The 111,324-nt window shown below is 37.1% G+C and overlaps 1 long non-coding RNA gene across 1 annotated transcript; it reads right to left on the reverse strand.

The window, feature by feature from the left end:
- Positions 1-17,497: 17,497 nt before the first annotated feature.
- On the reverse strand, positions 17,498-86,971 carry LOC141542735 (uncharacterized). The gene is made up of 4 exons (XR_012482243.1): positions 86,847-86,971; positions 82,852-83,070; positions 33,243-33,436; positions 17,498-18,397 (listed from the first exon to the last, which is right to left on the reverse strand). It is a non-coding gene; the product is annotated as an uncharacterized LOC141542735 (long non-coding RNA).
- Positions 86,972-111,324: the final 24,353 nt, after the last annotated feature.

Raw genomic sequence — 111,324 nt, forward strand, 5'->3', positions numbered from 1 at the left:
TCCCCCGGGTTTCCCCGCTATGTCCCCCCAGTATCAGCTCTTGAAATACACACATTTATACTTTGGCACCCTTTAGGGATGTCCAGAGGCTGCGGCCGTAGTCGCTCCCTGCCCTTCCCTGCCCCTCACCATGGCGACCGTTAGGGCCGACTGGGGGAGGGGAAAGGAAAAGAGGGGGAGCTGAGGAGGCCCCTTCGGGGCTCGGGCTCGGACCTAGAAGGAAAAAACCCAATCCGACCGAACCGCATATTTGCCGGCCGTGGCGTGCTGCGCCGAGGCGTCGAATAAATGAATATAATCTTATTCTATCTTATTTGTGCTAGGGCTGTAGAGATGCCAGAGGGCAGAGCCTTTCGAGGCCCTGTAGGAGTTTAAAATCCTGGGAAAATAAAAGAACTCCCCAAATATGTCTGCCCAGCCTATCTCTCGGTCTCTCAAGTCTCCCGTTTCCTTCTCTTTTTCAGTGTCTTCGTCTCTGTCTCCCCCTCCCCCCCAGAGTTAAGTCTGGCCCTCCATCCTAGACGTCTCAGCAGCTTTTCCCGCCGCGGCTCCCCTCTGTTTTCTCCTGTAGTCAGTGTCCCGTCACGGACACCGGCCGCCCCAGGACTCCCTCGTAGGCCCCTTTTCCTCTCCCCATTTCCCCCACTCGACGTTCTTCTCGTCACTTTCTCTGGGCAGGTTCTGTGGTCCTTTGTGTGTAGAGGATAGAGTTAGTGCCAGATTATTTATGGCTAACTTCCTTGGATAGATTCATACTCGGGTCACATGGCATGTATTGTTCCTTTTTGCTAAAACCAAACAATATCTTCCTCACTTGAATAACAATAGAAAGGTTTCTATCTGGGCTCAGAGGACCTCATACCACTTGACAGAGAAGTCTTTCCACATTCCCTTAGTTCGCAAACCTTGAGTTTGAGGGAAAAATTCCAGGTGCACACTTTCATTCCCTTCAACCATTTTCTGCGCTCAAGGATCCCAAGGCCTAACTTTAGACATGAAGATAGAAGTAACATCGCGTTACCCACCAAAGACTTTCTCAGAGCTCCTATACAGAAACATCTATAACCCAGGTCAGAAAGGTGGAAGCTTCTCTGTTTCTGTGTCTTTTTCCCATAGGGGGGAAAAAAAAGAGGAAATCTGGAAAGACACTTTTAGAACTTACACCACAATCAATTCAGATATGATTCAGAGGACATGCAGGTAGCTTTTAATAGTTTTTAGACACAATTTTTTTCCTTTGGATTTTTTCCTTTTTTCTCCCCTTATAGATGTTGGTTTGCCATATAATCATTCATTTGGAAATGTCTTTGATGTAAATATATAGGCTCTAACTGATGGGATAGGGAATGCAAAAGCATTGAACTTTTAAAATATATTAGGTCTGGGACTCTCCCTGTATAATGGGGAGTGGGCAAACCTCAAAAATATGTTAGGATTATGGGTCAGTATGAGGAGTCTCAAAAAAAATCTGTAGACAGACCATCTCCAAATTAAGAGGCAAAGATTTTATTATGCCATGGATTGGCAGGCTAAGTTCCAAAAGGGGGGGTTAGCAATTAACAAGGGGAAAGATTTGGGCTAAGTTCCCAAGTGGAACTCACCATAACAAAGGGAAGAATTCCTTTTTCTTTCTTTTTTTTTTTTATTATAGCATTTATAAGATATTTGCATAGGTAGTTTTTCAGCATTGACAATTGCAAAACTTTTTGTTCCAACCCCCCATGGCAGGTTGACCAATACATGTTAAATATGTGAAAGTATAAGTTAAATACAACATATGTATACATGTCCACACAGTTATTTTGCTGTGCAAAAAGAATCAGACTTTGAAACAGTGTACTGTGAAGGAAATCCAAAATGCAGGCGGACAAACTTAGGGGTATTGGGAATTGTATGTAGGGGTTCATAATCATCTCCCAGAGTTCTTTCGCTGGGTGTAGCTGGTTCAGTTCATTACTGCTCTATTGGGACTGAATTAGATCTTCTTTATGTTGAAGATAGCCACTTCCATCAGAATACATCCTCATACAGTATTGTTGTTGAAGTGTACAGTGATCTCCTGGTTCTGCTCATTTCACTCAGCATCAGTTGATTTAAGTCTCTCCAAGCTTCTCTGTATTCCTCCTGCTGGTCATTTCTTACAGAGCAATAATATTCCATAACCTTCATATACCACAATTTACCCAACCATTCTCCAATTGATGGACATCCATTCATTTTCCAGTTTCTAGCCACTACAAAGAGGGCTGCCACAAACATTCTTGCTCATGTGGGTCTCTTGAAGGGGAAGAATTCCTAATGAATTAGCAATAACAAGGGAAAAAACAATATATCAACCACAATTCCTAGAGAACTAGATGCCGTAAAGCAGCCAGGACCTTAAAAAAATGCCATTGTGATGCTTAATAAGTAGGCTAACCCTAAAAGGAGTTAGCAAAGAAGTGGGGTACTAATAGGCTCATTTATAGGAGAAAAAATAAAGAACTTTTCCCTAAGGAAGGGAGGAGGAGGAGAAAATACTAGTCTTCCAACTTAACTCCATCATGGTACCTATAAGTAACATTTACAAAGAAAACCAAGCAAAGATGGAGAAGGGAAATCAGAAGAGGCTTTGAAAAGACTAGAGGAGAGGAGTGTAATCCAGGCCTGAAGGGTAGTCTGAGAAAAGGCTTGGAGATGGAAAAGCAGAGGAACGTAGAGAAAGAAGTAGGCCAGCTTAGCTAGAAGTGTGAGCAACTAACTGGGACAGGCAAACGAGCCATATTTGGAAGGATTTATTAGAGCTGGGGAATAACATTGTCAGATTTGTCTTTTTAGTTCTATCCCATCTCAACATTGGTGTTTTGACTTGGAGCACTGGCAGCTCTTTTCTTGGAATGGCAGTTAAAGCTAAGGCACTTCTGTATCCCCCAACATGGGGAGCCACTCTTTCTAATCTAATTATCATGACCCCACAATTACCGTATCCACTAAGAACACTAAGCTATGATGTCAACCCCTGCAGTTATTTTTCTTACTTCTAGTAAAAACCCCTACCTTAAGTAGCTCTAGACCAAGCTCCTTGCCCCTCTATCACCCTGTTCTCAGGACTGGAGATTTATTTAGTCACATCCAAATTTGAATAAGATTGGAATAAGTTTGGAAGCAGAACTCCAGATTTTTTTTTTAAATAGTATTTTATTTTTTCAAATACATGCAAAGATAATTTTCAACATTGATCTTTGCAAAATCTTGTGTTTTAAACTTTTCTTCTCCCTCCTCCCCCCTTCCTAAGAAAGCAAACAATACAATATAGATTAAACATGTATGATGCCTCTAAATATATGTCCATATTGATCATTCTGTGCAAGAAAAATCAGATCAAAAGGGAAAAAAAAACAAAAAATCCTTTGATCCACATTCATTTCCGTAGTTCTCTCTCTAGTTGTGGATAGCTCTTTCCATCATTAGTCAATTATTGGAATTATCTAGCCTCACTCTATTGTTGCAAAGAGTCAACACAGGATTCAATACTATTGTAAACTGGATCTCTAACCCAGATTTGTTTACCTCTTTAACCACACTCATAAGCCATTAATCTCAAATTCAAGTAAATTCAATCAAAACAATTGTTAAAATAGTCAAGTATACTGACTATCATTTGAGGATTGGAACTTCTCCAATCTCATTAAAACATCTAAATTTGGAGATTGTCTTATCTTTGCCAGGGAAGATGTAAAAAGAGGTACTATCAGACCATTCTGAAGAAAATATGTCCTATCAAGATCCTGTCAACCCTCATTCAGGGTCTTCAGTTGTTTGTTATGGGCCAGAACTCTGAAATCAGGATTCTTACGAGGTGTTAAGTCAGTAGAACTGATAAGGCAATGGTTATCTAGTTTAGCATGGTGATTAATAATTCTAGTTCAGTACATATACTTAGTACTTAATATAGTTCTACAAGAGTCACACCTACAATGATGTAATTAAAATAGAGCATTTAAACTGAGACAAATTCAGCCAGACTGGGATTGAGAGATAGCTTCCTTCTATCATCCACCTTTGTGGTGGCTGGAGCCTGAAGCACAAGCCCTGGGACTCAGAGCCAGATTCATTCACTCCATCTCACACCACTGTGGTGGCAGGACTCGTCTTCTCCACTGAAACCAAGAATCTGAAAGGCTCTCAAGAAAGCTAGCTGGGCCCCAGGCAAAGAAGTGGAGTAATAATAGGCTTCTTGAAGTATATAATGATGATCTGGTCCTGCTCATTTCATTCAGCATCAATTCCTTCCTGTAAGTCTCTCCAGGTCTTTCTGAAATCATCCTGTTGGTCATTTCTAACAGAACAATAATATTCCATAACATTCATATACCACAATTTATTCAGCCATTCTCCAACTGATGAGCATCCACTCAGTTTCCAGTTTTTAGTCACTACAAAAAGAGCTGCCACAAACATTCTTGCACATACAGGTCCCTTTCCCTTCTTTAAGATCTCTTTGAGATATAAGCCCAATAGACACACTGTTGGGTCAAAGGGTATGTACAGTTTGATAACTTTTTGAGCATAGTTCCAAATTGCTCTCCAGAATGGCTGGATGTATTCACAATTCCACCAATAATGTATCAGTGTCCCAGGTTTCCCACATCCCCTCCAACATTCTGCACTATCTTTCCCTGTCATTCTAGCCAATCTGACAGGTGTATAGTAGTATCTCAGAGTGGTCTTAATTTACATTTCTCTGATTAATAATGACTTGGAACATCTTTTCATATAGTTTGCTGCTATTTGGATGTGATATCTGTTGAGTTAGATCGAAGCAGGAGCTATTCATCTTTGTGTATAAGTATACCTACATTCCATGTATCAATGGTGAGCAGAATCAACTTTACAGAAGTTTTTGTATATCTTTTAGTGTTTCAGACATAGGGTAGGATCCCTGCCTGCCCCAGTAATCAGGCCATGGTTGCATAACCAAGCAATTTTGGGGGCACTTTTTCTAGCCCCTTCCTCACACCTAGAAGTGAGCAGTGAGATCCTTAAAAGGCTGCTCAGCCACCCAAGGTACTGCCAATCCCACTGCTGCTTCCAATTCCCTATTGCCTACCCTACCTGTGTATAGGGTTGCTCCCAGGACATCCTGTCACTGCTGTCACTAGCCCATCGCCACAGGGCTTTGAGAGAGGCAGAAATGATAAAATGGTATGATGATTCACAGGTCAATTGGATTTAAATGAGAGTTGAATAAAGTCATGGGCCTCTCTGTCTTCCAGAGTCATCACTATCCAGTGGGAGAGAGTCAAGATGACTGGTAATGACTCAAGATACAGTGGACAATCTTGGTGTCTTTGTCTAATCAAGCTTGAATCACTCTACAACATCTACTTCACCTGCTTTCCTGGCTGTTTAAACAAATTGGTCTCATCTTCCCATTACACCAGGGGAAGTTTTCACATGCTTGGGGTTGACAACCCCCTAACTTACTGTGAGAATTGGGTGGTAACTTAGTTTCCACAGAGTTATGAAAAAATTGAATTGGAGAAAGGAAACTTAAATTAGAAAATTGAAACCTAAAAAAATGGGAAATTGGGACCCACAAGAACATCAAAAAAACGTAAGCAGGGGTAATGGTCTTAGATTTGAAAAGGAGCCCTCTGGATTTTGCCTCCTTCCCTTTCTCTGGTTATTTCCCCCCAAAAGAATGTAAGTTCCTTGAAGGCTGGGACTTTAATGAAGGGTGGAGATTCATTCTGTAACTTCGGTAACACCCAGTTAATGGGGAATAGGGAAGGAACTTTTGCTTTAGGATAGAAAATAAAAGACTGCTTTTGTGGTTTCAGTACTGACCTTTGCACTCATTTATGCAAGCATATAAAATAAAATCTTTCCTGCATACATCTGTGACTCAGTGAAGTCTTGGTAAGATAGTCTTTTTCTTATATTATCATAAAGTGGTTCATCTCAAAGAAAATTCCGTTCAATTCCATCAAAAGCAAAGTACAATAGAAATTTAGAGAGATGCAGGATTCTTGGTAAGTAAGAAAACAGATGAAATTGATATTAAGAAAACACAAGTCCATGTGCCAAAATGTTTGTGGCAGTTCTTTGTTGTAGCTAGAAACTGGAAGTTGAATGTATGTCCATCAATTGGTTGGGTAAATTGTGGTATATGAAGGTTATGGAATATTATTGCTCTGTAAGAAATGACCAGCAGGAGGAATACAGAGAGGCTTGGAGAGACTTACATCAACTGTTGCTGAGTGAAATGAGCAGAACCAGAAGATCACTATACACTTCAACAACAATACTGTATGAGGATGTATTCTGATGGAAGTGGATATCTTCAACATAGAGAAGATCCAACTCACTTCCAGTTGATCAATGATGGACAGAAATAACTATACCCAGAGAAGGAACACTGGGAAGCGAATGTAAATTGTTAGCACTACTGTCTATCTACCCAGGTTACTTATACCTTCGGAAGCTAATAATTAATGTGCAACAAGAAAATGGTATTTACACACATATATTGTATCTAGGTTATATTGTAACACATGTAAAATGTATGGGATTACCTGCCATGGGGGGGAGGGAGTGGAGGGAGGGAGGGGATAATTTGGGAAAATGAATTAAAAAAAAAAAAAAAAAAAAAAAAAGAAGGTAATGATCTAATGGGAGTTAAAGATACAAAGCAAAATCCTCTATATTCCCACATATTCATAGCAGCGTGTTTGAGGGTAATGAAGAACACTCTTTGGGGAAACTGGCTAAACAAAATACGGCATGTGAATACAATGGGAAGCTATTCTACCATAAGAAACCACAATTCTGAAGAAGTCAGACACACATGGGAAGACACGTGAATAAGTACAGAGAAGAAACAAGAAAAAAAAGGAAAATAATATACACAAGGACAACAGCAGAAAGAATCCCCAAATAAACAACATGTAATATAGTGAACAAACTTTGTCCCAGAGAAAAGTTGAAAATATATTTTTACCTCCCATCTTTGTAGCGGTGGGACACTATGGGTATAAAATATTGCCTATACTGGCAAGCATGTTTAATGTGTTGGTTAGTTTTGCTTAACCACTTTCCCCCACCCCTACTTTAAAAAACAACCTATTAAAAGGAATGATTCACTTGTTAAAGGAAACAGGAGGCTACTGCTAGAAATGAAGTTGATCTGGAAATAGAACATCTGAAAAATTAGGATTTTTTTTTAAGAAATTAATCACCAGCTTCTGAATATAAGCATTTGTTCATGGATTGGTCATATATCCTTTGCCACCCCCTCCAGTCTTTAAACCCCCTATGCTAAATAATTACAGTGGGGAGGGGAAGAGGGTGGTTGCTGTGTGAAATAATCCAATGCAATCAATCAACATTACTTGTAATAAATTATGAAAATATTATTTAAAAAATAAAAAAAGAAAAAAGAAAACAGGTCCTTCATCAGCCAATATCACATCATCCATATGTGGAACCATCAGTTACAGTAAATGGTGAAGTTTTGAATGTTGTGGATAAATTCACTTACCTTGACGATATACTTTCCAAGGATGTTCCCATTGATAAAGAGACTGACACACACATGGCCAGAGCTAGTAGATGTTTGAAAGGCTCTAAAGGAAAGTGTGGGAGAGGAAAGGTATTAGACTGACCACCAAACTGAACCCTACAGAGCCATTGCTCTGACCTCATTCTTGTGAATGCTGGACAATGGTTTTATACCATGCCAGGAAACTGAACAGCTTCCATTTGAATTGTTTTAGAAAGCTTCTGAAGATCCCAAAGGATAAGACATCAGACATGAAGGTCCTTTCTCAAACCAAACTGCCAAGCATTCCATAATATTGTAGTGTTCTTAGCTCGATTTCCTTGCAGTCTCTGGGAGTCTTGGGGCAGCCTTCTTTTCAGTTCAGTAATCAAGACGAAAAGCCAGATGTTGAAGTCCAAATCCTTTATTGTCTCCTTGCCTGGGGCTGGGAAGCTTTCTTAGAGCCCTTCCAGAGTCTTGTTTCAATGGAGAAAATGCAGGAGGACAGGCCAGCCACTAGGAGCCTGACCAAAGATCAAGTGAATCTCTCTCCTTGGTTCTGAGAGGTTGAGCTCCCACCCCCCAGTCCTTTGTCTCCTCTGCCTCTCTATCAACTTAGCTGAGGCTCCCAGCTTATAAACTCTACACTGAGAACAAACCAATCACTATATCACTAGGAAACCATTATTTGTTGTAGGATTAAATCAATCATACTGAATTTAGAGAACTATTAAGCACCATGCTAAACTAGATAACGATTGTCTCATTAATTCCACTTAGTACCTTGTAAGAATTCTTGTTTCAAATTCACAGTTCTGTCCCATAACAAACTATAGAGAGCACAACTCTGCTGGGCTGGCCACAGTGTTTAAATGATAAATATATGCTTGCCAAAAAGACTATTTTATGGAGAAATCATATAGGGCAAGCTCTCACAAGGGGGTCAGAAAAAGCAATACAAGGGCATTATCAAGGTCTCTCAAGAACTTTAGAGTTGATTTATGGCAGGGGAGATACTGGCACAGGATTGCCCAGCACGGTATGCTCTCAAAAAAAGAAAGTGTTGTACTCTACCAGCAAAGCAGAATTGAATTAGCTCAGAAGAAATGCAGGATGTACAAAGTTATTGAAGCTACCCCAAATGTTTATAGGGACTATTTGTATCCAACGTGTGGCAAAGCATTCTGAGCTCATATTGGTCTGTTTGGTTGGTTGGTGTCCTTTATTATTGTTCTTGAAGGGGACCAAAATGACATTACTATGTGAGAGTTGAGTTACAGGATGTCCTACAGTCCTCATGTCCTCTGTCTCATGTCCTGTAACTGAGGGATATCTAAATAAAATTAGGATTGAGATCTAGTGCCAGGTTCGGGGTACAGGGAGTCAAATGGAGCTCCCCTGCAACCCCTTTGGATTTGGCGCAAGGATACAAAATTAAATGAGGTCTAGTGGCAGTGAAGAGTCCCCTGTAAATGAATTTACGGGCCTGAAAACCTAGATTGATTAAAAAAAAAAAAAAAAAGGTTTATTGTAAGGTTTGGAAGTAAGGTTAAAGTCTGGTTAGTAAAAGGTATTAAATAGAGGAAGAAATACACCAAAAGTGGTGGACAGAGAGTCTGTGATGCAAAGCATAGTGCTTGCATGTTTGGACCCTCTGCCAAGAGATGATTCCAGCTTGGCTCTTTTATTTGCTTGAAGGTGGGTGGAGTCCCAGGTTGATTCCTCAAGGGCCAGAATCCACCAGGTGGGGGTTGGGAAACCGGACCAGATCATTAGAATGGGGGCTGGGTACAGCCCAAGTTAGCTCAGATACTGATCTCTCCCCTTGGAATACAAAAGGGTAGTTTTGACCAGATCTGTAAATCAAAGGTCAGTTCCAAAGGGGGTTGGAGATCAGAAAAGAATCTTAAAGGGGGCTACCTTCTGCATCAAATGTGAGGCTCAAGACGAGGGGGAGATCAGACTTCCTGGCTCCTAGCCCCATCTGCCTTCAAAAATTTGTGACACTATCCCTCTAAAATATTCCAAAAGATAAGACTATCCCGGATACCTCATTGACATCTTTACTTCGGTTTATTCAAACATCCTGACTCTGGCTTTTAGTAAGAACCAAATGGTTCTGTAAAACCCTTCCTGCTCTTTTTCCTCTTTCTTCAGAAAGATATAAGAGGACTTGGGATTCTCCAAGTCACTTAATTCGTCACTGAATACTTTGAGACAAGAGTCCTGTCCAGTCAATTATACTCTCCAATTAATAAAATATTAAAAACTCTCTAATCTCTATCTTGCCTCAGTTTCTCCGGCATTACACCATAACAAGTTAAAGTATGCATATATATATATATATATATATATATATATATATATATATATATATACATATATATATATATATATATATATACATACATACACACACACACACACATATATGTATATACTTTAAAATTCCTTGAGAATGTAAAATGCTATAGAAATGTCATTGTTGAGCCACAATGGAAGTTATAAGCACATTCTCAACTAGTTCAGCATTTATTGAATTCTCTCTCATGTAAACCCTTGAGATTCATAAGTAAAAGCAATTCCTTAGTAACATTTTGTATATTCACAATAGCTTTTGAATAATTTCAAACTGAGAACCCTGAGTTTGCAGAGGTGGAAGACATCCCAACAAGATTAGGGTCCCCTGGTTAGTGTCATGAGTTTGAGAATTCACACACTCAGTCTCCAAGTTAAGGGGCAAAGATTTACAGGCTAATTTTCAAGGGAATTTTAGCAGAGTCAGTATCAAGCAGAAAAATTTATAGGAAAAAGAAACAAAGATTAGATCTATATGCTCATATGATGGCTTAAAGATACAATTAAGAGGCCCTAGAACTGGGGTAGTTCCTGTCATTGAGTTCTACAGCTTATTGACCAACAGATTGGCCAGCATTGTTTAAGGCACTCCCAAAGCCTTAGGGTTTCTCAGGAATTGCTACTTTTCCACTTCTTATCATTCCTCCCTCAAGCAATGGAAACCCAAATTCATTTGGTGCAAAGGAGCTGCTTCAGGGGTGTGGAGCAGTTCTGACTAGCCGGAGTCCAGACTGAGGAGCGGAGAAGAAGATGACAGCAGTGCCCAGGGGGTGTTTTGTTTTAGAATTAGATAGCCAGCGGCATTTATATTGGGAAGTTCATGGCCTAGAGTCTGGAAGATACAAAACTCACAAGAGGGGGAGAAAACAATTACCTTGGAGAAAGGGGAGGATAACCAACACCAAAAAAGGCAAGTCTGCCTCATCCCAGCTTTCTTTTTGACTGGTGAAAATAGGTTTCCCAAGGGATTGCAAGGCATTCTTTCCCAAGGAAGTAGCTTGGTGTAGGCCAAAAAGAAATTTCCATGGCTGGGCTCTGGGCTTAAAAATTGGCCTAAGGATGTTTGAAACTAGTCAGAAGGAGAAAGGGTATATTCTCTTTCTTTAGCAAGGGCCTGTTCCTAGGAGCTATATGAAGGAGTGTAAGAGTTGGGGAGTTGGGGAATCAAAGGTGCCCGAGCAACTGACTAAACCCCACTTCTGTTGTCCTTTTAAAAAAAATAACAGAAATCTCTCTAGGATCATGGAAAGCTTGCAGTAATTATAGAATTTCCCCTATATGCTTATCAGGGGAATGTTTGTTAAAAATCTCCTTTCTTTCCATACAGCCCTATGAGCATGCAAGACATGAAACCCATTCACTCTCATTCCTTTACCCAATTCTAAAGCTCTGGTGATCCACCTTCAGAGCAGAGGTCCCAAGGGCGAGTGCTACTGAGGCTCATCACAGAATAACCAGCCTTCCTATCCTCCTTTAAATTAGGCAGTGCTAACACTGGGCAGAGATCAACTTAGCTTTCTTTGAGCTAGGTTCAGGGAGTAATAAGATCACTGGTTTCCTCTCCTCTGTGAGTGAATGGTAGGGATTAATTCATGGCCCCAATACTAACCAGACTGACCGCAATGTAGCCTTAGATAAAGAAACTATATAGCCTCAGGAGCCTGGAAAGTTAAGGGTTTTTATAACAGCAGCCAGAGAAGCCTCTAGGGTTGGACTACAGATCAGGAGATAATCAACATACTGGATGCTGCTGCTATTAAACTGTAGTCAGTGCCTGTCCAAATATGTGGGGGCTGTTTTTTAACTGTCCTTGTTAATTGATGGGAGTTAAGTTCCCTTCATTTGCCTATTCAAAGGCAAAAAGAAATTGTGACTTTATGCAGTAGTATGCAAAAGAAAGCATTTTAAAGACCTAAAATAGAAATCCATTGTATGTCTCCTGGGATCTGAGTCAGGATAGTATAGGAATTAAGTAAGATGAGGTATATGGGAATAGCTGCCTCATTAACATTTTGGAGATCCTATACCATACAGAACTCCTCATTTGATTTCTTAATAGGGAGGATAGGATTATTACAGGAAGACCGATGAGAAACTAAAAGCTTGTGCGTAAGAAATTTTTCCATCAAGGGTTGTAATTCCTCTCTAGCCTCTGGCTTCATTGGGTGCTGGAGCCTATGAGGGCACACTCTGGGATCCCAGAGGCAAGGTAATGCTAGAGGGGCATTTAGAGTCTCAGGCTGAGGAATCTACTTCCTCCCAGATTTCAGATGGAATATGGGAGGGTTTTGAGAGAAGCAAAGTGCCAAGAGATCTGAGAAGAGAAAATTGGGACCCCAACTTTAGTGAAGTGCCAATGATGTGGGTTAAAGATTCCTTTCTAATTCCCAGTCTCCATGAACACCAATGGAAGATATCTGGGATTTCCCAGCCCCCACTCTAAAGATCTGCTCAGGTTTTCCCAACCCCCAACCCTTGCACAAAAAATTCCTTATCTAAAAACCCATTGAATTCTATTCCATTCTAACCCCACCTTCAAGATTACCAAAAGCCCCCATTGTAAAAAGGGGAACCCTGGAGCCCACTCTTGGCAGGAGCCCCAAACATGGCATCCTTACGCTGGCCATGTTAAGGGTTCCTATCCGCCCGGCACCAGCCTGGTCCTGGCATCTTTCTACCTTTACCCTTACTTCCAAACTCCAAAAAACCTCTCTTATTAATCTAGGTTTTGGGGTCTGTAAATTCCTTTACAGGGGACTCTGCGCCACTACTAGACCTCATTTAACTCTGCGCCAAATCCAAAGAGGTTGCAGGAGAGCTCTATTAGACTCCCTGTACCCCAAACCCGCCACTAGATCTCAATTAAACCCAGCATCGTCACTCATGGTCCTGAGAAGACCAGAGGACAGGGCACTGGGGAGAGGCGGCTCCACCCTACTTTGGGCAATCTCTCCCTCAGGGCCCCTCCTGTTCTCACTTAGGGCATGGGCTTAGGGAGTTTTCTCTGAGGACAGTTGTGAGACCAATGGCCCTGGCTGTGACATCTGATTCTCAGAGATGGCAGCAGCTAAAATTTGAGCCTCCTCTGATTCTTGCCCTGGCCCTGTATTCATTCTTCTCTGCCTCAGCCTGGTCCCTATAATTGAAATACCCAACAGCTGTGTCTGGGGAGTTTGAGGACCCATAGTTAACTTCTGCAGCTTCCTCTGAATGTCTGGGGCAGGCTAATAAAATGCACAGTGAGGACAATGGTCGCTTCCGGAGAAGTGGGATCCAGATTAACGTAATTCTTTGTGTAAGAAACAAAATATCTTACCAGGAACTCCATTGACTCACTGATGAATACAGGAAAGATTTATTTTACATTCTTGCAAGAATGGGTGCTTAGGTGATTAGACACATCTTTGAGACTCCAAAGGCAGCCTTTTATTTCCTGTTCTTCAGGACAAATCCCTCTCCTGATTCCTCATTAATTAGATGTTATAGAAGTTATACAACATGAATCCCCATCTCTCACTGTATAGCCAATCCCTACCCCAAAGGAGCTTCCATTCGAGAAGAGGAAAGGTAACAGGAGGGTTAAAGGCAAAGAACAAAAGATTCTTTTAAAATCTCAGGCCTTGGGTAACATCCTTAAGTTTTTCATAATTAACCTGCTTCTTAATTCTCCTCTTCATGTCTTCCTAAGTCCCATCAGGCTCCCCAGTTGGAACAGCAATGGTCTCTGGTGGTGTATCTATCAGAGGAGGAAAAGGACTCAGATATATTATCTCCAAACTTCTGGGTTAAATTCCAAGTTCTTTTTCTCCTTTATTGTATAGCAAGAGGAGATAATGATGTTAGCATCTCCCTAGGTAAGATCAAATAAGCTGAAGATGGCTTTAAAGCTCTCACTATATCTAGTGGAGTCCTTAAAGTAAAGGCCAAGTTTTTCCTTAATCTGGGAGAAGTCTGACTTTGAAAAAGGCATATGCACCCTGAATGTTTCATCCCAAGATGGAACATCCATCTCTCAATGGGCAGAGTTTAGAAGGGGTGATTGAATCAGGATCCTTAGGGAGTGAAAAAGGGATCCTGTTCCTCATATGGGAGGGATTGAGGACCAGGGACTGGGACAATTCAGTAACTGGCTAAAGAGGTGAAGGTCCAGGGGAAGGGTACTGAGTTGAAGAAATATTGCTAGAGCTAAGATTCAGATATTGATAAGGGGGTGGTCCCGGGATGGATTTTTTGGGTTTCCTGAGTAGGATTGCATGAAGGGGGCAAATGGGGAATCCCTTGCCCCTGGAAGAGTAGAAAAGAGCAGATTATCTAAAAGATCAGTGTCGATTCTCAATTCCCCTCCAGTAGATTTAAAGATAGAGGTGAACTGTTCCATCTTTGCCACAAGCCTTAGAATTCCTAATCCTATAATGCTGCACCTCCTCTGGTGTCACAGGAAGGGTGAAAAGATAGCAAAGGTCCCTTAGTCAAGAAGGAACTTTGCTGAGAAATGGCAAGAGCTTTCAAGTCCAGGTGTCCCCAGTCAGGCAAATTTTGCAGAGCACAGAACTCAGACTCTGAGTCACACAAGCTTTCCTAGGAGTTTGGGATATCCCTTCAACTATAGAATGAAACAGGCTTATCTTAAGAAGGAGGACATAAAATTTGGGGGGAATCCCATTTTGGGCACCAAAAATGTTGAGACAGAAGATATGCCAACAAGATTAGGGTCCCCTGGTCGATGTACTAGATTTGGTAAAAAAAAAAAAAAAAAAAAAAAAAAATTCTCACTCAGTATCCAAGTTAAGAGGCAAAGATTACTTTATTATTATTATTATAGCTTTTTATTTACAAGATATATGAATGGGTAATTTTTCAGCATTGACAATTGCAAAACCTTTTGTTCCAACTTTTCCCCTCCTTCCCCTCACTCCCTTCCCCAGATGGCAGGTTGACCAGTATATGTTAAATATGTTAAAGTATAAGATAAATACAATATATGTATACATGTCCATACAGTTATTTTGCTGAACAAAAAGAATCAGACTTTGAAATAGTGTACAATTAGCCTGTGAAGAAAATAAAAAATGCAGGCAGACAAAAATAGGGGTTTTGGGAATTCTATATAGTGGTTCATAGTCAACTTTCAGAGTTTTTTCCCTGGGTGTAGCTGGTTCAGTTCATTACGGCTCTATTGGAACTGATTTGGTTCATCTCATTGTTGAAGAGGGCCACGTCCATCAGAATTGATTATCATGTAGAATTGTTGTTGAAGTATATAATGATCTCCTAGTTCTGCTCATTTCACTCAGCATCAGTTCATGTAAGTCTCTCCAGGCCTTTCTGAAATCATCCTGCTGGTCATTTCTTATATAACAATAAAATTCCATAATATTCATGTAGCACAATTTATTCAGCCATTCTCCAATTGATGGGCATTCACTCTATTTCCAGTTTCTGGCCACTACAAAGAGGGCTGCCACAAACATTCTTGCACATACAGGTCCCTTTCCCTTCTTTAAAATCTCTTTGGGATGTAATCCCAGTAGCAATACTGCTGGATCAAAGGGTATGCATTTTGATAACTCTTTGAGCATAGTTCCAAATCATTCTCCAGAATGGCTGGATGTATTCACAATTCCACCAATAATGTATCAGTGTCCCAGCTTTCCTACATCCCCTCCAACATTCTGCATTACCTTTCCCTGTCATTCTAGCCAATCTGACAGGTGTGTAGTGGTAGCTCAGAGTTGTCTTAATTTGCATTTCTCTAATTAATAATGACTTGGAGCATCTTTTCATATGGCTAGAAATAGTTTCAATTTCTTCATCTGAGAATTGTCTGTTCATATCCTTTGACTATTTATAAATTGGAGAATGGCTTGATTTCTTATAAATTAGAGTCAATTCTCTATATATTTTGGAAATAAGGCTTTTATCAGAACCTTTGACTATAAAAATGTTTTCCCAATTTATTGTTTCAAATTAAAAAATCTTAAGAATATTACAGCCAAATCCCCAAGCTCCCAAATCAAGGAAAAAATATTGTAAATACCCAGAAAGAAACAATTCAGATATTGTGGAACCACAGTTAAGATAACACAAGATTTAGCAGGTTCTCCATTAAAGGAACAATCAGCTTGGAAGATGATATGCCAGAAGACAAAGAAGCTAAGATTACATTAAAAAATCAGCTAACCAGCAAAACTGAGGATGATCATTTGGGAAAAGGGAGGGGGGTAGGAGGGAGATAATTGCATTTAATGAAATAGAGAACTTTCAAGCATTCCTGATTTAAAAAAAAAAAAAAAAAAGACCAGAGTTGAAAAGAAAATTTAACTTTTAAATACACGACTCAAGAGAAACATAGAAATTTAAACAGGAAAGAAAAATCATAAAGGATTCAACAAGGTTAAACTATTTACATTTCTATATGTGAAGGTGATACTTATAACTCCTAAGAATTTAATCATTATTAGGACAGTTAGAAGGAATATACATAGACAGAGGGTACAGGTGTGAGTTGACCATGATGGGATGATATTAAAAAAAATTAAATTAAATTAAAGGCTGAGAAAGAGGAATGCACTGGAAGGAAGACGATAAAAAAGGTAGAATGGAATGAGTTATCTCAAATAAGAGATACAAAAGGAAAAACTTTTACAGTGGAAGGGAATATGTAGGATGGTAGGCAGACAATGCTTGAAATTATTCTCAACAGAATTGGCTCAAACAAGGAATAACATACACACTCAATTGGATATAGAAATCTATCCTACCTGCAAGAAAGAAAGAAAAAAAGATGCAAGATAAAAAAAATGATAAAAAGGAGATTGTTTTGATGGAGACAAAAGCAAACTATATTTGAGCAGGGACAGCATGAAAGGACAGAGAGAAAAAGAAAACGGGGAGGAATAGGATGGAGAGAAATACCGCATAATCATAACTGTGAGTATCAATGGGATGAACTCCCCCTAAAAACTGAAACAGTTAACAGAAGTCAATTGAAAATCCGATTCCCTAAACATGTCAAGAAACACACTTCAAGCAGAGAGATACAGTCTCTTATACTTCAGCTAAAATGGGGGGAAAAAAACAGGGGTAGCAATCATGACTTCAGACAAAGCAAAAGCAAAAATAGATCTAATTAAAAGAGATACTGACTCCAGCCATTGACAGATTAGAGGCCAGTTTCATTTGGTTGAAAGCACCAAATAGAATAGTACCCAAAATTTTAAAGAAAATGTTAAATGAGTGAGAGAAGGAAATAGACAATAAAACAATTCTAGTTAGGGGAGAGGGAAGCTCAACTTTACCCTCTCAGAAACAGATAAATTTATCCTCCCCCCAAAAAAATCCAAAAATAAAAACAAAAAAGAAGTTAAGGTAATTAGAATTTTAGAAAATTAGATATTATAGACTTCTGAAGAAAGTTGAGTGGGAATAAAATGGAATATACTTTTTTTTCTCAGTGGTACATGATACCTACCCAACAACTGACAATGTGTTATGATAGAAAAACCTCATAACAAAATACAGAAATCCAGAAATATTAAATGAATCATTTTTAGACCCTAATGTAACAAAAAAGTATTTCAATGAAAGGTCAAATTGATTAAACAAATTAAACATGAATTGGAAATGCAACAATTTATTCTTTTTTTAAATTTTATCTTAATAATTTTTATTTACCAGATATATGCATGGGTAATTTTACAACATTGACAATTGCCAAACCTTTTGTTCTAATTTTCCCCCTCCTTCCAGCCCCCCCCCAAGATTGCAGGTTTATCAATACATGTTAAATAACAACAATTTATTCTTAAAGAATGAGTGGATCAAAAATGAAATAGAAATAATCAATAATATCATTAAAGAAAATGACAATAATGGGATGCAGCCAAAGCATCATTTAGGAGAAAATTTATATCTCTAAGTATTTACATTAATAAATTAAAGAGCAGATCAATGAATTGGGTATACAATTTAAAAAAAAAACTAGATAAATAAAAATTTTAAATACCAATTCAATACCAAATTGGGAATCCTTCAAATCAATGGAGGTATTAATAAAATTGAAAATAAGAAAACAATTGAACTAATAAACAAAACTAATAGCTGTTTTATGGGGGAATCAATAAAATAAATAAATCACTGGTTAATTTGATTTTTTTTTAAAACAGAAATCAAAAATGAAAAGGGTGAATTTACCACTAATGAAGAGGAAATTAAAGCAATTATTAGGAACTGTTTTGCCTGATTATATGTCAATAAATATAATGATCAAAGGGAAATGAATATTTACAAAAATACAAATTATCCAAATTAACAGATAATAAACCTATCTTAGGAAAAAAAAAAAAAAGTCATAAATGAACTCCCTAAGAAAAAAAAGTCCCTGGGACCAGATGGATTTATAAATGAATTTTACCAAACATATAATATTAATTCTAATAATGGAAAAGCTATTTCGAAAAATAAGCAAAGAAGGAGTCCTTCCAAATCCATTTTATGATACAAATGTGGTGCTGATACCTAAGGCGGGAAGAGTAAAAAACAAGGAAAGAAAATGTTTAGTTTCCCCAATAAATACTGATACAAAAGTTTTAAATAATATACTAGCAAGGAGATAACTGCAATATATCACAAAGATTGTATTTTATAATGACATAAAATTTATACTAAAGAGCTGTTTCAATATTAAGAAAGCTGTAAGTATAATAGATTTTATCAATAGCAAAAACAACAAAAATTGTTATCTCAATAGATGCAGAAAAAGCTTTTAACAGAATGCAACACTCATTATTACTTAAAAAAAAAAAGCACAGGAATAAATGGAGTTTTCCTTAAAATTATAAGTATTATTCTATCAGTAAGCACTGTCTATTACCAATAAACTGGAGTCTTCCCAGTAAGATCAGAGGTCAAAGAAGGATACCAATTATCCCCACTATCATTCAATATATAACTTGAAATGCTATCTAAAGCAAAAAGAGAAGAAAAGAAATTGAAGGAAATAGATTGGGTAATGAGGAAATAAAACTATTATTCTTTGTAGATAATATTGTGGTATACTTGGAGAAAGTGAGAAAATCAATTAAAAAAACTAGTTAACAACTTCAACACAATTGCAAAATATAAAATAAATCCACATAAATTATCAGCATTTCTATATGTTACTGACAAAGCCTATCAGGAAGGGATAAAGTAATTCCACTGAAATAACTTTAGACTATATAAAATACATGGGAGTCTAAACTACCAAGACAAACTCAGAAACTGTATGAACACAATTACAAAGCACTTTTCATACAAAGTCAAACGTAAACTGTAAGGGCCCTTTAAATGGGTGGACACAGTGCATCGGGAGATTGAGGCCCAGAAGTAATTTCTGTGGATATTAGGACTGCCTTGTAGGTGGGATCTTGGCCACGATGAGATAGTTTTGTAATGGGTGACGGCTCTCTCACTGATTGGCTGTGTGTGTGACCTCACAGGCCCTTTATAAGCCCATTGCAGGCAGCAGTCATTCTCTTTAACCTGGTGCTCTTCACCCTGGCTCCCTAGCCTGGGTGGCCAAGCCAAGATGGATAGCCAAAAGAGGTAAGGGTTTTGGTAGTGAACACGTGGGCCTTCTGACCAGGTGTTCACTAGGGAACCAACAAGTCAGGGCATTATGTGAGTAGGTATAATAAAGGCTTTTAAGATTACACATGGCTGTTCTTGAGTGCGCTACCGGTTATTAAGCTATAGATTCAAGAGATTTTGGCCAGAGACCTTTGAAGGCTTCAGAGGCGGCGAGCTGGGTAGAGTTGACACTGCAAAGGACAGTGGTCAAAGGTACTCTGTTGGGCCTAGGACAGACTAGTAATTGTAACTGCCAGGAGAGCACGTTACAGTAAACAATCAAAAATATTAATTGTTCTTCCTGGCTGTGTGACCTTGAGCAAGTCATTTGATCCCAACTGCCTCACCAAAACAATAAATAAATAAATATAAAGAAAGAAAGAAAAATATTCATTGTCCCTAGACTGGCCAAAGCAATATAATCAAAATGAGAATTCTACTTAAATTAATCAAGTTATTCAATGTCATACCAATCAAATGAACAAAAAAAAATATTTCATAGGACTAGAAAAAATCATAACAAAAATTATTTGGAAGAACAAAAGATCAAGAATGTCAAGAAGATCAATTGAAAAAATGTAGAGGAAGGCCTAGCAATATCAAATCTCAAACTGTATTACAAAATTATAATCATTAGAACAATCTGGTGCCCGCTAAGAAATAGAGTGATGGATTAGTAGAATAAATTAGGTACACAATATACAAAAGCAAATGACTACAGTCATCTAGTGTTTGATATCAAACACAAATATCTAAGCTTTATGCACAAAAATTCAATATTTGACAAAAATTATTGGGAAAACTAAAAAGCAGTTTGGTAGCAACTATGTAAAGACCAAGATCTCACATCATATGCAAAGATAAAATCAAAATGGGTATATAATTTAGACATAAAGGATGACACTATAAGCAAAATAAGGTAGTATGAAATAGTTTACATGTTAGATATATGGATAAGGAAAGCCCTTATGTTGAAACAAAAGATAGAGAACATTCCAGGATGAAAAATTGGATAATTTTGATTATATTAAATTTAAAAAATTTTTGTGCAAACAATACTAATGCAGCAAGATTAAAGAAAAGCAGAAAATTGTGTGTATATGTGTGTGTGTTTGGGGGGGATTTACAGCAAATTTCTCCAATAAAAGATTCATTTCTCAAATTTATAAATATTTGATCATTTTCCAATTGATAAGTGGTCAAAGGATATGTGCTGAAACTCTGTCTTCCCAGAAATCAGCCAGAGTCAGTATCACTAAACGTCTTTATTCTTGATCTTTTACGGTCAAGGTCAGGGGGTTAGGTCTAACAACCTCACACACACCTTCCTCCCTCAAATGCCAGGAGAGACTGACTCAGCGTCATCTTATCAATTCCTCTTCCTCCTCCTACTTCTCCCACACACGTCACTTTTTCTCCCTCTTTGTCCCACCAATCAAGTTAGCACAGAACAGCTGGGGCGGGTCAACCTTCAAACAAGTTAATAGGGAACTGTCCAATTGGCAATTAGTCTCACGTGCTTCATTATCCAAGTGCATTGTTCAGTTCTAGCCCTTTACAGATATGAATAGACAATTTTTAGATGAAGTAGCCATATGAGCTATAGTCATCTGAAAAGAGAAAGGCAAATTAAAAGTCTGAGGCACCATTTCATACCTATCAGATTGGTTAATATGACAGAAAAGAAAAATATCTATTCTGATGGAAATGGATATTTTCAGCAAAGAGAGGATCTAATTCAGTTCCAATTGATGGACAGAATCAGCTACACCCAGAGAAGGAGCACTGGGAGATGAGTGTAAACTGTGCATTTTTGTTTTTCTTCCCAGGTTATTTTTGCCTTCAGAATCCAATTCTTCCTGTGCAACTAGAAATTCAGTTCTGCACACATATATTGTATCTAGAATATACTATAACACATTTAACATGTATGGGACTGCCTGCCATCTAGGGGAGGAGGTGGAGGGAAGGAGGGAAAATTCGGAATAGATGCGAATGCAAGGGATAATGTTGTAAAAAATTACCCATGCATATGTACTGTCAAAAAAAGTTATAATTATAAAATTAATTTTTAAAAGTAAAAAAAAAAAAGAAAAAAAAAAAGAAAAGAAAAATGACAAATGTTGGAGTATATGTGAAAAAATTAGAATATTAGTGCACTATTGGTGGAGTTGTGAATTGATCCAATAATTCTGGAGAAGAATTTGGAACAACACCTAAAGGACAATATAACTGTGCATACCCTTTGATCCAACAATACCACTTCCAGTTCTGCATCCCAAAGAGATAAAGAAAAAAGCATACACACACACACACACACACACACACACACACACACACACACACACACACACATACACATTTATAGCTCTCTTTTTGTGGTGGTAAAGAATTAGAAATTGAGAGGATGCTTATCCATTGGGGAATAGCTGACAAGTTGTGTTATATGTGTTGGGATACTATTATGCTATGAAGAAAGGAGAGGCAAGATGCTTTCAAAAAAATTCAGAAAGGTTTTACATGAATTGATGCAAAGTAAAATAAGCAGAACCAGGAGAATGTCATATATAGTAATAGCAATATTGTAGAATGAACAACTGTGAATGACTTAACTATTCTTAGTAATATGATAATCCAAGACATTCCAAAGAACATATGATAAAAAATGTTATTTACTTCCAGGGAAAGAGATGGTGGAGTCTGAATGCTGTTCAAAGTTTGTTTTTTAAACTTTATTTTTCTTGTTTTTGTTTTGGTGCTGGGGTTTTTTGTTTGTTTGTTTTCACAACATAGCTAATATGAAAATAAGTTTTGCATGAATGTACATGTGAAATCTATATCATGTTGCTTGCCTTCTCAAGGAGAGAGGGGGAAAAGAGAAAGAGAAAAAATTGGATATCAACATTTTTAAAAAGAATGTTAATTTTTTTTGCGTGTAATTGGAAAAAATATAAAATTTGTCAAAGAAAAGAGAAAAGTATCTTTAAAAAGAAAAGAAAAAGAAGGGGTGATCTTTCACATAAATCAAATAGGCAAAAATGACAAGACAAAAAAGGGAAAGCAATAAATGGGAAAACAGGCACACTAATGTATGAAGCTATCAATTTGTCTAGTTGTTTTGGAAAGCAATCTAGAACTATGCCCAAAATGTTTCTAAATTGCATATCCTTTGATGAAACTATAATTCTACTAGTTGTATATCCAGAACAGATCAAAGGAAAAGGAAAATGACTCAAATGAAAAAAATACATAGCAGGTTCTTTTGTGATGGCAAAAACCGGGTGTCCATAATTGTAGAATGGCTGAACAACTTATGGCACATAAGTAATAATAGAACACTACAGTGTTGTAAGAAAGGATGAAAGGAATAATTGCAAAAAAACCTGGGAAAACTTATATGAACTAATGAAGAATGAAATCACCAGAACCAGGATAACAATTTATTCAATAATATTAATACCATAAAGACAAATAACTTTGAAATGTTTAAGAATTCTAATCTATATATTGATCAACCACAATTTCAGAGAAATGATGAAGAAGCATACAACCTACTCTTTATAGAAAAATGATTGACTCAATGCAGATGAGATAAATATTTTTTGGATGTGGCCAGTTTAGAACTTTTTTTTTCTGGCCTGCATATGTTACAATAACTTTGGTTTTGTTTTTCTTAATTAAGGAAGATTTATGCATATTTATAAATAGAGGGGAAACAATCAATGAAAAGGGACAGATTAAAGATGCTAGAAAAAGGATACTTGGTGGAAGCCAAAGATGCCTCAGAGAAAATGGAATTGAGACAAGTAAAGATTTTATCTATGAAAGTAGAAATGGAACTTCTTCCTTTGTCATAAGAGGGAAGGAAAAAAGAGTCAAAGTAAAGATATTTAGAAGTAACCAGGAAATTCAGGCAGAATAATCTTGTTCTTAGTGAAGGAAAAGATTTAGTGTCTATAGTGAGAATTTACTAATTTTCTAAATTTGGAAAAAAATAAAGGCAAAAGTTGATGAACATTTCTGCATTTTGTTGGTTAGATAGGTAGAAGTAGAGACTTAATATTAACAATGCCAAAAGTAGAGGCCAATGAATCAGAAATTATATATTTTTGGAATTGCCACTAATTTGGAATACAAATTTAATGCTATTAGTCTCATGGAGTCTCCACAAAAGCTTTACGTTAATGATGATGTTACTTTAACCAAGCCACATTATAAATTGGGAGTAATGACAGCTAATGTACTTTACATGGGCGTTGGAAGTAATTAGTGCTTTGAGATCCCCAGATAAAAGGTACTATAAAAGCATAGAGTAATATTTATGTGATTAATAATATATTTTACATCCACAGTGAACATATGTTTCTCTTAATGAAAGCACCATCTTCAAAACTACAAAGGAAACTATGTAGATTAGATATCAGTTAGCATCTAAAATTTCATCACCTTCTAGAGAATGTTCTAATATTAGAAAATTTATGCTTCACTTTCTGGTTATCATTAAAGACAATCTTCCAGTCTATCAGAAAAGCCCGCCCATAGTCTGCATAGAAATTATTATTAAATTAGGATTCTAGCACAATTAGTAGGTAGTCTCACCATATTGAAGAATCATCTTGTTCCACCTACAGAGATGTTCTTACAGAAGATTTTCTCTTATGAATGTATTGTTTTCAAGTATCATATGAATATCTTTATTCTATTAAAGTACTGAGTCAGGAAAGAAAGTATTCATGACATTTAATCCACAGTAAACTATAATTTTATTATAAGAAGAATTCATATGCAAGTTTTTATTTCTCTAGGTATTTACTTAAATCTGTATCTGAAACACATTCTGTACATTGTTAGGGAAAAAATAATTAAATAGATAATGTTAAAAGCCAAAGTCAAACCATTTGTAACATGCCTTCCTGGCAGTTACAATTACTAGTCTGTCCTAGGTCCAACAGAGTACCTTTGACCACTGACCTTTGCAGTGTCAACTCTACCCGGCTCGCCTCCTCTGAGGCCTTCAAAGATCTCTGGCCACGATCTCTTGAATCTATAGCTTAATAACTGGTAGCGCACTCAAGAACAGCCACATGTAATCTTAAAAGCCTTTATTATACCTACTCACATAATGCCCTAACTGATGCCCTGACTTGTTGGTTCCCTAGTGAACACCTGGTTTCATTCCATGCCTACCAGCCAAAAAGGAAACCTTATTTGTAGCTATAGACTAAGTGAATGGCATTGCTTTGTAAATTATAATATCTAATATTTGACTTAAACTAATTCACAAAAGTAATTCATGTTGCTAAGTAATTTTTCTTTAATTTGGAAACCTATTTAAGGAAAAAAAGCATCCACCAGACCTGCTTCTGTTGCCTAATTCTAGGTTAAGGGAACAAACAAATCTACTTGTATAACTCTGAGATTCAGTGTTAAGACAGTTGTAAATATAAAAAGGGATCAGGTTCACCAAAAAAATATGATGTTCTGCTCTCAATTTTTTCAAATAACTTTAATTTAAGACCTATAGAGAAGGAAAAAAAAAAAACAATCCCCTTATCTTTTCTCATTTGACTACTTATCCTTTAATTACTTCTATTGGCTGGTTAGAAATATGGCATCACTTTATTTTAATTTTCTACATCTATTTTCTTTTTCAGATTAAAATACTGTCATTTTTTAAGTGTAAAGTAGGCCATTCCATGGAGCATGCTCATAGTTGTATTTCCTGTTTTCAGTAAACTACAATGAAGCTTTGGATCCTACTTCCAATCATGTATGACTCAGGGTTAATGAGCTTGCCCTTTGAGATGATGAAGAATACTCTTATTGACTGTGGAGCTAGAAGTGCTAATGACTTAATGGACATTTAAAAGAGAGCAATCCTAGCCTTGGTCCTCTTATTCTTTGTGACTGTCAATCATGCAGAATTATTTTGAATCTATTCCAAGGCTAAAGCTCTTTCTCTGGCTTCCATTTGATCATGAGCACCTGGCATCTAAATCACCTATCCAACTTAAGGAAAGCTAAGTCCAATTTAGACTGCCTCCTTTGTGATGAATTTCTGGAGTAGGCAATCTAACATCAGTCATAAAATAGACATGTTCAGGTTTGGAGATGACTTTATTAATTTAAGAGATACAGAAGTCTGAGTCCTGGATCCATAAAGTGATGCTAACTGGGGAAAGGAGAGTTTCATCAGAAATGACCACCAACAAGAGAATAAGCCTAAGACACATACCAAGTTGTTTGGACAATCAGGGCAAAAGCAAAGTAAAATATAAAATGCCTAATCAGAAATGTTGCAAACTACATTATATTTATATGACTTAAGCATTAGCCTCTTGGACAGATAAACTAGTAATTAGATACTACTAAGTCTTACTGTCAATGTACAGAAGTGAGAATTTTTTGTGTTATAGCATTTCTGTGGTGTGTAGGAAATAAATACATGAGCCATACCTGATTCATTTTGTATATTGAGTACCTTTCTGCTTCCTTTTTGAGGAAATAATAGACAGGAACTTAAGCTTGAGTTTTTTGTAAATTATGTTGCCCACAAATGATATGCTTTTCCATATGAGATATCTAAATAAAAAGTGAGATTCTTATCTTGAGGGGAGCAAGAGAGAGGACCATGGGACCAATTACTCTTTATCTAATGGTGGTCTTCTGGTGCAAAAGGTACCAGACTAGAATTATATTTTTTTTTGCCTCCCTTCAATTTTGCTAGTCTAGTGGCAAAATTTTTAGGTTCAAAAGTTCTTGATCTTTCTGTAGCCTTTGATCCTATCAATCATCCTCATCTGATCTCACTCAAATAAAAGAAATAATTCAAGATCATCCAAGGAGAAATTCCTAAAAGTCTCTAGAGAAGAAAACTGGAAATCAGGGAGGAATTGAGGAGCTTGTTTCCCCCTATGTATCTGCCACTTTCAAAGTCGTTTCTCTCTGTCCACAGTTCCCTCCCTAGAAAAAGTCTGGAACTACAATATCTCTTTCAAAAAAGGAAATCTCTCCAAAGCTATTTCACCAATTCATTCATTCACATGGCCATACCAGCATTCTATTCATCCATATTGAATCCATCCATTCATCCATCATACAGATAGCACAAAGCTTTCCCTCCCTTAGACAACTTGATTGGGAAGTTAGGTTATATCTAAATAATTTGTCCTGGGAACACCAGAGTGGGAGTAAGAAAGACAAAGAATATGAGAAAATAGAGCCTAGACCCTTTCTCATTAGAGATCAAGCTCCCCTAGGATTGAATGCATTATAAATAGTTGGGTCTCTATATAAAAGGCAACATAAAACAACATAAAAACAAAATCTGAGTATTTTACTGATGGGTTGGAACCTTTGACCTCTTTCTGTTAGAAAAATCTTTACTTCTCAAACACTAACACTTAAATATGGTGTACTTAATTTGGAAACCCAAGCAGGAAGTCCCCTTCTTCCTTGAAACTCTGTGTGTGAGAAATATTTATGTTGCAAGAGAGGTTTTCCCTCTAGTTTCTCTTATGTTGATTATAATGTCTTAACAGTAAACACCTCACAATAATTACTTCCTGAAAACAGTAGTGACTTCAGTGAATTAATAGAACATGTGATCAAGCCATTTGAATAAGCAAAACAATCCCTGAAGTATTTATAATCACACAAAATAGTTTGGCCAATATTTCTTAGTAAGTAAAAATAAATATGGTTGCATCATAAGCCAAGAATTTAAGTTCAGAAGAAGTAAACTTGAAGGAGGTGACTATATTGGTTTTTTTAAAAATTCTCCTCTAACCTAAGACAATAAAATTCAGTAGTAGGTGTTTGATAAACATTGGCTAAAGTGAATTTGCAGCTTGAACCATAGTTTAAACCTAATGAGAATCCTCACTGAAGCTTTAATAGACACCATTTAAAATTTATTTTCTTCTTAGGGACTTTTACTTTCAATTTTAAAATTTTGAAATGTGCATGATATCATCATCTCTGTACTAAACTCATTGAATTACTCTACATAAGTTTAATACTTAATTATTTTAAACAAAACAAAAAAAACTTTTTTGGCTCTGGTTATATACCTTGTGATCATTCCATTAGACTTAGAATGTGTTATAATATGTAATAATAGCTTACTTTTATATAATGCTTTAAGATTTACAAAACATTTTATATATATTATTTTGTTGAATCCTTATAACAACTCTGGCCTAAAAGGTATATAGTGCAAATGTTGTCCATATGTTATTAGTGAAAAGACAAATTTAGAGATATTAAGTGATTTGACTGAAATTACAAAGTTTACAAGTAATAAAGGTGGAATCTGAAGATGGGACTTATAATTCCAGTCCAATGTTCTTTCCAGTAATCCATTAATGACCTAATGTGGGCAAACAACTGTGGGGTACAAAGGCTGATAAAAACATGATCTCTGTTCTCTGAGTTCATTGTAATTAAGAGAAGAGGATTAGACAAATATACCAAGAACATCAAAATTATATTATAAACAGTCACAGGCAAAAATAAAAGAATTCATTTATTATCCATCACTAAATGCATTGGCAGTAATGTGGTGAATTGATCAAACCATTCAGGAGAACAATTTGGAACTATGCTCAAAGGGCTATAAAACCCTCTGATTCAATATTACTACTACTAGGTCTGTATCCCAAAGAGATTAAAAACAACAAAAAAGGGAAAGTAGCTATTTGTACAAAAGTATTTATAGCAGCTCTTTTTGTGGTGGCTAAGAACTGCAAATCGAGGTGATGCCCATCAATTGGGAAACAGCTGAATAAGTAATGGAAAGTGATGATAATGGAATGTTATTGTGCTTTAAGAAATGATGATCAGAATGATTTCAGAAAAACCTGGAAAGACTTAGATGAAATGATACAAAATAAAGTGATCAAACCAGGAGAAAATTTAATACTGAAACAGCAATATTGTATAATGAACAGCTGTGAATGACTTAGCTATTCTTGGCAATGCCATGATCCAGGACAATACCAAAGGACTCATGATGAAAAATGCTATCTGCCTCCAGAAAAAAAATTTATGTTACCTGAAAATAGACTAGACTAGAGTATATTATTTTTTCTCTTTTTTTTTGTTTTGTTTTCTTCTACAAAATGACAAATATGGAAATGTTTTTACATGATTGTGCATTTATAACCTCTTTCACATTTTTTAATGTCCCAGGAAAAAGGTAGAGTAGGGAGAGAGGGATAGCTATACTTTGAAATTCAAAACTTAAAAAAAAAAAAATTAAGATTTATTCTTATATGTAATTAGGGGGAAATAAAAATTTTTAATTGCCTCATTCATCTATTGTTCCCACCTCTATATCAAAAAGTAAGAAACATACTGCATTGTCAGTCCTGTAAAGTCAAAACTGTTTCCTGTTTTCTTTATTATCAGAGATGATGAGATCATAGTGATCATATGATAAATAACAAAAAAAAAAAGATATAAAAGAAAAAAAATATTATGGGCATTCAGAGAAAGAAGAGGACAGGCAGTAGGGGAAAGCAGGATAGGCTTAATAAAGCATTTAGGTAGGTCTTGAATTATAAGTAAGACTCTGACAAGAAGAAATGGGGCTGAGAAATCATCTTAGAAAGAAAGAATTGCATAATCAAAGACTGAAGTGTAAAAAGGCAAGATAATTATGTATGTACTGAGAACATTGAATTATCTCATTTGCCTAGTTCGATATGAAGGCAGGGTGGACATTTGGGGTCATGTTGTAGAGTATCTTGAATACTAGGATGAGGAGCCTGGACTTTATTAATAAGAAGGCAATAGGGAGTAATCCTTTAGCTTTAAAACATTGTTCACATCATGGAATTTTTTTACATGAAGTTTTCCTGATTTCCCCCCGATTGCTAGTGCCTCTCCCCCTTTATGATTGCCATAATGTAAGCTCCTTGAACTCAAGGATTTTTTCATTTTTTGAGTTTGTGCCCCCAGCACCTAGTGGGCAATTAATAAATATTACTTGATTGATGATCTCTTGATAATTGAAGATTTCTTGATTTTAGGAATATTCGTTATACAGCAGGATAGACTAGAGGGGAGAAAGAATAGATATAGGGAGGCCATTTCAATTAAATTCAGAAATATTTCTTAATTGTCAGTTTTATTTCACAGTTGCAAGGCCACCACAATAGTCCAGATAAGATAAGGAAAGCCTCCACTAGAGTGGCAGTATTGAAAATGGAAAGGAAGGAAGAGACAAATTCAGGAAATTTCAAGAAATATCCTTCAAAAGAAACTGAAAGAAGAGGAGTCTTTTTGATTTGTGTGTTTTGTTAAATAAAGTTCTGATCAAATCTGACTTTATATTCACAGATTAAATTTTAGAACAACAAGGCACTCATAAATCTTAAAAAGTTAACAAAAAAAGGTTTTCTTAGCTTTAATGAACAAGGATTTGCAAGGATTCAGTGGTCCTTAGCTTTTTAAGATAGGTTCTTTTTATTTCCACATAGAAATATTCTGATGTGCTGACAGAAGAGGTCACAAGGCATTTGATAAGTAGAAGGGGTTCTTATTCTTATGTGAGTGGAAAAACAAATTCCTGTGTTGGGGAAAAAGGTTAGGGGTGAAAGAATCAGAGAGCCCTGATCCTATTATCACTTGGGAAATCAAAATCACAGAATCATTGTTGGACAGTACCTCTACAAGTTGTTAATCCAACTTATACCTGAACAAGACTTCCCTCTCCAACGCGTACTACATTAAAGATCTCCTTCCAAAGTCTCTATGCTATTGAGCCATTAACTACTCTTTAGTTCCGAGCATTCGAACAGTTCAAAATCTACCCAAATATATTATAATCTATCCATTCCTTAGTCCATTCTATTTTATGCTTCTGATTTCTCCATTTTGACCATAAGAATAGTATGACAGAGTTGTCAAATGTTTTGATAAAATCTAAGCAAGCTATATTTATGGCATTCTTCCAGTCTGAGTCTAGTTTAACTGTCAAAAAAAAAAAAAAAAGGACAAGTTCATTTGGGATGGCTAGTTCATCAATGTCGTTTATACAACTTCCCCACATCTTAGCTTGGCATTCTTGTGAAGTTTTTTGGGAGGAAAAAACAAAACAAAGGTATTTCCTTACAGACAGTAAAAATCTGGAGAACAATATGGAAGAAATTAGAAGTAGACCAATAAATCACACTTCATGCCAAGATAAGCTCCTAGTAGATGTGACCTAAACTTAAAAGGTCACATTATAAACAAATTAGATAAAAAAGAAAAAATATTACCCTTCAAATCTAAGGATGAAGGAAGTGTTTATGGGTGGAAGAGGATCACAAAAGATCAAAGGGCCAACTGTCACCATTATTATTTAATGTATTGGAAATCCTAGCAATATCAAAATGAAAAGAAAAAGAAATAGACCGAATCAGAATAGGGAATGAAATGATCTCTTTTTGCAGACTATATGATAATAATACTTGGAAAATCCCAAAGATTCAACTAAAGTTAAAGGAAACAATTAATAATTTTAGCAAAGTAGGGTTATAAAGTAAATCCACATAAATAGTCAGCATTCCTATATATCATAAACAAAACCCTGCAAGAAGAGAAAATAAGTGATATCCCATTTAAAATGACTCTAGACAGTATGAAATACCAAGAAGTACCTGCCAAAGCAAATACAGAAATTATATGAACAAAATTATTTTTAAAAAAATTTAATACAAATCAAATCAGTTATAGATAATTGAAGAAATATTAATATTCAAGGATAGGGAGGGCCAATGTAAAAAAGGACAATTTTATTTAAACTAATTTATATATTCAATGCCATCCCAATTAAATTACTGAAACATTATTTTACTGAATTAGAAACAAAATAACAAAATTCATTTGGAAAATGTAAAAAAGCAAGAATACCAAATGAACTAATGAAAAAAATGTAAAGGAAGGACTAGATCTTAAATAATATTTAAGGCTTAAATAATATAAATACTAAATAATATTTAGCAAAACTATCTGGTATTGACAAAGACACCAAAGGTATATCAGTAAGACAGAGCAGACATGAAATTTACAGTAGTAAACAATTATAATAATTGTATTTGACCAATGTAAAGATTTGAGTTTGGGGAATAAGAGTTCATTATTTGGTAACAAAAACAAAACAAAACAAAATGGGGGGGGGGAGAGACTGGAAAGCAGAAATTGGGCATAGACTAATATCTTATACTATTTACCAAGATAAGATATATGACTTAGATATAGTAAAAGAGTACAAGAAAATTTGAAGAACCTGAAATATATTACCTATCAGACTTATGGGTAAGCAAATAATTTATGAATAAGCAAAAGATAAGATCAGTGTGAGGTAAAATGGATGATTTGTAGTATATTAATACTAAATTATATTAATAAAAATAAAACACAGGTAGCCAAAATCTGAAGGAAAGAAGAAAAAGAAATTGGGGGGGGGTGGATTTTATAGCTAGATTCTCAGGAACATTTCATATTTCAAGTATATAATATAAATACTATTCATGCCTTCCAGATTGGCAAAGATGACAAAAATAGAAAATGACAAATGTTGGAAGAGCTGTGGGAAAAGAAACACAATGGTGTACTTTACTGTTGTTAAAGTGATGAATGAAAATGCAATTTGGAATTAGGCAAAAAAATCACCAAATTGTGCATGCCATTTGACACAGCTAAATTGCTACTACTATATCACTATCCAAAAAGATCAAAGAAAGAGGGAAAAGTCTTGTGTATACACAATATTTATATTAACTTTTGGTGATTGCAAAAACCTGCAATGACGAGGTTTTGAAAATTAAGGCGACACCCATCAATCAAATACAATTAAATATAATTTTTTGGTTTGTTTTTTGAAAAAGTTAAGCTAGATGTTATCCCAAGGAAAGCAAGTGGAATGGCAAAGAACCTTACCCTTGTGCCATATGAGGATTAGTTGAAGGAATTGAGGGTATTTATGCTAAAAAAGAGAATATTTTAAGGATCTTCAAGTATTTGAAAGGCTATTAGGGAAGTGGAAATACCTTGTTCTTCATGGTCTCAGAGGTCAGTAGGTAGAAGTTACAAAGAAGAAATATTAGCATAACATAAGGAAAAACTTCTTAACATGAGATAATATCAGAGTTATACTTTACAAACCTAGCATTGTATAGATATATCAACTAGTGTTTTATTGTTTCTGTGATTAAGTAGAGCTATTCTAAAGTATGGGAGCTCACCAACTCTTTTCCACCCGACAGTGGCCAATGTAAGATCTTTGTTAGAGATGTTTAGATGGGAATTGTAGGTGATCTCTAAGGTTTCTTACAAATCAGATACTTTGTAATTCTTTGATTTTGCAATAGCAAGCCCATTAATACTCCAGGATCTTTTTCACGTGAAAATGGATTGAGAGGATAGCTACATATCCACTCAATATGATACTTATCTATTGGGGGGGGGGGAGAGCAAAGCAATTGAGGTTACATGACTTGCCCAACACTGTGTCTTTCTATTAGAAATTTTTCTCCAGGTTAACATCCATCCATTAATCACCATTAATCATTAATCTGGCTGTCTTTTTCCTATTTGAGAACAAAATGGTAGGTGGGCTTCATTGAACTTGTGCATAGATATTTCTTCCTAATGCTCTCAAATGTGGATATGATCTATGATTTCCCCCCTTCAAAGATTCAGAACACCATCCCTCCAAGGTAAAGAATTTAACACCATGATAGAGAATTTAATGAATCATTACCTTGTGTCCAATTCTCTGGTATCCAATCTTCATTTCTGAAGTTACTTAGGCCAGTCTTTAGATAACACGCAAATGACACCAAGTCTCTATTCATAGGCTTTCCATTTTGGGAGGACGTGTAATGGGATGATTTGCGCAGGGCTAGCCTTTGAGATTCCAGAGTTAGCTCCATACCAGAAGGCATATGTGTAGAACTGAAGGAGAAATTCTTCATTAATGTATATCCCTAAGGAATTTTTTTTTCAACATTCATTTTTAAGAAAAAATTGAGCTCCAAATTTTTTTTTTCTCTTCTTCTATAAAGTTCTGGTTAGATTTCTGGAGGTCTCGAGACCAGCCTTGGTCTCAGCAGAATAATTACACAAGAATACCCAGGAATAAAGTCCAAACTCTTTATTATCTCCTTCACCTGGGGCCTGCCTAGATTTCCAAATGGGTGTTGGTTTCCATGGAGAAGTGAAGGAGACGGGAAAGCCACCATGGGGCTGGTCAAAGATGGGATGTCTGTGGCTAGCTTTGTCTTCAGTTTAAATACTCTATTACAATTATATCAACTGTAGAACCCTTACATCACCATGCTAAGTATGTGTAAAGTAGATAACCATTGTCTTATCAATTCCACTGAGTTAACACCTTGTTGGAAGAACCCTTGCTTCAAGTACATTTCTCCAGAGTTCTGGCCCATTATATCTTTACCCTTCCATCATCTCTCCCTAAGGCGGCAAACAATCCGATATAGGTTATATATGTGCAATCATGTAAACATATTTCCACATTAGTCATGTTGTAAAAGAAGAACTAGAATAGGGGCAGCGAGGTGGCTCAGTGGATAGAGCACCAGCCCTGAAGTCAGGAAGACCTGAGTTCAAATCTGGGCTCAGACACTTAGCACTTCCTGGTTGTGTGACCCTGGGCAAGTCACTTAACCCCAATTGCCTCAGCCAAAAACAAACAAACAAACAACAACAACAAAACTGAAATAAAGGGAAAAAGCCATGAAAAAAATAAAATGAAAATAATATATTTTGATCTTCATTTAGATTCTTAGTTCTTTTTATGGATATAGATAATATTTTCCTTCGTGAGTCTTTTGGAATTGTCTTAGATTATTATATTTCTGAGAAGAGATAAGTCTATTAAAGTTGATCATCACATAATATTACTGTGTACAGTTCTCCTAGTTTTGCTTACTTCATTCAGCATCAGTTCATATAAGTCAGGTTTTTCTGAAATATAGCTGCTCATCATTTCTTATAGACAATAGTATTCCATTACATTGATATAACATAGTTTGTTCAGCTATTCCCCAACTGATGGGCACCCCCTCAGTTTCCAATTCTTTGTCATCACATAAAGAGCTACTATAAATATTTTTGTACATTTAAGTTTTTTCCTATTTTTTATGATTTCTGAGTAGTGGTATTACTGGATTAAAGAACATGCACAGTTTGATTGTCCTTTTTATCTCTAATTATATTATGATAAATGAATTTAACTCTCCAAATATAGAGTTCATACACCTAGATAACTTTACAAAATTCACTCAGGTAACAAAAGTGAAACTGACAGAGACTTGTTTTAAGAAGCAGTTGTACTCTAGACAGTGGGCGATGATAAGTACAATCAATGCAGGATGCAAACACCAGAACAAAATAACGAATCTCTCTGTGTTTGACAATTTTGAAAGTTTTTGAAACACTTGACCTTTCAAGCAAAACTCTCCCACAGAGCTGGATATATGCCTCTTCTGGAAAAGAGAGGGAGAGAGAAAGAAAGAGAGGAAGGAGGAGGAAGGGAGGAAAGAAAGAAAAGAGGGAAGAAGAGAGGAAGGGAGGAAAGAGGGAAAGAAAAAAGGAAGGAAGAAAGGGAGGGAGGAAGAGAGAGAGGGAAGAAAAAAGAGAAGGAAGGAAGAAAGAAAGAAGGGGGAGGAAGGGAGGAAGACAGGGAAGGAAGGAAGGAGTGAAAGAAGAAAGGCAGAAAGAAAAAACCTTTAAGATATCCAGAAATTCTGAAGTCTGACTAAACTGAGATTTTAAGGAATTACATATTGTGCCCTTCAGAAAATATTCTTTTATATAGTTTCCTAGTAATAATATTTCACATGAATGTTAAAATTTATTGTTTGTAAAATACTTTTCTTATTTAAAAAAACATAAAAGACAGTGTGAAATTATAATTTCCATTCTGCAGATGAGTAAACTGAGTTTCAGAAATATGAATTGCTTGCCTTTGGTCACAAAGTTTATTAGTGGCTGAAGGAGGAAGGGAGTCAAACCCAGGACTCCTTTTCCCCATTCACTATTCTTTCCAGTATACCACACTGTCACATCTATCAAATCTTGCTCAGCCCCCTTTTACTATCAAGAAAGCAGGATAACTTGGGTATAATTAGGGTTGAATTTGTGGCCATGGAAAAGTGTTTCTCTGTGAGAAAGTAACTGTAGGAGGATTTGGCATCTGATCTCTTTTCATGTGGTCTATTAAATCAAATGAAAAGTTACTGGAACTCTACAGATTCCACAGTCTCATAGCCCAGGCGCTACCATGAGTCTCACAGAATGTAAAGGAGCACAATGATGGCAGTTGCCAATCTATGGACTGTGTAAATGGTGATCAAACCCAAGAAGTTTAACCTAATTAGTCCCACATTCTAGCAAACTTAAAAGTAAACTTTGCCTTCCAATTCAGAATATTCTCTATTTTTGTGTGTTATTCTGTAGCAATTCTAGCTCTTCCAAAATCCATGATGAGTGCTACAAGAGACATCTGGGACAGGTTCGTAAATGAGTGCCTTAAACTTAGGAAAAATTCAAGTGAGAGGAGACTGTAAAACAAGGGATCTTTGTAGGATGTTCCTCTCTGGGAACTATCCAGCTGTCAGAATAGTGTCCCATGATGAGGAGACAGATGCCAGTTTAGCAGGTTCTGGGAGAAACAATCCCAGGACACAGGAAGTTCACTGGTAGGGAAGCCATCCTTAAGGATGCGGAGTGGGAGGGTTGGGAGTGGAGGCAGGCTGGGGAAAAACTGACTTGGGATGCAGCAACTGCCCTAAGAGGGAGATTAAACCTGCCAGAGCTACCTAGTTTGACTATTCATGAGAGATATTGGGTCATAATGGATAGAAGACTGGCATTAGAGTCAGAAAGACGTGGATTCAAATGTAGCCTTTCTCATGCTACCTGTGTGACAATTCATACTCTTAATATCTCAGTGACTCAGTCAATTCTAATTATCAATAACTGAGTGTAAACCTGCTTTAAGGTAAGGAATTTCCACTGGATTTAAGAAGAAAAGAGAGAAAGAAATAAGGAAATTTGCTGACAATATATTAAACTCAATAGTTTTTCTCTGTTGAAGGAAGGTAAGTGCTGTGAGTAATTTAAATTTCAGCAACCTGGGACAAAGCTGATCAATCCCCTATCTTTAGTTAAGGTCCTACATGAAATCACATTTTAATGAAAATACTTGGACTATTATGAAAGTTATAAAACTTATGTTTTCATTTTATATCTACTGTTTTATATCTACTGTTAACTTGCCATGTGATCCTCAGTAAGTCATTTCTCATCTCACTTGCCATCAGTCGCCTCATATCTAAAATGAAATGGTTTGGCCTCAATAATCTATAAAGTTTCTTCCAAATCTAACACACAGTATTTCTAATTTCCTTGATATGTGACCTTAGATAAATTAGCTCTAATACGTTTATCTCAACTTCCCCATCTACAAAATGGGTGTATTATGTTGTCCCACAGCACTGTCGTGAATTATTCTGATGTGTTTTGTCAATGTTAATTTATTTAATGCACATTTATAGATATAGAAATGCTTAATCACTAAAGCAGTGAATTCCTAATGTAAGCAAAGGATGTCTTCTCTTATACTGGAAGAAATACAGGACCTCTTGGCTGAGAGAAAACAAGTTGAAAAAAATGATATAACCTGCTTTCATTGGGAGCTAGGGACTTTTAGGATTGGTATGTCATTTATGCAAGAAGATGTGATTGATTTATTGATTGGTTTTTCTGAACTTTTAAAAAAATGTTTTTTTTTTTATAAGCAAAGTTTCTCTGAGAAAGGGAGCAGCATTTTCATAAGTGAATGGGATATAAAAACAAAAAACATGAATAAGAAATATTTTATGAATTTTTAGGGTTGGTAAGAAATGATATATTTGTGGAAAGTTTGTACTTTGCAGAAGAGGACAAGGTTAAAAGGTCTAATTTCTTGGATAGACAGCAAAAAGGTCAATTTAGGAAAGGGAAAGGGAAAGGGAAAGAAAACTTGGCAGAGGAGAGTGATTAGGCTCTGGTAAAAGCAAATAGGTTGCTATTACTTGAGAGAAGCCCTGTTTAACCAAAGAAAGAAAGTACAAATTTTAGGAAGCTAAGATAAAAGGACTCTAGAATGAGATGGTGAATAGATTCAGGGAATAAACGGAGCATTGAAGAACAAGACAAATAACCATTCTCCTAAACTGTGTAAAAAAAAAAAAAAAAAAATCTTATCTAGATTGATTATTACCTAATCCAAATATAGCTCATAGCCAATCATATAAAATAAATATGTATATGTATATGTATATATGAGAGATATAGAAACAGATAGAGAAGGGGGAGGGGAAGGGGGATCAAGAGACAGAGAGAGGAAAAGGAGGAGGAAGAGAAGGAGAAGAAAAAGAAGAAAGAAGAAGAGGAAGAGGAAGAAGAAGAAGGAAGAAGAATGAGGAGGAGGAGGAAGAAGGAGAGGAGAAAGAAGAGGAGAAGGAGGAGGAAGAAGAGGAGGAAAAAGAGGAGGAGAAGGAGGAGGAAGAGGAGAAGATGAGGAGGAAGAGAGAGAAGAGGAAAAAGGGAAATAAGTGGGATGCATGTGAGGCCTTCTCAGAAAACTGATCCCTGTGTTTAGAGCTACAATTCCAGAAAAACCTCCCTTTTTTTATACCCTTAATCTTGCACAAATTGTTTTATAAGCTTTAGTCCCCCTGTTTTTGTACCCTGAAATGGATTCCCTCACAGACTGTGAGCCCTGATACTAATTCATGGACAGCTGGGGCCCAAATTCAAGGTATAAAAAAACCCTGCTCTGTTGTCTGTCCTTTGCCTCACTCCACTAGACTAGAAGCTTGCCCCTTTTCTGCAGGAATTGAATAAACTGCTTTCTGCTCTGGCTCTGAGAAACATCTATTTGAATTATTTTGGGTCAGTGGTCACTGTCCCACAAGTTTTCTGGGGGCTCGCTCAGGTTTGGTGCTCTCACTGGTGACTCTCTCATCCCAAAGACGGGAACTTTTAGGGAAAGCAACCTCCCCTTGAAGGGGAGATCCCACTGTGGGAAAGCAGGAGCCCAAAGAGAAAGACTCACCAGAGCAGAAACCAAAAGAAGCTCCAACAGATTGAGAAAGGAAAAGCCTGGGGTGGCTATGAGAGAAAGAGGCAATAAGCTTTATGGATATAACCCGCAGGTAAAAGCTGAACAGGAGCCCTGAGATTGTATCGTTGCAGAGAGAAGTGATCCAGTGTAAGGAGAAGCACCCAATAAGCTCCTCTGGGTAACTGAGGGAAGGGGTCGACCATTCTGTGCTTGTAAGGAAGAGATTCCTTATAAAATTCAGTAAAATGGGCAAGGAACAATCTAAGCCCATCAAGACGGAGTCCAAACCTAAGGTAGAAAGCACCATTAGAATTAAACTTCAGAATTGAGAATTTATATGTAAATACTGAGGAGCCTCTCAATCTGGAAGAAAGCTCTTATGCAGCATTTTGGTTGCCAGGAGAACAACAGCTGTTGCTGCAGAAGAAGGGTGAAAAGAAGGAACAGAAACCCTATCGATGGGATCAGCTTCTGTCTCTCCCATCTCCATATATACCCCCTCCTGCCTGGCAGCTTCTGCTTCCCCGACTCTCCAGAGGAAGGAGAGGATTTAATAACCTTGAGGGAACCTCCCCATCATCCCTTCAGAAGGGAATTTAAATAACTTGTATTAGACAGAAAGAAATGGAATTCTAAAGCAGTTTGTGTTTTGTGTGAGTGTGAGTCTATGTTTTGTCTTTTATATTTTTCTCAGGCAGCTGAATTGCAAAGTAAAAGAGATGATCATTTTGGAATTTAAAAATACTTTTTTGTGCACCTTGATGCAAAATGGCCTGAATTTTTCTTAAGTTTTCAAGCTTCTCTCCCCAGAGGGATCTGGGAATGACCAGGGCCTCTGCATGTGAACTTATGTCCAGCCCAGCCTCTCCAAAGAACCTCATGCTTTGGAGTCAGACTCAGTTCTCTCTAGATGAGTCCCTATGTTCCCCAATTCCCAGAGTCCCAACATCTCAGAAAACTCTGGATTCTGTAAAAGGGTGTGGGGACAGCAGTCCACTCAGGGAAGAATATAAAATTTAGGGGGGGTGGAGATAGGAGCCATTGCCCCAGATAGGGCCTGTATTTCCATCTCAGATCTCAAATAATTTACTGCCATTTCAGAGATTTAGACAATCTAAGAGAATGGAGTTTTTGAGGGGAAGAGGAGTTTTCTCCCCCAAATATAAACTAAACTAAATTATTATGTATTTAAATTTATATGACATATAATGGAATTATTTTTAATTGATGCATTTGGGAATAAGATTTTAGAAATATGTGTGCATTAATATTATACCATTGCTACTAGAAGTTTAAATCTGTATTTGATTTGAAGTTTTAAAAATGTCTATTAAAACAAAGTTCTCTGATAACTTAGCTAAAGAGGTCACATGTTTATATCTCCTAATTAAATGAAACATGTTGCTTTCTAAACTGTATATTGAGTAATTTGTAAAAATTATGAATTGTGCTTTAAAATTTAGTCAGCTCTGCTGGACATATGCATAAGTTTCATGAAATTTGGTCCAAAGTTATTCAGATATTACTTAGTTTGTGAATCTTAAAGGTTTTTTTGGTTTTTTTTTTTTAAAGATGGTTTTAAAAACAAAGGACAAGAAAGATTAATTTGAAAAGGCAATTGATAGTTCAAATGGAACATCTGGTTAAAATCTCACAAGCTAAAGTATTGCTTTTAAAAAAAAAATTTAAATTTATGTGCATGTTAAAATTGGACACTTGAATTACATGAAATTCCTGTTCATTTTTATGATAGGCTATGTTATATCTATTTGGTTATCACTTGTGAAAATTGTGAAATTGCTAATTAAGTTATTTGGAGTTATTGTCATAATATTGAAACCTAAAACTGATGAGGGATTCAGTCATGTGAAGAATTCACAATGGCCATTATCTTTGGCAAAAGATAGATTTATAATGGAAAGGACAAGTTCCTTAGTGGAACCTGCCATTTTCTGGGAGAAGGGAAACACCCTATAAGGATGGTGCATGCCCTTAGCTGGCAGGCTAAATTAAGAAAGGGACTTAAAAGAGTCAGCTGTAAGGAGAAATGGGGTTGGAAATCCTACTAGAGTTAGAAGAAACATCATGTGGCCTAGGGGAAGGAGAAAGGAAAGGGAAAGATCTTTTGGTTTGGGAAGGTGAAGACTTAGTTCACCCTTATCTAATATTTATTAAGTGCATTATGATCTCATTGTTTAATGGCTTTCTTTCTCTACAGACACATGGGATAGATAATTTAGGATTTAAAACCTGATTAGAGAAACTTCCTATTGAGATGAAATCTCTTGGGATTATAACTTATTGTTTTGAGTTTTGAATTTGTGAATGATTAACTGGTGAATTAGTAAGTTAGTAACTCACCATTTGAGAGCTGAATTGGCTAAAGTGGGATTGTTACTACATGATTGGCTGTCAACTTGTGTCCTCAGACTGAGGCCCTGAAGGATCGGTTTTAATGCTATTGTTAATCATGCCTCCCTTTTTATCTCTTATAGCAAATTTCTATAATCAGAGTAAGTGATCAATAGAAGCCACAAGCACAGATCAAATATATAATATTTTGCTGTTTTGATCTGAAATATATATAGCCATTATATCCTAAAATTAGGTAAATTAGTATTTGACTTTGTCATCTATCTGTTGCTAGATATATATCTGTATGAAACAAGGTCCTTTAAGGACCCTATAAAAACAACTGATACAACTGTCTGTGGGACCTGTGATTTTATTGATTATTGAAATTAAAGCTAAAACATTTTTGGCTTAGAGAAGAGGATTTTAGTGTATTCAAGTTTTCTTGGAGGGATATAACTTGGGAAATGTTTTGATCAATGGGCAAATTTATAGAAATCCAAGTGATTTGTAAAGACCTTCAGGCCAGCTTCTGATCCCAGAGCCAAGCCTTTGGAACTTCTTAGGCCTACATCAGGTTACAAAGGCTCTTGTGAAGTCTATTTTCAGAGGCTTTATAGGCCTCCTGCAGAAATCTGGGTTAATCTCTGTCATTATACTGCTTTTGATAGGTAAATGAAACCTGTTAATGAAGGATTTTATGAATACCTCTGTTATTCTGATGGGATTTCCCCCTTTCTGAAAATTGCTTTGGGGGCATAATGTAGTCTCTAAAAAAGAGATGATACTTAACTATTTACAGAATCTTCAGGAAAGGTATAAGCACACCTCTCAAGGTTCTGCTCTTTATACTCTCTAGCTCTCTTAAATTTGTTTTCCTCTAGATTTTGAGCAATTCACTTTCTTTTTTTCCCCTCTTTTAAAAATTAAAGCTTTTAATTTTCAAAATATATGCACAGATAATTTTTCAACATTGACCCTTGCATAGCCTTGTGTTCCAAATTTTCCCCTTCTACCCCCCCACTCCCTCCCCCAGATGACAAGCAATCCTATATATGTTATACATGTTAAAATATATGTTAAATCCAATATATGTAAACAAAATTACCTTTCTGCACCAAAAAAAAAAAAAAAATCAAATAAAAAAGGAAAAAAATGAATAAGAAAATGCAAGCAAGCAACACCAAAGAGTGAGAATGTTATGTTGTGATCCATATTCAGTTCCCACAATCCTCTCTCTGAATGTAGGTAGCTCTCTTTATCACAAGATCATTGAAATTGCCCTCAATCATCTCTTTGTTGGAAGAGTCACATCTATCAGAGAGCAATTCACTTTCAAATGACCAGCACTAGACAGCTGTATTAACCAGCTTCAGAAGTCTGACTCAATCCATAGACATTTCAAGCAGCTCAAACTCCTTCAGATGGGACTCTGGAGGATGCCCAGCTCAACTACTTCAGCAGGAAGTAGTTTCAGAAGATGAAATCATCATCTCATACCCTAAAAGATTTTGGGTCCCATTTGTTTGGGAAGGAACTGGAACTGGTTGGTGAGTGGACCCCAAACTTCCCAGTGTCACAGTGGGTTCCTTGTAAGGAGTCCATCAATCTTGTGAAGGGGGGAGGTTGTGTAGGATTAATGCTATTCCCTTGCTGCAATAGTATTTGGAGCTGAAGATGGGGACATTGGGTTAAGTTCTGGGTTAATATTACTGGGAAAGGATATTGCATAAATTATTCAGTTTGATGCTTGTCAAATTATAGAATTATAGCAGTTTGACTAGCCTTGACAAGTAGGTACAATTGTGTCCTAATAGAGAAAGAGGTTTTTATTGAACTGCCAGTCCAATTTGGAATAATGTTTGGTTTGCTATAAAGGCTAGACATTTTGAAAATGCAGATCAAAGAGAAAGTTAGTTATACATGTAATAGGTATAGATTTCTTAGGAAGATTTGGAATCAAGTTAAGGACTTAAGGCAAGTGATAGACACCAATGCCTGGGCAGAATCAGTAAAGTATTCTATCAAAGAGGCTGAACAAAAAGCAATTTCTGTGTCTGTATTACAGGTTGCCTCATGTCCAGATGCTATAATTTCCTGTGGATCCGGAAGAACATGAGAGTGAGTTCTTCCTGTTCCAAAATAATATCTCTGGGGAGAGTTGCAATACTTTATACTAGTCCCTTAGCTCTGGAGATCAATCAGTTTGCCTCTCATGGCAAGGGGAAAGATTCCAAAATCTAGGGACTGTAGTTGCACATACCGAAGGTAGCTCTGGCAATTTTTTAGATGAGCGAACCCCATGCAAACCTTGGGGATATTATGGAGGCAGCCCTCTCAAATCTGCTTTGCCTGGGAATGGAGTAGGCACCTATGCACTAACTGGCTATTCCTTTTACCTTCCTGAATCAGGAAGAATTAAATCAAAGACAGAAACTGATGAATTCAAGTTTAGAAATCTAGTTCTGGATTAGGGTCACTCCAACTCTGGTGAGAAGCAGTGAAAGGAATAGCAGAATAGTTAGATGCCACTGGCAGAATGGCATGGGAAAATAGAATGACTCTAGAAAGATTAATGGCAGGAAGAGGAGAAAGATGTTACAATTGGAAGTTTTACTGCTAGTACAGGCTTCTCAGAAGAATTAGCAGAGAATTCAGGGATTAATTATCCATCCTGTATAAGCAGATCCATGTAGGGGTTAACAGATTTTTATGGAGTGGGATGTAAAAAAAAAAAAAAAATTAGCCAAATGTGAGGGGTTAGAAAAGGATGTGGAAACCAAATGACCAAAAAGAAAAAAGTGGGATTGTGAGAAATGGCTGGGCCTTTGTTTTCCACAGTTAGGAAAATTAATTTGAAGAAATGAAACAAATTAGAAAACTGAAACTCACAAGGACATCAAGGAATAATCAAGGGTAGAGTTTATTTTCTCCCAAAAGAATGTAAGCTCCTTGGGAGCAAGGACTGGCTATGTAATGAGGGGTAGAAATTCATGTCCTGTAACTTCTGTAACATTTGAATAATGGGAATCAGGAGTGGGAGACCATAAGTTAGGAAGATAGGGGAAGTCCACAGAGCAAGGTGGATGTAGAGGTTGAGGATTGGTGTGAAGGCAACCAGACCGTTTTTTGGTCTCAATTCTCACAAGCATTCACTCATTGTATGGGTGTTGTCTCAGACAAGCTGAGAGCTGGAAAAGACTTTAGTTTAAAAAGGCCAAGGTCTCCTACTGCAACCTAGGCGACCACCAGCCAGCTTGACTTATGTCTTGCCATTGGGCTCCAATAATTCTGCAGGAGAGAGTGAGGCTAGTGACTTTGCACTACCCTGACTCACTTAAATCCTTGCAAGTCAAGATTTCTCCTTCCTGATGTGTCACTGTTCCTTTTCTAGAGCGAAGAGCAAACAGCAAGAAACAACAATGCTACCTCCAGCTACCGGGAGCTGGCAGGTGAAATCAGAAGCTGGATCAAGCCCGTGTGGCTCTGAGTACTGCAGATTGCTTTGGATTCTGTAGAACTCCAATATTCCTTGCTTCTCCTGGTATCTGAAATTTTCAGCTGCTCCCAGACTACATCTCTTCACCTGCCCCTCAAACCCTGGAACCACTTAGAGGCAGCTGATTGCACAAGGGATAGAGCACCGGATCTAGATTCTAGAAGAATCAAGTCCAAATCTGACTTCAGAAACTTATTGTGTGATCCTGGACAAGTCACCTGTTTGCCTCAGTTTCTTCAATTGTAAAATGGAGATTATAATAATAATACCTATCCCTCAGGGTTGTTGGGAGGATCAAGAGATATTTTTAAAAGCATGATGCCTGGCACATAGTAGGTACTATATAATTGTTTATTCCCTTTCCCTCACTCAACACCAAAGCATACTTCCCATTTGGATTCCATGTCCTAGCTCTGCCCAGTGAGGCTTCCTACCTTAGCAACAAATATCTCGCTTAATATATCCCCTGGTCCCAGATAATCAACCCAGGGCTTCTGGGGTCCTTTCTCAGAGAGGAGGGCTCTCTAACCAGTTTTTCCTATTCAGCTCTGAAGTGTCACTTGGTTCAATGGGAGTCCCACAGGGCTGGGCAGCTCTGATCCATAGTAGATCCTATCCTAGGGCTTAGCCAGACAACAGGCCACTTGAAACAGTGTTCTAACCATTTGCTAACAACTTGTACCCAATTTACTCGGGAAAAAGGGGCTATTGCCCTGCTCCGCAAAGAGGCTCTGAGATGAGTATATTCTCTCAAAGTATTTCTGATGAATCTGCAAACTTTTTTTGAGATTTAAATGTTTCCAAACACATGACTCAGATACATCTTACAAGGTATATTAGAATAAATGCTTTGAATTGGAATTCAGGAGTTTTTAAATAAGTTAGCAGGTACACTAGGGAAATGAAAAACAGATCTAAATCCAAAATAAATGAAATGAAATTGTAAGTGCCGTCAACTAATCATTGATCCCAAGTAGGCAGAAACATAGCTGCTGAAAATAAGTCATCTGAAACTTTACTACTGGGGTGTGTTCCTTCAGTAGTGCAGTGGTTACAGACTTTGGACCCATTACTCATTCAGTAAAAGTAAGAACTAACCAGAACCCAAGCCCATACAAACTAAAACAGCCTTAGGACAGGACTTTAGTCCTTCTTTATATACAGAACAGTTTTACTTTTACATGTGAGCTCCATGAACTTAGTTCTATCTGCCCAATTTCCAAGAACTGATACACTTCATGTGGAGAATATGGTGTCAGAAACCAAACTTCAAATTTCTTTTTATTGTAGTTCTTCAGCCTTGACTCGAGGTTTCCCATCTGCCCCCAAATCCATGAGGAGAGAGGAGATTTATTTTTTATGCATGCTTTACCTATAGGGTTATAGAATTTGTTAACAATGTCAAAGAGACAGGCAGTGTGCAGAGAACAAATAGGCCCTAGAAATTTCACATCAATGATAAAAAAGGAAATTAGTGTGCATTCTAAAAAACAAAATAAAAATATAAATACAGACACTTTGTGTTCTGTACACACAAATGTATGTGGATATATTCATGTATGTTTTCCCATTCCAATTCAAGGTTTACTGAGTAAAATAACATTATTTATGTTATGCAACACTAATGAAACATGTCTCTAAGCCAGGGGTTCTCAAACTACTGCCTGCAGGCCAGATGCGGCCATGAGGACGTTTGTGCGGCCCACTGGGTTATGGCAAATGGGCTGAGGGGTGGAGACAGAGTGGGAGTTTTTGTTTTTACTATAGACCAGCCCACAGTTTGAGGGACAGTGAACTGGCCCCCTATTTAAAAAGTTTGAGGACCAGTGCAAGCAATAGGAGCTTATAGCTTTGTTTTCCTCTCCCAACAGATTAAGTTCAACAACAACAACAAAATAAAGAAATATCTTATTTAACAACAGCAAAAAAAACCCAATAACTTTTAGGTCCTTTCTGGAAGCAAATGGATAACAACAAGCCTGAGAGAAGAAAGAAAAGAAAAAAGCATTAATCAAAATAAAATTATCTATATATATAGAGAGAGAGCATATATATGTGTACATATATATGCAAATAATCAATCAATAAACATTTTTGAGTGTCTACTATGTGCCAGGCATTGTGCCAAGTGCTATGGAGACAAAAAGAGGCAAAAGACAAGGAGTTTACAATGTAATGGTGAGACTACATGCAAATGCTTACATACAAAGCAAGCTATATACAGAAAATAAGTAATAGAAGGAAGGTATTAGAATTAAGAGGAGTTAGGCACAGCTTCCTGAAGATAGGATTTTAATCGAGACTGAGAAAAACTAGAAGTTCATCAGTTGGAGTAGAGGAGGGAGAGTATTTGAGGCAAAGGAGACAGACAGGTAAATGCCCAGAACTGAGATGGAGGGTCATTTATGGAAGCCCTAGGAGACTAGTATTGATGAGAACTAGATAAGGGGCACCTAAATGAAATTAGGGTTTGAGGTCTAGTGGCAGGTTCAGAGTACAGGGAGTCAAATAGTGCTCCCCTGCAATCCCTTTGCATTTGGCGCAAGGATACAGAGTTAAATGAGGTCTAGTAGCGGTGCAAGAGTCCTCTGTAAAGGAATTTACAGACCTGAAAACCTAGATTGATAAAAGAGGTTTATTATGGGGTTTGGAAGTAAGGTTAAAAGGTAGGAAGACACCAGAGCCAGGGTTGGTTCCGGTGGGCAGGAATCCTTGACATGGCCGGCGTAAGGCTGCCATGTTTGGGACCTCTGCAAGGGGTGGACTCCAATTTGACTCTTTTTGTAATAGGGGCTTTGGACAATCTGAAGGGGCTCATGGTTGGAGTCCCAGGTTGACTTCCTGCTTGAGTTTCAGCCAGGGTTAGAATTTGAATAGAATTCAATGGGTTTGTAGATAAGCATGAAACTGTGCTTGGGATGGAGTCCCTTCCCTGAGGCAGAGAACAAGGAGGTTTTAAGAGTTTTGGGGTTTCTTCATCAGTATCCAGGATGGAAGAGCATGTGTAAGAAACCTGAAAAAGCAAGCTGCTGGGTTATGAAAACTTTGAAGGCCAAACAGAACACTTTGTACTTGCTTCTGGAGGTACTATGAAGCCAATATATATTAAAAAAAAAAAAAAAAAAAGTCTGATATCGCAAGCAATGAGTGTTTCATATTTATAGTGCTCCTACTCTAGTACCTTCCTCTCTGCAAGGAAGCAGAAGTGCTTTCACAGCATTCAATTTTCTTTTTTTGATGGTGGCTGTTCAATTTTGGTTGTTTGGTTGTTCTTTCTATTTATATTTCTGTAGTCATCCTGTATATTATTTTCTCTTGCTTAGCATAATGCCTGACATATAGTGCCCAAATCCTTTTGATTTGACATCCTGTTCTGCTTATTTCATTTCATCATCATTTCATGTAAGTTTATGATTCTCTGTGTTTATCATTTTCATCATTTATTACACTACCATAATATTTCATTACTTTCACATACCACATTATATTAGCTAGTAGACATCTACTCCACCCCAACTCCACCCTCAGTTCTTTGCTATCAGAAAGGGAACTGCTGTAAATATTTGGATGTGTAGGGATCTTTTGTTTTTATCTTAGACCTCTTAGTCCAGCAATGGGATGGATCTCTGGGTTAAATCCATGCAGATCACCAAGAGAGATCTGGGTTGTGAGAGCCAGATCTCCTATTGGAATTCAAAGGGGTGCTTTTGACAGGATTTGGGAATCAAAGGTCCTAACTTCTGGAATTGATAGGTCAGCTGGGAGGGGCGGGGAATCAGAAAGGAATAAATCAATCTGAAAGGACTAGTTTCTTAAAGGAAGCACAACCCACATCACTATTCTTGATTACTCCATGAATAGTCCAAAGAATTTTCTTGACAAAGGGAAGAGTGGTTTGCCATTTCCTTTTCTAGAATGTCCCCATTTTACAGATTAAGAATGGAGACAAATAGGGGTTAAGTGATTAGCCCAGAGTTACTTAGCTAGTAAGTATCGGAGGCTGAGTCTTTTTCTAAAAGAGTGAAACAAAATTCTAAGTTTAATTTTTGTTGCCATATGATTTTCATAAAAAGGAGTATAAGCACATGCAATAATAATTTATGACTTGCATAGAAAACAATAAAATATTACAAGCCAAAAAATAAAATAAAATAAAAAGTAGCCTAACTGTCTTAAGAACAGGAATTAGAATATTGCTTCCTCTACAATTCCCTATGTAACAAAATTATAGAAGAATTTGTTTTAGAGTTTAATATGTTGCATTTATTTCTTGTTTGGTTAAGAATTCACTCTCTAGCTTCCTATAACTTTTAAAAGTATATGATTTGTTTCTCTTCTAAATTTTTTTAATGGTGTAACTGTTAATATTCAGGTCAAATATTCCTTTTTATTACATTATGGCACAACAGATAAGCTATTGAACCTTTAGACTTTCAAATGTAGCAACTTGTCCGTCCAGAATCTAAGAGACAGGTTGACAGACAAGTAAATAAAGCTAAAGAAAGGCCACTGGTATATATTTCAATAATTCAAAATGTTTATATATCATATATGTGTAATCTCTTCATATTTTGATATATTTTAGTTTTGTAAGTTGTCAAAACAAAAAACAAACAAAAAGGCCAGCATTGATGGTCAATCTTTTAGTTATTAAAGTTGATTCCTTAGCTGCTGGTAAAAAGCCTCTCTAAACTTTGGTAGGCTGATCATTTGTGGTTCCTGTAACCCTAAGCTTTACAACTTTGTAGTACTTCCCTGAACTTGTACGCCACGCTGTGCCTTTCAAGAATTCCGGGTCACCCCACACTATAATGAGGCAATAGCATTGGACTCTCCCAGAGGAGCTACCCAGAGAAATATGCAGGATGACTGAGGCATTTCCTATTCCTGACTAGCAGCAAGACACACCCTATTTTGCATAATTTATTTACTTAATATATGCATGTTTAGCATTTATGCGTAGGCTAGTTATTTCTAAAACTAGCAAAGGGATTGAACCACCGTCATCAAAGCTTTATGAATTCTAGAAAATTAATTAAATCCAAGCTTAATTAGCTGATAGCTTATCAGAATCCATTAGATAAGAAAAACTGGAAAGGCAGTGCACCTAGGATTTTCAACTTAGAACCACAAGAGTTAAATAGAATTGGAAACAATATAAAACTCAGTTTTTAATAATGAGTATTATGAGTTTTTTTTTGTTATCTTGGTTAGTTTTTTTATTAATTTTTATAATTATAACAATTTCTTTGACAGTACATATGCATAGGTAATTTATTTTTTTTTTTTACAAGATTATCCCTTATACTCCCTCTGTTCTGAGTTTTTCCCCTCCTTCCCTCCACCCCCTCCCCTAGATGGCAGGCATTCCCATACATATTAAATATGTTATAGTATATCCTAGGTACAATATATATGTGCAGAACCGCATTTTGTTGTTATTGTTGTTGCAAAGGAAGAATTGTATTCACAAGGTAAAAATAATCTGGGAAGAGAAACAAAAAAAAAAAAAAAACAAGGCTCTCAGTTTACATTCATTTCCCAGTGTCCCTTTTCTGGGTGTAGCTGATTCTGTCCATCATTGATCAATTGGAATTGGATTAGCTCTACTCTATGTTGAAGATATCCACTTCCATCAGAATACATCCTCATACAGCATCATTGTTGAAGTGTATAATGATCCCCTAGTTCTGCTCGTTTCACTCAGCATCAGTTGAGGTAAGTCTCTCCAAACCTCTCTGTATTCCTCCTGCTGGTCATTTCTTACAGAGCAATAATATTCCATAACATTCATATACCATAATTTACCCAACCATTCTCCAACTGATGGACATCCATTCATTTTCCAGTTTCCAGCCACTACAAAAAGGGCTGCCACAAACATTTTGGTACATACAGGTCCCTTTCCCTTCTTTAGTATTTCCTTGGGGTATTATGAGTCTTAAAATCTCTAATTTTTCTTTTAAATCAAGTACTTTCTTGACTATCTAGAGCAATGGTCATTGTGATACTTCCAGTTTGCAGCAGTTATGCCATCTATTCATTAAGAAAGATTATGTTATACACACTGTTATTTCAATAGAAGCGTGCATTTTTAAATTCTTCATAAATTTGTAAAAATCATACCCTATCCTACTTGGCCTCTGGGATAATCATATAGCTAGCTTCTTCTATCTCTCAGATGATGTGGGTTATTCTCCCTTTAAGAAACTAATCCTTTCAGATTAATTTATTCCTTTCTGATTCCCAGCCCCTCCTAGCTGATGCATTATAAATTCAAAAAGCTAGGACCTTTGATTCCCAGATCCTGTTAAATGTACCCTTTTGAATTCCAATAGGAGATGTGGGCCTGTCCCAGCCCCCACAGGATCTGAGCCAACTTAGGACATCACCCACAAGCCCCTTTAGCTATAAAAGAGCCAAGCTGGAGTTCTCTCTTTGCAGAGGTTCCTAACATGGCAGCCTTACATCTGGCTGCCAAGGATCTTTGTCCACTGGAATCCTATTTCTGGTGCCCTTTTATCTCTACCTTCACCTTTTACTAACTAGACTTTAACTTCCAAACCCCAAATAAATCTCTCTTATTAATCTAGGTTTTTGGGTCTGTAAAATCCATTACAGGGGACTCTGCACTGTCACTAGACTGCATTTAACTCTGTATCCTTGCACTGAACCAAAAGGGGTCCCTTTCCTAACTCTCATCATGATCAATCCCACAATCACTAATCTCTCAGGCAAGAAATGTAGAATAATTTTTGATTCAGTATCCTTTGTTTTCTGCTGCCAATCCCATTTTATCCTAATGGTTCTCTTTCCCAGCTTCTCTTCTCTCTGATTAATCCAAATCTTAGTCATCTCTCATCTGTTCAATAGCTTCTTCTTCTGTATTTGGCTCTCCCATTTCTAGGACCCACCCCTTTAAATTAATCTTCACTGTTGAAGTTGCTTTCTATAATGTCAACAAAGCACCTGCCTCTATATAGTTTTCTGACACTATATTATGCAACTGAAGTCTAAGAAACCTTATTTGTCAGTTATTCACCATAATAATATACATATGATAAATAAAATAAAATGTAAACAAAACAAATCAACATAATAAAGAGCTTACTTCCTTTACTATCATTATAAAGATGAGATGGTTATGATGATATTATTACGAATAAGAATTCACACTCATTTTAGCACTTCATTTTAAAATAACAATTTCCTCACAACCAGTCTATGAGTTAGATAATTCAAGTATTATGACCATTTAACAGATGAGGAAACAGAGTCTAATAAGTTGAGTCATTTCCTAATAGTCATAGTGCCTTGGTCTCCTGACTCCAACTAAGTCTCATACTCTTTCCAATATAACTTTCATTCCCATCATCTTGTTCAGGTTGGATAGAAAAGAGAAGAATCAGAAGGTCTAAGAGTCATCTTCAAGCATTTGAAAGATTGTTGTGTGGGAGAAGGATACATTTGTAAAACCACCCTACAAGCCAAATTAGAAACTGTGGTTGAAAGTCTGAAAGAAGCAGATTTAAAGTTGAGATTTGATTTTAAGAAAAATTGTTTTTATAATTAGAGTTATCTTGATGTGAAATTACTGCCATAGGAGGTGGTAGATGCCTATCTCATTCAAGGATCTTTAAGCAAAGGCTGAATGACCAATATCAAGAATGTTATAGAAAGGATTATTTTTAGGGTATGAATTAGACTAGGGATCTACTGAGTTCCCTTCCAATTCTGAAATTATGTGATTCTGTGAAATTCACTCAGTATTCCTACTGTCCAATTATCTCACTCTTAATTCCAACTCATCTCCTACACTGTGTTCTATAATAATTTGATTTTTTCCCACATTCTAATGCTTGTCATTCAGTCTTTTCAATTGTGTCTTAGTTTTCATGACCTCATTTGGGGTTTTCATGTTAAAGATATTTTTTGCAATTTCTTTCTTCAGGTCATTTTATAGATAAGGAAACTGAGATGAACAGAGTTAAACAACTTGCGTAGTGTTACTTAGCTAATAAGTGTCTGAGGCCTGAGTTGAAGTCAGAATTTCCTAACTCCAGGCCCAGCACTCTATCTACTATACCACCTAGCTATCTTTCTGGGATGAGGGCTTGCTGAGCCTTTTTCGGGGCTGTTTACCCACCTTTGGTGTCCACTTCTCACTCAACTCTTATCTGTGGCTCCAAAAACCTATATTATATACAAGTGGCAACACCCCAGTAAAACTGTTTTGAGAGATAAGCTTATAGTGTCTCAATAATTACATTGGTACTTTAGAATAAAATAGGGGAAATTTTCTAAAACATAATAATGGCTCCTATCTAGGGACTCCTCAAAAGAGAGTAATGGAGTCCCTTATGGAGTAATGGTGTACAAAATAGACCAAGTTAAGAAGGTTATTGATTTCTTCCACTGCACAAAAAATGCTTCAAATATGAAATAAGTTTTCACTGACATACTTCAAATATAACACAGTAACTCATATTTCTTATTCTAACCTCCCAGGAGATTAATATGTAAAACACTTTGTGGAATTTTTGAACAGACAATTCACTGACCATTTCAGCTTTGGACAGTTTGAGTAATTCACTAAAAGCGTCTATCTTCTTCTTCTTTTTTGTCTTGACTTTATTTTTTTTAATTAAAGCTTTTAATTTACAAAACATATGCATGGGTAATTTTTCAACATTTATCCTTGTGAAGCTTGTGTTTCAAATTTTCCCCTCTCCCTCCACCCCCTTCCCTAGATGACAGGTAATCCAATTCATTTTAAATATGTTAACATATCTGTTAAATCCAATATATGTATACATATTTATGCAATTATCTTGCTTCACAAGAAAAATTGGATCAAGAAGGAAAAAAAAAACTGAGAAAGAAAACAAAATGCAATCAAACAACAACAGAAAGAATGAGAATGCTATGTTGTGATCCACACTCAGTTCCCACAGTTCTCTCTCTGGGTGTGGATGGCTCTCCTCATCACAAGATCATTGGAACTGGTTTGAATCATCTCATTGTTGAGAAGAGCTGTGTCCATCAGAATTGATCATTGTATAATCTTGTTGTTGCTGTGTACAATGATCTCCCAGTTCTGCTCACTTCACTCAGCATCAATTCCTATAAGTCTCCCCAGGCCTCTCTAAAAATCATCTTGCTGATCATTTCTCAATAATATTCCATAACATTCATATGCTACAATTTATTCAGACATTCTCCAATTGATGGGCATCCACTCAGTTTCCAGTTTCTTGACACTACAAAGAGGGCTGCCACAAACATTTTGGCACATACAGGTCCCTTTCCCTCTTTTAAGATCTCTTTGGCCCAGTAGTAGCACTGCTGGATCAAAGGGTATGCACAGTTTGATAACTCTTTAGGCATAGTTCCAAATTGCTCTCCAAAATGGCTGGATCCATCACAATTCCACCAACAATATATTTGTTTCCCAGTTTTCCCACATCTTCTCCAACATTTGTCATTATCTTTTCCTAAAAGCATCTAGCTTCTAACAAAGCTTGGATTCAACCCCCTGGGATAGGATTAAAGGGATTCATCTACTACAAGAAGTTGTTTCAAAGGTTACTTTCTGATGGACTATCAGACCCTAGTCCCAAGAATTCTCAACTTCTCAAATTCATAAAGTGATATTCATTTTAGAATAATTGTTTTGGTCACTTATGCCTAGAAATAATTAAAACAGAAGAGACATTCAGAAACTTGAAGTTCAGGCCCAAACTTGTCCAGACCAGCACAAATGTTCTGTGTTGTATACAAGGAGCCACTAAAGCTACTGACAGTGTGAGAAAAAAATTCCTTTCCTTTCCTCTTGTGGGAAGACTAGCAGGGAAAAGTCAGGATCTCAAGTCATAGGTTCAGAAGAAAATAAAGGTAGAAAGAAGCTGTTTCTCCTTTTAAAATCTACTAAGGGGGAGACTGCTAGATGGCACAATGGATAGAACACCAGCCCTGAAGTTGAGAACCTGAGTTCAAATACAACCTCAGATACTTAATACTTATTAGTTGTGTGACCCTGAGTAAATCACTTAACTCCAATTGTCTTGCCAAAAAAAGAAGAAGAAGAAGAAGAAAGTCTACATTCTTCTGGTTCAGTTGACATAGCCACCATGATTCACAGAACCAACCAAAAATCTTTGATTGTACGTATCTTTTACCAAGACCATCACAAAGGACCAGGGCACATGTGTCCTTGAAAAGGGATCAGCTCCAGGAACTATACATATGTCCCCAGAAGGCAAATAGCTCTAGGTATACTTTCCAGAAGATGAAACCACTGTTATACTTTTAAAATAATAGTAAATTGTATTATAACTTCTCTTGATAAGTAAACATATTAAAATATATCAAATAGAAACTAAAGAAAAGACAAAAGAATGAACAAATACAAATAAACCCCTTCCAAAAAAAAGGAAGTTTAAATTATTTCAGATATCAGACATTTTCAGATTTTTTCAAGTTATTTGTTGTAGTTCAATTTTACTTCAGTTATGTAAATTTGTGGAGTTTAAAACATTGAAGAGAAAAGGATCTATGCTTTTAGAATAAGAAGTTGTTTTACTAAAGATCTATCTTATTTATGCTGTCAAGCAATAGTAAGTCAGTAGAGTTTCATCTAGAGACATTTTCTGTTTGGGTACAAGTCAGAATAGAAAAAAAACAGGTAGAAAAAAAAAGTAATCTCTCCCTATTAAAAAAACAACAAAAAAACAAAAAACAAAAAAATCCCACCAATCCAGGGTTTTTAAAAGAACAAAGAATATCAGGTTCTTCATTGTCCCAATGGATCTACAGGAAATGGCAATATCTCTTTCAGTTTAAGGCCAAGTATTAGAAGTAACATGCAAGGGAGATCAAGCAGGGAAAATTTTAAGGACTAATTGGGAGTGCAAAAGTAATTAACTCAATACCTCTCTATAATAGGTAAGAAAGTAATATAGCAATGGGACTTTAACAATTGACTTTTATTTCTTTTATTCTTGCTCTGGAAGGTTGCAAAATGTTTCATTTTTCGGTATCCTAACACCTAGCACAATTTCTTGTACACAATATGTCATTTTCCCCCTCCAAATACATGCAAAGATAGTTTTCAACATTCTCCTTTGCAAATTTTTGTGTTCCAAATTTTCCCTTCCCCTCACATAGACAGCAAGCAATCGAATATAGGTTAAACATGTGCAATTTCTCTAAATATATTTCCATGTTCATCATGCTATGTAAGAAAAAAATCTGATCAAAAGAGGGAAAAACAGAAAAAAGAAAAAAATAAACAACTCAAAAAAAAAAAAAAAAAGGTAAAAATCCTATACTTTGATACACATTCAGTCTGCATAGTTCTCTCTCTGGATGTGGATGACTCTTTCCATCACAAGTCTATTGGAATTGCCTTGAACCACCTCACACAATATGTTCTTAATAAACTTGTTAAATTTAATTAAAATCAAACAAATATTTATTCAGGACCTAAGTATCCTTCTTTAAAATGTTAAGTGAAAATGTGCTTATTTTAGGAAAGAGGGATTTTTAATAGAAAAAAAAATGTTTTCTAACTTCATTATCCATAGTTAGGGAAATCTTACCACATAGACACAAGCCAAGTACCGTCATTAAGACGATGGCACTTATTTATTTTGCAGGGATAGAGCGTAGGATGAAGACTAGCTCAGCAAAGTCTAACACACAAAATGGTCAATACATGTGTTATGTCTGATATTATCCAAATTGTCTGTCTCAGATCATAAATTTCAAAGTAGTAGTAGTAATAGTAAAAGTGTGTAAATCATTTTCCACAGTGCTGTTTGTGATTTATGTTTAATTCTTCCTGATGACATTCTAATTTATCAGTGTACTTCAAACGTAGGACTCAGTTGAAAACAGTATATTTACTTATCTACAAAATAAAGCAGGACCCACACATCATCCATCTCAGATCCACCAGTAGTTTTTCTGTTCTGAGTTATTTAATTCTGAATGTCCTTTTCCTGATTCCTTTATTCTTCTTCCCTTCCACTTTCATCTCTTTTTTATAGTCTCACCCTGATTTGTGATCTTTATTTCTTCTCACTCTTCAAATATCACATTTGAACTTTGTTTGATTCAGTTCCCTCAGCTAGTTTATATCCTCTGTTCCTGAATTATATCCCTCCTGGGCCACTATTTTGCCTTTTACTGGCTAGGATAAAAACCTACCAGTTAGCTTTGATAAGAGAATGTCTAGTTAGCCACCATCTTACTTGGTCGATTATAGCTTACAGGGAGTCTAGCAAAAAACAAACAAACAAAAAAAAAAAACCACCAAACCTTCAGTTAGTGACCATTATATTTTGATGGTTTTGTCAAATGTGGTTCTGTGGATCCTGTTATCAGAACAATTAGTGTGTATTCATGTAGTATAAGTAAGTGCTAACTGCACGACACTACCAACTCATAGTCTTTATTGTCCTCTCAAAGCCACTTTGATATATAGGCAGCTGACACTCTAAGTCTCTCTCATATTGTGAATTTTTAAAAATAAACCTAAACATGGTACTTTTCACTGTTAAATTTTGACTTCATGGTTTGGATTGAGTATCCCAACTTGTCAAAATCATTTTGAATCCTCATTTTTTAATCTGTCATCTCATGTTAGCTATCTCTCCCAGCTCTGTTTCATGGGCAAACTTGATAAACATGTTTTCTGAGACTTCATTCAAGTCTTTGATGAAAACTAGTGAAACTTTATTTATCTCCCAAATGCCTTTCAGGTCCCTCTCTTAACTAGGGAGAAATATAGGTAGTGCTTTGTAAAATTAAGGATTGTATTTTTCTGAAAGCTTGTTGGAGATCAAAATACAAGTCTGTGAAGTGATTTTTATAAAATACCACACAACTTCTAAGCTCAGATGAGTTTCCAACAAGGTTTCTCTACTAAACTATTCATTTCCTATAATGAAATCAACCAAGAGTGGCAAGTGCCATCATATTTTTGGCACTTTTTTAAGGTTCTTTATTTCAAAGATTAAAATGGGTGACTCATAAGCCATTTAAAAACAATATAGATGAATAACTAAATAATTCTTCCAGAATTCTAATGGATCTTTTTAGGAAATCTTATGAAGCTTGTGGAACTTTACTATTTTGAAATCCACAAAGTGCAATGCATGAAATTACAAATCAAATAAATCACACTAAAATAAAGACTTTCTTTTTCAGATCCAAGTTCTCAGACCTCTTGCAATCTATCCATATAACCATGGACACTAGATTAAGGGCCAATGCTCTATTTCCACACACCTAGGACAAAGCTAAAAATGCCGTATTGGGGAGAGAAAAACTTGAACTGGTGGCAGTCCCACTCTGCTTGGCAAGAACATAACTTTTCCTCTGGGGTACTGCCACTCATGTACATTTTGAACAGCTCTGCTATGAAGGCCTGGCCTTCTTGGAAATCACAATCTACTAACAGAGAAGAAAGGCAGCCTCCAAAATCTCTCCCAGAAAAACACAAGATCTGAGGATCAAAGCTCTTGATATATTTGTCCTTATATTAGGGACTCAGAACAACATGCTTGCCACTATTCAAAACAATAGTAAAATGATAACCTTATTCCACTTTGGTGAAGAGAATTGGTTGTCAGAAGTATTGCTAATCAAGGTAACCCTCAATAAACCTTCTAGTAATTGAGATGGGTTAGCTAAAATTCTCATCCATGTCACATATTGGAGACAAATCTACCCTGTCTACTTGATAATCATGTCTAGATAAGTGAATAAAGTAGGTAGTCACATGCACCAAGTCCACACAATAAGGATTTTTAGATTTCAACCATTTCTTGGTCAAAACTTGTATGACAATAAGATTCCATGGAAACTTGTTTTGCTATGTTGGTTTGTTAAAACATGAAGTGCAAACTCAAAAGACAAACAGTTTTTACCAAGACATGAGTAGGATTCATGGATCAATTGAGCATACTTCTTTATTGAATCAGTCAATCATGGGAAATTTAATCTTACAGAATCTCCTAGGGCTTTGTATTTCTCTTCACCATCATGGGCAGTAAAGTGTTTTCTGGGAGAATGAATACTATTAAGGAGGGTGGTAAATATAGAGAGAATGCTGGTACAAATAGTATACCATCCATTTTGCTGTAGACGTCTTGATATCAGATATTATCTGAATCAAAACCCTATCTCTGTACATCAACATTAGGCCATCTGAATATGCATGTTTATAGGATTTTGTTTTCCTTCCATATAATGATACATAGCTAGATTACCTCCCAATAGGAAAACCAACTCAGTGTGCTGTTTAGTAATAATATGGACTAAAAGCAGGTTGAAGCCATTCTTCCTTTAAACCAATATGAATTAAAACTGGATTGTTTTCACTAATGTATGTATATATAGTAGTAACCTTAGGCTCAGGTAACATCAGAAAAGAAATTATTATGAAATAAATGAATAGCCAAAAAGGCACCAAAGATACTTTTAATGGGCCAGAACTATGGAGGAATCTACTTGAGGCAAGGATTCTTACAACAAGGTGTTAACTCAGTGGAATTGATAAGACAATGGTTATCTAGTGATTAGTAGTTCTCTAGTTCAGTATGATTGATTTAATCTTACAACAAATAATGGTTCCCTAGTGATATAATGATTGGCTTATACTCAGTATGATGAGTAGATTTAATTGTAATAGAGTATTTAAGAGGTCAAAGTCAGACCTAGAAGAGTAGGACTCCAAGAGACTTGAAGACAGAGACCCTCATGGTGGCTGGCCTGTCCTCCACTTCTCCACTAAGACCAAGGGCCATCTGAAGGCCCTCCAGAAAGCTAGCCCAGCCCCAGGTGAAGGAGACAGACTATGAAGGAGGCAATAAAGACTTTGGACTTTATCCATGATTATTCTTGTGGTGATTATTCTGCTCAAACCAAGGCCCACTCAGAGGACTTCCAGAGAGCTAGACAGAATATTACAGATACCTACATAGCACTTACTCTCATCTGTATCAAACTTTCTAGATATAGGCAGAGAGAGGTGTTCTAAATGCCCTCTTCTTTTTAGATTAAAACCATTTTGATTAGATTTGTGAGACTCTAAACAAATACATTCTTCCCAATCCTTTTGAGGTATACTCCACCCCTAATTAGGCACTAATCTGTCCAACATAAAATCCCTTAAAATCCAAATACCTCTTGAAAGCTATAGCCTATATTGGTGGTGCTAAAGGCATTTCATAAGTCAAATAAGTTCTCTTCTGCCATTGACTAGATCATCCTTGACAGATTTCCCAGTGAAGCTCTACTCAAAGTGTCTCTCATGCTCTATAATTTTTTCTTCTTCTGTATTAGGTATATAAACAATATAAACAATACTATTCCCACTCTGTAACCTGGTCAGTCATTCTGTTGGCAAACAATCCCTTAATAGTTTCCCCACAATGAGAAGAATTTCCAATTTTAAAGATGAACTTGATGAGTGACTCACACCAGTAGACCAGGACAGTGTAGTTTTTTTGTTTGTTTTTTTCTTCAAAGTAGCAATTAAATGTGACTCTGAAAGTATCCCACAGATCAGATCAGAATTCTGTGACTATATATACAATGGATGATAGCTTTTCTTAGGGCTGTTTTTGAGATCCTACAATATCCACCAGACTCCTCAGGGGTGATGGTGTTCAATAACAATGATGCTTTTCTTCATATTCCACTGAGGTAATGTAAAAGGAACCACATCATTTTAAAAATCTCTTTCTGATATTCTTCCTATATAGGTGGCAAGTTAGCAGAGTGGATTGAGAAACTCTACAGTCAGAAAGGTGATTCTAGATACCTACTACTTGGTGACTTTGGGCAATTTCTGACTGCCTCATTTTGCTGAAGTGTAAAATGGGGATAATGTAGCATCTATCTCCCAGAGTTATTGTAGATAATATTTACAAAATGCTTGGCATATAATAGGTGTTTAATGAGTGCTTGTTTCCTTCCTTCCATCATAGTCAATGAATTTGCTCAGTCACTCTCTTTTTACCCTGTAGAAATGTCTATAATCAAACCTCTATACCAAATGAACTTTGATCAAACCAGCACCAATCTTCTTTCTAAATTCAATTTTTCTTGTGCAACAAGATAACTGTATAAATAAGTATACATATATTATATTTAACATATACTTTAACATGTTTAACATGTATGGGACTATCTGCCATCTAGGGGAGGGGTGGAGGGAAGGAGGGGAAAAGTTGGAACCAAAGTTTTTGCAAGGGTCAGTGTTGAAAAATTACTCATGCATATGTTCTGTCAATAAAAAGCTATTAAAAAAAGAAGAAGAAGAAGAATTAGATTTTCCTAAAAGTCTTGCTTCAAGAGATTATGTGCTGCCCTCACTGGGAATTTTCAAGCACAGAATGGATCAGCATTTGCTAGCTATATTGGAGAGATTATTGCTGAACTGAGACTTTGGGTCTCTTATCATCCAGGGTTACTCATTCTGTGTTTATTTGTCCGTGTCAACCGAACTATTTCAACTTCTATCCTATACATCTTTTTAATAGCTTTTTATTTTTCAAAATACATGCAAAGGTAGTTTTCAACATTCACCCTTGTAAAACCTTGTGTTCCAAATTTTTCTCCCTTCCTCTCCATCTCCTTTGTCTTCTAGGCAGCAAGTAATCCAACATAGGTTAAACATATGCAATTCTTCTAAGCATATTTTCACATTTATTATGTACAGAAAAATCAGATCAAAAGGGAGAAAGAAAAAAAAAAAACAAGCATGTAAGCAGCAACAACATAATGAAAATACATTGTGATCCTCACTCAGTCCCTACAGTCTTTCTCTGGGTGCAAATGATTCTCTCCATCACAAGACTTCTTCTGTTCATTTTACAGAGGAGGAAACTGAGGCAATGAAATTAATTGACTTGCCAGGGCTTCTCAGCTAGCAAGTGTCTTAGGTTGGATATAAACTCATGAAAATGAGCCTTCCTGACTGTGGGCCCTGAGCTCTGTGTGCCACCTAGTTGCTCTGCATTGTATACAGAAGACACCTACTAAATGCTGAATAGAACTCATAGTTCAATATTTAACTAGGTTTAAATCCCCCTGGTTTTTAATCTGTTTTCTTTGTTTCTTAAAATAAAATGCTAAAGGATCCTCACTTTTACCAATTGTGACTCAGTCTTCAAAAGCTCTTCAGCTTTGTCCTGTGGGGAAAGAGGAAGTGATCTCAGAAGATATTCATCTAGAAAACAGCTTCTATTGACCCTGTAGCATCAACTCCATGCAAATTCATTTCCCAATGATGCTATATCAGCCCAAGAGCATAATTGGATTAATAAGAAACAGAATTCCCCACATTCTGCTCTTCTCTTTTCCCAGGGATCTCTCACAGGGCAAGGACAACATCTTAATAGATGGAGAAATAGACAATTACTGTCTCAGAAGCACATGAAACCCTCCAGATGCCCTGTTCAAACCTATTTAGCTCCTCCCCTCTTACTTCAAACTCTTTATGGCAGTGGGGAAGAAAGGGGAGTATATGGTGGTAAAAATCTAATATCAGGTTCCCTGGGAGAGATGGGTACTCATAATATACTTTTGAATTCAAATGGCATTATTGATATTTTCTCCATCACTTTCTTAATTGTAGATAATCAACAAAACAATAAATCAAGTTTTTATTTGTAATGTTTGTTGAGTTCCAAGATATAAATTCTCACACTGAAAATTTAAGAGTTAATTCTCCAGAACCCAGTTCAAACTGGCTCTAGCATAACCCTGACTCTATGGCTCTGCAAATGTGGTGTTCCAAATAGCTATGGTGGAAACCATTTCTCTCTTCTGAAATGTGTTGCCTCCAAACTGGGTATTTAAGTCCTGAGAAAAGGTGGACCTCTTTGGACTCTTCCTTCCTCAGCGGCCCAGCTACACTGCCATTCTTGCTATGCTAACATATCCTCAAAGTCTTCTAACAATACCATTATGACTGTCATTGACAGTGTTAATTTATTCTTTAAAAATTCCCTGTTGAATGATCACACATGTATAACTTATGTCAACTTACCATCTTAGAGAAGGGGGAGAGGAAGGAGAGAATTTGAAAATAAAAATTTTTTAAATGTTAAAAATTGTTTTTATGTGAAAAAATAAAAATTTTATTTTAAATTCCCTGCTGAAGTGAGAATCAGGAGATCAGCATGTATTGTAATAGCAATTCTGTAATGATAATCAATGGAAAAGATTTGGCTACTCTGATCAATATAATGATTCAAGACAATTCCAAAGGATTCATGGTGGAAAAATTTTTATCTACCTACAGAGGATTTGATGAATTCTGAGTACAAATTGAATTATAATTTTCTTACTTTATTTTTCTTGCTTTTTTTTCCTGTGACACAGATAATATAGAAATATGTTTTGCATGATTTCAAATATATAATTGATGTCATATTGCTTGCCTTGTCAGTGGGCATGAAAGGGGTTGGAAGAAGGAACCAAATTTGGAACTCAAAATGTAAAAAGAAAAAATGCTAAAAGTTAATCAATAATAAATTGAAATTTCAAAATTTCTCAAAAACAAAAAGAAAAAAATTCTTCTTTTACAGAGAAAGTCTTTCCCAAGTTGAGGGTTCTCTCTGATGTTGAAAAGAGAACTTGCTCTTTCAGGCACTACAATTCCCAGAATTCATAATTTGATTTCAGAACTTCCTCCAGTCCCTTCTGGGGGATGGGGGTGGGGATAAAACAACTGATTTCTTTAAGACACAATCCATCTTTTGTTCATGAGACAAGCCAGGAGTCCCTCATCTGACCCACATGCTTCCTCCTTACTGTGTACCTTGGCAGGGGATTAATAACCAGGTTAGACTAATAAACCAAGAACAAAACCACAGGAAGCCTGTGTGGGACAGAAAGGCAACAAAAATGATCCTCTTCTCTATACTGAGGCTGCTGTAGGCTGTAGCTCACCCCACCTCCACTCCTGGTATCATCTGATTGGTCAAATAATAGCATCAAGCTGAGGATGCGAAGTTGTCCTGAGGAGCTTCTGATCCTAGTGACCAGGCTGCTCTAGCTAACCACTGGTCCCCTGGACCTGGGCTACTCTCTACTGCCACCTGCTGACATTCCATTGACTTGTTCCCATTATCATTGGTTCTCTTCCAAAAGGAAGGACAAACAAGAATTGTTTGGGGTGTTCAGGAGAACTAGCCCCTCTGGTGTGAGGGTTCGCCAAGCCTTTTCATGGCTATTCAGCCATCTTTGGTTGTACATCTGATTCACTTAACTCTCACCTGTGGCTCCACAAAGCCCTACACCCAGGTACCCCATTTTGACAGATGGGCTTCACCAAATTGAGGGGTAACCAACAAGGCTCAAACCCATTGGTGAAAAAACTCCAAGTATGGGAATACTTCCTCTAGTATTCAGCTTAGAACAGTGGTCATGAAGATGGCTACAGCAAGAGCTTGGTCAGACATGAAAGACCCCAAGGTCATTCCCAGCACCCAGGACCATCGCCAATCATTCTTGACTTTTGTTTGGCCAATGGACTTCCACGACTCAGGAAGAAAGAGTGAGGCTGGTGACTGTGCGACTCAGCCTTGCTGAAATCCATTCAATACCCCGAGATATCACTGGACATCTTCAAAAATGAAGGACAAGCAATAACCACAATGTCTAAAGGAAAGATATTTTTGAAGGGTTTTGAATTGTTTTAGAAGAGCTCTTTAAGGGAGCTTAAAGTTCCAAAAGGTAACAGTAAATCAAAGTATTGGAAGCATGGGTGATAGCCTGAGCAAATGCATGGTATAAGTAATGTGTAAAGCTAGTGAAAGTCCTCAGACTTAAATTAAATATGCCTTTTAATTGGTTTGGATTCTCTCTGAACTGCTACTCTGTAAATTCAGTCTCTTATTTGACAGTGAGAAAATTACTTGCAATTCTTCAATTCCCATGATGCTAGTTATGGTCCATGCAAATTACCACCCTTAGGATATTCAGTTACAAGACTGCAAGGTCAGGACATAGTTAGTGATATTTTGTCCTGAATTCCTACCTGTAACACAAATGCTAATCAACTTAGAATAATTGTAGCATTTGTTTAAATAGTACTTTGACAAAATACTTTACCTACAAACTTTACATATAAAGCACTTTTCATACAATCAATAGACAAGATTTATGAAGTATCTTCTATATATCAACTCTGAGGATAAAAGTACAAATGAGATAGTCCTTTTCTTCAAGAAGCTTTTGTTTTACCAGGAGCATACAATGTATATGCAGATTTTAAAATTTATAAGATACATCTAGTCTCTTCTTTTCATTTTATGGATGAGGAACTGAGACCAGAGATGCAACTTGCTTGGGGTTACAAAGCCAGTGAGTTTTGAAGGACGGATGTGAAACTAGGTTGTCATGACTCTAAATCTAGCACTCTGGCTACTGCACCACATTACCTTATAAAGTTCTAACCAGTTGAATTACAAATTCAGAGCATGAGCTAGCATGAAAAGGGAACTAGAACAAGTTTCAATATCAACCCTGACAAGAACCTATCCCCCTGTGTTATATGTTTTCCTCCCCACACTATCCTCCAAGCTTAAACCAGTGGTCCTGGGTGACCACTATTTTGGTCTTTTGTAAAAAGTGCAAGGAGATAAGAGAAAACTGTAGTTATATAATAGCTTCTGAGAAGTGAGCTAGGGGTGTGTTGGAACCAGCTCTAATCTGCTCCAAATTGTTCCATTTCCAATGTGATCATTTATACCTCTGATAACTCAAATGCTACAAATTAAGACGATTTATTGTTTTGCTAATTGTTTATATTTATGAAAGTGAGGGGTTTGGGACATTGATGCCTTGTGGATGGAATTGTGAAATGATGTAACCATTCTGGAGGGCAATTTGTAACTATGCCCAAAGGGCTATAAAACTGTGCATACCCTTTGACTTTGCAGTGCCATTACTGAGTCTGTATCCCAAGGAAATCATAAAGGAGACAAATGGATATACATGTGCAAAAATGTTTGTAGCAGTTCTTTTTGTGGCGGCAAAGAATTGGAAAATGAGTAGATAGATGCCCATCAATTGGGGAATGGCTGAACGAGTTGTGGTATATGAAGATAATGGAATATTATTGTTTTATAAAAAATGATGAACAAGCTGATTTTAGAAAGGCCTGGAAAGATTTATACAAACTTATGCTGAGTGAAACAAGTAGATCCAGGAATAAGTTGTACACAATAACAGCAACAATGTGTGATGATCAACTATGAAAGGCATGGTACTTCTCAGTACTTCAGTGATCCAAGGCAATCCCAATAGACTTTGGACAGAAAATGCCATCTGCATCCAGAAAAGGAACTAAGGAGACTGAATGTAAATCAACACATGTTATATTCACTTCTTTTTTCTATTTTTTTTTAAATCTCTGTCATGGTTTTTTCCTTTTGCTGTGATCTTTCTCTCCCAACATGGTATATTAAAAATAAACAAATTTACTAGAAAAAAAGATGATAGCACCACATACCAAGATAAAAGCAAAATGGGTCCAAGATTTAGCCATAAAGAATGAGATCATAAATAAATTAGAGGAACATAGGATAGTTTACCTCTCAGACTTGTGGAGGAGGAAGGAATTTGTGTCCAAAGGAGAAACAGAGATCATTACTCATCACAAAATAGAAAATTTTGATTACATCAAATTAAAAAGGTTTTGCACAAACAAAACTAATGCAAACAAGATTAGAAGGGAAGTAACAAATTGGAAAAACATTTTTCCAGTTAAAGGTTCTGATAAAGGCCTCATCTCCAAAATATATAGAGAACTGACTCTAATTTGGAAGAAATCAAGCCATTCTCCAATTGATAAATGGTCAAAGGATATGAACAGACAATTTTCAAATGATGAAATTAAAACTATTTCCACTCATATGAAAGAGTGTTCCAAATCACTACTGATCAGAGAAATGCAAATTAAGACAACTCTGAGATACCACTACACACCTGTCAGATTGGCTAAGATGACAGGAACAAATAATGATGAATGTTGGAGGGGCTGTGGGAAAACTGGGACACTGATGCATTGTTGGTGGAGTTGTGAAAGAATCCAACCATTCTGGAGAGCAAACTGGAATTATGCCCAAAAAGTTATCAAACTGTGCATACCCTTTGATCCGGCAGTGCTCCTACTGGGCTTATATCCCAAGGAAATACTAAAGAAGGGAAAGGGACCTGTATGTGCCAAAATGTTTGTGGCAGCCCTTTTTGTAGTGGCTAGAAACTGGAAAATGAATGGATGCCCATCAATTGGAGAATGGTTGGGTAAATTATGGTATATGAAGGTTATGGAATATTATTGTTCTGTAAGAAATGACCAGCAGGATGAATACAGAGAGGTTTGGAGAGACTTACATCAACTGATGCTGAGTGAAATGAGCAGAACCAGAAGATCACTGTACACTTCAACAACAATACTGTATGAGGATGTATTCTGATGGAAGTGGATATCTTCAACAAAGAGAAGAGATAATTCAGTTCCAATTGATGGACGGAATCAGTTACACCCAGAGAAGTAACACTGGGAAATGAGTGTAAACTGTTTTTGTTTTTCTTCCCAGGTTATTTTTTACCTTCTGAATCCAATTCTTCCTGTGCAACAAGAAATTCGGTTCTGCACATATATATTGTATCTAGGATATACTATAACACATTTAACATGTATGAGACTGCCTGCCATCTAGGGGAAGGGGTGGAGGGAAGAAGGGAAAATTCAGAATAGATGTGAGTGCAAGGGATAATGTTGTAAAAAATTACCTATGCATATGTACTGTCAAAAAAAAGTTATAATTATAAAATTAATTTTAAAAATGTAAAAAAATAAAAAACAAATAAACTGGTCATAGAAAAAAAGATGATAGTGAGTGGACGTATCTTAATAGTACAGATTAAAATTAAAAGAGTGTCATGGGTATGTTTTTCTTCCAGGAGAGCTAGTTGTTAAACATTTACCAGAACAACTCTGCGTTACCTAGAGAAAAGAGATGGGAGAGACTATAAGGATCTATTAATATTCCTTTTCCCAACCAACACTCAGTCCTTTATCCACCCACACTAGACCAAAGACAAATCAAGTAGTACTTTCTTATATACATAATATGTTCTCTTTTCAGAAAGGTGCTTTTGCTTTCAAAGTCAGGGCCTAAGAAGCTCTACAAAGCTTCCTAGCACAGGACCTTTACATTTTGGGAAGAAAATGGATAGAACAGTGATATGAGCACTGGATTTGGAGCCAGAGGAGCTGGGTTTGAATCCTGATTTGGCCATTTATTCCAAAGACAACTGTGGGAAATTGAGAAAGTACTTTAACTTTTCTAGGCCTCAGTTTACTCACCTGTAAAATGAAGGGAATTGTTCTAGATCACCTTTCAGGTCCCTTACAGTTCTAACTATCACTCCAGGGTCCAGCCTTAACATGATTAGCAAGTTAATAGCCTTCTGTCTTTACTTGGAAATCATATAAAATGGAATGTATTTTTTCCATTAATTACATGTTTCATAAAACTTACTGAACTGGTTTTCTCAAGATGTCATTAGGAATTATGTTGATCATAATTTAGGATATTACTGTCACCACAGTTTCAGACAAGCCAACTTCTTCTAATATCTACCCATAATATCTAAAACTGAAAGCAAACTGCATCATTTGAAACTTTTTTCATCCAGCCCACTTGCCTGCAAAGGTTTGCTTGTTTCCTTACTTTTTAAAAAATGAGGTGAAAGAGTTAGCAAAAATAGAGAACCATTGAAGCATTTTCAAAATTCATGTAACAGAAAGAAGCATAGACTGGTATGATGGTTTTGAAAATAATGTTGAATCTATTATATATGTTTTTTAAAAGCAAGTAGCGTTTTATACATATGAAAAATGAATAAATACTTTTATAGTGTTTAAGTTCAGAATAAAACAATAAAAAATGAAAATCATCTATTTGGTGGACCACACATTAAATACTTTACTCCTTGCATAGCTTTTTTATCTCATAAAGGTATTTCTTTTAATGACACAGATTTCAATTCATCTATGCCTGTCCATAATAGGGGATTCTAGATTCTAGAGGATTCTAGATTCTAGCGACAAGAATCCCCTATTATGGGGGTGGGGAAAGGGTATAACCAGCATGGTGGGGACTTTCCTCTAGTTCTCTTGATATTGCATGGAAACCAGTGGAACACCTTGACTTAACCATCTGTTATTTTTCACTTTTGATACATGACTGGCTCACCTTTTTTTCTGTTCATAAATCTCTCCAAGGACATCCTTTAAGCTGCTTCTCCTGCAGCCAAATTAAATAGCTAGCTGAATAATGTATTTTATTGGTACCTGATAAGAGATGATATACTCTCATTTCTCTATTTGTTTAAGTGTGCTTAGTAAGTAATTGTGCTGTATTAGGTCACAACCATCAATCAAAACACCAGAGCTTTTGCAACAAATACCTTAGAAATGCACCAGTGAGATCAGCTGGGCTGGCAAGGTGCCATACTATAGGAGACACACCCTTTCTCTAATAGCCTTTCCTCATTGGGAGGGGAATCTTGTCTGTGAATCCAAATCTCAAAAGAAAAAAAATCTTATGAAACTGTGGTGATACTAACATTACCCAAGAAGGGGAATTACATACCTAATAAGGATTCCAGTAAGAAAGGGGTGTATTAAGCCCAAGGAAAATTCCATTGATGGAGCCTTTGCCAACAAAGAAATTTGGAGTGGGGGGAGAAGGGAGACAGGTCTGGAGAGATTGGTGTTAGGTTCCTTTAGAAATCATTGTGGAATTCAAAATTTGCCAAAGGAACAATTGGAAGACACAAGGAAAAAGACTTCAGATTGGTTCAAAGAGATATGTTTAGCTCCCCCTCATTTCAATAGGATGAGTGTGAATAGGTTAAGCAGTCATTTTGATGGCAAAGGAAATTAAAGAAGGTTCAATCATTGCCTTTCAAGTTCACAAAATTTCAAGGTTGAAAAGGCCTTGGAGGTCAGAAAATTGAACTTCCTTACTTTACTTCAGAAGAAAACGAGAAACAGAAAAATCACACATAAACTGACAGCAGAGCTGATACAACAGAATGTTGTGTGTGACACAACAGATTGTCAGGTGAGTTAATTTTTCCTTAAACCAGTCTATCCTTCTAACAATGGATCTATTCTTCCCATTACTAAAGTCCTTCCTCTCCCATTCAATACTAACATCTCAAGAGAGAAACTTCCTCTTAGAAAGATAGAAGCTGTAGACTAGTTTGGAGCAGAGCCCTACCTATTATCACACTTTCCCCAGTCTGGGATGACTTAATCCTGGTTGTGCTCAGGGGCAGATAGAATAGATAGCCTGTCAAAGTCCATTCTAGCTTCAGAATCTAGTCAGCTACTCTCTTAATGGTGTCTACCCAGAACCTGCTCAGCAGACTCAGCAGGATGTCAGCCATTAGAGAGATAGGACCATTCAAGATAACCCTTCACCAATCACATGGAGACTTCTCCTCTGAGGGATGCTGGAAGGACATGCAAAAAATGTCATCAGGCTAGGTGATAAGGGTGAGGAAGGAGATAATCTCCTCTGTGGACAGGGATGGCCAATGTCAAAGGCTGCAGGAAAAGGCAAAAGACAGGTTCAAGACAAGAAAAGGATATAGCTTGTCTTGATATGGAAAAAGGAAATGCAAGAAGTTCCTAGGAATGGGGACTGGCCCTAGACAAATTGTAAAGGGAAGAGAAGTTTGTCCCACTTCTTTCCCTCCAGTTCCCTGAAGTTAAGAATCTTTTCCAGGTTCCAGAGCAGCAGGATATTGATTCCCAATAAAGTATTTGTCGATAAAAATTTAATTTTATACTCTAATAAAATATAAACTTCACGTGATGAGAGTTAAGTAAGGGGTACCTAGGTGAAATTAGGGTTAATTGAGATCTAGTGGCAGGTTTGGAGTACAGGGAGTCAAATAGAGCTTCCCTGCAACCCCTTTGGATTTGGTGCAAGGATACAGAGTTAAATGAGGTCTAGTAGTGGCACAGAGTCCCCTGTAAAGGAATTTACAGACCCAAAAACCTAGATTAATAAAAGAGGTTTATTTTGGGGTTTGAAAATAAGGTTAAAGGTAGAAAGACGCCAGGGCCAAGCTGGCGCCAGGCGGACAGGAACCCAAACATGACCAGAGTAAGGATGCCATGTTTGGAGCTCCTGCCAAGAGTGGGTTCCAGGATTTCCCTTTTTATAATGGGGATTTTGGAAATCTTGAAGGTGGGTGGAGACCCAGGTTGGCCCAGAATTAGAATTAGAATAGGATTCAATGGGTTTTTAGATAAAGGGGAAGCTGTTTGTGGGGGTTGGGGAAACCTGAGCAGATCATTAGAGTGGGTACTGGGACAGCCCAAGTTAGCTCAGATCCAATGGTGGCTGGGAGAGCCCCAGATATCTCCCATTGGGATTCATGAGAGGCTGGGAATTAGAAAGGAATCTTTAACCCATATCACACATATGTATAAAGTGACTCCTGCTTAGAGGGCAAGAACAAGATCCACCAGGCCCCAGTGCCTGAGAGGCCACAGAAGGTAGAAACTACCACAAAGCTTAATTTAACCATAGTTGCCTTTGGAGAAACACATTGCTATTACACTAGAAAAAAAGGAACAGATTGAAAAGTGGGGATTAATAATAAACATTCTAGAAAGGCATGATGTAAGAGAATGAACACCGGAACTTCAAGGCAGACCATCTGCCTCTTACTAGCTGAGAAACTTTGAAGGAGAAGGGAAGAACATTTATTGAGTGCCTTCTATGTGCCAAGCACTGTGCTAAGTGTGGAGGTAAGGGTGTCTCTGTTCTTAAGGAACTTCCAGGCTGAGGGAGGAGATTTTATTTATGGAAGAGAGTTGTCAAGCCAAGTGCTTTGCCTATAGTTACACAGCCTACTTTGTCAGAGAACAACGTAGTGTAGAAATACATTTGGAAGAATTGAATATATTTAACCTATATTAGATTATTTGCTGTCTAAGGAAAGAGGGGAGGAAAAGGCAGGGAGAAAAATTTGGAACACAAGGTTTTGCAAGGATGAATGTTGAAAGCTATCTTTGCATATATTTCGAAAAACAAAAAGCTATTATTATTTTTTTAAGAAGTACATTTTAAACCTAACAAACAAGTTAAAAGTGACAAACAAGACTGGCTTTTGGAGGAAACTGTAGCTTTCAATGAGTGCCTTCACAGCCATCCCGAAGCCTTAAGCGTGGGTATAGGAGAAAGAGCACTTTGTTATTCAGTCATGTCTAACTCTTTGTGACCCCATTTGGGGTTTTCTTGGCAGAGATTCAGGGATGGTATGCCATTTTCTTCTCCAGCTCGTTTTTTTATAGATGAGGAAACTGAGGCAAGCAGGGTCACACAGCTAGGATGTGCTTAGGCCAGATTTAAATTTATGAAATTTATGAATTTATGTCTTCCCAATTCCAAGTCCAGAGCTCTATCCACTGCACCATCTGACTGCTCAGAAAGGGTTCTAAGTTAAGATTAAAAACCTGAATCAAGGTTTTCTGGAGCCCTCCTGGCTCAGCACTTTTTAGCTTCTTACTTTACAGAAGCTGAAGGAAGGCTGCCATAGCGGAGCAGAGCATGCACAGGGAGGATCAGATTCCGCTTCCCTCTTTGCTGGGGCACCACAATAATATAACAATAGCAACAGCAACTAGCATTTCTGTAGCACTTTTAGGTAAGGTCTGCAGATCATTTTACAAATATTATTTACATTTGAGCCTCACAACTTTGTGAGGTAAAATACTATTATTATCCCCCTTTTGTAGATGAGGAAACTGAGGCTTCGGTAACCTGAGAGGTTAATTGCCCAGTCACCCAGAATCCCAGAAGGGGATCACTGTCTTGATTCTCCATTAAACTTCTAACCCAACAATGACGATAACAATTTCTTTTCCTCTGGGGCAGGAAAGCTGAGGTTGACTGAGTCACAGGGTGTTTGGAGCATCAGGGAGTAGGTGAAATGAGATAAAGGCTATAGGCAAATTTGATGTATTTCAGAATTTTACTATTTGTCACTCTTAGTTTAGTTAGTTTTCTACATACACTGGAACTCAAAATGTTGACTGATTGACTAAAGATGGGCTTGTTTTCCTGATTCCTAAGCCTAAGTTGAACAGCTGGGATAGAAGACGCCTTTGTTCTTTTCAGGCTGTTTATTGGGCTTAAGAGGGGTTGAACTAAGTAAGGTCTGACCAGTGACTGAATCTTTTTAGTGATCTTTTAATAGTTTATAGAGAGTTAAGTCCTGAATGTATATTATTAAAGTAATAGCTGGCTTTTATAGGTTCCTGTCTGCAAATGAATTGTTTTATGCAAAAAGACAGCCTCATCTTGGATGCTGCATTTCCTTCAAATGCCCGTATTTACACGCATTAGACCATAGATGTCCAATTTTCATTGCTCAATTCTGTGCCTAATTTTTTGTCCGTGTGCAAATCATCACAAGCGAGGGACTAGCCCACCATGGAGCCAGTAACTGGGTCAGGTCTGGGAAGGAAGATATGACTCAGGTCTGAGAAAAAACCACAACTTCCTGCTAGCAAAAAACATTGTGTGACTGTCTAGTTTTCAGATCACCTTCCTTAATGTTGAGGCCTCCCTGAGGGCGAGTTTACAAATCAGGCTCAGGTAATAGTAGTTTAAAAAAAATTTTTTTTTTTTTTTTTTTTTTTTTTATTAGGTCATGGAGGCTGAAACCCTTTCAGGGCAAATTAGAATCCTGTGAATCACAAGGGGCTGGCTGTTAGGGGATATGGACAACTGTAACTGCCTACCATTTGAGGTAAACAAACAGAAAATCTCTTCTGATGAGAATAATTCAGAAAAGCTTCATCTTAATGCTGATCTGTTGCATGTAGGTGGTAAAGTGGTTAGAGTGTCTAGTCTAGAGTCAGGAAACCCTGAATTCAAATGCAGCCTCAGAAACTTCCCAGCTGTGTGACCTTGGGCAAGTCACTTAACCTGTTTTGCCTCAGTTTCCTCATCTGTAAAATTAACTGACAAAGGAAATGGAAAACTGCTCCAGTGTCTTTGCCCTGAAAACCACAAATGAGTCACAAACAGTCAGACATGACTAAAAATGACTGGACTCAGAGGGAGTCCATGCAGGTCTCAGAAGGAGGGAGCTGACACTTCTTTATATTCTGTAGTTTTGTGGCAAGCTTTGGGGATACAATTTTTTTTTAATTGTATAAATATTTTTATATACATTGGATTTATCATATATTTTCACATATTTAACATGTAATTACCGGTCACCCAGGCTCGGAGGTGGAAGGAAGGAGGGGGAATGTTGGAACAGGAGGTTTCACAAGGCTCAGTGTTGAAAACTTGCCCCTTCATGTTTTCTAAACAAAAAAGGGTTCCTAAAAATATATTTTTTAAAATAATTTTTATTATATATTTTTTTATAACATTATCCCTTGTATTCATTTTTCCAAATTATCCCTCCCTCCCTCTACTCCCTCCCCCCGACGACAGGCAATACCATACATTTTACATGTGTTACAATATAGTCTAAGTACAATACATGTGTGTGAATATCATTTTCTTGTTGCACAATAAACATTAGAATCCGAAGGTACATGCAACCTGGGCAGACAGATATTAGTGCTAACAATTTACATTCACTTCCCAGTGTTTCTTCTCTGGGTGCAGCTACCTCTGTCCATCATTGATCAACTGGAAGTGAGTTGGATCTTCTTTATGTTGAAGATATCCACTTCCATCAGAATACATCCTCATACAGTATTGTTGTTGAAGTGTACAGTGATCTTCTGGTTCTGTTCTTTTCACTCAGCATCAGTTGATTTAAGTCTCTCCAGGCCTCTCTGTATTCCTCCTGCTGGTCATTTCTTACAGAGCAATAATATTCCATACCCTTCATATACCACAATTTACCCAACCATTCTCCAACTGATGGACATCCATTCATCTTCCAGTTTCTAGCTACAACAAAAAGAGCTGCCACAAACATTTTGGCACATATATGACTCTTTCCGCTCTTTAGTATTTCTTTGGGATATAATCCCAGTAGTAGCGCTGCTGGGTCAAAGGGTATGCACAGTTTGATAACTTTTTGGGCATAATTCCAGATTGCTCTCCAGAATGGCTGGATTCTTTCACAACTCCACCAACAATGCATCAGTGTCCCAGTTTTCCCACATCCCCTCCAAAATTCATCATTATTTGTTCCTGTCATCGTAGCCAATCTGACAGGTGTGTAGTGGTATCTCAGAGTTGTCTTAATTTGCATTTCTCTGATCAGTAGTGATTTGGAACACTCTTTCATGTGAGTGGATATAGTTTCAATTTCTTCATCTGAGAATCATCTGTTCATATCCTTTGACCATTTGTCAATTGGAGAATGGTTCGGTTTCTTCTAAATTAGGGTCAGTTCTCTATATATTTTGGAAATGAGACCTTTGTCAGAACCTTTGCTTTTAAAAATATTTTCCCAGTTTGTTACTTCCCTTCTAATCTTGTTTGCATTAGTATTATTTGTACAGAAACTTTTTAGTTTGATGTAATCAAAATCTTCTATTTTGTGATTAATAATGATCTCTAGTTCTCCTCTGGTCATAAATTCCTTCCTCCTCCACAGGTCTGAGAGGTAGACTATCCTCTGTTCCTCTAATCTATTTATTATCTCCCTCTTTATGCCTAAATCATGGACCCATTTTGATCTTATCTTAGTATATGGTGTTAAGTGTGGATCCATATCTAATTTCTGCCATATTAATTTCCAGTTTTCCCAACAGTTTTTTCCAAATAATGAATTTTTATCCCTAATGTTGGTATCTTTGGGTTTGTCAAAGATTAGATTGCTATAGATGTACCCTTTTTTGTCCTTTGTATCTAATCTGTTCCACTGATATACTGGTCTATTTCTTAGCCAATACCAAATGGTTTTGGTGACTGCTGCTATATAATATAGCTTTAGATCAGGTACACTTAGACCACCTTCCTCTGAGTTTTTTTTCATTAGATCCCTTGCAATTCTCGACCTTTTATTCTTCCATATGAATTTTGTTGTTATTTTTTCCAGGTCATTGAAATAGTTTCTTGGGAGTCTGATTGGTATAGCACTAAATAAATAGATTAGTTTGGGGAGTATTGTCATCTTTATTATATTCGCTCGGCCTATCCAAGAGCACTGAATGTCTTTCCAATTATTTAAATCTGACTTTATTTTTGTGGCAAGTGTTTTGTAATTTTTCTCATATAATTCCTGACTATTCTTTGGTAGATGGATTCCCAAATATTTTATACTCTCAACATTTGTTTGGAATGGAATTTCTCTTTGTATCTCTTGCTGTTGCATTTTCTTAGTGATATATAAAAATGCTGAGGATTTATGTGGATTTATTTTGTATCCTGCCACTTTGCTGAAATTTTGAATTATTTCTAGTAGCTTTTTAGCAGAGTCTTTGGGGTTCTCTAAGTATACCATCATGTCATCTGCAAAAAGTGATAGTTTGATTTCCTCATTTCCTACTCTAATTCCTTGAATCTCTTTCTCGGCTCTTATTGCCGAGGCTAGCGTTTCTAGTACTATATTGAATAGTAATGGTGATAGTGCGCAACCTTGTTTCACTCCTGATCTTACTGGGAAAGGTTGTAGTTTATTTCTATTGCATATTATGCTTACTGATGGTCTTAAATATATGCTCCTGATTATTCTAAGGAATAGTCCATTTATTCCTATACTCTCAAGAGTTTTTAGTAGGAATGGATGTTGGATTTTGTCAAATGCTTTTTCTGCATCTATTGAGATGATCATATGGTTCTTATTAATTTGATTATTAATATGGTCAATTATATTAATAGTTTTCCTAATATTAAACCAGCCCTGCATTCCTGGAATAAATCCTACTTGATCATAGTGTATTATCCTGGAGATGATTTTCTGAAGTCTTTTTGCTAATATCTTATTTAAGATTTTAGCATCAATATTCATTAAGGAAATTGGTCTATAATTTTCTTTCTCAGTTTTCGCTCTACCTGGTTTAGGTATCAGTACCATGTCTGTGTCATAAAAGGAGTTTGGTAGGACTCCTTCGTCCCCTATTTTTTCAAATAATTTATATAACATTGGGGCTAATTGTTCTTTAAATGTTTGGTAGAATTCACATGTGAATCCATCTGGTCCTGGGGATTTTTTCCTGGGGAGTTGATTAATAGCTTGTTCTATTTCTTTTTCTGAAATGGGACTATTTAAGCAATTTATTTCCTCCTCTGTTAATCTAGGGAACCTATATTTTTGGAGGAAGTCATCCATTTCACTTAAGTTATCAAATTTATTGGCATAAAGTTGGGCAAAGTAACTCCTTATTATTTCTCTAATTTCCTCTTCATTGGTGGAAAGATCCCCCTTTTCATTTGTAAGACTAACAATTTGATTTTCCTCTTTCTTTTTTCTGATCAGATTTACCAAAGGTTTATCTATTTTATTGGCTTTTTCATAAAACCAACTCTTGGTTTTATTTATTAATTCAATAGTTTTTTTACTTTCAATATTATTGATTTCTCCTTTTAATTTTTGTATTTCAAGTTTAATATTTGGTTGGGGGTTGGGGATACAATTTGATCCAATATTAATTACTTAATACTAATGGATCCATTCTAACTATTTGACCTTGACAATCAATCATTTATGCTAGGTATTGGAGATATATCAGGGAAAAACATTCTCTGACCTTAAGGAGCATGGCCAGGCTGGGCTGGTTCCACTAAAGGAAGCACTTCTCTGGAGGCCTCTGGAGCATGTGCAGGTAACGTAAAATGAAAATCTCTTCATCTCCTCACTTGGCCAAGTCAACTCTTGAGCATGGACTCCATGACCTGAATCCGTGAAGAGGAAAAGAGACTTTCATCTGTTCTCTCTCCTTTACCCTTGGCTCCAAGAAAGAGAGCTGGTAGTGTTTGTTTTGTTCTGTGTCATTTGTCTTCAGTTCCTGGTTCCAGAAGTGATCTCCACAAGACTAGCAGTTTGAGCTGTGGTGACTTGGGGTTGAAGGAGCAGCCACACAGAAAGCTGACAATGGAAGTCCTGAGAATCCAGTGTTCCTGAGAATCCAGCCTGAAGGACTTCTGGACCTGAAACTGGCACTGTGCTACAAGAACTGAGCTCAGCTAGCAATCTAATCCCTCTACTTTCCAAGAACTAAAATATAAAGGGGAAGATTATGCCTTCCACATGTAGTAGGGAGGGAATAAATTTTTATATTTATGATTATATTGAATTGAATAAATTTTTCTTTGTAAAAGCACCCAAGAACAGCTAGGTGGCACAGTGGATAGAACACCAGCCCTGGAGTCAGGAGGACCTGATTTCAAAGCCAGTTTCAGACATTTACTAACAGTGTAGCTGGGCCCCATTATCTCACACCCTCCCCCCCCCAAAAAAAAACAACAATTAACAAATCCAACTGTTTAGTGGCAAAATGGAACTGGGTAGGTTTAGGGTACAAGGGACCTACCTCCCTACAAATGAGGGAACAATATTGGTGGGGGCTCTACTATGTGCAGAGAGCTTAAGTTCCCAATGTCCTTAAGGGTATTAGAGAACTCCTGGGAAGGAGTGTAGAATTTAAGCTTATCTAGTCTTCCACACAATGGGTTGTTTATATTGCACATAATAAATGCAAAATTAATATGTGGTAATTAAAAAGGAAGTTTATCATTCTCTATAGGTCTCATTTTTCTTGTAAATGAATGGGTTGAACTGGATAGATACATGGCCACTGAGGTCCCTTCTAACTCTTGACATTAGGCATGGAGCGTAAAAATAATAATTCTTAGAGACAAAACTAGAAAGTGTAGACCCAGTTTTTGTAAGACCTTCAATGCTAGGCCAGGGAGTTTGAACTTGAGCCAGGAGGTGATAGGTTAACAGTCACCTCTTGGAAGGCAAGGCAAAGTAATGAAAACATCTTCTCAAGAAGTCAGAGGACCCAGGTTCAAAGTCCACCTTCAACACTTACTGTGTCTGTGTACTTCGGCAAACATTTGTGTAGTTGGATAATTTCAGACATGTCTGACTCTTAGTGAACCCATTTGAGTTTTCTTTGCAAAGATAATGGAGTGGTTTGCCATTTTCTTCTCCAGCTCATTTTACAGATAAGGAAATGCAGAGAAACAGGATTAAATGACATGTCCAAGGTCTCATAGCTAGGAGGTATCAGAGACCAGAGTGGAACTAATGATAAGGAGTCTTCCTAATTCCAAATCCCTCAAACATTAAGTATTTAAACTTGCTCATCTGTAAAATGAGGAGGCATGGAGGCCCCTTTCAGCCCTTGATCTAAGGATCTTATTTTTCCATTCTGCCCCAATTCAGTCTTGCACATAGTGGCATATTGTAATCACAGCCAAAAAACCTGCAGGGAAATTACATTCTGTTCTGCCCAGGCAGCTTTAAAGGCACATAAGTCTCCTATTAAAACCCAAGGAGTTCTTTTAACAATGTATAGATGATCAACAAATCTTACACTTAATGTGAGTTCCTCTTTATTACTTACAGCCAGACCTTCATCAGCAATTATGCTGAATGTCTCACTTTCATTAACTTGATCTATGATTGACTTGAAAAAAAAATTCTCATCCAGGGGTCCATGAGGAATATTAGTTAATTCTATAGAGCTTTTGATCGATAGGTAGCATTACATGAAGCACTTGCAAAAAGTCTTAGCAGCATTTTGCCTTTGGTACGTTCTCCAAGTCCTAGCACCACTGACATTCCCAGGTTTCCCAGAGGGCAAAATGAAAAGATCCTTTATTTTTGAAGGTGGACTTTTTTTGAATGTGAATTGTTCACTCCTTGAGAGAAGGCACTTTATCATTTCACTGATTGTCTCCCTAACTCCTAACATATAATATGTACTTAATAAATGTATTCTTGAACTGAATTTATGTACTTCCTGATTTCTGCTTTAAGTATTTACACTCTGGGCAACCAAAAACCAAGTCAGAGTAGAAAGGTCAGCTAGTGTTTTAATCATCTTGACAAGGGGAGTCCCAAAATTCTCTCTCACTTTCTCTCTCTCAGATTTTGGGGGGAAAGCTTGGGAAACTCCCTCAGGGAAGCTCTCTCCTGAGAAAATCTCCCCAGGGAATCAAGATAAAGTGGTTTTATTCTGTTATCTGGGTGGGACTAGTTGAGTCCAAGACTACTCCTACTTAGCCCAAGCTAGAGATGAGATTTCTATCCAACTCTATTGAGTTGGAGATTAGCCCAGAAATATTCATTCAATTACAAGATTCTCTATTCTGATTCCAGCTCAAAGTGCTCCCAGACACTACCAAGAACTTCCCATAAAACAAGTTTCCTTCAATTCAATCCCTTGCAGAGGACCTAACATGCCATGCCAAGGAATCTCTCTCTCTCTCCTTGACATAGCTTCAACCCTCTGCCTGCTGAAATGACATTCTCTCTCAGTGTTACCCCCTCTTTGTCTCTCTTTCCCTAACAAGACCTTAGTCACATCTCTGTGGGAATTTCTCTGCTAGAAACCTTCTCTGCTAGAGCTTTAATAATAAACTTCTTTTGTCAGTTTAACTTTTTGGGGTTAGTAAATTCATTTATGAAGGACCTGCGCCTCCAGAAGGGGGTTCCCACAACTCCCTTCCCTTGCCGAACCTCATCAATCTGTGGCAAGAAGTTTATTCAATTCAATATTTAATAATAAATTACATGACTATAATTCTTTAACATTTTCAAATTCTCATAAAAACAGTGATATTAGCAAGTACAAATGTTATTGTCACCATTTAACAGAGGAGAAAATTGAGGTACCCAGAATTAAAAGGAATTGCCCATTAGCTGGTATCTAAGGAGGGATTTGGACCCACCCACCTAACCTAATTCCATCACTGTGGCTTTTTTGCTGTCTCTCAATGATTTGCTTCCTTTGATCAAAAGTTGATTAAAACAGCCTTGAGGGACAACTAGATCTCTCAGTGGATAGAGCACTGGTCTTTGAATCAAGAAAACCTGAGTTCACATGTGACCTCCATCATTTGACATTTACTAGCTGTGTGACTCTAGGTTAAGTCACTTAACCCCAGTTATGAAAGAAAGAAAGAAACCAGCCTTGAAGCCAGAAAAAACTAGATTCAAGTTCTGTGTCTGCAATATACAGACCATGTGACCCTGGACAAGAACTTAAAAGTTTCAATGATCTAGGCAATCATGGGCTATGAGTTGCAGAGAAGATATCAAGCTGTTTTGGCAGAGGAAGTTTCTTTTCTATATCAGTACCATGATTTCCTGTCCCTACTTCATCCAAAGCACTAGAGATATGAGAATAAATAAGATACATCTTGAGGAGTTTGTAATCTAATCTGTTTTAGTAATGGTTAAGCAAAAGGAGCTGGAAAATATTGAAAGCAATTTTCCTTTCATTATTATAAAGAAATTGACTACAGCTCAGTGCAGCATGGGGATCCTAAGAATAACTGGAATTTTAACCTACAATACCTGGGGATAGAATTGGGAGTGGGGGTAGAGGTAGAAAAAACTAGTTGATTTTGCAAATTAATGCACTAATTATGGAAGGAAGTTAGGGCACTTCCAAATCAACTGAGGTAAATGACCTTTGAGAGAAGGCTCTCAGTGATGCAAATATCCTATCATTTGCAATAAATCTTGAACCTGGAGAAGGGTCCTGAACAGCTTTACTGAACCCAGACAACTTCATTTTCATGGTTTTGGAAGACAGAAAAAGGAAGCAGCATTTAGCACTTACTTGCACTGCTGAAATTCTTGTATTCTACTTAGCACTAGGGTGAGCTCATTACCATTAGAAAATGGTTTTGATTATCCTGAAAGAAGCTTTTCAATTTGAAGGGACTAATGGGGAGGCAGGTAGAGCTGCATCTAGCTCCAATTTGGAGGTAATATGATGAGGAGGAGGGGACAGGTGAAGCTACATTTAGCTCCCAGCAACAAAATCAAATTCTCCCAAATGAGTGTGCTTCCAAAAGCTATTTGCCTTAATTGTATAGAGTTGGGGGGTTATGAAGCCTTTCTCCTTGTCTGATGGGTAATGCAATGTCTGTACCTTACTGATGAAGAATAATATTTGTAAAACACTTAGCCTAGTCCCTGGCACTTGGCACAGATCTGGATCCGCATTGGTGACACGGTCTGATCTGTATTTTAGGAAAAATTATTTTGGTGGCCCATGGAGGATGGATTGGAGTGGGGAGAGGTGGGAGGCGGGGAGACCAATTAGGAAGTTCCCACAATAGAACACATGAGAGGCAATAAGGTCCTGAAATAATGAGACAGTTGTATGAATGGAAAGAAGAAGGGGCAAATGCGAGATGGATTGTAGAGTTAGAAATGATGAGATGTGGCAACTGGTTGACTTCGTGGGGTGTGTGAGAGCTAGGGGTTCCCAGATGACACTGAGGTTGCAAAGCTAGGTCATGAGAAGGATGCTGACATCCTTGATAATAAGGAGGAAATTTGGAAAGAGTTACTGATCTGCCTTGATGAAAAGAAATCTCTACATCAGGTATTCCCTACAGCAGTGAGATCATAAACCTGGACAGAAACCTGCAGTGGACTGCCAGGCTGCTTCTAATTCCCTGCAGGATGTAATCAATTACAGGGCAGCATTGACCTTGCCCCACTGCAGTCCTTCATCTATCACTTCATGTACTGGGCACTCATTCGGATAATTATGTGTGTGATTCAAGCACATCTAAACTAAGTGACCAAGAGTCTCTGCCTCAATCAGGCTTCTCTGACCTCCAGCTCCTAGCAAGCCTAAGTTTTGTGCCACCCAGAAGAGGGTATAAAATAAAGCAAGGGGCCCAGTGCTCTTTCTCTAGGATAAGAGTTCCTCTCTAAGATCTAATTCAGTTCCAGTTGATCAATGATGGACAGAATCAGCTACACCCAGAGAAGGAACACTGGGAAATGAGTGTAAACTGTTTGCACTTTTGTTTTTCTTCCCAGCTTATTTTTATCTCCTGAATCCAATTCTTCCTGTGCAACAAGAAATTCGGTTCTGCAAACATATATTGTATCTAGGATATACTATAACACATTTAACATGTGTGGGACTGCCTGTCATCTAGGAGAGGGGGTGGAGGGAAGGAGGGGAAAATTCGGAACAGAAGTAGTTGCAAGGAATAATGTTGTAAAAAATTACCCATGCATATGTACTGTCAAAAAAAATTATAATTATAAAATTAAAAAAAAAAAAAAAAAAAGAATTCCTCTCTAGCCGCTGCAACTATTTCTGGATAGGAGGAGAGAAAGCCCAAGCTTCAGTGTCCCTACCTGTTAAATGAAGATATAGGAAGACATGCTCTTCAAGGTCCCTTCTGGCTCTAAAAGGCTTTAACCCTGATTTTCTGAACTGCAGATTTTTTTTTCTGGACAAGGACCTGTGGACTTCTTCCCAGTCCTGCTAGACTCAATCCCTTGGCTGTTTAGAGTGTCTGTATCTTTCTTATCTGACTGAATTCCTCTTCTGGTCTTCCTTGTTCTTCCTTGTACCTACATTGAAGAAATAAGGAAATGTCAGGACAAAATAAGAATTCAGCGCGAATTCTTAGGTGTTCCAGTGGATAAATCACTAGACATGGAAAAGATAAAAACTGGTTCAAATTCTATCTTAGACATCAGCTGCATGCACCTGGGAAGCCTTGTCACATCTCTGAGCCTATTTTCCCATTTGCAAAATGTGGATAACAACTTCTACCTCAAAGTGTTGTAGTCAAGATCAAACAAGCTAATATTTGTAAAATGCTTTCAAACCTTTAAAGAGATTCTTGTTAGCTCTATCATTTTTGTAATTTACATGCTACCTTAATCCAGAGGAACACAAGGAAATTTCCCAAGAGCTTTGTATCTAAACTAATAGGTACCCTCTTAAATAGCAAAAGCAGTCTTTATTCTCTATTTCAAAATATAAGTCCTTCCCCTGTTTCAATCATTAGCTGAATACTAGGGAAGTTACAGCCTATTCTTTTTGTCTAATTCCCACAGCTGATTACATCTCCAATTGGAGATCATCTTATTTGGTCATAGTTCCCAGTGAGTGACTATATCGGCAGGTTCATTTCCTTTGATCCACATCAGATTTCAGTTCTTAGGTTTCAGTTTCATTTTTCTGAATTTTCACATAATTCTGTAGAAACTAAACTCTCATTCAGTTCTCACAGTATTCAATTGATTAGTTAATAGCCATTTACTTAGTGGTTACTACATGTTAAGAAACCATGCCAGAAGTTATAAAGATAAAAATAAAACAATCCCTGCCTTCAAGGAGATTATACTCCATTAGGAGAGAGAACCTGTAGGAGGTTCAGGATTATTATTATTATTATTATTATTATTATTATTTTTGAATATGTATTGTTGCTTTGGTTAACAAAATAAGTACAAAATAAGTAAGGAGGAAAGCACAAGCAGCTGGGTGAATTGAGAAAGGTTTCATGTAGAAAGTGGCACTTGATTTAAAACTTGAGGACAACAAAGATTCTAAGTCAGAAAGGAGGAGAGAGAGCATTCCAGATATGGGAAACAGCTGAGGCAAAAGCCTGGCGATGGGAAAAGGAATATCTTTTATTCAGGAAGGAAGGAAGGTCTTTCTTAAGTGTTTACAATGTGTCGGGTACTGCACTAAGCATGGAAGATACAAATGGAGACAAAGTTAAAGACAGTGGAGGCTGGTGTTTTGCAACAAGACTGATCAGATTTCTGGGGATGAGCTCTCATTCCTACAAACCTGGGTGAGGAAAGGTTTTAAATGACCAAGGAGTTTGGATTTCGTCTCAGACACAAAATGGAGCTTGCAACTTCCCAGGAAACCAGTATCTGGCAGGCTGGGGCTCAGGTTCCCTACGGTTATCTGTCTAAGGCCTTTTCCAAATTGAACCTTAGAGATTCAGTGCTCTTTTCCAATCAGTCCCTTTGTGACTAATGAGAATAAGATTTTCCCCCCCATTGCTGAATGTTCCTTCTTATTTCAAAATATTATTTGCATGAACAGGAGATTACTTAATATGACCAATTGTTTTGTTGAAGATATAAATAATGAAAACTGTATCTTAAGTCATTTGACAGTTTAAAATTTGTTTTACAATCCAATAAAACTTGACCTTGTACAACCCATTCAGAAAATTGAGTTATAAAGTTAAATGAGACTTGTTCTCCACTGAAGTCAAACTAGGCTTCCTCCCGCTATGAGGTTGACCTTGGGCTCTCTGAAACCATTCTGTCAGAGTCTAACTCTGACCCGTCCTACCAAACTGTAAAAATTAACAGTCCCAGCCTGGTGCTGGACTGTCTGAGAAAAAGCTTAAATTAGGGAGGCTCATTCCCAGAAATCTGATCCCTAAGTGTTTAATTTGTTTTAACTATAGCAACTTATACTGTCTATTTATAAAGGCCATGTTAATCAAATAATAATTTGTATCGGTTAAATACTATGTCATTCAGTAAGTTGTTATTAGCTGCCTACTATGTGCCAGGCATTAGGCTGTTCTGGGGATACAAAGAATGGAAAAATATAGTCTCCTCTCTCAAGAAGCTCCCATTAGAGATGACTGACATCCAGACAAGCTACAGACAGGCTAAACTGGGGATAAACTGAGGAAAGAAAGCCACTAGAAGTCAGAGAGATGAGAAAGATTTCTCCTGACCTAGAAGGAGGGATTCGGGTTTTGATTTGAAGAAAATAAGGAGGCAGAGGTGAGGAGGGAAGCAATTCCAGGGCTGGCAGGGACAGCCAGTGAAAAGGCCCAGAGTCTGGGGAAGAAGAGTTTTGGGGGAGGAACTGAAAGGAGGCCTGAGTCCTTGGATCTCAGAGGTATGGGTGGAAGTGAGATGTGGGAATAGTGAAAAGGGAAGAAGGGCCAAAATAATGGTACCTGCTCCCCATTGGGGGATTTTACAGACTAGCCAGGAGGGAACAAACATTTAGTAAGAGCCTACTATGTGGGGCAGCTAGGTGGTGCAGTGGATAGAGCCCCAGCCCTGAAGCCGGAGGACCCGAATTCAAATGTGGTCTCAGACACTTAACACCTCCTGGCTGTGTGACCCTGGGCAAGTTACTTAACCCTGATTGCTTCAGCCAAAAACAAACAAACAAAACAAAAAACCCTACTATGTGCCAGGCATTATACTAAGCACTTTGCAAATATTATCTCATTTAACCTTCAAATGGCTCTGGGAGGTGGGTGCTATGATCCGCACTTTATAGTTCAGGAAACTGAAACAAAGATAGGTTAAGTGACCTGGAAGTACACAGCAACTAAGTGTCTAAGGAATTTGGCTTTCCTTGCCTCTTATTCAGCAACGTGAAGTGGATAGAGTGCCAGGCCTGGAAGAGGATCTGAGTTCAAATCCAGACTCAAACAATTACTAGCTGGGTGGTCCTAAGCAACTCACTTAAACCTGTTTGCCTCTGTTTTCTCATCTGTAAAATGAGTTGAAAAAGGCAAACCATTTCAGTAGCTTTCCAAGAAAATCCTAAATGAGGTCACAAAGAGTCAGATATGACTGAAACAAATAAGTAACAAAAAAATGGCTTGTACTCAGAGGACCTAGGATCAAATCTCATCTCTGACCTACTGCCTGAGTGACCTTAGCAGCCTTCCAACCTGGATTCTCCCATATAAGCTACATTGTCCTCTTAAAGAAACCTCTGCCCTCAGGTCCTCCTCTCCTGATTAATGAGTCCCTCTCAGGGACCACCATTTTGGAAAGATTCCAGTCATGTTTTACCTTGTTCACATATGGACTCTTCCAACATCCCTTCTTCCTCCTCCTCCTCTTCCTCTGCTGTACCACCCTTATGCCACTCCCCTATTATTCCCCAGCTCTGTCATAAGAATATAAGCTCCTTGAGAGCACAGATTATTTTATTTATAACTTCCTAGTTTAGAACAGATAGATTTATTTATCTATCCTCACTTGACAAATGAGGAAACTGAGTCACAGGGAAGTTAATTCAACTGGCTTGGGTTAAACTGAAACTGAGGCTAAATAAAGAGATGATTTTATACTCTGAAATGCAGAATCTCTTTCCTCTAAGATATTGGGTGATTGATTCAGCATTTGGAGGATATACTCAAAAGGCCTGAACATTACTGCTACTGAATTTTCTTATCTTCTTTAAACATTTTTTCATTGATTTTTTTCTAAACAAAATTATAAAACAAGCAAAATAAGCAATCAGTAACAACCACCACAACCAAAACAACAACAAAAACAACAACAAAACCAACCCAAACTTATAAAGATAAAACAATCCAATAATAACTCACTTGCATATGGTGCTCTAAAGATTTCAAAGATCTTTGCAAATACTAGCTCATTTGATGCTCATAATAACCCTGCGTTACCACCTTTTTTCCTACTCACTGCCTCCACGAAGATGATCTGGGAATCTAAAATCTGAAACTCCACCCCCTAAGTTAAAGGAAATCATAACAAGCTCTCCTAACAAGCATATAAATTCACAAGGTTTAAAATAGAAACGGCATTATTTATAAGCTACTGGAAACTGATAGGACTCTCACATCAACTTCTACAAAGTAGTGATCCCTCCTACTGAATAAGTTTTTCCCCCACCTCCAAGACCTGGGGAGTCACTATGATCTTCATTGCTGCTTTGGTGAAGATTTCACTTGGGGGCAGTCAGAATCTCCCTCCCCCCCAACACACACACACACATACACACACTCTATGGCTCCCTTTATGGTTGCTTTATGTGAGACATGTTGCTTGCTTCTAGTAGCTCTTACCATCTGCCGCTCTCAGCAGGTGTTGGGGGTCATTGCCCCTTCTCAAGGCTCCCATCTGCTGTCTTTCTCTATCTCTTAACATGTGGTGGCTGTCTCCCTGCCAGGACTGCCCTTCTTAGCCCCCTCCTCCCTGCTGCTCAGATCTCATTCTACCCCCTTTTCTCTGTGCCCATCTGTGGCTGCCACCCTCTGTAGGTCAATCAGTTCTGTTTTCCTCTAGCAATTGCTATTTCCTTCTGCAGAAACTATTTGGCTCTACTTCTATTTACTGATCTCTGAGGTTTAGCTCTTCTTAAGCAGATGGCACTCATAGTCTCTCCAGGCATTTCTCTCTCTGGAACTCAGCTCTTTACTGGGATCTGTATGAAGGCAGATCTTCATCTTTTCTGTAGCTCAGAACTTCCACACCTTTGTTTCTGTGCCCCAAATCATAGATTAGAAACTCTTGCTACTTGTACTTTGCAAATCTACAAACCCAGGCATGACCCTGTGTTCTCTCCCCCAGAATCTGAGATGAATACATCTCTTGATAGTTCTTGTCACTAGGTCTTGGGGTTGAGGGAAGCACCTTCATTCTCCATCTTTTTTCTAGGTCACTTGGCTAAGTTATTCAAATCCTACAGGGCTGCTTAGGAAGGAAACAGAAGATGGCACTGACTTCCTCCAGCATGGGGACCAGAGACTAGGAAGAAGGCAAGACTTAAAGTCCCTAACATACATAAATGGAAAAGGAAATAGACTGGCCACGTAAGAAGAAGGGATACCAGATGGTCAGCCCAAATATTGTCCCTATAGAATATTAAAAGACCCAGAAGAAGAGCCTCCACCATCGTTGCTCTTTTATGGAGGATCTTTTGGAGCATAGGGGAAAAGAATTGCATAGGATGAGAGAGGATGGATAAGTTGTGATCTATATTACTAAAGTTTTGTGTGTACTTGAAGTACATCTTGAGAATCACAAAGAACTAAGTGTTATAAAAGGAGCCAGGTTTAAATCCCATCTCCAACGCTTTGTAGCTACTGGGTAAACCCTTGCTCTCTTTCTTATATTACATATAGGAGTTGGATTAGATGATCTTTAAGGTCTTTTCTAGTTTTGAATTCTATGAGACTATTTTGAATGATCAAGAAAAATGGTGGATGAGTGTTTCCCAAAAATTTTGGAAGAGATTACTCTTTTTTAACTTCCTTTAGCTTCCATGGTTAAAACTTGGTGTCTTAAACTCTTTGGAAGAAGATTACCATATAAATTTTACTTAAAAAAACAAAACAAATAAACAACCTCCTTTATCAATCCCATTTTTCTGTGAGGTAATTGCGGGGTAGAGAAGAAGACACTTGTTGTCATGGGATAATAGGTCTATAGAGCTGTTAGCAATCTCATAGGTCATGTAGTTTAACCCTTCTATTTTTAACATGAAGAAATTGAGACCCATAGATGTTGTGACTTGCCCAAATTCACACGGGTAATAAGCTTCAGAGGAAGAAGTTGAACCCAGGTTCTCTGAATTCTTATTTTGCAAACAAGGAAATCAGGCCCAAAGAAATCAAGTGATTTGCTGACAAATACACAGCTAGTCAGTAACAAAACCAGGTCTCATACAAAGTTCTCCTAAAACCTTGATCCAGACTGCTTTTCACCAGACCACACAAGCTGTTATTCTCTTTCAACTTCTGTAATGCCCCCAGAAGGGTCTTTGCCAATGTGAATTCCTGAGTGCCTGAGAAAGCATTCATTCCAATTACCCACTTCATGCTGCCCATGTTCTCAACACTGCCAGAAGAAGCCAAATTGGTTGCCAACAAAGCTTGTGAACCCTTTCATTCTAATTCTAGGACAAGCTCATGAGGAGAAGCGCAAATGAAATCTACTCCAGGTAAGGTCTGCCTGAGCTTATAGGGAAGGATACTAGAAATCACCCATGGTGCACCTTCCAACTTCTTACCTGGGTTTTCCCATCCCCCCTCAGCAAAAAGTCTATTTTCAGAGAGCTGACAAGTTTGAGATAACCCAGCCAAGCCCAGCAAATGTTTGGAATGATTGAAGGGGCCTTAAATTCTGTTCCACAGCTGAGCTATTTGGCATTTCAAACAAAATATTTTTACCAGATCTTTAAAAAAAAAGTAAGAAAGAAAAGAAAACAACTGTAGCTAATTTGTTTATTATTATTATTATTATCATCATCAAGTTTGAAGATAGCTAGCTGGGAATATGATATATCTGTGCTGTTCAAGGTCTGAGAATCATTTTGAAACAACTTATTACCCAAGCTGAGAGGAACAAAAAACTGGCCTTATTTGTCTGTACCTGATTCTGGCTTACCTGTTTCTGGGTACTTCCCAATCCTGTTTGGGATGAAGTTTGCAGGAAAGAGGTAATTTCATATCTAAGAATGAAAACTGTCATTAGCAGGTGATAAGGTCATTTCTATGCTAGGAATTGTGGGTGACAGCTTTCCTATATGGCAAAATTGGAGGGATACCAAGTCCCATCTGACCAAAAATATTTCCTATTTCCTACAACTCGATAATTATTCAAGTCTTCAGACATATTCGTTATCTCACCAATGTAGATTTTCCTTCCAATGATACAGATCATAACCCATTAACACCTATCATCTGCAAATTGATTTTCATTTATATCTCACCATAAAGACTCCACTCAATGTGAACTTTATTTTTTTCTCACATTCTAGTCACTTTGAAAAGGTTCCACTGGACCATTCTGCCTGTCCAGTTTTCATTCCTTGCCATTTTCATATGATCAGTCCATTGTCTCTTCCTGTCACAAATTTTCTTGTTGACAATCTTTTATTGCTCTTTTCCTCTGGGTTCTTAATTAGTCAGATGTCGCAGCTTACTCATACCCACCTGTGCCTCCACTTTAAATGTTGTTCTTTGTATGATACTTGTTTTCAATTCTTCCAAGACTATTATGTTCTATTTCTTGGACTTGGACTCATACAGCAGAAGTAGCAGGATGTTTATATTTAAGAGTTGAGCTTCTGTTTCCAGAAGAAGCTGGGTGGGTGGGAGGGTTATCATTAAAAGCTAGTTTGTTGTTGTTGTTGTTTTCCTGAAGGCAATCAAGCCTTCTCTCTGTTTTCCTTTTGAATTCTGGACCCTATTTGCTCATTTTTACTTTTCCGATCTGAATATTACATACTCATGAATAAGACCTATAGGTATCCAACCAATGCAAGAGATGTTCTTCATCCACTTGGTGTCTCTTGAGTGGATAGTCTAGCCAAACCCTTTTCAGTGTTAACAGATCTCCTCCAGGAGGCATTGAAATTTTTCAGAACTTAATGCAACCAGGACAATGTCAGCCAGAAGCAAAAGCATCTGAAAGAGTTTCTCGTCCATAGGAAAATATTCTTCACTTTGGACTTTATGTTGCTTCTTTTCTAGAAAATAACTTGTTAAACATGTTATTCTGCTTCGTATCAAATCAAATGCTTTCTCATGATAAAAAACAATGAAATCATATATTCTCTACCTTTGCTAGTCAATTGCAAAAATGATAAAGATGTGGTTCGTCACAGAATATAATTTGGGAAAGGTTTCTTGTTCCTTGCCCCTATCCTCCCTGAGGATGGCAACAGTTCATGTGAAGATGAGTCTAAAAAAGAGTTTGTCCAGTTGGGAAAGGGTAGCTAGGTAGCACAGTAGATAGAGCAAGAAGCTTAGAACCAAAAAGACTCATCTTCTTAAAGTTCAAATCTAGTTTTAGACATTTACTGTGTGCCCCTGGACAATTCCTTTAACCCTGTATACCTCCATTTCTCATCTGTAAAATAAGCTGGAGAAGAAAATTGTTAACCAATCCAGTATCTTTGCCAAGAAAACCCCAAAATAGGGTCATAGAGAGTTGAACATAATTGAAATTACTCAACAACACAGATGAGAAAATAGGTGTCAAAGCTATTTTAGAAGCTATCTTGTCCATGTGCTTCTTTCTTTCTTTCTTTCTTTCTTTTTCTTTTCAGTTGGGGGAGGATGAAGGAGAAAAATACTTATTTTAAAAAAGAATAAAAAAAGAAATTATCTCGTCCAACACCCATCTTTTATAAACTTGAGGTAGATAAGTCATGTCTAACCTTTTGCTGACAGAGAAGAAAATTGTATATATCCAAGATTATAAAGATATTGATGACAAAGTTGAAACTTTATCCCAGATCTCCCGATTCCCAGTTTTTTAACTGCCACGATTGCTTGTTCCTTCCTTTGGCTTAGGGCATTATTTTTTCTTTAAAATTTCATATTTTGGGGCAGCTAGATCCCACAGTGGATAGAGCACCAGCCTTGGAGTCAGGAAAACCTGAGTTCAAATCTAGCCTCAGACACTTAACACTATTAGCTGTGTGACCCTGGGCAAGTCACTTAACTCCAATTGCCTCTAAAAAAAAATTGAACCTTTTGGGAAGGATAGCAGATTGAGACATTATAAATCAATAATACCTTAATAGAAAATAGTATGGATCCACTATTTAAGAACCAGTTTGGAAAGAAGGCCCAGAATATAAGTCATTTCTTATTCAAAAAAAGCAAGTTTATGGGTGTTTTGGTGAAAAGAGAGAACAGGTGGAATATAATGAGTGTACTAGGTGTCTGATCAAAGATTTTTACACAGAGACTTCCAAGACTAATGCAAATGTGAAAACTGATAAAAAGGTAGGTCACAGCACTCAGGTGGAGCCAGTCAGAACTGCAGCAACTATAACAAGGGCCTATTGCCTGTTAAATCACTGGAAAATTCCCCCTTCTATTCAAATTTGAAGTTACTCTTTTTCTCAGGGCAAAACACTACATAGTCCCAGAAGATCATGATGTTAATCTGCATGTGTTCTACTTTCTTTTCCCTGAGTCATGGTTCTAAACAGTGAAGTTACTAGGATTCAAGGCCTTCTAACAAAAGCTTGAAAAAAAAAAAACAAAACACCCTTCTGTACTCTTTGCTAACTATAAAAGAAATCATTCTCTAGCATCAACCTCCATGATCCACCCCTACATCCAATATAACTTTCCTTTCTCCACCTCAATGCAGAGGCTGTTTAGGTAGAATTTATTACTTAAGGAAAAAGGAGAACTTTTATACACTCAGTTCTCTACAAGTAAATGAGGGAGTCAGTGGGTACCTCCTTAACATTTTGAGGGGTTAGCTGAATTAAACATTGTTAAGTAAAGATTTAGAAATTTATGAAAGCATTATCAGTATTGCTTATTGTACTCGGAATTCCCTCAAGGGTGACCACTAGCTCCTCTTATAAACACTCAAGCTCACAAAGCTTCAAAGCATGACAGTCTTATTTGCACAGTAAGGTTTACAGAAAGGTCAACTAGTGAAGATTTAAGGGAGTCAAGAAATGTCTTCCTATTGGTTCCAGCCTCCCTTAGGAACCAGTATAATCTCCAAAACTTCCCAGTTTTCCTCTGGATGGAACACTAGCTTGGGAAGAAACTAGGATTTTTTGCTCTTCTTTGCTGTCCTGCACAGCATTATCCCTTTCCTGAGAGTTTTTTTCCTAGCTTCTGTTTCTTCTTGGTTCTCCTCCATGCCATTCCTGCCAGGTGTTCTGTGTCCTTTTCAGTACCCTCAGCACTTTAATTAATCGATAACCTACACTCAGAGGGAGATAGATGTGCCTTCATGTAAGATTTTAAGGCATGATTTTTTAAAAGGTATTTATAATTCATTTGGGAAGAAAGGATTTATACTCATAAACAAGATCAAACAACATAAGGCTACATGAATGAGGAATGAGGGAGCATTTAATGTATATGGACGGGGCAGCTAGGTGGCGCAGTGGATAGAGCACCAGCCTTGAATTCAGGAGGACTCGAGTTCAAATCTGAAGTCAGGAAGACATGAGTTCAAATCAGGTCTCAGACACTTAACACTTCCTAGCTGTGTGACCCTGGGCAAGTCACTTAACCCCAGCCTCAGGGGGAAAAAAAAATTTAAAAAAAAATGTAATGTATATGGACTCCTGGTATGACAAATCTCTTCCCCAAGTATAGTTGGGCTTCTTATCTGTAACTTCAATTATATAGAATTGACTATGGGCACTGAAAATCCCCATGTCATACAACTAGGAGTCTTCTTACCTTCAAAACTAGCTTTCTATCCTATACTGGACTATCCTATAAATGAATTCTGAATTGTGGGTAATAGATAACAGTGGTCAGGGAAGAATTTATGAACGTGGGATTTGAGTTGTGCCTTAAAGAATGGATAGAATTCAAATAGGCAGAAGACTAAAAAGACTAATTATAGCTTAAAGACAGGAATAAATGCCATATGTTGTTGGGATTGCAAACCCAAAAAGTGTTTAAACCCTGAGTCAAATATGGTGAGTTTCAGAAGCAGCATGGTTTTATTTGGGGCCAATGATCTCACATCTCTCTTCCAGTGTTAGATTAGTTTTTTTGTATTAGAGGAGAGGTAAGGCTCATTCTGAAGCATCATATTTCTTCCATGATTGAGCATTATTGATTATTCATTATAAGCTGAAAGCAATTAATTGATTGAGTAAATTAATTTAAGCAACTCCCACCATCAATCCACTAGGGAAATAGCCACTCTTCTGTTGGTGTTTATTTTATACGGTAATTTTAGTAATGTTATGACACTGAAAATGGATTTATGAGAATTTCATTCCTGAATTATTGTCCAAGTTAATGAGATGGGAACTAATTCTTTGCATGTGATAGAAACTAGGGCAGAGAAAAGGCTGGTATCAGCTGCTCCACAGCTGGAGTGGGGGTAGCTGTAATAATGTCGTAGGTTTTTCATTTGGTTACATTTAGAGAATTTGGGAGGCAAGCAGTGAATCTTCAGGGTCTGCCCAGCTTCTGCCTCAAGTTCCTTCTTTTCTGAGATTTCTTCATCTGGATCAGGAGCAGATGAAAATCATTTCCTAGTCTCACTTCCCTGCCTATCCTGTGGACCGGCAATGAACAACTGCTCCAGTTACCGTGGGGATAGGAAGATGGGGAAAAGGTATCTATCTCCTGGATCTCCCTGACTCTTGGTGATTGACCATCATGAGCATAGGAAATGCAGAGGATGAAACCTGAGCAACCTCTTTGAGCCTGCTTGGTGCCCAATCCCTAAATCCAGATTAAAGATTCTTCTGCAATGAACTCATGGCTCTGGTCATGACTGGTGGCTTATACTGTACATTCTCTTTGATTTCCCTGGGAGGACTGGTTATAAGAGAAACCAAAGTGAGCTAAGAATCAAAGGTTAAGATTCTTTCCTCCCAAGAGCTCAAAGCTCATTCTTCTGTCTTCGTTCTGAGTCTCTAACAGAGTCAAGTTCTCTTAGGCTTTAGCTGGGATGAGAAAGGTATTTTGTTCCCTCCCAAACTACAAGTCACTGACCTTGGAGGTAGGAAAACCTGGCTTCAAATCCCATCTCAGTGTGACCTAGGGCAAATCATTTAATTTCTCTGTGCCTCAGTTTCCTCATTAGTCAAGTAAAGTTATTTTCTTGATGACTTCTGAGTTCCTTTCTAACTAGATCTATGATCATAAGGAGGATTGCTTTGCCAAGGACTTCATTTATTCACCCCAAAGTCAAAGGAGAGAGGAATATATAGTACTCCATCCACACCCCTTTTCACTTTCCTTAATTCTCATTCATGTGAAGGCATTCTCTACCAGAGTGCAGCCCATCCCTGACTTCTCATTCTCTACTATTTATCTACCAGTCACATCGAAGATCCAAGTAATAGAGGCTTCTCTTTAGTTCTTTCCATATTTCAGAGGGTACTAGCGTAGCTCATAGGCTATCCATAATTTCAAGTTCTTTTTTTAAAAATTAATTTATTTATTATTATTATTTTTTAGTTAGAATTTTTTCCACAGTATATATGCATGAGTAATTTTTTATAATATTATCCCTTGTATTCATTTTTCCAAATCATCCTCCCCCTCCCTCCACTCCCTCCCCCCATGACAAGCAATCCCATACATTTTACATGTGTTACAATATAACCTAGATACAATATATGCGTGTAAATACCATTTTCTTGTTGCACATTAAGTATTAGATTCTGAAGGTATAAGTAACCTGGGTAGATAGACAGTAATGCTAACAATTTACATTCGCTTTCCAGTGTTCCTTCTCTGGGTGTAGTTGTTTCTGTCCATCATTGATCCACTGGAAGTGAGTTGGATCTTCTTTATGTTGAAGATTTCCACTTCCATCAGAATACATCCTCATACAGTATCGTTGTTAAAGTGTACAGTGATCTTCTGGTTCTGCTCATTTCACTCAGCATCAGTTGACTCAAGTCTCTCCAAGCCTCTCTGTATTCCTCCTGCTGGTCATTTCTTACAGAGCAATAATATTCCATTACCTTCATATACCATAATTTACCCAACCATTCTCCAATTGATGGACATCCACATAATTCCAAGTTCTTGCTAACATATATATGAGACTGCTGGCCCGTCCACTTTTCTAGGTTGCTCATCAATCAGTTAATCAACAAGAAGCATTTATTTAAGTTCCTTTTATATGGCAGATCCTGTGCTGAGTTCCAATGATAGAAAGGAAAAGACAAAAGCAAAATCACCTTTAACCTTTAGCCATTAACCTTGATTCCTTTTTTTTTTTTTAAATAATTTTTTATTATTCATTTTTCCAAATTATCCCCCCCCTCCCTCTAGTCCCTCCCCCCGATGACAGGCAACTTGATTCCTTTTTTAAAAAATCGATTCCCTATTCTCTTTGGCAACATGCTACAGCTAGATTACACCCAACCATGTGTCTTTCCATTGTCTGCTAGATAGTTTTGATTTTCCTGAGGCTGGGATATTTGGTGATTTATAGTCACATCACTGGGATTACATTGGGATTTAAAAGGTGAGTTTTGTAACTAAGCACCTAGTCACTTACCACTGAAGGTACTGCATGATTTCCCAAATGCATTCCAACTGTTTGACTTGCCCATTTGGTTCTAGGTCCAGTGTAGTGTCCACTTAGCCTTTCTAAGAGATAGTGACAATAATGATATTAGTTGCTGACATGTATAAAGCACTTTTTAATCCATTATGTCATTTGAGCCACATAGCAGCCTGGGAAAGAATTATAGGCTATATTCTCATTTTATAGATAGAAAAGGTGAAAGATATCCATGATGATCCTAAATCATTGGGTTATCTGTCCAGTTCCATGAAGCAATGGAGAAGTAAAGTATGGGAGGCATCTTGGGACAGTAGATTTGGAGTCGGAAGAACTGGGTTCAAATCTTAGCTTTGAAATTTACTACTTATGTGTCCTTGGACCATTACTTTTCTTTGGACCTTAGTTTCCTCATCTGTAAAGTGAGGGAGTTGGATTCAGTGGCCTTGTAAGGTTTTCCCAGCTTTTAAATCTATAATGCTTTGTTACTATAAAATACAATTCTTTCATATACTTTGATGATGTTTCATCATTTTCTCCAATTCATCCATTTCATCATTTTATCCATTATTTTTAAAAGTCTGGAAAATAAACAAAACAATAAGTCAAGAAAACATTTGTTGATTTCTGAAGTGTAAATGCTCACATTGAAAATTTAAAAGTGGACTCTCATAAATCTGCTCAAGCTTACTTCCAATACCTACATTTTTATATAGGTCTCTTTTCAGATATCCGGTGAGACATTTAGATTAGACAGTAATATAACCACAGGGATTTATCTGGGTGACCCAACTCAAAAAATAATCGTTAATAATTCAGTGTAACTGTAGCAGAAGGTTTTGTTAGAAATGATATTCTGAATCCCAAAAAGGGCACATTTGAATGAACAGACTTAGGATAAGTGAAACAGTTTAAAGTTTTGAATTCGCTCCTACAGGAGCAGATATAAAAACTCCACATGAGTTTACTAAAGTTTTTAATATGTTCCTACAGGGGAGCATATAAAAATTCCACATGAGTTTACACACACGCCTTCACAGGTATCAGTCAACAATTATACTTTGTAATCCTGCCCTAACCCTCGGCTTCCTCTTCCTTCTCAGTTTCCATTGAAGGAGGCCCTTCAGAAGTCTCACAAGTCATTCTACTCCCACTATATATACTCCTTAATATGTCCCCCTTCCCTGATCATCCATCCAATATTCAAAGATGGCGACTAATATCCCCTTTGGGGTATATCAGTTAATACGCATGAAGTTTATATTAAGCATGCATCTTTGCTAAAAGCTGGTGTCCTGTCCTTGACTCTAGCCAGTTTTAGCCAGCTTTAGGCCTGGGCCTCCTTATCAGAAACTTTGTGGTTTAGTTAGCTTCTTGATTCACAAGATGACTGGTTGGAGATATCTTAACAGGATGTTTCACCCTTCCTCCTTGTCCTTCTTTGTAACATTTGTGGAAACCTAACTATCAACATTTCTTTTAATTTCCAATGGAGACCTCTAGATCGCATACTATTTAATGTTTTCATTAATGATTTGGATAAAGGAATAGATGCTATGCTCACTGAGTCTGCAAACAACAAAAATCTGGGAGGAATAGCTAATATACTCATTGGGTCAGGGTATGAAAGGATCTCCATAGGCTAGTATGGGGTTCCATGGACAGATTTCTGGGGATCCATGAACTTCAATGAAGAAAAAACAATCTTATTTTCATTAACTTCTCACTGGAATTTAGCATTACTTTCAATTATTTAAAAACATTCTGAGAAAGAGGTTCATAGATTTCCACCCCCCCCTGAGGCTGGGATTAAGTGACTTGCCCAGGGTCACACAGCTAGGAAGTGTTAAGTGTCTGAGATCAGATTTGAACTCAGTCCTCCTGAATTCAGGGCTGGTGCTCTATCCACTGCACCACCTAGCTGCCCCCAAGGTTCATAGATTTCATCAGGCTGCCCAAGAGGAATTTGACATGAAAAGGCTAAGACTCTTGTACTAGAATATTGGACTGAATCTAATAATATAAAATTCAATATGCACAAGTGTAAAATTTTGAAATTGGGTTAAAAAATTAGCTGCATAACAACAATAACAACAAAAATAATAATAGCTAGAATGGAGATAGTTGCAATCTTGCAGAGTTTTATAGCTATCCCATTTATCCTAATAACAACCTTAGAAGGTTATAAATTTAGTAAATCCTCAACTTTTGCTGTGGTAACATTCCTAGAAAATGGGACAAAAGTAAACAATGCAAATATTGATACATTAAAGCTATGGGAAACAAAGGGTTAGATTCCCACAGCCACCAAAAACTGCTGAAAATGCACTTTGTGGCAAGCAATGTTTTATAACAAGACATTAATTCTTAATATGCACTTATTCTAACATAGTAACCATGAAATAACACATAAAATTCAGTACACAAAATAAAATTGATAACATGCAAAATGTTTTTTTCTCACCAGTAATTTTCTAGAATTTTGTGACCTTTTGTGCTAACATCTGAATACAAAAGAAACATTGATTTCAGACAATATTCACTTTTCATAATAAATGATAGTCACAGTACCATAAGTAGTGTCCTCCTTTTTGCAGATATAATAGGTGATAGATTTGTTAATAGCAAATCAAGGGCCCACTACACCTACAGACATTCTCCCACACAAAACTTGAGTCTTAAAGGCATAGAATGAAGAGGCAATGAATGCATGGGAAGCTCTTTACTCTAGAACATCAGAGTACATAGGACCAGTGAAGCATCTGGTAGGATACCAGCTATTTCACAAACTTGAATGCTTCGGGTCTCTCATTTTTTTCTCTAACCCATACAGTATGAGTTGCCAGTGTCACAAGAATGCTTGAACACACGAATGTTGAGGATTAACTATGCTACACACACACACACACACACACTAAATATGGGGCAGTTTAGGGAAAGAAAGCACTAACATGGACAAAGGCACAGAAATGGGAGATGGTGGGCAGGAGATAAAGTGGGGAGCCCAGCTTAGCAAGATTGTAGACTATTGATGGGGGAGGGAGAATGAGGCTGAAAAATTAGATTTGAGCCATGTTGTAAAAGGCTTTTGAAGACAATTGTTTTATTTTATCCTAGAGGTGATGGGGAACTAGTAGTATTTACTAAGTAGAGGACAGACATGGTCAAGCCATGATCACAACTTACATAAAAACATATTTTTTCACATAAGGAGGCTCCAGGTAGGACTTTTGTGGTTAATGCTGAGGTCTTTCCTTTGCTGTTGGTCCCATATATCCTGCTTATTCTACCTTTGCTTTCCCATTTCTTTTCAGCATCCTTGTTGCTTTCCTGATTGTCTTAATAATAATAATAATATTTACTATATTTTTATATAGTTTTTTTGGTCTCCTTCCTCTCTCATTTTGAACATTTTGTAGATGAAGACCAGAGTTGCACCTGAAAGTCAGTGTTGGACCTTAGACTTGTGTCCAGCTATCATTGGATTATAGGATTTCTGAACAAAAAAGAGCTTGTGTGTGTGTGTGTGTGTGTGTGTGTGTGTGTGTGTGTGTGTGTGTGTGTTTGTGTCCTGGATTTCTTTGACAGGCTGGGAAAGTCTATGGATCCCTTCTCAGAATAATGTTTTTAAATTCATAAAATAAAATCCACAGGATAATAAAGAAAACCAGTCATATTGAAAGAAATAAGTATTTTTTTTCTCATTCACAGACCACCCAAGGATCCCAGGTTCAATCCCTCTTCCAGTCTAGTGCTCTTGCTGGTCCACACTGATTCTAAAATTTAACACCAAAATCTAAATCAAGGTTTAGCATATATCCATACTATCAGAGTACACGTAATAATATGTCGGCCTCATATGTCTATACACATTACATTGCTATTCTTGTGCATGTATTTCCCAAAGTAGCCCTCATAATTCTGTAAGCAGACTCTTCAGCACATGGACTTAGTTCTCTTTAAATTTGCAGAATCAGCTACAGAAGTCATAGAACTTTCAGAGCCATAGAACTTTCAGACCACCCACGACTCTGGGAATCCCTCTGGCCTTGATGCTGCCCCAGGCTGCTTTGTGGATTGTAGAGGGGATGGGTTAAAATTCTTCCCTTTGTCTTAGTACTCCACAGTCCCAAACAGAGGCTTAAATGGGCACAGATGGGGCAGGAAGGATGGGTGGTGGAAAGGGGCATTATTATTTTTCTCACCAGCAAAATGCAAGGGCATTGGAAACTAGATGATTTCTAAGGTCCTTTTCCATCCTAAGTGTTGTGATGTGGTGATTCCGGCTCCGCTGGGAAGTCTTACTTTCATTCCGTATCTGCCAGATGATAGCTATCCTTTTCCACTTTACCCTGTCTGTCTGTCTTCTCTCTTATTACCTGGCTCTTGGGAAGCCCAAAGGAAGGTGATTGAAAGGAGATTATTGTGTGATGGATTTCAAGGACAGAGACAGAAAGCTTGGGAATTATGGCTCCATGGTGGTGTGATCTTAAGCAAGTCACTTCACTTGCTAAAACCTCAGTTACCATTTCTGTGAAATAGGGATAATTATATAGATCTTCTCTACCTCATAGAATTGATGAGAATAAAATGAGATTACAAGTGGGAGAACACTTTAAGAAAATTAAATATAAGGTTAAATATAAATATCTATGGTGCAAGGGTGTATAGAGGCCAAGAAGAAGGAACTGAAGGAAGAATAAGAAAGTTCATTTTTTTCTTTTTTCTCCATTTCAAATCCAATTTATAATCACAATAGGAAACATCCCTTTTAATCCTAATAGGCCTGTCAGAGTTCTTGTTTCAGCCTTTTCTAGGAAGGCATTCAGTAAATATTCAGCAAATGTTTATTAACAAAAGGCAGCCTTGTATAGTGAAAAGAGCTTTGAAATGAAAGTTACAGAAAATGAGTATGAGTTTTGGTTCTGTTTCTACATAATTTTATACATATCACATAATAATATTAACTGACATCAACTTAGTCCTTTATGGCTTATGAAGTACTCTGTATACATTAATTCCTCCTCATAGTAACTCCATTTGTATTATTATCCCCATTTTATAGATGATGAATCTAAGGCTCAAAAACATTATCTTTGAGATGTGTACTTTACAATGGGATTTCTGTTTCAAAGATGATTGACTGTCTTGTTTAATTTTATATGTCTCCCTAGTGCTTGGTGTCTGGCATAGAAATGTTTAATAAATGGTCTATCTTCTCTTTAAAAACTTTTTGTTCTTTTTTTTTTTTTTTTTTTTACTTTTTATTTTCAAAATACATGCATAGACAGTTTTCAACATTCATCCTTGAAAAACCTTATGTTCCATTTTTTTCTCCCTCCCTTAAACCTTTTTGTTCTTATCCATTTTTTTTATTTAGAATTTTTCCCACAGTATATATGCATGACTAATTTTTAAAATAATATTATCCCTTGTATTCATTTTTCCAAATTATCCCCCCCCTTTGCTCCCTCCCCCCATGACAGGCAATCCCACACATTTTACATGTGTTACAGTAAAACCTAGATACAATATATGTGTGTAAATACCATTTTCTTGTTGCACATTAAGTATTAGATTCCGAAGGCATAAGTAACCTGGGTAGATAGACAGTAGTGCTAACAATTTACATTCACTTCCCAGTGTTCCTTCTCTGGGTGTAGTTATTTCTGTCCATCATTGATCAACTGGAAGTGGGTTGGATCTTCTTTATGTTGAAGATATCCACTTCCATCAGAATACATCCTCATACAGCATTGGAGTGTATAGTGATCTTCTGGTTCTGTTCATTTCACTCAGCATCTGTTCTTATCCATTAAGAGAAATTTGTTCCATCTCACAAAAGAGCCATACCCATCAGTAGGCATCAAAAGACTGTGGGTCAAAGTTAGAAGGTTAGATTGAAAGTAACAAGTTTCCTTAGCATACTACAGAATCTGCCTTTATTCATGGCAAACCCAGCAATGGGGGCATAGATTTTATTTTTATGACTTTTCAGATAATCATTTGGAAGCATTCTGAGGCAAGTGAGATTAGGGGGGGAAAAACATTTCACAGGAAAAAGACAGGAAGAGAAAAAGCGAGGTAGTATTTGAGTTTCGAGTGGCAAGTTTTATCAATCAGACTAAGAAACCATTCTTGTTCAAGGACAGGAAACCAGAAGAAGAGGAGATTGTAAAAGCTGTCCTTTTAGACAAAATTACAAGGTCTCTTATCCAAGGACAGTGAGCAAATTAGTAGTCACAACAAAGGATGAAAATATCCACTTGACCATGTTCTGGCTTGGGGTGGGAGCTTTCTGACATTAGGTCCTTCTACATTCCAACTGACTGATTGGGAGCAATTGTTAATCCGTCAAGAAATTGTGAAATAGTTGTGGATCCTATTTCCCCCAATCTCCAAAACAGATTTTAAGCACCCTGTTTCCTCAAACAGGAGGAAATTTTGTTCTCTTTCTACCACACCCCTTAACTTCTCTGATCATAATCAATTTTATCTAAAATCTCATTTATAAATCTATACATATATAAAAAAGAACAAACCAGTCCTTACAGTATCCATTTAAAAGGATCGTTGTAGGGAAAGAAGTCTATAAACCTTACAGCACAATATGAATGTGAGATGACATTATTTATTAAGTTTTTGCCAAGCATTGTACTACACCTAGTTGGAGATTCAATGATCAATAGAACCTAGTCTCTACCCTCAGGGAATTTATAAACTAGTAGGGAAGGTAAGATAATATACAATTACCGACAATAAATTCCAGATTTGTTGGCACATCAACCTTTATGTACTGTGTAAATATGAGCTATCACTGGGAAAGAGACAAGAACAAAGCACAGGGATAAGTCTATAGAAAGATGAGATAATTTCTGACTCAGTCGACTAAATGAAGGCATCATTTATTCTGAGTTTTAAAGGATGGAAAGGATTTCAATAGGTAGAAAAGGAAAAGAGGATATTTATTCCAGGAATAGGCACAATCAGGAAGAGGGATATAAAGTTCTGAACAGGAAGGAGGAAGGTGAAAGTGGAAGAAGGAACAAACATTTATTAACTACCTACTAGGGGCCAGTCTCGGTGCCAACCACTTTATAAATATTATTTCTTGTGATCCTTACAACAAACCTGGTAGGCGAGTACTATTATGATCCTCATTTTAGGGTTGCACAAACTGAGTCAGACATAAGTTAAATGATTTGTCCAAAGGCACACAGCCTGGAAGTGTCTGAAGCTGGATTAAATTCAAGCCTTCCACAGGACTGAGTGCTCTATCCACCGGGCCACCTGACTACCTGAAGGTGGACCACGTGGGATAAGAGAAAGGAGAAGGCTGCAGTCATCAAGGAGAGTTCTGAATGCCAGATTAAGGAACCGGGCAATAGGGAATTATTGATAGTTTTTGAGTCACGTAGTGAAATGATGAGAGTGGACACTGAAGGATTAGTCTGGCCATGGTGAGAAAAGAGATTGAAGCAGCAAGTTTGGGGATAAGGAGATCCTTTAGGAAGACAAGGGTAAATAAAGTCAGGTTGGAGGCAGTGGGGCCTGGGGATGGGTGGAACAGAGAGATACGCTGATAGGAATCTCTGGGAGAAAATTTCAGTGAGTTCTGTCGGACATTCTGGCCTGCTAATGTAACTCTGCCTGGAGATGCCCCTGACCCAGCACTCCTACTTGGGCATCCAACCTCCAGGGTGCCAATTTTGCCTTGGGAGGTCGAGACTGGTTTTCTTCTTCATTTCCCCACGGTATGTGATTCTCATTTTATTTTTTGTGTTTCTCATTTTATAACAAGCCAGGACAATGACTGTCAGTCTTCCTGAATGTCTGGCTCTAGGAATTATTCTGCTCCTGAAAGGCTGTAAAATATTAGTGTGCAGTAATTGAGCCACCTTGTGGTCATGCTCCCAAACTACACCTTTCCCCGACTCAAGATGTCAATCCATAGGCAACTTTATTCAGCATCTATTTTCAATTTCTACTTCAATATGAAGATATTCTTCGAGAAAATGTCTATTCTTGGTCCTAGGGAATACAGAGATTCTTGGTAAGACACAATGCCTCCCCTCAGCTATCTACCAGTCAGATTTCAACAAAAGTTTATTAAGTTATTGCAATGTAATGACTAACATGGAAATATATTCTGTATTACCACACAGGTATAAACTGTAACAAATCGCTGCTTGCCTTTTCAATGAAAGTGAGGGGAAAAAAGGAAGGAGAGAGTTTGGAATTAAAAAGTTTTAGTTGAATGTTACAGGTTGTTTTTTATGTATAATCGGAGAAGAAAATAAAATATTAAAATTTTTTTTTTAAAAAAGTTACTACCATGTGTAGTATAAGTACCAGTTATAGGAGGGGAAAAGATTTAAAATTTCTTAGTCCCTGCCATAAGGATGCTTATAATCTAGCTGAGGGAAGAGATATTTCCAACAACAATCATTAAGCAAACATTTATTAATCACCTTCTATATGCAGAGATGTGTGGGTTAAAGACAGAAATACAGGATTTTAATAAAAACAGAGTTTTTGCCTTCTTGAACCATATAGAGTTGAGGAAAATGATCCACAAACATAGATTACTATAATATATTACATAACAGTTTATAAGAGAGATACAGTGTTGTATGAGGTCCAGTGGAGAAAGTCATTACCAACAGGGCAGGGATTAAGTTTGAATTTGTCCTTTAAAATTTGAATAAGAAGTCAACAAGCAAAAAGGGGAAGAAATACTCAGAAAAAAGATGGTTGCCTTTCCCCTTTGGGATGTAATTTATCTGAGTTAGTGGATTTGAGCTCATTTAGAATAGCTGGGGGCCTGTAATGAATATCTCCATCTGGCAGAAATTTATAAAATCATGGATTAAGAGCCGGAGAGGATTGTAGTGTTCATCTAGATGAACACTTCCTTTTGCAGATGAGGAAACTGAGACCTAGAAAACTGAAATGTTTTGCTTGAGCTTACAGAAACAGTAATGAAGAGTATAGCTAATCTTTGGACCTAAGTCCTCTAGCTAATGGAAAGGAAATGGCAGACAGCTCTAGGATCTTTGCCAAGAAATCTCCATGGACAATATGGTCCACCAGGTTATGAGGAGTCAGATGCGACTGAACAACTAAACAACAACCTCTAACTCCAAATCCAGTGTTCTAAGCTTTTCTTGATTCACTCCTCTTACAAGGGCCTTTCCTCTGTGACTATTTCCAATTAATTCTGTATGTGTCTTATTTGCAAATAGTTCTCTATATGGTCTCACCCAATAGTCTATGAGCTGCTTGAGGAGGAAAGAGATTGTTTTTTACCTTTGTTTGCACCATTCCTGGTACATAGTAAATGCTTGATAAGCGCTTGACTAAGAAAATAGAACAAGACCCAGGAAATAGAACTAATGGAACTAGAGTGTAATTGCTGTGAACAGAGTACGAATATCTACTCTCTAAATATTCCTGCATTTGGTCTAGGATGTCACAATTTCTTTTTCTTTTTTTTTTTTTTTATTCATTTTTCCAAATTATCCCCTCCCTCCCTCCACTCCCTCCCCCCGATGACAGGTAATCCCATACATTTTACATGTGTTACAATATAATCTAGCTACAATATATGTGTGTAAATACCATTTTCTTGTTGCACATTAAGTATTAGATTCTGAAGGTATAAGTAACCTGGGTAGATAGACCGTAGTGCTAACAATTTACATTCACTTCCCAGTGTTCCTTCTCTGGGTGTAGTTATTTCTGTCCATCATTGATCAACTGGAAGTGAGTTGGATCTTCTTTATGTTGAAGATTTCCACTTCCATCAGAATACATAGCATGTCACAATTTCAAAAGTTTCTCTCTCCCTCTCCTCCTTTTCTCCTTCCCTCCCTCCCTCTCTCTACCCTTTTCTTACCCCCCTCTCTCTGCCCCCTTCTCCCCCTTTTCTCCCTCTTTCCCTCTCTCTCTCTCTTTCTCTCTTCCTTCTTTCTCTCCTTCCTTTCCTCCCTCCCTTCCTTCCTTCCTTCCTTCCTTCCTTCCTTCCTTCCTTCCTTCCTTCCTTCCTTCCTTGAGATCTTTAGAAACACATCATTGACTAGGCAGTAGATGAGGTGAATTATGAAAGTACCTCCCAGGATTTCATTCTGAAAAGTTCATAGTCACCCTAGAGGAATCTAGATGAAATGGTGGATAAATTACTGAGCTTGTAATAAGAAAGATTTGAGTTCAAATTTTTCCTCCTGCAATTATTAATTATGTTACTTTGGGAAAGTACTTAACTTCTCAGCCATAGTTTGCTCATCTGAGGCTAAATTGGGGTGTTTGGACTTAATGACCTGTAAGGTCCCTTTCAGCTCTAAATCTCTGATCTTATGATTCTAGGAAAAGAAGCAAAATACAAAGATAGATGAAATGATGGTTGAGAAGTGCTTTGGAAGAAAGGAGCTACATAAACACTAAGCCTCACCATCTTAATCATCATTTTTAAATGATATCACTTAGAAGTCTGAATTATGCTCATTCCCTTTTTCTTTTACCCTGGGCTAGTCAAGTGTCCCAAAGGGGACAAGTCCACCTCTATAAATCTCCTCTTTGGGCTCTGTGGCTAATCAGTGATCATCTTGGCTGTCAACTCATTTTAAATGTATCACTTACAATGATTATGTGATTCAGCAGCCCCACACATTTAGCTGAAGTGCTTCCAGATTACCAGTCATGCTGATTTATAGCCAATCTCTGACACCAAATAAATGTTAGAGATGGAGTTGAGATCAGTGAAACAGTGAGTTCTTCTGAGGCCCTTATTTACAGATGAGCTATCAGTTTATCAGCCATAGCCCAGTCCTGTAAGCCCCCAACTCATCTCTAAAAGCTGCTTCATCTGATATACCCATAATGCATCACTTTCCTACTTTGATTGTCACAGTGGAAATGGCGGAGAGAAAATCCAAAGATACTCATCAATGGCTAAATTAAAATTCTGGATCCTTAAGTAAAACTGGATAGAGCTGGAACTCTTAATCTGAGGCCCATGAACTTCAGTTTGGGTTTTGTTTTGTTTTGTTTTCTTTTCTTTTTACTATTTCAACAACTGTTTGGCTCCCTTTGGAATCCTATATATTTTATCTTATGTATTTAAAAAAAAACTATTTTGAGAAAAGTTCTATAGGCTTGACTAAATTGCCAAAGGAACTCATTATATAGAACAGATTCCCTAGTGTAGGAATTACTGGGCACATATTAAGTGCAAGGGTTGGGCTAGATGGATACAAAAAAACCTATAAGACATGATTATATTACAATGATAAGTGATACTTTTGATGATCACCGATTTATCAAAGAAGAAATTTATGAAGGTGAATTATTTCCTTTGGGAACATTGGTAATTTTACCAAAAGCTTTACAAAAGACAAGAAACAACATAAAAACCCTCAAATCATCATTATAGGGCAAGAGTGGTGGTAACAGGGACTAGGGTTCAGCCATGGTAGGGGTCAAGGAGGTGTTTGATTAAAAGCAAACAAAGGAGGGTAAAGTTTGGCAATCTGATAGCTTTCTATTTTAGCTTATTGTTCTTGAAAATTCAGTGCTAGGTTCAGTCATTTTATTTCTTTTCTGCTGAAAGAGTATAATGGCTAACACTACCCCTAAATTTTAGGAAAAGCCCCTTTTGACTCCATTCTAGTTATGGCATTGCTTGGCTGATACAGAATCAAAGAAGAAAGGAATTGGCCAAAAGTAAAATGGACCCATAAATTTGCTTTTACAATGAGATATTTATTTCAAAGATATAGCCAGGACAGAAGTATGAACATATTCTGCCACACCCAGAGGCTTCACTATTCCATATGCCGCCTTGATCTCTAGGACAAGGGGCTCAGACTTAACATAGCTTTACCCCAAATACATGTACAAACATCAAAAGATTGTCTTCACCTACTTACCACTGGGCTGGTTCTCAAAGTTTGGTCCTGATCCTCAAGGCATTGATGGCTGGATTGGCTGCAAACCCTGGCATGTGTTCAACTTCTGGATGTATACATCCAAAATCCTTTGCCTAAAATGAAAGGAGAAATGCCAATGCCACATGTGATCCTTGGAGAAGGCCGGGGGGCTTCTTCCCTTATTGTAGTGTCTCTCTTCTCTCACTGGAATGCTGAGGGGCAATGGAAGGTCAAACCAAGAGAAGATAAAGATTTGAGACAACTGATGTCTTTGAGGGGCCTCTCACTTCTAACTATGCTCTCAAAACGCTTATAAAACTAGAACCCATTTCAGAATGTTCACATATGCTTCACCTGAATATTCTGCATATGCTCATCAGAGCTGGGATCATTGGCGAGCTCCCTATTTCATACATTTATCTCAGTATCTCAACAAGGAGTAAATACTGATTCAGAGAAATAGAAGCGCTCCTCCAAACAATCCAATAAAAAAGAGGCCATGTCACTGTAGTCTTGAGATAATTCTTGGATAAGCTTTGTGCTAAATTATTCAAGAATAGAACTGGCACTTATTAGCTGGTACAATTCAGATCCTTGTTCTCTACCTCCCTTGTAGAGATACTGGAATCACAAAAGTCACAAATCTGGACTGATAGACACCCTTGAACATCCCTTTCCCTACTATCATGTCAAAAGAAGTAAGGAAAGCCCAAGACAAATTCTTTAATATTTTTAATTTTTTTTACATTTCATTATTATCTTATTTTTCCAATTACATGTAATGATAATTTTAAGAATTCTGTTTTTTATGTTAATAGTTTTTTGTTTTTCTAAATAAATGCAAAAATAGTTTTTTTAACATTTAACTTTGCAAAACCTTGTGTTTTAAATTTTTTTCTTTCTTTCTTACTCCTCCATCTCCAAGACAGCAAGCAATCTGATATAGGTTAAACATGTACAACTCTTCTAAACACATTTTCATATTCATCATCAACACTTATTTTTATGAGATTTTTGAGTACCAAATTATTTTTCTCCCTCTCTCCCTTACCTTGCTATTTGTGATATAGGTTATACATGTTCAGCATTTAAAACGTTTTCATATTGGTCATGCTGTGAAAGAAAAATCAGAACAAAAGGGGAGGGGGGAACCACAAGAAAGAAAAAGCAAACAAAAAAAGGATGAAAATAGTATACTTCAATCTGCATTGAGTCTCTGTAGTTCTCTCTCTAGACACAGATGGCATTTTTTTTATCTCAACTCCACTTGAATTAAGACAAATACTTAAGACAGCCTTCCTATGTCTTTTAACTCTTATTGATGTCTCTCTTGTAAGTAATCAACCAAATATTCTTTCTCTCCATCAAATAATAGCTAGTCCTTTCTACCTTCTTACTATCTGGCACATTTAATGCTTCATCACCAATTGACAAACAAAAATTTCCCAAGTAAATCCATTGAAAAGACAGCAGAGGAGGAAACTCTTTCTAGTTGATGCGGAGCTTTTGTATTTTGCTCAGAACCCCCACTACTTCCCAGCCATTTTCAAATCATATTACCATTCTCCTCATCTGCTTCTCCTTCCCCATTTCTTCTGTATATGTGATCCTGCTTATAATCTGCTCAAAATTGAGAGAATGGATGGTTACATTTTCCATGTGGGTATTTATACCTTGAAAATCAGCACGCTATAAATCAAAGCTTGATTTATACTGTTTTGTTGATTGATTAGAACTAAGAAGTTGATGAAGAAAAATGTTACTAATATACATTTTTGTCAACAAATTTTTATTTTTGCTTACTGATTTTTTAATGTTTAAATCCATTATTTTAAACATTTTTTCTTTTAAATTTTAAATTTACAATTCTCTCTCCCTCCCTCTTATATAAGGCCCTCTTATGCCTCCAGAGAAGGCAAGCAATATAGAAAATAATTATATATGTGAAGTCACATAAAATATATTTCTACATTAGCCATATTTCTTTTTTAAAAGCAAGAAAAATAAAGAGAATATTATATTTCAATATGCATTGTTTATCAGTTCTCTCTCTAGAGGTGAATAGCTTTTTTTCCATTATTAGACCTTTGAGATTGATTTGGATCATTGAATTAATCAGAGTATATAAGTCTTTCACAGGTGACCATCATTACAACAATTCTGTTACTGTGCACAATGTTCTTCTGGTTCTCTCTTCAGTTTGCACTAATTCATACAGGTTTTGTCATATTTTTCTGAAACCATTCCCCTCATTATTTCTTGTAGTAAAATAGTACTCCATCACAAGTATATGCCATAACTTGTTCAGTCATTTCCCAATTGTCAAGCATCCCCTCAATTTCCAATTCTTTGGAAATATTTTTGTTCAAAAAGGTCCTTTTCCTTTGATCACTTTAGTTGTGGTATATTGCTGGATCTAAGGATATGCACAATTTCATAGCCCTTTGGGCACAGTTACAGTTTACCTCTCCCTTCCACCTTTCACCCTCTTTTTCATCCCATAATTTTATTCCTTTAGTATCAACCCAAAATACTCAACTGATACCTGTACCTCCGACTATGTATACTCCTTTTAAGCGCCTGATAATTATGAAGTTCTTAGAAGTTATAATTATCATATTGGAATGTAAACAGTTTAACCTTATTGAATTCCTCATGATTTCTTTTCTATTTATCTTTTTATGCTCCTCTTAAGTCTCATATATGAAAGTCAATTTTTTTAATTAACTCTGGTCTTTTCATCAGGAATGTTTGAAAGTTTTCTATTTCATTAAATATCCATCTCATCCCTCCTCCCCTCCCATTTTAAGAATTATATTGTTTTGCTGAATAGATTATCCTTGGTTTTAATATGAGCTCTTTCCCATGGAATCTTATGTAATTCTATCTGTGACTTCATGATATTTGAACTGTTCCTTATTGACTGCTTGAAGTATTTTCTTCTTGATCTGGGATCTCTGAGACTGGGCTAAGATATTCCTGCAAGTTCTCATTTTAGAATGTTAGGAGATTATCTGTGGATTCTTTCTATTTCTATTTTACTTTTATGATCTACAATATCAAGACAGTTTGCTTAATAATTTCTTGAAATAGTATGTCTAGGCTCTTGTTTTTGATCATAGCTTTTTTAGGGAGTCCAAAATTCTTATCTCTACTC

This window comes from Sminthopsis crassicaudata, chromosome 5, assembly GCF_048593235.1.
Source record: "Sminthopsis crassicaudata isolate SCR6 chromosome 5, ASM4859323v1, whole genome shotgun sequence".
Lineage (NCBI taxonomy): Eukaryota > Metazoa > Chordata > Mammalia > Dasyuromorphia > Dasyuridae > Sminthopsis > Sminthopsis crassicaudata.